Genomic DNA, 138,452 nt, shown 5'->3' with positions numbered 1-138,452 from the left:
AGACGCACCAGAGCTGGAGGCTCGTATCCCAAACCCTGCCCCACTTGCTGGGTTTGAGACCCTTTGCCCCACTCTTTCCCAAACCTCTCCACAGCTCCTGGGCTCCCCACCACCTGAACCCTGGGCTCAGAGACTCAACCCCGCAGTCTTGCCCTTGCGGCGTGGACACAGGCGAGGGATTCACCCAGGAGCTGGCGGTGGATTTGGAGCAGAGCAGGGAACTGCTCGCAGGCCCCTAATACCCTAACCTCTGCCTGCTCCTGGCATGCTCTCTATCAATCACCCAGCACGTATGCCCCAGCTCTGCCCGAGTGAGATCAGGGGCCAGGGGAGCAGAATTCACTTTCCATGCACTGCGGAGGAACGCCAGGGAGCAGAAAAATAATTTACAAGCTTATGCAAGATACCATGCCAAGGAAGGCAGGTGTGACTCCTTCCCTGACTAATAAGAGGAAGGGCTGGGGGGCTCCACCCCACACATCAGCCCCACACCAGGGCTCTGGATTATTAACATTATTTTCGTAAGTAATTACCAGGAAGCCTCTTTGCTCCTTTCCTGCCAGTGTGACCACTATTCTCTGGAAATTAACTGGGGGCCGGGAGCAGAGGAGCTCAGTGCTGCTGGCCCCGACTGTGGCGGAGGGCGGTTTGCAAAGAACTGCAAAGGGTTGGTTTCCTTGGCCTAGAGATTCAGTTGCATGGAGCAAGGGGGCCCACACATGAGCAATTCAAGGCCAGGCAGAAGGGAATGGGTTTATTAACATTTGCTTCCCTGGATTGTGCCGAGGGCTCTCAAAGGGCAATCCAGGTCGTTATGGCCCATGGGGACATTGAGGCACTGAAGGGCGGGTGACTTGCCAAAGGTCACCCACTGACTGAGCTGGGAAGAGGACCCAAGAGTCCTGACTTTTCTCTTCCCATCTCTAATCCCCAGACTGGGATTGGGTTAATCATGCTGCAGGAGGCTCTGGGCTGGCCTCTGAGTTGAGCTATAAATGGGCCTGGAAGGGCTGGGCTGCCCTGCACTCAGCCCTGCTCTGAGATGCATTAGCTGCACTGTGGCCACCTCCTGCGGCCTGTTTGTCAGCAGCTTTAGCCCAGTTACCTGCTGCCTTCCACTCCCTCACCCAGCAGTCAGGAGCCCCCAAGGGACCCATTGCCGAGCCCTTAGGGACCCACTCCCCCAGTGCCCCTCTCTGCCCTGCTTGTTGGCTTGGCAGGCGGATGACCGGACCCTCCCAACTGCTGCAGGCATTTGGACCCACAGGAACATTCCTGCCGGGGACCGAGTGGCCCGATTCTGTTATGCCCAGGCCCCTGCACCCCACCCTGGCTGCACTCCGCGACCTGCAGCTTCGTAGGCTGCTGGGCTGGTGCAACAGGGCTGAGCAGTAGGTGAGAAGCAGCCCCAGCTGCCCATCCCCCACAGTGTCTTGAGTTCTAGGGCAGTTCAGCAACTGATGAGAGGAGCTGCCCCCATCAGCTGCGAGGCAGGGCCAAGAACGCCAGCTAGTCCTGTCTGCTCGGGGTGGAGCAATTCATCACTTCCTGGTCAAAGAAGTGGAACTCGGCCTTGCAATTAGTCCGAAGGGGCTGGAAGGGGGCAGCGTTCTCTGTATGCTGACAGGCGGCCACCCAGGAGGAACTCAGGTGCTGCCCAGCTTGTTAGCAGAGCGCCCGCAGCCGGCAGCGTGTGTTACTATGGTTGGTGCACAGCCCCACATGCCTGGGTGCATGTAACATAATTTATTCTGTGCACAAAAGGAAAAAATTAGACAGAATCCTGCCACTGTGTCTTGGGCATGCGGCCAACCCCACGTTGTTTGTGCAACTGTCCCTTTAATGGGTCTTCGCCGGTCTCCTGCCTCCCTCAGTCTTCCCCCGCTCAGCGCCTGTCACCAGCCAATGGATCCCCTCCCCATGACAGGGATTATCCAAGTTGTCCCCACACAAAAGGGCTCATCGCGGAATTGTGCCGCCATGAAAGGAAAGGCCCCGGGCGCTCTGTGTTCCTGTCAAGGCGGCTGCCTCCCCTCCGACGCGCCAGCGCCTCGTTTGCATGGCAAAAAAGAAAATCAAATCCGATTCATTTCCATAACAACCCGCGCAGGGGACCCCTCCTCCTGCAGCAGGGCCAGGGCACCACGTGGGGGGACGGCAAGCGGCATCGAGGCAGTGTGGGGAGAGGGGGCTGGTAACAGGAGCTCCCCACCAGTGTGGAACTTGCCACCTTCCTCGCTACCTGGTTTTCTCCTAATGAGTGCCGGGGAAGGCTGGGGAGAATGCCAGCCCTGGGGGGGCCGCCAGCCTCCACGGAGCTCTGGCAGGTGGGAATGAGTGTCAGCTCCCCTCCCACAGGCCTGGGCTCAGTGGGTTGGGAGCCTCTTGGGTGAGGTTGCAGGGTGTGCCATGTTGGGCCAGGGGGCAGGTGACCCCCTGGATCAGGCACCAGCCTACAATCTGGGTGACCTGCTTCCACCTGCTGGGTTGACTGCAGATGCCCTGCCTGGCCCAGATCGTGCAAGGAGTTGCAACCTCTAACCCAGGGTCTCCAACTCACATCCCATCCCTGCCTGTGCAGTGCCACAATCTGGCCCATGCCTGGCGGCTGGCACGGGAGGCCCTGCGGCCTGGGGTTAAGCGTCTGTGCCCTTCCCCCAGCCAGCCCCTGCTTCATCTCCCCCACCGCCAACTACCCCTGCTCTGCCCTCTCCCCCACATCACGCCCCTTCCCTCAAGCCCCTGCCCTGAGGGACGTGGCCTTGGGCTTACCAGGGGCCTGGCCCAGGGTGTCAGGAGGACTTGGGCTCCATTTCACCAGGCTGGCCTGAGAGAAAAGCAAGCTGCTGCATCCATCCGCTTCCCCACAGCTCCCTGTGTTGTGCTGAGTGTTGGGGGCTACTCCTGCTGCCAGCCCCAGGCTGCCCATGGACTGGCAGAGTAGGAGGGCCTCCCCGGCCATGGGCCTGTTGGGACAGCCCCTGCAGGGACCCCAAAACGTGGGGCCCAGGGCGGTTGTCCCAAACCATCCTGTGGACGGGACAGCTCTGCGCACACCACCCAGGCCACAGCAGCATGGAGCTGGCAGCTGGATGCTGCTCCAGCCCTGCTGAGCTGCTGGTGGTGGTAGCGGAGGCTCCGGGGGGTAAATCACCTGGGGGCAGCAGGTGGAGCTGGGAGACACAGGTGGGGGGACACACAGTGATTCCCTGCCCCCCGAGCACTGCCAGAGAGGTGCCTGCTGGAGGGTTTGAGGCCTGATACTCACTGGAAGATAAACTGAGTTTGAGACCCCTGCCCTGACTCCCCTGGGTAGAGCCACCACATTTCCCTGTGCCCAGTTGGGGACACCTGGTAAAATTACTTGGCTACAAGCGAGCTCAGTGGCAATCCGTCAGACCTAGGCAGTGCAAAGGGCCCACTTCACATCAGGTTGATGGAGCCCCTCTGAAACAGAAATTCTGCACAGCCGGAGCCTTTATTTGCCTTCCTCGCTCTAAGGTCTGCACAGGGAGAGGTGACACATTCACTCCCATACACCCTGCTCATGTGGGATGTGGGTGAGTGACCAACCTGACCTAACCTCTCTGCTCAGTGCTCTCCACTCTCCATGCCTGGCTAGGCCACTGGGACAGAAGCACCTCTCCTGGTACCTGATCTTCTGAAGGCAGTATGGACTGGGGGTACACAGGGCCACAGCCCCTGTCTCCCCAGTTGCATCAGGGTTCACACGAGAAGGTGGAAAGCAGCAGCTGCAGGATGGATTCAGGGGGAGGAGAGCCACCTATGAAATTACAAGCACCATTGCCCTGTACTAGACCCTGAAAAGGTCTCCCGTCTAGAGTAGTTCCCAGGCTTAACCCTGCTTAGCTTGCAAAATCTGAGGTCTGCCTGGAGGAGGAAGAATGACATTTATAAAATAACCCTTCCCTTCCAGGAGGATTCGCACCAGCAATTTCAGCCCTAAAATACAGACTTGTGCTACTCCAGCTGAAGGAGGAGTTCTGCTGAGTGGCAGCAGTGGTAGGCTGTTATCCTTTGCATGGTGCAGACCGAGGGGCATTTAGGTGCTTCTCAGCTTTGCTGGTGGACTCTTATTCTATGACCAAAACATGTGCTGCCCCGTGGGCCAATGCTGCTTGCTCAGGCGCAAATCTCACGATTTGCCATTGGCTTTTACATGCAAGCTTCTGGAAAGCGCTTGCATCTTCTAACGCTGCTTTCCTTTGGCGTGAGTGTGTTTGTTTGTTTGCCCGGTGGGCCCAGCTCTTGGACAGAGGTGCTAATAAAGCAGACAGGCCGTCATGGGGGATTAGATCATGTTCATGTTAACATGCTGTTTTCTTTAAATAAATAATTGGCCCCAAACTTGCATTCAATTATTAAACAAAACAGTGGTCTAATCCCCTTCTTCCAGCGATGAAGCTGCAGGATGACTTCTTTTCTGGGTTTTTTTTTTCCCCCGGTGGCTACGCTTCTTGTTCTTAGCTTTTTGGACTCTGGGGGTCAAGGCCTTGGTTTCAAGCTTCATGTTCCCAACACCTCTTCAGCCGGGATCCCAGACCTGTAAGGCTCAGGCAAACAGGGCTTGCCTCTTTCTGGCAATTCTGCTTGGAATCAGAAAGTGCTGGTTTTGCCCGCCTCAAAGGATGTGATTGGCTGGGAACATCATTGGTATTGCTGTGTGGTACTGTGGCTATTTGGAACCTCTGGACAGTAGCAGGAGTGAAATCCAGAGCTCTGTCAGCACAGGGCCCAATCACCAGAGCTTAAAGAGAATCCCCGCTAGCTGTTGTCAGTATAGGGTCTAATTCCACCCTGCAAAGGGCAGCGGTGACTCACGCTCCCTAGCCACTTCACTGCACTGTTTACTTGCCACTCAGAGGTGGGACGCTTCAGCAAGGCAAGCGTCTGGACACACCGCCAAGCCACCATGGCGCTGCCTGGCCTGGGAGGGGTGCCAAACCTCAGTGAGTTCTGTTCCCGTAAGCCAGACGGTCTTTGGCCTCTCTCCTGAGGCAGCCAGCCAGGGGCTTTGGCTTTCCATGACCCGGGTTCTCTTCCAAGCCTGTTTATTTTGAACCCTTACTGTTCTGGAAGTTCTGGATATTGATGAATGCCTGTGAACTCCCCATCACCTGCTGTACCTCTCACTCCTGCTCTGCGTTGCCCTCGTGAGTTACTTGTGTTCGCCTTCTATGACTTCCAGTTGACGGGAGCTGGCCCTCATCTATTGCCCATCACCCTGTGAGGAGGGAAGGTTCCCAAGCCTCTTTACCTGGCAGCCTGCACTCAAGGCCACCTGCAGCTCTTCTAAACGAAGGAAGAGAGAGAGGGGAAAGTTCCCGGGCAGCAGGTCCCTCTATAAAATACATTTTCTTGGAAAACAGAAATAGGCTCGGGCCAAAGCTTCCTCTAACTTTTTCCATTCCTTTGCAGACTAAATTTTGTTGTGTGGTGCGGATGTGCACCGCCAATAGAAACATGTGCCTGCTGTGGGCGCTCTGCTAATCAGCTGGGCAGCTCCTGAATCTCTCCTGGGCAGCCACCCAAGCACTCAGCTTATGAGGAACGCCAGCAGTGGGTGAGAGGGAGATGATAAAAATAAGCTCTTTTCAGGAGTTTGTGTGGTTTAACGTCAGCAAAGCCTCCCTGATCTGCCCCGTTAAACCTGCAGCTGCCTCAGTTACATCTTTTCGCAGCCTCCCCTCCTTCAGGAGCGATTTAATTGCCTCCTTCGTGGGCCACGTCTCATTGCAGGGACTCTCTTTTCCAGCACGATATTGTTACACGTGGCTGAGGCCAGGTGCCTGTATTATTTTAATCAGCTCTGCTGTGGGAAGAGAGGGAAGGAGAGAGACAGAGATTCATTGCACAGGGGCTGGCAGCGTGCTGCTCTGCTTGGAGCAAGACTGATGGCACAAATTGGCACTTGTTGACTTTGAGTGCACAGAGCAGTGAGGGAGGAGGCATTAAGCCACTTTTGTACCCCATTAATTTTGGGCCTCATCTTGTCACTGAGCTAAATTAGAGCAGCGTGGGGGCTGCTCTAAGTGAGACTCCTGCTCCCTTGGGATGCAGAGAATGGCTGTTGCATTGTGCACATCAGCTAAACCCGCTATATTAGGGGCTGGGAGCAGAGCAGGAGACGTGGAGCCCTTCTACCCATGGGGGGGGCATCTGTGCGGAGGAGCAGTATTTCCACCACCCCATGCCTACTTGAAGGCCTCTCGGAGGTGCTAGCCTGGCTCTGGCTCTGCAGGGTGGGAGCTTTGTAAATGGGCTTCCAAGCCAGTGCACGACTGCAGGAAAACCACAGCTGCAGAGAGGAGCCAAGGGTTATAATGCAGCCTTCTTGCCAATGGGCTTGTGGGCACTAGCAAAGAGAGTGCACTTCCTCAGTTTCCCTTTCAAGCACTGCCTGGGAGCAGTAAAAGAACAGGGACAGCTGGGCTGGGCAATTCCCCAGTGAGAACTCTTGATGCCACTGAGTCATTACATTCTTGTATGTAATAGAATTGTTGCATGCAAATTTGCTGTGGGAGAACGACAGGGATTGGTCAATCTATCCCTCTTGATCTGAGCACGGCCACCAATCAGAGACAGCCCGTGAATTCGGAATGAGAGCATCCGCCTAGCAGTTACGCAATCTGCTCTCCATTTGCGGGCAGAGCTCCTGCTAGGCACGACCAAACTTGCGCAGGGCTCCAGTGGAGTGCCAGGTTACATCGTAAACAAGGGCGTGTGCTGGAGACTGTTTTCAGGCTGCGGGGGGATGAGGGGAACACCCTGATGGAGAAGCTGAGGACATAAGCAATTGGCCCTTCCACAGAGTGGTCCGCACGCACGCCGTACGATGCCCAAACCGATTGGAGTCCAGAAATATAGATGTTGGCAGCTATTAAAAATGTAGAGTAGTGTTACATGATATTTGTACCAAACTTCCTGCATCTGGGCCAACCACCATGGGCAGAGAGCAGCGTTTCTCCAACCCCGAGAGCTGGCTGAAACATTCTCTGGAGAAGGCGCCCTGGATACAAGAAAAGTGAAAAAAGTCTTGGAGGGAATCCCAGCAAAATGAAACACCATTTGTTAATTCAGATGAATTCAGATTCACTAATGAACCTCAGTGTCCCTGTGTAAACAAGCTCCGGGAGTAACCGGCACTTCACCTGACCTGTGTAGTCCCAAAGAGCCTGGGACAGAGAGACAGATCTTGCTTTCTGTGTAGCCCTCTCACAACGGCATCTTGCAGAGGCAGAAGACATTGAAGTGTGGAACATCCTGAAACCCAATGCATGCAAAGAGCCTGGATCAAAGCAGCCTCTCTACAAAAGAAAATGATCTATTGCCAATGCAAGGGAGAAATCTGATTATTACAAATGCAGTGGGAAGAACACAAATGTGCTGAGGTTGCATGTCTCTTCAAACGAGTCCATGACTAGATTATTTGGTATGAATATCTTTCTAAGCTACTAAACACAGTTAAAAGGTACGAAATAACACTGTGTAGAACTGAAGTACATTATATAAGCTATTAAAGGACATGAAACAAGCTTGCTTGCTTATAAACAATAAAATTAACAGAATTGCAACTCCCCAAAAAAACAAAAACGAAACAGAAAAAAACAAAATAAAACAGTACCTTGTGGACAAAGCGCGCCCGCTGCTAGAGAAGGGGAAAAGCTCCTCAGGACACAGCCCAGGCTAGGAGAAGAAAGGAAACAACTCTTTAAGCAGACAGGTGAAATTAACAGAGAAGGACCAATTAAGGAAAGAGAGCCAGCTGACCTCAGAGCCAGTGAGCGGGTGGGGGCTTTTAAAAGCCCTCCCACCCAGGGAAGCATGAGGGAGAGTGAGAGATGAAGTGGATAAGGTAGGGGGAATGAGGCACGAAGAGACAAGACAAGGAGAGGTGCCTGTGCTCGTGTTCTCTCCACATATGCAAGCAGCAGCAGCAGCAGCAGCAGCTGCTCAATGAGAGACTGAAAGCCCTGATCCTGGCTAGGGACTGACCAACTGGCTGGTTGCTTTGACTGTTGCTGCTCCTGGCACAGAAGTGGGCCAGATGCAGCCTTTGGGCCATATCTTGCCTGTCACTGTGCTAGCTGGTCCCATTGTAGCCTCGGAGGGGGTATGTGCTCCAACGCAGAGCAGAAAGCTGCCTCCTCCCAGTCCGGACGGCTCCCTGGATTCTGTTGCTGTGCTGGCTGCCTTTCTGGGTACAGATTTGCTGGTGAAATATGGGTGGATATAAAATCAAAAGTTTCCTGATGAATGTGCTAGGGGGGTTTACAAGTGCCTGTGGGACTGGAACCTCACTTGCCTTAGTATCCAGATTGCCCTTTACTATAGTGCCCCACTTGTCATGCTCATCCTGGGAAAATATATTTCTCTGCCCACAACGGACACACAGAATGCAAAAGGTGCTTGGCAGGGAAGATTCCGCTCCGGAGGGCAGGTGGAAATGCACCTTTGTAGCACAACTGTGAGCGAGCCAATAAAACCTGCAGCAAGCACGGTGCCTCATGTACGACAGTGTATAAAATATTGGAATGAGCTTGAGGCTGCCTAGGGCTTTGCAGCCATCAGTGTGCTTCATGTCACAGCTGCTGGGATGTCTCAGGTGCCAGGAGTGAAACAGGTCAGATTTCATTTCCAAAATGCAAGGAAATACTAGACAATCCCCATGAGGTGTAAATAGTATAGTGCTTCTGAGCCACAGAGGAGCCGTTTCGACTGCATCCAGCAGAGGGCGGTCATAGAGAGGCATAAGCTTGCATACACTAGCTTCTTTGTGGCAACGCTAGTTTTATGTCTACAAGCAATTGTAAATGGAACGGATGTACTGGGGAGTTGCAGGCCACCTGGGTGATCACCAGTACATGGTTGGACACTTCTGTATCTGCTTATCCAGTCCAGGGTAGCTAATTCAAACAACTGGGCTCTCTTCACCTTCCCGGGGGTCTGACACACCCCTAGGTCTGGTCAGAAAACAGGATTTCTTTGTGGAGTAGTTGAAAAAAGAAATAGGTCAACGAACCCAAACTCCAAATGGGAAATGGGTCTGTTCAGTTCACTGGCGTTTACCCTGGAAGGCACTCAAGGAGAAATAAGCCACAGGTGTTGCAGGCAGAGAAGGAGAAGAGATGGACAGGTTGAAAGCTGAACCTGGAGGGTAGGCAGCAAACTTACTGGGAAGAAGACGAATCCCTCGGAGAGGTGGATCCAGGCCTGGTTTGAGACTGCGGCAAAGACTTTTTATTGGGTTTGCTTTGGACTCTGGTTCCCCAGAAGAGGTGAGTGTTAACTAAATATTTAGTTAGTAGATGGGGTCATGCCACCACTGAAAGGCCATTGAGGCAGCATCACTCCAAGACTCTCCCAGGCCACAGGGGGAGGAGAGGGCTTTAGAGGCAGCCCCCCCGACTACAGGCATGAAGTTAGAAGTTTGATATTGACTGTGAAACAGGGAATCCCAGACTAGTTCATTTGGGAAGCACTAAAACCACCTCACTGAAAAGTTTTGTTTCAACAATGCCCTCTGGGAGCCTGTTTCCATCCCCTCTCAGATGGCCAGGCCAGTGTAAGAGAGCCTCTGCTTTAACAGACAGTCAGGCCAGGGGTCCTAAACTTGGCTTGAGTTTTAGATCTCAGTTTGAGATCTACTGCACAAGCCTAGTTTGAAGAATTTTTTTTCCAGTGCTCATTCAATATTCCATCATATAATCTTTATTATAGATCACATTTTTAATCCCCAGAACAACTTTACTATGCTTACCCTAGCCAGAATTGCAAGGACAGCATTAGTCAGTGGTTAGAGTACTGCCTTGGGACAGAGAATGTGGTTGTGTCCTGGCTCTGCCATTGACCTAACTGGGTAACCTTGGGCAAGTCACTGCCCCTCTCTGTGCCTCAGTTTCCTCTCACCTTTTGTTTCTTTAGACTGGATGTTTCCTTCGGCTCAGGGACTGTCTCTCGGTAAGTGTTTGGGCAGCACCCAGAACAATAGGACACTAATCTTGAGGCCTCTACATTGATCCAATAAACAGAGCTGGGCTGCATACAAGCCCCACCCTGTGTCCACGTATGGCCCAGTGCTAAATCTCTGCAACATGACCGCAACCCAAGGCAGCACATGCGGAGCGAGATGTCAAGAATAGGCAACTCTGCTGGCCTCCTAATGGACTGGAATTTGTAATCTGCCATATTTGCCCAGTCCTAATTCATAAATCAGCAGGCGTGAGTAATTTCCCCAGGAGAGCATTTAGACAGGAGATTGAATGAGTAATTTACTGGGAACATTAAGACAGCACCAAATTACTTATTTATGAGAACTTTTTGACAGATCGGCCATTCAATAATTTACATCGCGCTGCCTCTTGCCAGGGTCACCGGTAAATAATTCACTTATGATAAACTCTGGAAGGCTACATGACACAGCGAGTTATTCTCTCACTCCCGATTCGGGAAGGGGACGATGGACCCGCGGTGGTGCGGCCATTGCTTTCCGATCTCCAGAACGCCCCAGGCTGAACTTTAAACACTTGCTTAAGCCCCACTGGGCCTGATTCATGTCTGGCACGGTGCTGGTGTGAAGGGGCCTACAGGAGAGTGAGGATGAAATGGGGAAAGGTGGTTTAATGTGTATAAGAACCGAGGCCAATGACTTCAGCGGTGCTTTGACATGGGCCTAAATGTGATGCTCACTCCAGCCTGATGCAAAACCACTGATATCCCTATGGCTCCTGGAATCACACCTAGTAGCTGAAACTTGCAGATGCTCCTGCTAGTGCCCTGGGGCATTGATGGTGGTTCTGCACTTTTACTCCCAGATCTGGCTCCCCTGGGAGCCTCAGACAGGCTGATCCTCATGTCTGATCCCCACAGGGTTGCCACAGAATTTCAGCAATGCTCAGAGACCAGCAGCTCCCATCCAGGCCAGATTTCCCTGAAGCTCTCAGCTCCTCTGAGCAACTGGCCAGATCGGAGGGATGGAGGGAGCAAGACCTCCCATAAAACACTTCACTGTGTGACAATGTGCTCTCATGTTTATATGGCAATATAATTTTTGCATGTGAATATGCCTTGCTCAAATATGCTTGATGCAAAACAGGACAAGTTACCTATCACTCAAAAGCCCACGATCCCCTGGATGTGTATACTCTATTTGTGGGCATGGGTCATTACTGGATGTGAAGTTAGAAAAATTAAGTTGACACCTTTTTTATTAAGCTAGGTCTTCTAGTGAAAGCCATTAAGGTACTTAAGGAACCTAATGGCCCGGTGATCATGACAGCTACCTCTGAATGGTTTTGTCTTTCCTGTAAGCCCAAACTGTGGCTGGTCCTAAACAAGACAACAAGCACCTTAGAGACCAACAAATTTATTAGCTCATGAGCTTTTGAGGGCAAAACCAACTTTTGCCAATGGAAAAAGGGAGAGGGAAAAAAGACATGTGACCATGTCACCGGGTGGGGCTGGAGTGGGTACCTCTGACCTCCCTCAAGGTGCGGGGCTATGTCACTCCCTGTCGTGGTGGCAGGGCAGTTGGCACAGCCCCGGGACTCAGTGGCAGCTGTCGGTCAGAGCCTCCCTGAGGGCCTGTCTCCTCTCCAGGGCAAGGAGTCAGGTGGGGTCAGGTGGTGGCAGCAGAGGGACCTAAGGGGCATGGAGCCAGGATCTGGCCCTTCTGAGCTGTGGGACTTCTCAGCTGGGAGTCCAGGAAGCCCCAACCTGTGGTGGCTCTGCAGCTGCCCTGCCCTCCTCGCTCAGGCCTCAGTGGCCAGGGACCCCAGTTCTTCCTTCAGCCCCTCGTCTTCAGGTGGATGATGGCCACCGCGATGCAGAGGGGTCCATAGATGGCTGTGATGAGATAACCCTTCAGAGAGCAGTGGCACGAACACCAGCTCCTGCCACCTCCCCGATCTCCCGCATCACCTCCTGCTGGCGTTGCTCTCCCTCCCTTTCCTTCTGTGGTCACAGGCTCTCTGCCTGCTGTGGGGCTTGTAGTCATCCATTCTCCTGCTGGGGGGCCTGTGAATCCTTCGGTCCTGCCCCCTTCCTGCCGACGGCCTTTGCAGGGAATGAAATACAACAACTGCACGTTACTAGTTGCAGGGGTGGGGTGGGGTGGGGTGTCTGTCAGTGCTTGGCTGGGGGCTGGTTTTAGACAGGGGTAATGTGTACAGAGAGGTGCTGACAGCCATGAAACCAAATTAACCCTGCAGCAGATGGAAGCCCCGTCTCACCAGGGGCAGGGTTCCTGCCAATTGTTTCCATCCACATAAATTTTGTTCTGTGCACCAAGGAATTTGCAAATGTGCACCACCAATGGAAACACAGGCTGCCGGCTGTGGGTGCTCTGCTAATCAGCTGGGCAGCACCCAAATCTCTCCTGGGTGGCCACCCAAGCACTCAGCTCACAAGGAACACTGGCCTGGGGGTGCGGCAGTACCCTCCCCAGCCCTCCCTGAGTTCCAGCCCTTGTGCCTCTGGCCCCAGCTGGGCTGCCCACATTTTCAGGCCCCAGCAATATTCCACTGGCTCCACTGGAGCTGCACTGCCTGATGGCAGGCACAGCCCAGGGCTGGCGTGGGTGAGGCTGGCAACACCCCCCCGGAGTGCGGCGGGGGGATGGCAAGCGAGGTGAGAAGGAACAAGGAAGAGAAGAGGAGGAAGAGGAAGTGAGAAGGAACAAGGAAGAGAAGAGGAGGAAGAGGACGGGTTCCTGCCAGGGCCTCACTCTACATTGAGCAATATGTGGAAGTCACACAAACAGCAGCTGACTGAAGGAAGATGGTGCCTGAGCCCTGTGGCACATACAGGTCACCCCCCCTCGCCTGACATTCTCCCCCCTGCCTCGTGGGTGTTGCTGCTGAGACGTGACTTCCGCCTCCCAGCCTGGCAAGAGCCCACCACTGGCACTGGCCATCTTTAGCCATTGGCCCAAACTTCCCTTTCCCTGCTCCTGTCTCCTCCCAGGGCGACATCCCCCAACTGGGATGACAGCCCTGGCACGGTAAATGCCGCAGAGACCCCAAAGCCGGCAATCACCCAAGCACTTACAATTGAAACAGATGAATGGAGGGCTAGCTGGCTTCCTGCCTGCGACAGATAGGGAAACTGAGGCACAGAAGGATGCTGTGACTTGCCCAAGGCCACACAGTGCAGCGGTGGCAGTGCTATGAGTAGACATTTTCCTGAGTCCCAGCTCAGCACCAAAACCCCAGAGCTGCTTGGCACCCAGGGCCGAGCCCTAGGTGTGAGGCTGTGTCTGCACTCACTCTGCGCACGAGGAATTCAGGGCACACTCCCTGGACAGGAGGGGCTGTGGTAGGCCTATTTCCCTGTGAATTGTGGGTGGTCTTAGCTGTACTGAGCTCATGGGTGTGGGGACTGTGGGAAGTTACCTCGCACTGACAGCACATAGTTGAACGTCCTCGGGTTTGTAGGGTCGGAGGCGATATCCACCACAGCATGGTACGGCCCCTGGTCCTCCAGCCGCAGCTGTCGGAGCTCCAGGGAGAGGTTGCTGGCATGGATGGCCAGCCGGTTGCTGAAGTAGGGTACGTAGCTGCTGCTGAACACCTGGCCTTGGGGCTTGGCCTCTGCGATGTGAGTGCCCAACCGTCCCGAAAACCACAGGATGCGGACGATGTCTCTGGCCACGGGGCGCAGGGCAGGGAAATGCACGGACTCCCCCACAAAGCCCGTCAGCCGCACCTGGCCAGAGCAGAGCCGCAGACCTGCAGGAATAGGCCAGGCAGGAGGGGATGGAGTGAACTGAAGGGGGGCCGCTATAGAGAAAGGGGCCCTAAGACTGACAACTGGGCCCATCAGTCCATAGAAATCAGCACAGGAATCTTGAGTCCCAGTCTAGTGCTCTAGCCACCAGGCCACACTGCCTCTGCATGGGGCGACACACTGGTAAATGGTCAGGTGTGAAATTGAAGTGCTGCCGTGGTACCAGCACAGCACTCCCTCCGTGGTGCACCTCCCTGCAGGCCCCCAGAGCATTGGATGTGTCTCTGGAGTCAGGCTGCAGCGTGGGAAAATGCTCGAGATCAACTCGGCCTCAGCAAATCCTCCGAGAAAACGCACACGGAGCTCTTGACCAAGGTGTGGTCGCGCTTGGGGCTGTATGTGTCCAGCCCTCCTGCCAGCCCAGCTGGATTAAGTGGGACGAGAAGCTATGACTAGCCCAGGTTGTCTGGCTAGGGGAAGCTGAGTCACTCTCAGAGCCTGGCCCCCATGAAGACCTTTCATTTCCCAGTTCTGTGGAACTTGCCCTTTCATCTCCCTGGGGATGTCACACCCCCCGGGACTGGACAGTGAGGCCTTTTCCACCTGCCTCAGTGCCAGGAGGGGTTTGTTTCTGGCTGGCACAAATCTACCCAGGACTGCGCAAATGTGGGACTGGGTCTGCGGCTTGGGCCGTGTGCACATTGCCATAAGGCAGGGGCGTGGACCAGGAGAGATTCAAGTGCTGCCCAGCTGATTGGCACAGCACCCATAGCCAGCAGTGTGTGTTTCTATGGGTGGTGCACATCTGTGCATGCCTCAGTGCATAGAACAAACTTTATTCCGCCCATGGATGGGAAAAGAGGGAACACTGGCTTGGACCCCAGCCTCAGCAGGTCTCAGGCCCTCACCCATCCCTCCGAGCAGCGCCCAAGGGCCCAGCTTGCAGACCTGAGTCAGACTGGTTTGTATGTGGAGGTAAGAGGGGCTTGAGTCACAGCCCAGTCAGTGCCTGGGCTTAGTGCTTGGTGCAGATACACCACGAGCACTTGGGCAGGAGGCTGTGAAGCTCTCGCCTTGCCCAGCCCTGCAGGATCAGACTCCGGATAAGGCCAGCATCCTGCAAACACCACCTGCACTGAGTGGTCGCTGAGCACCACGACCTTTCAGCACAATCCCAAGTTACCTGCTCCATGCCCCATCGCTGCTGGGCCCCAGGGAGCAGCTGTTTTGGCTGCATGGTCAAGAGATGCGCACCACCCCATCCAAGGGGGCTCCAGCCCACCTGGGTAACAAGCAGCCCCGTTCCACTCACCTCCTGGAGCCAAGAGCAGGAGGCTGCAGAGCAGCAGTCCCTTGCCAGGCCCCATGTCCTGGACTTCTGCTTTCGGGTAACTGCTGCCGGGTGGGTGTGTGGGTGGTGTGTGAACGGTTTTATAAAGCTCCCTGTGCGGCTGCAGGAAGCTGGGCTTGGCCACAGTGTGCGCATGTGAGCCTTGTGGCATCCCTGCCTTTCCCCGCCAAGCTGGAGGTGTGTCTGTGTGGCGAGTGGCGGTGGAAGGCCAAGAGAGCTGTTCTCAGCAGAGTGAGCACACTGATCACTGTCACATGGTGCCAGCAAGCTGAAGGGGGCAGTGGTGTCTAGTGGCTAGAGCAGGGGCTGGTAAGCCAGAACTCCTGGGTTCTATTTCCAGCCCCGGAAGGGAAGGGTTGTTTCACTGGTTCAGGATGTGGTAGCAGGGGCCAGGACGCCTGGGTTCTATTCACAGCTCTGGAAAGCAGAGCTGCCCCGTGGAAAATGCTGAGGGACTCACTGTTGTTCCTTCCGGCATCTGTTCCCAGCCGGGGAAGGGAAGGTCTTCTTGTCGCGTCTCCTCAGTGCCACCTTGTGCCTCAGTTTCCCCCCTCAGCCAATAGGCGTGGCAGTCCTCTTGCGGGGCAGGTCCCACTGCTGCACAAAGCCTGCTTTCTCCTACACCTTGTAATGGAGCACTCAGACCTCGAGGGGCTACTTAGTGCAGCCCATGTCCTCGGCTACTGGGCGAACTCTGGGGCCACTCGCTGCCTAAGAAGTAATGGAGGAGATGCCAGGGTGTGATGGGGTTCAGGGGTCCCCAAGCACTGCACCCTGGCTGCAGGCAGGAGTGACTCTCACTCAGCAGGTGGAACAGGAAGTTTATTAGGCGACAGAGGCCCCGTTTCTCACAGAGGTGTCAGTACAGCTGGCAGAGCAGCCATTCCAACCCGTCCTGGGGAGAGGAGCCCGAGGGGTGCCCCTCTGGGGTGTAGCTTCCCCCTCGCCAGGCTGGCTGCCTTCCAGCTCCCTCTCCCCCCAGCTTCCAACTGCCGCCTCCAAATCGAACCCAGCTCGGCTCCTCCCTCCTCTTTGTTCAGGGCAGAGGTGTTACCTGCCAGCCGAGGTTATAGCCCCAGGGTCACCCTTAGCCGCTGGGAGCTGCTCTGCCTGTCTCACACATCCAGCCCGAGTCTCACACTTGCTCTCCCCCCACTCCATCACACAGGGCTCAACCAATTTTACTTTTGTAACTGATGCAGCAAGGCCAGAAGTGCTGGACTCTGACCTGCCAGGCCCGGAGGTGTCAGGACTCTGACCTGACACAAATGAAGCACTGGGACAAGTTCCCCACTCAGACCCAGGGCTGTGAGGTCACTGCTGCTCCCCTGGACGGCCAGTAGCCAGTCTTTCGAGGTCTCTCCTTTCTGGGGGCTGTGGCTTGCACTCGGTCTGCCTACGCCCCTTCGCGCCTGTCTGGGGCCTGACCCCACAGAGCCTGCGTGGGGCAGCAGGATGAGATTTTGGGAGGCCCCTGGGGGAGGGGAAGTGTCCTGTGTTGGTGTGAGGGGGCGGGACTCGCGCTGCACACAGCTTGTGAAATCAGGGGATTGCATCAGGCTGGGAGCAGGAACCCGGGGCTGATAGTTTCTGCTCTGGGGGCAGTGAACGAGGCCTGCGGCTGGACTCTGGCTGCCTCAGGCTGTGCTGGGTGGACTGAGGGGCTGGTGGTTTACTGGCTCCATCAGTGCAAATTTCCCCTACCTAGGAGGCAGAGGGAGGCACAGGCTGGCACGAGTGGGGAGGGGAGCGCCTCACTTGCTGGGATGTGGTCAAAGAGCCAGAGTCACATCAGCAGTTATCCTGTTACCCAACAGGCTGGGCTGGGTTTGGCCCCCCGTCTGCCTGGGGCCCCACCTGCTAAGCTGCATGCCAGGCACTTTCAAATCACACCCCGGGGTTCGGTGCTCGGGCCCAGGGCGGGCGCTTGCTGGAAGCCAGGTTAGCTCCAGGTTGGTGTCGGGAGGCCGCCCGCCTGCAGATGGGAACACACCAGGGAGCCGCATTCCGGAGAGAATTAACGACCCCTCCTGGGTTTCCTTCTCAGTCAGACCCACCATCCTGGGAGGAGCTGGGAAAGCACGACCTGGTGCCAGGCTGGCTACAGGGGGCAGGCGGAGGGGCAGGTCTGTCTTGCAGAGCCCAGCAGAGCTTGGGGAGAGAGAGCCTCATTAGGCAACCTCAAGAACAAATGACATCCTGGAGCAGGCCCGGCCCCCTAGAGCAGGCCCCAGCAATGCTACTCCTTAGAGCAAATCAGACCCCTCATCCATCTGTCTAACCCAGGACGCAGCCTCTTGCTCTATGCCACTGATCACTGAGGGTTGGAATCGGAACTGGTCAGGGTGTGTGTCATTGGCCCTATGCTGCTTATACGTAGGGGAGAGTCTCGGGTAGCTCAGGAAGCCAAGGCCTGTGGATTATTAGCAAAGCTCTTAGGGCCAGATCCACACAGATATTTAGGCTCCTGACTGCGGCTGGAATCCATAGCAATGCCGGCTTTTTGCGTAAAATGGAAATAGCGAGTAGCCCATGAGTGCAGGAAATGGGATTGGTCACAGCATGGTGAACGACTCACACACTCTTTCCTGGATAGCCCAATAGGCTCTCCCCTTCCCACTGAAGACAGAGGACTGGAGAGGCACAGAGCTGAATTTGTTGTGGTGGGGATGATGGGGGGGCCCTTTTCACACCTGATTCTGCCCCACGTTCATTCTGGTAACTGGCTTCCTTCCTTGGTGGAGGTTCCTGGCGACCTCTAGGCCAGTGAACCCTCCTGGGAGCGGATTCAAGCCCAGGGACATGAAATGGCTGGCCGACCAGCTCCTGGGGATGCTCCTTGCTCTCACCCAGCAAGGGACTATCCCGCGGGGACGGGTCGTTCTGTCCCGGGGTGCAGGACGCTGCATCTCTCCTGCAGCACCTGCCCACCCATCCCTCCAGAGCTGGTGTGCACTCAGCAGGGCTTCAGTGCTGCCTGCCAGCTGCTCCTTCTGTGCCAGGGCCGCACACCTCACCGCTGCCCTTTCTTATGGGACGGGCTCTTTGCAGCACACCAGGGGAGCTGCAACCTCCCTCCCCCCTGCAGCTCTGCTGAAGGGCCCACAGATCCTGATTCCCTCTTGCCTGGGTGGGAGCGATGCAGAACAGCCATGGGCCTGCTGGAGGCGGGGGCGGGGAGGCAAACGTGGATCTGGGGGAGTGGAGTTCCCACGCAGGTGTTAGGGGTGTAAGTGATGCCAGAGAACCCAGCCGGTCTAGGCAGGAAGGCGTCAGGGGGTCTGGTGGTGGCTAGTACATTTCAGTAGCTGCCAACGCCAAGCGTGGTCGAGTGCTGCCACCACCTGGCCTGTACAGGGTCCCGTCGCTGCTGGCAGAGGGGCGGGAGCCGCGTCTATGGCAGGGTCGCAAAGGGAGAAGCGGTGGGGAGGTAACTCCCCTCGGTGGCGGGAAGGACCGAGAGACCCAGAGCTCATACTCAGGGTACCTGATGTTGTCCCAGTTAAAAAACGTTACCTCCCTCCCCAAGAGATGGGGGCCCTGAGTGCAATGCTGTGGCTGGTAAGCACATGGTCCCCCCGGCAGGCACGTTGTCGGTTTATGCGACTGACCCCGTCAACACCTTCTCCCCCTGACGGCCCTTGGAGAGCAACATTTTGACTTTTAGTGCCCACGACTGGATGGAGTTTAAGCACAGCGAAAACGCAGAGCTGGTGCCCCGAACGGATGGGAAGGAGAAAGGGCACAGTGACCGGAGGGGAGGGGAGGCGTCCTGGACTCGGCAAGGGGAAAAGGAGGGGGTTAAGGTGTCTCTTGCAGGATGACTGTAAGGAACAGTGGGACAGAATCTCAGGCCTGTAGAGCTGCCAGGAAGCCACCAGTGACCTGTCGCCAAGTGGCTGCATAAGCACCCCCGGGCAGACTCAAAGCTGGGACCTTAGTACAGGAGTCTCGGCAGCTGGAGCTAAAGCCAGCTGGCTCCCAGCAAAGGCCGTGGAGGAGACTCCTTCTTCCTCTGTGTAAGTGGTCTGGGTGCCACTCCATGGGGCAGTGCCCCACACTCCTAGGTGCGTGGGTTACAGCTGAACCCTCTGGGGCTCCCTGCATCAACTGATGTTGCCCTCTGCAGCTGCAATCTATCATTGGGTCCTTGCCCTATAGAAGCCCAGGGTGCAGTGGGTGGTGTTCAAGGAGCTGTGTGGGTTCTGCTGAGGGGCACCCTAATGCTGAAGGCTTGGGGTGGACCTTGCCCCGACTTGGGGCTCCAGGGGTCAGTCAGAGTCCAACATGGAGTCTGACTCTGACCCTTGATTTGACTCTTCACCCTGATTGTGACTGACACCTGAATTCCAGTCCTAGCGCCCAAACTCCTACCACTAGGCCCACTTCCCTCTGCCCAGGGTCCTGATGCCCCAGCTTCCTTCATCTCTCCAGGGGCAGAAAATGAGAAAGCCCCTTCAGGTGCCAGTCCTGGGGCTAACCTGGACTTCCTGGGGGCTGAGGGGGAGACAAAAACCTGGGAGAAGCTGCCAGGAAAAGCCCTAGGGAGGAAACCCTGGTTACTGCTGCTCTATGGAGAGACTGAGTGCAGCCTGGGAAGGGACCCAGACACTCAGGCAGGCCCAGGTTGAGATGGGGCAGGTGACTCTTGTGTTTCTTTTGGACCTGGGTCCCCTGGGCTGAGTAGATGCCTCCTTCGAGGACTTGGCTGGAAATACCGTGGCAACCAAACCTGGCAGCATGGTGAGGAGGTGTGATCTGGGTGAGGAGAAACTGAGGCAGCAGCTGCTTATCTGAACCCGGGCTGGGTGAGAGGGGCTGCTGGGGCGCCTTCTGCGTGGTGAGGATGGGGTTAGCAAACCTGAGAAGCAACTTGATTCTGCCCTCCCTCACTCACATCGGTGCCTTCCTCCTGTGGGTGACTCAGTCGCTGGTTCTCCAGGGGAGAGCTGTCCTCATAGGCAGCCGGCTCACCATTGCTGCCAGGGAGACCATGATCTTCATGATGCTGGAAGACCAGGAGCCAGAGGCAGTGTTTCCTGAAAGACAGAAACAAGGGACTTGCTTAGATCAGGCTGGGGAGAGGTCACTGTGCTCAGCAGAGCTCCTTTCAAACAAAACCCCCGTTAGTGGCATGTGTCACCCTGTCTCCATAGTTCAGGTCTGTGATTTGCAGAATTCAGGGCCAGAAGGACCATTGCATTATGAGGCCTGACACAGGAGCCATGTGCCCTCGTAGCCAAGAAGGCTAATGGCATATTGGGGTGCATTAGGAGGAGCATTTCCAGCAGATCTGGAGAAGTTATTATTCCCCTCTATTTGACACTGGTGAAGCCACATCTGGAATATCGTGTCCAGTTCTGGACCCCCGAGTATGAAAAGGATGTGAATGCATTGGAGAGGGTCCAGTGGCAACCAAAATGATATCCAAAAGCAACAAGGGGTCCTGTGGCACCTTACAGACTAACAGAAATGTATGAGCATAAGATTTCGTGGGCAAAGACCCACTTTGTCACCTGCATCCGATGAAGTGGGTCTTTGCCCACGAAAGCTCGTGCTCATACATTTCTGTTAGTCTGAAAGGTGCCACAGGACCCCTTGTTGCTTTTGCAGATCCAGACTAACACGGCTCCCCCTCTGATACTCAAAATGATATGGAGGCTGGCACACATAGCCCATGAAAAGAGGCTGAGGTATTTGGGATTATTTAGTTTGCAAAAGAGAAGAGTGAGGGGCAATTTGATAGCAGCCTTCAGCTTCCTGAAGTGGGGGTGCTAAAGAGGATGGAGAAAGACTGTTCTCAGTGGTGATGGTTGGCAGAACAAGGAGCAATGGTCTGAAGCTACAGGGGGGAAGTGTAGGTTGTATATTAGAAAAAACTATTTCACAGGCGGGTGGTGAAGCACTGGAATGTGTTACCTAGAGAGGTGGTGGAATCTCCATCCCTAGAGGATTTTAAGTCCTGGCTTGACAAAGCCCTGGCCTGGATCATTTAATTGGGACTGGTCCTCCTTCGGGCAGGATGTTGGACTTTATGAGCTCCTGAGGTCTCTTCCAGCCCTAGGATTCTATATCTTTAATCTGGCCTTGATAATTTACAACCTGGGACCATCCTTTCCCTTTATTGGGGTTGTTGCTTCAGGGAGTCTGTCAGCTGAGGACAGGGAGTTACTGCTCCCCCCCGGGCGGTTTGCTGGGTGTGCCCTGGAAAGGAAGGGGGCTTGCCTTGCTGAGGAGCAGGCTGCAGGGAAGGAAGAGGGTCTGGAACTGCAGGAGACTGGAAGTGGGGCTAGAAGGCCCACAGGGCTGATTGAGTAGGTCAAAGGATGCAAGGTGAAGAGTGGTGCTGACAGCATTCAGCAAACACAGAATCATAGGTCTGGAAGGGACCTCAGGAGGTCATCTAGTCCAGCCCCTGCTTCAAGCAGGATCAACCACCACTAAGTCATCCCAGCCAGGACCTTGTCCAGCCGGGACTTAAAAACCTCAAGGGATGGAGAATCCACCACCTCTCTAGGCAACGCATTCCAGTGCTTCACCACCCACCTGGTGAAGTAGTTTTCCTAATATCTAACCTACACCTCTCCCTCTTCAACTTCCGACCAACACGGGCTATGAACCCTCACAATGCCCCAGCCCCTAGGTAGCCTCACCCCCAATTCCCAGATTGGGAAGTCAGAGCAGAGAGAGACTTGTCCAGGAGCACACACCCCACTAATGACAGTGGTGGGCCTGAAATGCATCTCTCCCAGGCCAGAGCTAGGCAGGGCTGGCGAGCTGGTCCGATGGGCCAGAGAGGGGGGTCTGAGGCTAGCCACTGCTCTAGTGGGGCCTAGCTGCAAGGGGCGGGCAGGAGAATATCCTCGGGGTGGGAAGAATGCCAGCATGATGGAGACAAAGCTCTGCATCTCTATGGCGGGGATCTCACACCATTGCACAGCACCAAGGAATCAAGCCCCAGGAACTGGTGTCAGGCCAGGATCCTGAGCCCCATTTCGCAGAAGGGGAAACTGAGGCATCGGGAAGAGGCAGGGAGATGTGTCCACAGCCACAGAGGGAACCAGAAAGGGACCCCAGAATTGGTGACCCACCCATCACCCCAGGACATAATTACTTGCAGCTCCTGCCCTCTCATGGCACCATTCGTAGGTGATGGTGGTAGCTGAGGTGGAGCTGCGGTTGCGGTAGGCCAGTGCGGTGCAGTTGTAGGACGGGGTGCATCTGCTGGCTCCACCAGGAGCTGGAGAACAGATCCCTGAACCCATGAGGTTCCTTCCTTCCCAACGTGAGTCCAGCTGTAGGCCACGTAGTCTGTCCTCCCAGCCCCCACTGTGCTGCAGTTGGAGGCTGCAGGTCCCGTTCGCCCGACGTTTTGCATTCAGCGTGATATCTGCAGGGAGAGCGCCAGAAGAGTTAGGGGAGACTGAGGGGTGCATTGAGGCTGATAGCTCCACAAAGAGCCCCTTGGTCCCTGTGGAACTGGAGGAGTCAATGTCGGGACTGGGGGTCTAAGCCCAGGGACAGAATGTGTATCAGCAGCTGCCTGAGCTCTCCCTGGTTTGGCCACTAAGACTAACCCCTTTGAGAGGGGATGCTCAAACCTTGGCCCCTCAATTTGGGCATGGGGGCAGGGGCTCTCCTGCTGCAGATCCTCCCCAGTAATCCTGCCTGGGAGTGGGGCCCGCCTGCAGCTGTCACCCCCTCCCAGAGCCAGTGGAAACTTTTTAGGACCCTTGTAAGGGAGGGCCCTGGTCATCCCTTCCCCCCACCCTGTGGGAACTCTGCAAACTCAAAGACAATGACTTTGCCTAGGGCTGCAATGTGCAGTGGGCAGAGCCAGCCCCAGGAGCAAATGAGCCAGGAGAATATGATGGCAGAGCAAGGGGCGGTTTCTGCATGAGGGCTGTGTTGGCCTGGATGGGTCTGGGATTCTCTGGATACCAGCGAGCATATTTTGGAGGCATCTGGCCCAGCCTCTATATTCAACAGGTGCCAGCCCTGGCCGCTTCAACGAAAGGTGCAAGAAACCGCCTGTGACAGGGAGTTTGCCCAGCACTGGCACGTTAGGCATTAAAACAGCTCTGGGAGAGGGCAGGGGCTGGGAACCAATCATAGACAGGCTTCAGACAGCCAGTCAGGACCCACTGGGGCCCTATAATAAGAGCTACTGAGGAGGAGGAACTTACTCTTGCTCTAGCGGGAGAGGCACGCAGTGGCCTGCGAAGGAACACATGGGGGACAGAGCAGTGCTGCAGGAAGGCGGCGTGAGCCAGGCTGAGGCCCAGCAACAGGGTGCCAGGGAGGTACTAGAGATGCACAGCAGCAGCCAGGGCAGGAAAAGGCAGCAGGTCCAAGCCCTGGCTGGCAAAGATGAAGTGGCCAGGTCAGACTGCAGCTTACCCCAAGGGAAGGGCTAGATGCCTAACAGCAGTGGGCCACTGAGACAAGAGGTGGCTTAGGGAAGGGCCCCGGAGTGCGGGCACTGCTATGGAGCTGGCACCATGAGGGAAGGGGTCCTGAGGAGCAGTGGTGAACGGACAGACAGACAGGTAACCGCAGGCGATACACCACCAGCAGGGGGCCTTCTGCTGTTGGACCGAGCTAATTCCCAAAGTGACCAGCAGGAGGCGCCAGGTTACACCTCCTCCTGCACCACTGTGGCACAACTTTCTCTTTGCGGGAAGTAGCTTTGTGCTGGGGAGCAGGGAAGGTTGTTTTGCTCATGTGTTTTTTTTTTCCCCTTTAAATCTTACCCCTAGATAGGGCGACCAGATCACCCTGTCCCACGGACCAGGAGGGGCGGCTCCTCCCGGCTCCACCAAGGCCTGGGGAGCGCCGGGGAAGCGGCAGGGATGCGGCAGCTGCTCCTGCTTCCCCGAGGCTCGGAGACGTGACTCCCCTCTGCGCAGCTGCTGGGGGAAAAGGTCAGCGGGGGAGGGCCCAAATAATTTGTCCCTTTAAAAAAAAAATATGCAGGGATGCCTTTTTGGCATCCCAAATATGGACCATCCCACCTAACAGAGGACAGATAGTCATCCTACTGCTAGACCTGTGTGGCCGTCCCCACGACTGAATAAACCTCTGCTCCTTTTTTGATTCCTTCTGCATGCCTGACTTCCACACAGAATGTACCTCCCTCATCCAGCACCCTTGGGACCTGAGTGGTGCTGAATGAAGGGATTTGCCTGACAAGGGGAAGTCAGACCACCAGGCAGCCTGGAGCAGGGGCCCATTCCTGCAGGGCTTCCCTGTGGGGCTGCTGGGCTCTCCCTGCCTGTCCAGTGTCCCTGTGGTGTGGGGCTGGTGGTGGGGCTCCCCACCTCGGTGCTGCCAGTCTCCCCCTGCCTGGCGGGGGTCTATGCAGCTGCTGGAGGGCCATGCTCCCCACAGTGGGGGTTCCCCAAACCTATCCAGGCTCCCTGCCCCATGGCTACCTCTGGGGCTCTGCAGAGCAGGCTGCCAGTGGGGATCCCTGACAACAGCAGGGCTTGGCTCTGCAACACACAGCTAAAGCTCTCTGGTTCAGCAACACCCATTGTCTTGCTGGATGAGGGATGTTGCTGGGCAAGACCATTGTGACTTGTACCATCCAGCAGCAGGAAGTTTCACATTCTCAAAATATGCAGCGTGTCCTTTTGGTTTTGTTCAGGTGCCCGACATGTCCACTGCTTGCTTCCCAAATACAAGGAGCCAGTATGACTTCGACTGGCTGGTCTCCTTCCCTCTCATCGCTTTTACTGTGTAGAGCCCCCCATCGCTCTTGGTCAGGTGGCTGATTTGCAAAAAGTTGTTACTCTCCGGGATGTTCAGTCTTCCTCTGAATTCAGGGGCAAGCACTTGGAGCAGGTGCTCTGGGGTTAAGAGGGCCGCAGCTTTCTGCCTGGCCTCCGAAATCCAGATGATATGATCATCACCGGATCATAGTTTTGGAAGCTCAAAGGGAAAATTGACCGACTCGCCCACAGACCGTACAAAATCGACAGCTGACGGTCCGTTGCTGCCCCTGGGGAAGAAACAAAAGGAAGGGGAGATTATTTTAGGAACCAGACTGAATTCACAATAACACCTGTGAGAAATCAAGAAGGAGGCCTTGTGCTACCTTCTGGCCCATCTGCAGGAACTTCTGTCGGGAGGGGGGACTTTATTTTGTAAATGTGGGCAACCTCCTCCCGTCACTCAGGCCAGGTCCCCCCCCAGCTGAAACAGAATTAAAGGCTTTAGAGAAATTACCTCCTGGAATCTTGCCATAATATCATAAGTGAAAACACCATATTCCAAAATCCTCCCGTTTTCACCTCCACACCCTCACCAAAGCCCTGCCCAGAGCCCCCCAGGCTCAGCAGCAGCAGAAGACGCCGAAGGTGCAGAATCAGAAGACCCACAATCAGCACTGGACGGGGCCAAATCGCAAGGTGCAAAAGCAGCCCTTAAACAGCAGCAGTGAGGAGACAGACGTTTAACTCATGGCTTGAAGCAGGTCTCTCACCTGGGCGCTGAGCTGCCCTGTGCCTGAACTCTTGTTTGGCAGCAGCCAGCTGTGCTGTGCGTCCTGAGGCTTCCTTGCGTCAGCCACACGCAGCATGGGGAGGCCTTTGGTCCAGCAGTGGCTACATCCTGCAGCAGCAGCATTGTGCAGAGCCTGCGTTCCACCCGCCCCAGTGGCTGGAGCAGAGGAGGGGCTGCTAATGCAGCCAGAGCCCTCCCCTCCAGGCCTCAGGCCCCACAGCTGCTGTCCCATGGATGGGAGGGGGTGGATTACTTGGGGCAGGGTGCGGGCTGGCAGCAGCGGGGGATTGGCTCATGGGGGCCTCCTCAGCACTCACCATGCGGCACCCCACAGTGCCCTCACAGGCTGTTGAGATCTGCTTCTCCATGGGCGATCCCCTGCAGCCCTGCCCCCAGTAATCTCCAGCTGTTCTGGGTGGGAGTGGAGTGGAGTGGGAAAGGGGCTGAGTGGCCCATTGGAGTGGGTAAGAGTGCACCCCTGGGGCGCACATCCCTGCATGCACACCTGAATTTGAAGTCTGACTGACTTCTTTGGACATACGCTTTCATTGGCAAAACCCCACCTTGTCAGAGACAGGGAGCGTAAATCAGAGACCGGCATAAATATAACTTATATCAGTAACTTCCACTCTGGGCAATCAACAAGGTGGGGTTTTCCTCACCACAAACTGATCCAGGCTTTACAGACTAACAGGGTGACAACCCCTCTGGTGGGAAGAGCTGCCCTGGAGAGTTGCCGCCTGGGGTGACGATCTGACCTGTAAAAGGGACAAACTGTCCCGGATGTGGAACCTCCCCCGTGGACCTTTCCCGGCAGGAGTCACATCCCTGAGCCTCGGGGAAGCAGGGGAGGGGCAGGGGGGAGAGTGTGGGCAGCTGCCAAGTCCCTGCCCTTTCCCTGGGGCTGCCAGCACAGGCCAGTGGCTGCCGCCTTCTTCCCAGCAGCCGGGGAGCTTGGTGGAGCCTCCCCCCATATCTCCTTGTCCTGTATTTGGGACTGGGAGATAGGGTCGCCCTACTTCACCTGTCCCACCGGCTCCTCCCATTGCCCCTCACCTGCCCCATCGTCCCCCATTGCCCCCCACCTACCCCACCACCTGCCCCATCGCCCCCTCCAGCCCCGCTCCTCACTGCGTGGGCAGCAGCCAACATCACAAGGAGGGGTGTGGGCGGTCACAGAGCTCGGATTGGACCGGAAGAATCACGTTCCCCACTCAAAGGCCAATGGGAGCGCAGCTCCGCCGCCCTTCACCCCGCCCCCGGCTTTTAAACCCGTCGGCCGCACGTGGTTCGCTGTGGTGGTGGGAGGGTCTGAAGCCGGGGTGGGTGTTGCGGTGCCGAGCCCGAGCCCGAGCCCGAGCCCGAGCCCCCCTGGGAGGGCTGATGGGGTGCGGGGACGGGTGTCGGGGGTGGCAATAGAGCTCCGGCTAGACAGCCCTGTTCCCACGCAGCTCTTGGGGGCGCGGGGGTGGCAGGTCTGGGAGCAGGAGGATAAAAATCCCAATTGTCCCAACATTGGCCCCAGCGGTGCACGTGCTAAAGGCTCTCAGGATGCAGCACGTGCGGAGGACACAAGCGAGCAACTGCTACGTGCCTGCCGCCGGCGTAGTGGGCTTTATGCGGCTCGCTTGTGTGCCGCTGGGGTCCCGGGGTCTATAGCCGCCGAGCGGAGCGGGGCAGGTAGCCTTCATGGAGCAAACCGCAAAGGAACCTGCTGTGGTGGCTTGGCTGGTGCTCCCGGAAAAGTCGCTCCTCTATCTGCAAGGCTGATTTCTCCCAAATCATGCGGTCCCTCCACTTCCTGTACAACCCTATTGCCCTGCTGTGTGCATCAGATCTTCCTGCGGGGTGGGGCGGGGAGAGGCTTCACCCATCCCAGGGACAGCTTAGGCACCTGAGAAACCTGTCTTGTTTTGGAGATGGGTTAGAAGTCAGCTTGAAGGGGCACTGTCCCCAATGCTCTTCCAAAAAAAAAAAATTAAGCCACTCAGCTCTAACACTGCTGTGCTCTCACATCTTGTATCAAGTCAATTAAGGGTTCCTGGTTAGGTTTAAAACGTGAATTACATATTTATGTTTAAGAGTTAGTAACAAAGTACCATAGAAAAATCTAGATGACTTTCTATCATTTTTTTCAAGTAGCAGAGGGGTAGCTGTGTGTCTGATGAAGTGAGTCTTTGCCTATGAAAGCTTATGCTCCACTAGGTTTGTTAGTCTAAAGGTGCCACAGGAGTTCTCATTACCACTTTTTTGCCATTTGCTAAGCTTAGACTAGATCATTTAACTTTAGACCCAGCCCACTAGGGCAAGGCCCTGTACATTTCTGTTAGCCTGCCTGGGGCTGTAGGAGTGGTCTCACTGCAATTAGCAGACTAGAAATGGACCTTCAACAGGGTGGGGAAGTGATGCTTTGGAGTCACTTCTGTGATTTTTGGAACTTTGGGATTGGCCATACTGTGTGAATCAGGCGCGGCAAAAATCATGACCTGAGTTTTTAACTGGAGAGATTATGTAAAAATAATGGGTGGGGTTTTTAATCACCTTCTGCTGTTTGAACCTGTGGGGTGCACTGCAGTGGCACTTGGGTGCTTTCCCTCAGCCACCAGGGCTAGAAACTACATTTTTCTTTAAGAAGGAAAGCAAAATTGTCTGTCCACTTGACTCCTTGAGTTTGGGTTTTACATTAGTGGGGAGTGGTGGGAGATGAGCCAGGCCAGAAATGGCACAAATTTTGTAAGTGGAGACAGGGCTGTATTGCCAAACCCACATCTCTTCACAACCTTTTGGCTTCCTCTTACTCCAAACCCACATCTCTCCTCACCCCTTGTGCTGTAGTGTGATGATGACTTTGGTCCGAGGCTCACACTTGTGGCTTTCTGCTTGCTGTGCCCGTGAACCCAAAGTCACCTAGGGACTGAACCTGAGTTCCAGCCCAGTGCCTTCCCTTCTGTCATCATCCGCTCCCAGTGATGTTCCCTCTAATTGTTACAATGCACATGTGGATTTTTTCCATCCATGTGTGGAATAAATTTTTACATGTGTGAACGTGCACCACCTATATAAACAGAAAACTTGGCTGTGGCCTGCTCTGCTAATCAGGGACTCTCTTCTGTGGGGGACAGAGGTGCCCATCTGTTGCTTTGACATTTCGTCTTGGGAGGTATGGTGCCTGCCGGGGGCCCATATCTCAGACATTACGGAGGCGTTGTCAAGGATTATCCAGCCCTGTGACTACTATCCCCTGCTTCTCAACCATGTGGGCACTAATGATACTGTGAGGTGTGACACTGAGCAGGTCAAGAGTGACTTCAGGGCTCTGAGGGCACAGATGAGGGAGTTTGGGGCGCAGGTGGTATTTTCCTCAGTCCTGCCTGCCAGTGGTAGGGGCCCAGGCAGAGACAGATGCATCCTGGAGGTGAATGCCTGGCTTCGAAGATGGTGTCACCAGGAAGGCTTTGGTTTCCTCGACCACGGGATGCTATTCCGGGAAGGACTGCTAGGCAGAGATGGCATTCACCTTTCAAGGAGGGGGAATACTGTATTTGGACACAGATGGATAACCAGTGAGGAGGGCTTTAAACTAGGTTTGACGGGGACAGGGAAGCAAAGCCCACAGATAAGTGGAGAACATGGAACCCTGGGAGTGGGTCAGAAATGGGAGGGAGCATGGGCAACAAAGTCAGAGTAAAAAGAGAGTCAGGGCAAAACAGGGAGGCAAGATCAATATCTTAGATGCCTGTGCACAAATGCAAGAAGTATGGGTAATAAGCAGGAAGAACTGGAAGTGCTAATAAATAAATACAACTATGACATTGTTGGCATCACAGAAACTTGGTGGGATAATACATGACTGGAATGTTGGTACTGAAGGGTACAGCCTGCTTAGGAAGGATAGACAGGGACGAAAGGGAGGAGGTGTTGCCTTATATATTAAAAGTGTACACACTTGGACTGAGGTGGAGATGGACATAGGAGATGGACGTGTTGAGAGTCTCTGGGTCAGACTGAGAGGGGTAAAAAACAAGGGTGATGTCCTGCTTGGGGTCTACTACAGGCCGCCTACTCAGGTGGAAAAGGTAGATGAGGGTTTTTTTTAAACAACTAACAAAGTCATGCAGGGCCCCGGGTTTGGTGGTGATCGGGGACTTCAACTATCCAAATATATGTTGGGAAACTAATACATCAGGGCACAGACTATACAATAAGTTCTTGGACCGCATTGGAAACAATTTTTTATTCCAAAAGGTTGAAAAAGCTACCGGGGGGAAGCTGTTCTAGATTTGATTTTAACAAATAGGGAGGAACTGATTGAGAATTTGAAAGTGGAAGGCAGCTTGGAAGAAAGTGATCATGAAATCATAAAGTTCACAATTCTAAGGAAGGGTAGAAGGGAAAAAAGCAAAATAGAAATAATGGATATCAGGAGGGCAGATTTTGGTAAACTCAGAGAGCTGGTAGGTAAGGTCCCATGGGAAGCAAAACTGAGGGGAAAAACAGCTGAGGAGAGTTGCCAGTTTTTCAAAGGGACATTATCAAGGGCTCAAAAGCAAGCTATCCTGCTGCATAGAAAAGATAGAAAGTATGGAAAAAGACTGCCTTGGTTTAACTAGGAGACCTGGCATGATCTCAAAATAAAAAAGGAATAATATAAAAAGTGGAAACAAGGACAAATTACAAAGGATGAATATAGACAAACAACACAAGAATGCAGGAGCAAGATTAGAAAGGCTAAGGCACAAAATGAGCTCAAACTAGCTAAAGACATAAAGGGAAACAAGAAGGCTTTTTACAAATACATTAGAAACAAGAAGAAAACCGGGGACAGGGTAGGGCCATTGATCAGTGAGGAGGGAGAAACAGTAACAGGGAACTGGGAAATGGCAGAGATGCTTAATGACTTCTTTGTTTCGGTCTTCACTGGGAAGTCTGATGAAGGAATGCCTAACATAGTGAATGCTAGTGGGAAAGGGGTGGGGTTAGAAGTTGAAATAAAAAAAGAGCAAGTTAAAAATCACTTAGAAAAATAAGATGTCTGCAAGTGACCAGGGCCTGATGAAATGCATCCTAGAATATTCAAGGAGCTGATAGAGGAGGTATCTGAGCATTTAGCTATTATTTTTGGAAAATCATGGGAGACAGGAGAAGTTCCAGATGACTGGAAAAGGGCAAATATAGTGCCCATCTATAAAAAGAGGAATAAGACTAACCCAGGAAACTACAGGCCAGTTAGCTTAATGTCTGTGCCAGGAAAGATAATGGCACAGGAAATTAAAGAAATCATCTGCAAACACTTGGAAGGTGTAAAGGTGATAGGGAACAGCCAGCATGGATTTGTAAAGGACAAATCATGTCAAACCAGTCTGATAGCTTTCTTTGATAGGATTACAAGCCTTGTGGATAGGGGAGAAGCGTAGATGTGGTATACCTAGACTTTAGTAAAGCATTTGATATTGTCTCACATGATATTCTTATCAATAAACGAGGCAAATACAACTTAGATGAGGCTGCAATAAGGTGGGTGCATAACTGGCTGGATAACCGTACTCAGAGTAGTTGTTAACTCAATCCTGCTAGAAAAATATAACAAGTGGGGTTCCATAGGGGTGTGTGTTAGGATTGGTTCTGTTCAATATCTTCATCTACAATTTAGATATTGGCATAGAAAGTACGCTTATTAAGTTTGCAGATGATACCAAGCTGGGAAGGGTTGCAACTGCTTTGGAGAATAGGATCAAAATTCAAAATGATCTGGATAAATTGGAGAAATGGTCCGAGATAAACAGGATGAAGTTTAGTAAGGACAAATGCAAAGTGCTCCACCTGGAAGGAACAATCAGTTTCACACATATGGAGTGGAAAGAGACTGTCTAGGAATGACTACAACAGAAAGGGATCTAGGGGTTATAGTGGACCACAAGCTAAATATGAGTCAACTGTTGGATGCTTTTGCAAAAAAAGCAAACCTCATTCTGGGATGCATTAACAGGTGAGTTGTGAACAAGACAGGAGAAGTCATTCTTCCGCTCTACTCTGCGCTGGTTAGGCCTCAGCTGGACTATTGTGTCCAGTTCTGGGCACCCCAGTTCAAGAAATATGTAGAGAAATTAGGACGGTCCAGAAAAGAGTGACAAGAATGATTGAAGGTCTAGAGAATGTGACCTAAGAAGAAAGGCTGAAAGAATTGGGCTTGTTTAGTTTGGAAAAGAGAAGATTGAGGGGGGATATCATAGCGGTTTTCAGGTATCTAAAAGGGTGTCATAAGGAGGAGGGAGAAAACTTGTTCTTCTTGGCCTCTGAGGATAGAATAAGAGGCAATGGGCTTAAACTGCAGCAAGGGAGGTTTAGGTTGGACTTTAGGAAAAAGTTCCTAACTGTCAGGGTGGTCAAACAGTGGAATAAATTGCCAAGGGAGATTGTGGAATCTCCATCGCTGGAGATATTTAAGAACAGGTTAGATAGATGTCTATAAGGAATGGTTTAGACGCTATTTGATCTTGCCATTGGGGCAGGGGGCTGGACTCGATGGCCTCTCGAGGTCCCTTCCAGTCCTAGTATTCTGGGATTCTATGACTCTCTCCTGAGTGGTCTGTCATACCACCTTACCAGCTACGCTGGCCCACACTTTGCATTTCACAAATCAGGCCAGATTACAGATGTTGCTGGATGAGAGCTCTGGATTAGAGAGGTTCAACCTGTAGTTGGTAAAGTTTGCCCATGAGTCTAGGACAGGGGTTCCAAACCTAAGGTTCAGAAGGGGTCGGGGGGGGAGGTCCGTGGAAAAGTCATGGAAAATAAGTTTTAAACTGCAAAGTTACAATCAATTATTTTTAAATAAAATATCTTCCAATAACGTTAGGAATTGCTGTCCAAAAATCTTTCTTTTCATATAATGAAGTGTAAATAGCAGCTAGAATTGGTGTCGATGGAGTTCTGGGAACGGGTTGAGGGGTGACTGGAGGTCTGCATTAATGAAGAGGTTGGGAACCACGGGGTCTAGGTCATCCCCCCACCAGATCAGAATGCTGCTTTAATCTGGGGCGAGTTCATTATCTGAATTTTGCACCCTGACCCCTTCCTTAGAACAAAACTCTGAGCACCACTTCCTTCTCCACGCATTTACAATTCCAATTCACAATTCTGCCCTTTTCCCTTGTGAATGAAAAGATGACCTCATAGTCTAGAAATGCTAAAATCACCAACAACTCATTTTATGATTAATCTGCCATGTATTTTTGAACATTTGTCTGATCAAGAACTCCTCCTGAACATGAAGTGTTAGGACCACCAAATTTGGTGTGCAGCATAGTCTTAACATAACTTAAAGCAAGATCAGGGCTTGGTTGTGTCAGAAAAGACAGGATATGCCTGGAATGGAATTGCATCTCATAAAACCATATGGAAAAGAGACAGAATCATCAAATCAAGTACGGGTCCCAAAACTGACATACTAACGCTGGACTAATAAACTTTATGGAAAGGAGATTCAAAGAGAGAAATTTGAAGTAGTGCTCTGGTTTGGCACAGCTAAATCAATGCTTGAAGTTTGAAACTAGAAGACAATGTTACTGGAAACCAAATTGACTGCAGCCTCCCCCCACCCCTTGTGTTATTAAAACATAGCAAATGGTAAGAGTTTATAAGGATGAAGAAAAATACACTTAAAATGTACTAAAATTAACTTCATAAAGATAACATTATTTTTGAAAAATACAAGGTTTTCAAATAAAGTATGTACCATTTCCTTTCTTTTTCAACACCCCACCTCAAAATTGGGTTAAGAACCTGAACAATGCCTGGTAAATCTGCTAGTAACTAATTACTTAATCATAATTAGAGCATCTAATCATCCTTCAAAGAATACTCTGAACAGATTAATCTTGCCACACTGATTCAAACCTGTGGCCCAGTGGAACGCCTCCATGCTCTGTGGGTACATGGACAATTTAATACGTTGCCACTAGCTGTTACTTGGATGTGCAGGTGGGGCTTAGCTATTTAGGTGTCTGAGAACCTAGGGTCATCCAGGAGTGAAATTTGGATGTCCTCTAAAGGCTGAGATGTTTGAAAGTTTGGCTCAGTTTGTACATACATATAAACTGCAGCAAGGGAGGTTTGATTCCTAACTGTCAGGGTGGTCAAATGCTGGGATAAATTGCCTGTGGAGGCTGTAGATTCTCCATCACTGGAGATATTTACAAACAGGTTTGACAAATATCTAACAGAGATGATCTAGATGGTGTTGGCTGGGTCCTGCCCTGAGGGCAGGGGACTGGACTTGATGACCTCTTGAGGTCTCTTCCTGTTCTAGGATTCTATGCTCCTATTCATCTTTCTCCTGGGTAACGTGCACTAAACCTGAGCTTTCAGATCCCACTAGCAACGGGCAGGCACCTACCCGCAGCTTGGAGAAGCAGGCCCAGCAAGAGGGAGCTGCAGTGCTGCATATCCATTCTGCACCAGCAGACAGATGAATGGGGGAGGACGGCTCGCTGATGGTCTGGATGCTGCCCTGGCTGAGAGGAAGACTGTGAGAAGTTTCGTCTCTCTGTGGCCTGCGCAGTTCTGCAAAAAGCAACACAGAAGGGAACTCTTTGACTTCCTTGTTCACAATTGTGGGCGGATGTGAGAGATGGCCAGGAGGCACACACATAGCTGTGAAAAGCTCTTCTGCACTATAATGGTCAAGGTCAGTCCTTCACTCTGTGGGGGCCCTTCCAGCCCCTGATGTTGGCTTGGGGCTGCATGTAGAAGACCAGTAGGAGGTGCATGGGGACCCTACCTGCATCCAGCAAATGACAGCGTCTTTCTCCTTCCCCCTGGCTGAGTCTTAAAAGTGGTGATAAATTTGACCATGCTATAAAATTAATCCAGTGCAATAATGATTCCAGAAGAATGAGCTTTCTTGGCTAAGACTTCATTAGATCCTGGTGAAATGGGTCTTCCCCACAAAAGCTCATTACCTAATAAATCTTTAGTCTTTAAGGTGCTACAGGACTGCTTGTTAGCTACAGATTAACATAGCTCCCCCCAAGGCTATTATTCCAGAACAATGAATCTGTGTAAATTGAGCAGCATGTTTAAAATATTCAGTATAAAGACTAGTGAACAAAAGAACATAGAATCACAGAATGCTAGGATTGAAGGGACCTTGAGAGGTCATTGAGTCCAGCCCCCTGCCCTCATGGCAGCACCAAGTACTGTCTAGACCATCCCCGATAGACATTTATCTAACCTGTTCTTACATATCTCCAGAGATGGGGATTCCACAACCTTCCTAGGCAATTTATTCCACTGTTTGACCACCCTGACAGTTAGGAGCTAATTCCTAATGTCCAACCTAAACCTCCCTTGCTGCAGTTTAAGCCCATTGCCTCTTGTTCTATCCTCAGAGGCCAAGAAGAACAAGTTTTCTCCCTCCACCCTTTTAGATACCTGAAAACTTCTATGTCCCCCCTCAATCTTCTCTTTTCCAAACTAAACAAGCCCATTTTTTTCAGCCTTTCTTCACAGGTCACGTTCTCCAGACCTTTGATCAGTTTTGTTGCTCTTTTTTGGACCCTTTTCCATTTCTCCACATGGAACGGTTATTTTGAGATGTTAAATAAAAGTGAAATATAAAGAGCACATGGCAGAAAAAAGGGAATTTTAATATATTGATCTCTTGTTTCCTCACACATCTCCCGACCTGCCCCCACCCTTCTAATTCTCACAAGGCTCTGGCAGTCCAGCCCCTTCTCAGCTCCTAAATGTGAGGAGGCTGTGGGCCTCTGCATCTGGCATCAGACCTGGTCTCAGCAGCTGCTTCCAGCTGTGGGACAGTGAGGGCTGTGTACAGGTGTCAGCTGGGGAGGGAAGCAACAGATGGCAGGTGGGGAGTTCCAGCACTACTGGAGGGAGATTTTAAAACACAACAATCTTGTGCTGTCAGCTTTGTTTTTTTTTTATCACAAGTTGGCATCTGGACTCCTGGGTCCTAATACAGCATCATTTCCTGCTTAAGTTTGCTTCTCCTCCCTGGGCCTCTGCTTCCCTGCCTGTTGTGGAGGGTCATGCCTGTTGGGAGTTCTGCTTCTCCCCTGTGTTTGTAGCCCACTCGCGTCCCATGTAGTGGCACCCAGACCACTCACACAAACAATGAGTCTCCTCTACAGCATTAGCTGAGAACCAGCTGGTGTTTAGCCCCAGCTGTGGAGGCTCCTGCACTGAGGTCCCAGGTTACACATTTCAGACAAACTTTAAGACTGTCCATGACAGCACTTTGCAACTGGTTTTTAAAGTGCCCCTCTTTCTAAATAAATAAATAAATAACCCCCAGTACTTAATTTTCAGACATACAATTTTTTTTCTACCACTGCAACACATTTGTTTGAACAACTTAATTGTAACTGGTTGTTGGGAAGAAACAGCCTACAAGCAATGAACTTGCCATCCTACTTATGACTGTGCAAAAAGGATAAATGAAAAATAGATGAACATCAAATAAGTCCAAATGTTTATTCATAAAACAGCTGAGGAACACTGCATTAATATACCTCTGGCAGAGCTCTGACCACCCCCCGCCAGGGGAACAGGTACCCCAGGCTGAGAAGGATTGGCCTATGAGAGAGAGGCTGTTGAAGGGTGCAGGGTTGTCTGTGCTGTATGAAACCATGCATCTAGTCTCCCTGGGGAAAGGAAGGGATTCTGTTGACTGTGGGAGATAGGGAAGCCATGTCTGCTGCTGGGGGCAGATGCACCATGCCAACGCAGCTACTGATCTGAAGAAGCTGTTGAAAGGCTGACCGGGAATAGGTTTAGCAGGCAGCGTGAGGAGGAACCATAAGGTGATTAGTGCAGGTCAGAGGGGATTGGAGGGGAAAACAGCCATGCGGCTGATCAGATTATGAGCTCAGAGTCTGAACACTTCTGTCCGGGTGGTAGCTTTGTTTCTCCTCTGACAGCCAAGGGAGTAGGTGGCACGTCCTGCTGTGGGAGGGCTGTGGCTGAATTTGCCAGGATGGTTATATTGGTCAGACGGGTTGTTATCTTGAGGCCAAGTTTTTCCAAGTCAGCTGGAGGGCAAGACCTTGTGGAATACGTGGAACAGGACAGGGGTCAGCAACCATAATAGAAAGAAGAGCCATTTCTTTTGTATCCTGTATTCAGATAAAAAGCTCAATAATTTAAGAGCCACCATGTGTGTGAATAGGAGATGATCCTTAATAAACAATGTCAAATTATATCTATCTATCTATCCCTCTTGCATTCTTATTTCTGCTCCAAATCTGAAATGAGTTTTCCCCGCAAAAGCTCATGACCTAACAAATAAAGCTGTTAGTCTTGAAAGTGCTATATGACAGCTTGGTGTTGGGAAGCTACAGACTAACACAGCTCCTCCTCTGAGACTAATGATCCTTAGTTCACTTTAATGACAAGCCTTTTGGTGTCTTGATCACCCTGTCTCTGTTTATAAACTAATGCCCTGCCCAGGAGGCCACACCGCTCCCAGCTTTTGAATTCAACGCCTATTGCAGAGAGGCTCTGTCCACACTGCAGGGTTTTTTCAATGTTACTTATTTCAACGTTCTCGTGTCTTAAAAAGTAAGGCTGGGAAATGGCGTTTGCACAGCCGCAGCCTGGCGAAAGTAGCGTTCTTGTGTACAGCCACAGCCTGGCAAAAGGAGCCTTCGCGTGAGCCGAGAGTAGCTTTGCTTTGTTCACACATGTTCCTGTTCCACCTTGAAGGTGGGGCCAGGGGTGTGACTGTGATGTAGGGGAGGGTAGGTGGGTCTGTGTGTGACTCACAGAGGATGTGGAGCTCCTGCTGAGGGTAACCTAGGTGACCAGGTGACACCTCTGGACTGCAGACAAAGGGGGAGGTAGACCCTGAGGGTTTTGAATTGGAACTGGGAGTTGGAAAGCAGTTAGTCAGGGAGAGAGAGAGAGAGAAAGGAGGGGGCAAGGCACCAGCTCAGGGGCCCCTCAGGGCCTCCTCTCCCCAACGCGGATTGGGCTGGCTGTCTCTGCCTGCTGTACTGACTCCTCTGTACCACACTGTATCCCTGTTGGCTAATAAACGTGCTGTCCTCCTGCTGAGTGAGAGTCACTCCTGCCTGTGGATGGGGTGCTGAGCTTGGGGACCCCTGAGCCCCATCACAGCGACAAAAGTTGTTTGCAGAGCTGGAGCCCCAGCCCTCTTATCTGGAATCACTCAGCTCGGTGGATAAATGCTCTGGGGGCTTTTTCGGAAAAAAGGATTTTTTTCCCAACCCCCTCGCCGCCAGCTCCGCCTGGGAGTATAGTGCGTAGACACTGGTACAAAACTGGGGGGGGGTACAGACTCCCCTAATCTCCTCTAATGGCTTCCCTGTGGCTGGCCATATCCCTGGAGGCTTCATCACATGCCCTGATCTTTAAGGATTTGTCTTTAATTCCTGGTGATTCCAGGGCGACACTGGAGGGGTTTTTGTGGAGCAGCAGCTTCCCGGGGCAGGGATCTGCGTCCTCAGATGCACGCGTCTTTGCCCAGGGAAGCCTATGCTGCAAAATCTCTGTTAGTCTATGAGGTGCCACAGGACTTCTTGTTGGTTTTGAAGATACTAGCTCGCTTCCCTCTCCGCTACTGGAGGCCTGGCAACCCCACCAGGGCAGGAGCGGCTTTTCGGGGGCCATCGGGAGGAACCGGCTGGTGGGGCAGACACCCCCCCCGGCAGTACCTGAGCGGGGGGCAGCGTTCCCATTCATCTTTCCCTTAGGTGGGCAGGGTAAATGGCAAGTGCACCGAGGCATGGGCGGATGTGCGCCGCCGGTAGACACGCGCTGCCCAGAGGGGCGCTCTGCTGACCAGCTGGGCGGCCCCTGACTCTGCCCGGCTCTGGGAGGGAGCCCACACCAGCTGCCGCGCGCATTCCCTGGGGCAGCCCTCGGCGCACGCGCTCTGGGGCGCGCGGGGCGGCACCGCCGGCCGGTACCGTACACCTACCCAGAGCGGCGCAGCCGCAGCAGCAGGGGCGGGACGCCCTGGCCGAGTTCTGCTGCCCCGGGCCAGGTGCTGCGCGCTCAGAGACCAGGACGCGGCTTCCCCTGGTGTCTGCCGGGCACAGCTGGGTGATTTAAAAGGGCTCGAGGGGCTTCTGCCTTGCGCACTCTCCTCTCGCGGCCGCGGGCCCATCCCGGCGGCCTCTGGGCTGTGGGTGTGTCTCCTCAGGCTGCCCCGCCCCCTAGCGCCCCTGTGACCAATAGGAGCTGCAGGGGCGGTACCTGTGGGCAGCAGCGCGTGGAGGCTCTTCACCCCCTCCACCCACCTGGGAGCTGCTGCCGGGGGGGGGGCGCCCCAGGAAGCCCCACACTCCCCCTCCTCCTTATGTGCGCCCGGGACCTCCACCGCGGGCGGGGGTGTATTTGCTCAGGCCCTGGGGCGCTGGAGGGGGTGTCCCGGGCCCCCACCCCAGGGGCGGCCCCGCATAGAGCCGGCTGTGAGAGCATGGCAAGTCCAATGGCTGGAACTGGCAGCATAAGCTGCGGACTCCGCAGCGCTCTGTCCATTAGGCCGCGCTGCCTTGTGAGTTGTGCTGGTCGCTGGCACCCAGCGGTCCCAGGCAGGGCCTGGTCCCCGCCCAGAAGAGCCTGCAGCGATCCGGACTAACAGGGCTACCACTCTGCTACTTGTCCCAGGCTGCGAGCGCCTCACGCTGAAGCAGTTCTGCGGGCTGCCCTGGTGGGCCCCTTGAGTTGGGGCAGGGCCCTTAGCCAAGGCAACGGGAACCACATGGTGGGCGAGCTGGGCCCTGGGCAGCTGGGGTTCAATGCCCAGCTGCTCCACAGGTGCCTCAAGCAAGTGACCCAGCCTGATCGTGCCTCAGTTTCCCACCTGTGGAACATTCTCTGCCTTTCCCTCTGCGTCTGCCTGGCCCAGATCCATTGCCCGCTCGTCCAGGGCTCTGCCCTGAGCCGGGGACCTTTCACAGTGGGCTCTGACGGAACTGCCTGGGCTCCCTCCAGGCCGCTGGGGCCCCCACGCTTCTGAGGTCTGGAACTCCAGGGGCAGGAGGTCTCCAAAAGCTGTTCCAGTCCAGGGCCCTCAGCCCCTCGCCCCTGCTGGCCTTGCTGGGCTCGGGCAGAGGTGTACCCAAGACGGGGGCTGGGCGGTGGGGAGTCCGTGCCAGGGCCGATTGTCCTTTCTGATCTCTACTCTACGTGGTGCTAAGACACTAAACAAGCAGCCAGGGCCTGTGCCGCCGCCTGGCAGCCGGAGGGGGATGGCGGCGCTGCTAAAGCCGAGGCACAGATTTCATTTCCTGGGGGGCGGGGGGTCCTCAGCGGCCAAACGCCCCGGCTTTCCCCAGGAACGAGCCTGCCCGTTGGATTTGCGCTCGCCTGGCTGCGGTGGGCGGGAGTCAGAGGCGCAGAGTAAAAGCCCTTTCAAACGCCTCCCCCTCGGCATTTTCAGCAGAGCGTCCAAGCTTCAGCCGGGCCCTTCCGCAACACCTGGGAAACAGCACCCGTCTAACCCCCCCCACGCTACACCGGCCCGTTGGAGCCAGCACCGCCCGGCCCGGCTCCCTCCGGCCGGGAATGGTGTCCAGCAGTGACTGGAGTCCCCAGGCCTGGCCGCGGGCGGGGGGGGGGGCTCCCCTCGGGCAGTGTAACCCAGCACAGACGCGTTCCACCCTGAGCCGGCTGCTCCTGCTCCGGGGCTGCGGGGTTTCACTCTGGGCAGGCGAGGGTTAATAGCCGGGGTCCAGTTTCCTCCAGCCCCAGCAGCTGTGGGGGAGAGGCCCCTGGTCCGTCCTGGCGCTGCGAGGAGCCGGGCGCTGGCTGTGCTGGGGGGGACAATATATGCTCTGCGCAGCCCAGCAGGCCTACCCGCCGGTCCCGTGCCAGCTCCCCACAGGCCCAGGCAGGAGGGCAAAGGACCCCACAGCAGGGAAGGAACTCCATAAACCAAGGCACGTTTGGGGGCTCACTCCGGCCACAGGGACCTTCCCCCACAGAGCCCGGAGGCGGCTGGGATGCAGTGCAGAGCCCAGGGCCCCCCCGCCCAGTGCCCCCTTCCTGCCTATGCCGGGGCCCAAGGAATGCTTAGGCCAGCGGGGGAGCAGTAAGTCGTTGCTGGGGTGTGGGCAGAGCCACCCCGTGCACAGGACGGTCCAGGCCCCACGATCTGGAGGGCTCCCCCTGGGCCCCCTCAACCATGCTGTGGATGGGGCCCAAGGGGGCTGGGCAGAGCTCCCGGCCTTAGCCCCAGGGCACGGCGCTGGGGGTGTGCTGGAGTGGGGCGGGCGGCCCGTGTAACCCACACACCCAGGGGTCCTGGTGCGCTGTCCCGTGGAGTGGCACCTAGGCCAGTGTTTCGCAGCCGGGGGTGCCCCGAGGGCCTCCAGGGGTATCTCAGCTCCTCTCCCTCTTTGCCTGGTTTCGCAGCAGGCTACATGAGGACCACTGGCGAAGTCGGTACAATGGAGATGTTCGTTCAGACCGGGACTTGTTCCCGCTGCTTCCGGTGCCCTAGGCTGAAATGTAAGTGTGATGGGGGGGGGGGTGCACGTGTGAGACAAGCAGAGCAGCTCCCAGCGGCTAGGGATCACCCGGGGGCTGGAACCAGGGCATGGGGACCCCGAACCCATCAGTAAGTACCCCATTGCCATTCCAAAAGACACCGGGAAGTCCCGTGGCACCTGATGGGCGGACGGAGGAGCGCTCGTGGGCAAAGAGCCGCTGCCCCAGACAAAAGCTTCTGCTCCAGAACAGCCCCCGGTCTATCAGGTGCCGCGGGACTTGCTGCTGTTCTCGCAGATACGGACTGACCTGACCCGGCTGCAGTTCGGTTATTCGAGCCTAAGGTGGTAGCAAATCGGCAGCTTTGCGGAGGGGTCTGCTGGGCCCCTTTCACCTGGTTCTGGAGCTCAGCCGGTTTGAAGCCAGGTGTCACTTGGTGATCTGCAGAGCAAATCTGGCTCCTGCCAAGGGCACGGGGTCCGGACAGGTTGAGTGGCGTCTGGCTCCAGACCGCTGGTTACCTTAGGGCCATGTTTCTTAGCCAGGGCACCGGTACCCTGAGAGCACGCGAGAGAAGTCCCCGGGTTCTCATCGTTTCTTAAAAAGGGGCATTTTATTTTAAAACAAGGGTTGAGAGACACCGACCCAGGGGAAGACCGAGTCTCTGCAGCTGTACCGGGGAGCCGGGTGGCCTTTAGCCCCAGAGATCCCAGGTTCGAGCCCGCCTGGGGGCAGTTACGCCAGGTGGGGGTTGACCCCTACTGCGGCTCCCTGCCGGGCCCCCTAGTAATCCCCTGGTTCGCACCGCTCGCGGGAGGGGGCCCCGGACAAGGGGAGAGATGGGGGAGCAGGCGGGGTGGAGGTTGCCCTGGGCCCAGGTGTACCTGGCCGGGAAGATGACAGCGAGTTCTTATCTTCCACTCTGTGCCGTCTTCCCCCAGCAACCCCGGGCCGAGCTGCGTCTGGCCCCCAGGCCTATGCCGGGTCCCTCCCCCCCGCCCCGGACCTGAGAGACAAGCGCACCAGTCCTGCCTGCGACGCCCGCCCCCTTCCCTTCCTGCCGCCCCTCCCCCGGGCCGCTGCTGGCCAGGCGCGGCGCAGAGACGCTTAGGCGGCAGAGCGGAGCGGGAGAGACTTTATTGCCGAGAGAAGAGTTCGCCCGCGGAATTCCCCGCTGGGCGCGATCACAACCCACCGCGCTCTGGCCTGACCCCGAGGTCCAGGGCTCCGCCGCCGGCTCAGAGCCAACAGCCCCATTGCCGGACCCCGGGGTTCTGCCTCCCTCCACGCAGCGACATTAACCCCTTGGAAGCCGCAGCCGCCCCCCGGTAGCATCCCTTGGCCCGGCGGGCTGGGAAACACCCCGTCTCTGCTCCCGGCCCCGTCTTGGCTCCCAGCCGGCAGGACGCGCTACGCCAGGACCGTGGCGCTCAGGGCTCCCAGCGCCAGCAGCAGGAGGACCAGGCGGTAGGACAGCGACGAGGCCAGGGATGGGTGAGGCGGGGAACCTGGACAAAGAAGCGCAGTGGGGTCAGTCCCGGCCAGAGCACGTCTGGGGCTGGGGGACTCGGGGCCATTCGCCTTGCTCCCCAGGGGGCAGGATTGTCAGACCAGGCTGGGCCTGGGCCGCCCTTGGCGCTGGTGTCTCCTCTGAGGAATCAGAGGCAGCACTGCCCAGGGCTCAGGTTGGGAGCAGGGTGAGGGAAGTGATGGGGCTCGAACCCAAGGGCCACCGCTCATTCACCATCCGGGAGCGGAATAAATTTTGTTGTGTGCAGCCAGGCTTGTGCACCACCCATGGAAACACGGGCTGCCGGCGGGGGGGGGGCGCTCTGCCCATCAGCTGGGCAGCACCTGGATCTCTCCTGGGCCGTCGCTCGGGTGCTCAGACCTTCCCCTGGGGCCCCGCAGTCTGAGCCGCTTGCTCTGTCGGCTCCTCCCAGGGAGCCGCTCACCCGGTGCTTGTCGTGGTAGGGGGGTGCCCCTCCTGCAGCTCTGCCACCCTGGTGTCCTACGCCCTTCCCCTGAGCCCTCCCCCGGGCAGGAACCTTGTCAGAGCAAAGGCCGCGGCGGAGGACCGGCTCTCCCCGGTCCATGCTGTGTGGGGCTTCCGTGCAAGGGCGTTACCTGGACACAGCTCCTGCGGTCTGACCGTCCTGGAGCTGTTGCCACCCGGGTGCTGGACGGTGCAGGTGATGGCCGGGAGAACCTCGAAAGAGCCGAGAGAGACGCGCAGTCTGGGGGAGGTGGATAGCACAGCGCCCCCCGCCTCCCGAGTCCAGCTGTAGGCCACGTTCCTCCCTCGCCCTTCGGCGACGCAGCGCAGGGTGTAGTTACAGGCTCCGCTGCCACAGCGCGCTGACTCGCAGAGGATCGTTGTCCCCGGCACTTGCTCTGCAACGGGAGGGTTGAAACAGGATAAAATCCCTGGTGCAGCTTCCTAGCAGCTGTCTGGGGCGGCTGGGGGAACCAGGCGCAGGGGGGTCTTCTGCACCGGAGCTGCATCTGCCCAGGTGTCAAGAATTAGATTAAGCCAAGTGTATAACCCCCCCCCGCCCCTCTGCTCTCTGATTTGCTCACCCTCGTCATTTTTTCCCTGATTTGTCAACCTTGATTACTGTGTTTGGTTCTCTGGGCCTTAGACATTGAGTCTGGTCTGGTCTGGCTCTGGGCTGAAGAAGTGGGTCTGTCCCAGGAAAGCTCATCGCTTAACACATTATTCTGTTAGTCTTCAAAGTGCTCCTGGACTGCTTTTTTGTTTTGATAGTGTACAGACTAGCAGGGCTCCCTCCCTGCCAAAATAATGTGACCCACTGATGTATTGGAGCAGTAACACCAGCCACAGCCCCGGGTGCAATGGCCTTCAGTGTGCTCGTCTCAGGAACCGCCGGTTCATCGCCGAAACCTGCTAGTTACTGGACTTCAGTGCCCCGGGACTTGCATTTTTCTGAATTAAGATGAAGGAAATTGGAAAAAAAAGGCAGGATTGATGGTGGCTGGTGCCATTGCTAGCAATGCTCAGTCACCACGGGCAAGTGAAAGGCGCTTCAGCCGGAACAAGTTACAAGAGCGAAGGCAAATGACATGAAACAGGAATAAATAAACGCCAAGAACCAAATGAATATAAATAAATAACACTGGTAGGGCCAACATTAGACAGGCAGGAAATGAGATGAACTTGGCTAGAGACATAATAAAGGGTAACAAGAAAACATTCTGCAGATCCACTGGAAGCGAGAGGCCGAGCAAGGACAGGGCAGGAAAGGGGGAAAGGCAAGAACAGAAAGTGAGGAAATGGCAGATGTTCCTTAAGGACTCCTCTGTTTCTGGTTTCCCCACGCAGGTGGGTGGTGGTTGACACGGTGAGTGCTGGTAGAAGTGAGGTGGGCTCCGAAGTTCAGATAGGAAAAGAACAAATCTGCTTCTTCAAAACTCTTTTGAGATGGCGGTTTTGCTGTGTAGAGGCTGGCAAATGTATTGCGGAAGAGCAGCTGGTCTTTCGAAATAACTTGGCTGCGTCGACACACCGTAGTGTGAAGGCCATTCCTGCTGCCCTACTTAGATTACAAGGCGGACGTGGCCCCTTCTCGCAGCTCCAGTGGTGGGACGGGGGAGCTGCTTTGCCTCAAGGCCTGGATCACCCCCCGCAGTTTTACCGCTGGCCCGGCTGCCTCTCGCCGCTGGCTCGCTCCAAACTGTGCATTCCCGGGAGGCGCCCGAGGGCTCAGGTAGACCCGGAGTCCCAGGAGGAGCCGTTCCGCGCCGGGGCTTGTGGCCCCTGGTGGTAGCCGGTCTGAGGCGCCTCCCTGGGGATCACCTGCGGGTGAGCTCCGCCCTGGTCTGGTGCAGCCGCCTGCGGTTTCCTGGCTCCCAGGGCCCCGCCGCGCACTTGCCGACCTCGCTTCTGTTTTCTGAGCTCCAGCACTTCCCCTCTGCGGCTCCATCCCGGGGCCCCGCCCGGCCACTGGCTCCCTTCCCGGAGGGCTGAACCGCCTCGGGATGTCTTCACACCCGCTGCCCGCTGGGGCCCCGAGGGGCCGGGGGAGGCCAGTCCCTCCCTCTCCGCGGGGCTCCAGGCCCCTGGAAAGGCGGCCTCACCCCGGGGCTGCTTCCTGCTCCCTCCCCTCACCCGGCCCAGCCTCTCTGCTCCACTCTCCCCGCTTTACTGCAGCCCCGGCGGCTCGGGCCTCACTCCGGCCCTTTGCCCGGCCCGCACCTTGCCCAGGTTCAGCCCCTTCTGCCGGGTTAGCTTCTCCCGAGGTCGGGGCAGCGGTGGGGGAACACCATGTCCTTGCGGGCGTGACCCCGGGCGGTCACCTTGGCATCCCCCCTTTCCTAGCCCCCTCCTGCTCCGGTCCCTGGGTCCGTGGTCGCCGGGACCCGTTCTGGGCACCGGAGGAGGCAGCGGCGCTCGCTGCCGGGTTCTGGAGGGACAGACGGCCTCAGCCGGGCAGCCACAGGCAGGCCGAGCCCTGCTGCCGAAGGCCCAGGGGAGGCCACTGCGGTTATCCCGGCGCTGTGCCGGCTGCCAGAACCCTGGGACGCGGGAGATCGTCCGTGGAACTGCCTCCAGAGGGGCGGCAGCAGATGCCCGCCCCGCCCGGCGAGACGCGTTGGGCCTGGCCACGCTCTCGCTGCTGACAGGGCGGCTGAGCCCAGCCTGGCTTTGAAAAGCAGGACAACAGCTGGCAGGTCTCCCACTTCCCCGGCGAGACACCGCCCGCCCCGGCAGCCTGGCCAGGCCCCGGTGTGATGGAGGGGGGGTGCGTGTGGGAGTCAGGCTGGACGGGCGTGTGACAGGCAGAGCAGCTCCCAGCGGCTGCGGGTGTCCCCTGGGGCTGTAACTAGGCTGGCAGGTAACACCTCTGCCCTGAGCACAGAGCAGGGAGCAGCCCAGGGGGGTTTGAATGGGAGGCGGCAGTCGGAAGCTGCGGGGGGGGGGAGCTGGGAGGAGCCAGCCTGGCTGGGGGGAAGCGACACCCCAGAGGGGCCCCCCTTGGGCTCCTCTCCCCAGGAGGGGTTGGAATGACTGTCTCTGCCAGCTGTACTGACCCCTCTGTAAGACGCTGTGTCCTGCCCACTAATAAAGGTCCTGCTGCACCCCAGTCACTCCTGCCGCGCTGGGGTGCAGGGCTTGGGGACCCCTGGACCGCATCACACCCAGCCTTGTGAATGCTCCTGGCGCCACAGGGCCCAGCAGCCCCCGGTGCGCGGTGCTGTCGGTCCCAGCCGAGCCCTTTCCCTGGACCCGGCTCCTGGATTGTGTCTTTCGAACCGGGCCCCGGGCTCCCGACCGGGTGAGCGACGCCCTAGGCCGCTCGGTACCCCCAGAACACCAGCACCGGCTGGGCCCTCCACAGGCCACGGGGTCGCGTCCCCCGCGCTCCTGGCAGGACCAGGCACCGTCTGGCCCAGCCCCAGCGCTCAGCAGCACGCCGGGCCGGGCGGAGTGACAGGCTGCCCGCGGTGACCTCATCACATCGATCACCCCGTCATGTGAATGTTGCGTCATCCGTCTGACGCCGAGGCACGAGGGGCTTGTGCAAGAGCCACCCTGGACGGGGGTCGCCGAGGAGCGCAGAAGCTGGGAACTGGTGTGAGATGGGGGTGGGGGGGGCAGGACACGGAAAGCTGCAGCCTCGGACCAGCTGTCCACTGCAGTGACTGGCGGGGCGGGGGGGCACCTAAGGAAGAGATTCCGGCTGGGAGGGGACCCCTCTGCTAGTCAATGGGAGGTGCCTGGGGGAAAGGGGAGACCTCCCCCGCTCAGGGCCCTCTCCTGGAGTTCTCTTGCTAGAAGCCAGGAGCGGGGTGCTGAGGCCTCCCTGGTACGGGGGAGCCCCAGGGCCAGGGTACTTGGCTGGGCAGGAGGAGGGATTTGGTGCTGCCATCTCGCCGGTGAGTGCTCTAACCGCTCGGCTCCACCACACGCCCCACCCTGCTCCCCTCAGTGTCCCCCGCTGGAGCCAGGCCGCCCTGGGCACTGGTGAATGAGCATCTGGGGCAGGGTATCAGGCCCTGGGGCTCCCTCCTCCGGGCGAGGGCTCTTACCGCCAGCTATGGGCCCGTTCTCTTTGCGGCCCAGTGGCTCTGCCCTGGCCCAGCTCCGGGGATGCTCCAGGCCTGGCCTGCGACAGCTCCCGGGGTGGCAGCTCTCTCACAGTGAGGCAGGAGATTGCCGGGCTGATGGGCAGGGCTCCAGCTAATTTTTTTTCCACCCGCGGGCAGAATAAATTTTGTTCAGCGCTGTGAGGCATGGGCCGGCGCGCACCACCCCTAGAAAGACCCGCCGCGGCTGTGGGCGCGCTGCTCAGCAGCCAGGCAGCACCTGGATCCCTGCGGGGCCCGCGGAAGTGAAAAGACGTTCCAGACCAGAACTGTTTCTTTGAAGTCGTGGTGGGGTCGGTGCCAAGGCAGGACCCCCGCCAGCTCTCTCCCGAGCGCCCGGCGGCCCTTTCCCAGCCAGGCCCTTACCTGCGCAGAACTCCTTCGGGAAGACCGTGCGGGAGCTCGTCCCGTTGCGGAGCTGTGCCGTGCAGGTGAGGTTCTCACCAGCCTCCTGGGGCCTCCGAGGGATGCGCAGGACCGAGTCCCTGGCCAGAACGCTGCCAGGCGCGTGGCTCCAGCTGTAGGTCACGTCCTCCGCCCCATCCCGCAGGGCGCAGCGCAGGGTGTAGGTACATTCCCTGGTCCCACAGGCCACCGCCTGGCAGGTGATGGTGGGCGGCAGCTGTCCCTCTGCGGGGGGGGGAGGGGGAGACACAGGGACAGGCTGGATCCGCTGGGGGAGGGGACCCCAGGGCACCTCCCCAAGGCGCTTGGCTCAGGGCGCAGCTGGGGGCGGGGGGCGCAGCTTGGAGGTCGGTCCGGGGTTGGAGCTGTTTGAAATTTCCCAATGAACCGTCCTCCCCATCGGGCATTTCAGGCAGTTTTCGTGGGGTGGCGGGGGAGGGATAACCCGGGAAATGTTCCGTTGCCAACGGTCTTTCCCCTCCGCCCTTTGGAGCCTCCCGGTCGGAGCCAGGGCTGTGTTGAAACCCCTCCGCATTTCAACAGCCGCCGCTCCAGCGGGACAGCCCGTGTCGAAATGTTGCATTTCCTGCCTGGGGCTTTTGCAACTTTCCCTGGCGCTCTGGGGGCGCAGCTGGCTGGTGCGTCCCCCCCGCCGGGGGCCAGAGCAGGTGGCCAAACGGCTCGTGCAACGGCTATTTGGTTCCTGGCTGGAGACCAGCTCGCGGGGGGAGATGGGCCCGGGGCGCGGGGGAAGCAGGAGGGGTGGCAGAAGGAGCCCGAGCCGGGATGAGGCGTTGGGTGTCTGATGGCGCAGGGCCAGGATGCAGAGAAGCGGCCGCTCCAGGGCTCCTGGCCCGGACGCTCCCCCAGCCCCGGCACTTACTGGTGAGGCGCAGCTTGAATTCCTGGTAGCCGAAGGCCTCCTGGTCCGTGTTGTACTCCACGCTGTAACGTCCCTCGTCCTCCGGCCTCAGGCCGCTGAGCTCCAGCGAGTAGCCCTGGCCCGGCAGCCGCAGGCGTCCCCCGTAGAAGGGGTTGAACACCTGGAGGCGGGGCGGTCTCCCGGCGGCGACGGTGGCCAGGCTCTGGGTTTCGTTCACCATCCAGGACGCGTGTTTAAACGTGTGCGTCGGCGGGATCCGCAGGGGGAAAGTGACCGATCCCCCCAGGACCCCCTCCAGGTCCCCCTCGTCCGCGGCGGCCCCGGGGTAGCCTGGCCGGAGGGAAGAGCTGTCAGGGGCCGGCCAGGCCCGTTCCCTTCCCCAGCCCGGCTGGGTTTGGCTGAGAGGCGCCGTTGGAAGCTGGGGAGTGGGAAGGCAGCCAGCCTGGCTAGGGGGAGGCTAGACCCCCGATGGGACCCCCCCAGGGTGGGTGGCACGGACTGTCCCCGCCGGCTGTCCCGACACCTACGCACTGCGCTGTGCCTCTGCCGGCTCAGAAACGCCCTGTTCTACCTGCCGGGCGAGAGTCACTCCTGGCTGCGGCTGGGGCGCAGAGCTCGCGGACCCCGAACCCCATTGCTAGGAGAATGCGGCCCTTGAAGGGGGCAGCCACGAAAGACCCTGGAACGGGACGCGGGCGCCCAGGGCGCAGGAGCGGGATGCAGCCGTTCCGGGCGTGTTAGCGGCCCAGCCGCGGGGGAAGGGACGGGCCCGTTACAGCCGGTGGGACAGCGGAACACGATTTGCCCCACACACATCTCCCTGTCCCTCCCCTGGTGCTGCTGCTCCGCCCCGGCCAGAGCAGAGGGGAAGCTGCTGCTGTAACCTGGACCCCTGGGTCGCTGCTCCGCCCAGAGGTCCCGGCTGGAGCCCGCCCGGGGGCGGTTACGCTGCCCCAGGAGTGTTCTTGCTCGCCCGCACCCCTAGCAAAGCGGGCGCGGAGCGGCCAGGAGAGCCTCAGAGGGCGGAGGCTGGTTCCCATCTTTCCTTGCCCCTCAGGGCAGTTCTCCTGGGAAAGCAAGTCCCAGCCTCGGCCGGGGCGGGGAGCTGCTTCTCACGCCAGCCATTGGCAGCGGTGTTTCCCCATCCCGCTGGCGGCGAAGGGCCTGGGGATGCGGGAAGCGGCTCAGATCATGGGCCCGACTCTCCCTGGCTCGGTTCCTTCCGCAACAGCTTCCCCCCGGGCAGAGCCCGCGTGAAACGCCACCGGCCTGATCCGGGAGCATGTTACAGGCAGGCAATGGAGGATCGGGCCCAGCCTGGGGCCTTGGAAAAATCTCCTTGGCTCGGATGCGCTGAGCGAACCGAAAGAGTCAGGTCGCGGCTTGCGGTGCGCCCGGCCGAGCTGGCAAGGCGGGTGCAGGGAGGGGCCGGTTCACCCCAGCCCTGGGGCTCTTCTGGGGAATCGCATCAGCCTGGGCAGGCAGCGGAGCTCAGAGCAACTCGGGGCGGGGCCGGCCCTGGCAGTGGCTGTACAGGGTGCGGGGGGGGACGGAGGGGACGGACAGGGGTGAGGGGCACTAGTCCGTGGGGCCCTCCCCGGAGCTCTCCAGTAACAGCCCTGACCCCCCCCCGCCATCCCGCGGCCCCACTCCGGGACATGGGCTCAGGGCTGCCCAACCCGGCCCCTACCTGGAGTCCCGCTCAGCCTCCTGCCGCCTCCTCCGGTCCGCCTCTCCCCCCGCTTTGCCCTGCCGTGGGGCAGAGCCTGCTTCCTAGCGTCGGCCCTCCGCCCCCTGCTGCAGGGGCACTGTGAGGCTGCCGTGGGGCTTTGCCAGCCCCACCCCGGGCTCTCCAGGGTCTGGGGAGCTTCCCCCGGCTCTTGCCCCCCAGACTGCTGGAGAGGGTGGGGCCCACGCAGGGTCGGGGGAACTGGGAGTGGGGCTATCGCCCCCCATTGCAGCCCTGGACCCCGTCCCCCTCCCAGCTCTGCTGATTCCCCCCATGCTGGGGCGCACCCCCATTCCAGCCCTGGCTCCCCCCTCCCAGCTCCGCCGAATGCCCCTGTTCCAGCTCCCCGCTACTCCAGCCTTGGCGGAGAGGCGCTTGGCAGGGCTGGATTCACCCTACGGATGGGCTGACTCCAGCCCTGGGCGCCCCAGTGCAGGTTTGCGGGTGACACGCGTCCCTGTGTCCCGCCCTCCGAGTCCGACTCACCGCCGGGCTGCAGGAGCAGAAGGAGCAGGAGAAAAGAAGGCGACCGAAGGGCCCCCTGCATCCTGGCAGCGTGGGGCGCTGGCACCGCAGGACAGCCCGACCCAACGGGAGCAGAGCCTGGAGCGCGTCGGACCGGGGCTGTGGCTGGCAGGACGAGCTTGGCTCCTCTCTGCGGCCGAGGACGGAGGGCGAAGCAATAAACCCCCCTGTGGCGCTGCAGTTCCCCACCGCCGGACGGGGTTTGGCAACACGACCCCGGGGCTGGGGTGTGACTCAACTCGTGGGGTGAGTCACCCAATGAGCACGAGGGAGGCGGGGGGCCCACACCCCACTGGGTGCGTCCCGGGGAGCGCAGAGCTCCCCCGGCCGGGCTCCGGGTCGCCTGCTGGGGCGCAGGGCTGGGGGAGCGTCTCACCTGAACCCTGCTGGGGGCTGAGCGGGGGCCGGGTGGGTGTGACAGGGGCCCGACTCCTGCAGCGCGTGGTGGCTCCGTCGTGTCACGCTGGGAGTTTCGGGTACCCCAGGACTGGCCCTGGCCAGCGGGGTTCCCCCTCATTGTTCTGTGCGGTGTGATGTGAACCGCCCGAGACACGCACTGCCGGCTGCGGGCGCTCTGCTTGCCGGCTGCGCGGCACCCGCATCTCTCCCGGGCGGCTCAGCTCGCAGGGAACACGGGGGGCCACGGAAAAGGCTGCTGGGGGCACCCAGGGCGCTGACCACCCACTGCCAGGGCGCTTTGCGCAGCGCGGGGTGAGACGGAGAACTGGCCTGGCTGAGGGTCTGGCCCTGGGCTCGCGGGTGCTGCGGTCCCCTGGGAGCGAGGGGATCTTTGGGTTCTCTGCTAGGCGGAGGGCCGCAGAGAGGAAGTGCAGGAACCTGCCTGAGGCCGGCAGCACAGGGCCAGAGACAGCTCAAGAGGCGCAGGGGCTGCAGCCGGAGCAGCCCCTTCCCACGGAGCCAAGGGGGCCGCTGCCCTTGCGCCAGTTGGAAATCAGCCCCACTGCCCCCTAGGGACACTGGTGCAGCTGCAGGGCCAGTCCTGAGCTCACCGGGCAGCTGAACTTCCCCCGGGCCATGCGCCCTGGGCCTGTGTTAGCCGCTGGTCGGGTGAGATGCCACTATGCCCTTGTATTAATATGAGATTTTAACTGCCAGTGCAGAGCCCCCCAGTGACCAGGCTAAGAGCTGCTGAAAAGCAGCTGGGTTCTTTGTTTTGTGTTCGGGCACAGTAACAGGAGGAGTCAGGTTACCCCTTAATCAATTACTTTGTTTATTTACCTAAGAAGTTAATCTCTTACTGTTACAATGTTGCTTTATTTGTTACCTAGCGAGTTAAGCTCTTGTGGTTACAATTGTTGCAAGGTTTATATTTTGATTACAATTAGCTAGCATGCGCTCTAGTTCACAGATCTATACTTGTTAAATGTGCGCAAAAGAAATAAAAAGTAAAATACCTAACAGGTCTTATCCTCACCCCTGCATTACAAACATGGCTTGGCCCCTTTCCTCTCGATCCCTTGGGAAGAAGTCCTTTGTCCTTTTTTTTCCAGGAGTCAAGCATCCTCGGGGACCTGGGGAGACCCCCACTCTCCTGTCCAGCAGGAAAGATGATTGGAGCTCAAATAGGGGGTCTGCCGGACCCCTCTTTCTACCCATTGGGTCACGTAGGCTTCTTCCTTGGTTTAAGTGAGTTAAACTGTCTGATACTGGTTCTCACAGGGACTTCAAGGGTGTAGTTCACACCTGTGAGGTAGAGACAATTACGGACTTAATGGGCTGGAGATTTTTCCTCCTTGTGTCCGGGACCGTGTGGGTGAATTAACTAACGGTAACTAGCTAAGGGCAGTCTGAGGCCCAGCTGTTAATTAGCCCATTGTTCTTTGCTCCGGAGCTTCAAAGGCTGTGGCTAAAATAAGCCCATCTGTGCTCTCTGGCATTCCAGGGCTGGGCTATTTGTTTTTAACCCTTTCGTGCTCTGAAGCACCTAGGGAAGGCAAAACAAAAAGCAGACAAGTAGCACTTTAAAGACTAGCAAAATGGTTTATTAGGTGAGCTTTCGTGGGACAGACCCACTTCTTCAGACCATAGCCAGGCCAGAACAGACTCAATATTTAAGACACAGAGAACCAAAACAGTAAGCAAGGAGGACAAATCAGAAAAAGATAATCAAGGTGAGCAAATCAGAGAGTGGAGGGGTGGGGGGGGGAAGGTCAAGAATTAGATTGAGCCAAGTATGCAGAGGAGCCCCTATAATGACTCAGAAAGTTCCCATCACGATTTAAACCATGTGTTAATGTGCCGAATTTGAATATAAAAGCCAGCTCAGATGTTTCTCTTTCCAAAACGGTGCGATAATTCCTTTTCTGTAACACACTTACCTTGAGGTCATTGCCAGAATGCCCCATTCCATTAAAATGTTGACTAACTGGTTTGTGGATCTGGCGTGTTTTGATGTCTGTTTTGTGCCCATTGACCCTTTGTCTAAGGCAGTTAGAAGAGAAGGCAAGAGGGAGTAGAGCAAAAAGGTGGGTTCTGTCTGGCTACAGCCTGGCTGCCCACAACGCTGCCGCGGGCGCAGTCATGGGCCCCGGAGCACCGTGGGAGGAACACTGGCCCGTTAACAGCCAAAGGCTGGGCCCGCCTGCTGGGGCTAGTAGCCAGGTGCAGCTGGAACTAAGGTTCCCCCCCCAGAGAGCCTGGTGCCCTGCAGGGCCGGGAGTCCCCGCGAGAGGCCTGGCAAGCCCAGAAGAGCCTGGGGAGAAGCGCCCCCGGGGCAGCTGAGGTGACCGAGCAGCGAGCTCTGGGCTGGGGGTCTGTGTGGCCGGAGCGCTGGGAGCGGGGGCTGCTTCCACCCCGGGCAGTACATCAGCCCTGGCGCGGCAGGTTTAGACACGAGGATTTTCCAAAAGCCTCAAGGAGGGAAACTGAGGCAGGCGGAACTGTTGTGCCGCCAGAGGGCACCACAGAGCAGGGGCCGTTCACCAGCCCCTTGCCTGCTCCATAGAGGGACCCAGCGCCGCCCACGCCCACTCAGTGTCGTTAACCCTTGGAGAGCTGCGAGCCAGCGCCCCCCGTAGCCTCCCTCGGCCTGGCGGGCTGGGCTGGCCGAGGTGGGGAAATCTCCTGCGCTCTCAGTCCGGTCTCCGCTCCCTGCCCGGCAAGACGTGAGCCGCGACGATCCCGGCGCTCAGCGCTCCCAGCACCAGCAGCAGGATGATCCCCTTGAGGCGGCAGTAGGAGAGCGGCGCGCCCTCGGCTGATGGAAGAGCTAAACACACACAGGGGATGGGGCCGGGTTGCTGGGGGGCAACAGAGGAGGCCCCCAGAGCAGAGCAGGGAGAGGGGTCCGGCGCCCATCCCCCGCTCCTGCCGGGGCAGGAGACCCCGTGCAAACGGCGAGGCTGGGCCGGGCCCCCCGGGGACTCAGTCAGAGGCAGCATCCCGCCCCCCGTGTGCAGAGCGGGGGCTGGGGGCTCCGGCACGGCTCAGACCCTGGGCCCAAACCAGCCCCTTGTGCCCCGCCGAGCCCCTCGTTCTGCCGGCCCCACCCGTGAGCAGCTCATACCGCCGGGGCTGGGATCCCTCCCCTGGACCGATGTTTCTTCCTTTCCCCCGCTGCCTCCCAGCTGGGCGCCTTGGCAGAGCCGGGCAGTGCTTGGTAACTGAACTTCCCCGGGTTCCCCTGCACACCCCCCCTCCCCCTAAGCCTCAGCTCCCCTTGGGCCCAGGCTGCCCTGGTGACGCAGGGAAATCCAGTGCCCTGCCCGGCAGGTCCACAGGTGAACACCTGCAGGGCGGTGACCTTGGGGGGGGGGCTGGTTGTGTTGGGGATCTAAAGCCTGGGGGCGATGGCGCCCCAGTGCCAGATCCATCCTCCCCCGGGCGAGCCCCGGGCAGTGCCGGCAGAGGGAGTCACAGCTCAGAAGCGGCCCCGGGTTAGTCTGTGTCTGTACCGGGCAGCGGAACGGAGGGATCTGGGCAGAAGCTGGTTTGGGTCTCCGGGCGCAGGCGGAGGGTTTTCACCCCCCCAGAGCTGATGCCCAATGACCCTGTTCCTGCCCAACGTGCCCCACGACTCCCCCGTTCTCCGCCAGCCGCTCTTGGCACCGGCTCGGCACCGGCCGGGCGAGCAACCTGCCCCCGCGACAGGCCTCACCCCACGCACGTGTCATGGCATCCCGGGGCTGGCAGGGACCTCAGGAGGTCATCGGGTGCAGCCCCCGCTTCGAGCGGCTGCTTTAGGCTCCCTGGACACTGGCGGCTTGTTTGGAAGCGGCGAGCTTCTGGCCGAGGAGTTACCTGCACACAGGAGCTCTGCAGAGGCCGTGGCGGAGCTGCTACTGACGGGGTTCTGGGCTGTGCAGGTGACATTCAGGTGAGCAGCGCTGGGCCTGGGGGAGATGCGCAGAATGGGGCCAGTCGACTCCACAGCGCCCCCTGCTGGGTGAGTCCAGCTGTAGGTCACATTCTCCCCTCCACCCTGTGCCGTGCAGGTCAGGTTGTAGCTGCAGGTTCCGTTCACACAGGTCACCAAGTCACAGGCGATGGTCGGCTTCGGCACTCGCTCTGCAGCGCGGGGAGAGGGGAGAGGAGCTGAAATTCCCGCAGCCCCTTGCTAGGCGCGGCCTGGCTCTGCTGGGGAAGCTGGGGGCGCGGAGCGGTCCGCCTCTCTGCGGCGCAGTCGGGGGCCGCAGGAGACCAGGGTGACCTGCCCCAGCCGGAGGTGCGGGGGAGAGGGGCGGGATGGTCTGGGGGCGTTGGAGGCCCAGCCGGGAGGCGGGGGGTGGGGTGAGCGGCTGGAAAGTTCTCAAAGCAACGCGCGTGTGTGCGCAAAGGGAGTTCGGGTGAAGTAGGGGGAGGGAGCGGCAGAGCCGGCCGGGCAGGTGAGCCCCGGGCCGGGGAGGGAACCCCGCCCGCTGCCCAGCGGCTTGGGGCGTCTGACTGGCCGCCCGTAGAGGGGCAGCGGCGGGGGGCGGGGGAAGCTGCAGGCGGCTGGGAAGCCGGGTCGGCGCAGCAGCCGCAGTCAGGGGCCTGCCAAGGCGCCGGGTCCCTGCAGCCCTCGGGCTCCCTCAGGAGCTTCCCAGCAGGCGGGTCCCTGCGCCCCCGGGTCCCGCCCCGCACTCACTGTACACGCGCAGCGAGAAGCGTTTGTGGATGGTGGCGTCGGTAGTTGTGATGATTTTCGCAGTGTAGGTGCCCGAGTCCTGCAGCCTCAGGCCGGTGAGCTGGAGGGAGCTCTGGGCAGTGACGCTCAGGCGTCCCTCGTAGGATACGTCCATCACCCAGACAGCGGGGGGGTTTCCTGCTGCTACAGTCGCTATACTGTTGCTTGTGTTTACTGTCCAGGCAGCAGTTCCGAATTGCTCCGCTGGGATCCCCACAGGGAACGTGACCGACTCCCCCAGGACCCCGCTCAGCTCCACGGGGGCTGCCGCTGCTCTGCCCTGCCCTGCCGCGTGCGAGAGAACAACGCGTTGGGACCGGATCGACCCCAGACCCCGTCACCGACACCCTGGGCCAGTCCCCCTCCCAGCCCCCGCGACTCCTCTGCCCTGAGAACCGGGGGCAGCTGCGGTTCCCGGCCGCACGGCCGCCGGGGAGGGGGCAGAGCCGTTTCCTCGGGCGCTGGGTCAAACCCTCACGGAGTCCAGCTGCCGGTGTCCAGCGCCCCACGGCCGAGCCCGCAGCCCTGCGCTGCACCTGGGCCTGTTACAGAGCCAGGGGCCTGCGGCGAGATGTGCTCCGGGTCTGGCTTCTGCCCTATGTGAGCGCCGGCAGCAGTAGGAGACTTTTATCCCCTGATCCGAGCCAGCCACTGGAGGGAACCAAAGAGCCGCGCCGCGCCGGAATCGGTTTGGCCTCTTGCAGCCCATTCCTGGCAGGGTCCGGCCAGTCCCTGACCCACTCGTGTGTGTCTGGGGGGTCTGACACTGGGGACAGCCACCCCAGTGGGCTCTCAGAGGTGGGCAGTAGGGCATCCAGTGAGCCTGGGGGAAACATTTGGCTGAGGCGGGAGCCTGAGTCTGGCAGCCCCATGGCAGGGACGGTTGGAGCCCCCCGCCCCCCCCCGCCTCCTTTTCCTCCTGTCTTTGCAGAGGATTTGCTCTGGTTCCACAGAGCCCCAGACACTTCCTCCCCCTAGCGCCTCCCACCTCCGGGCATCCCAGGGCCAGCAGGAGCTGAGGTCACCCCCAGCTTATCTTGGGGGGCATCAGCGCCCCCCCGGTGGGACACGTGGCTGTCAGTGGGGGGGGGGCATCGTCCCCTCTCCCTGGCTCCGCCCCCTGCCAGTCCCCTGTGGGGCGTTTCTCAGCATTTTCCATTAACCCCTTCACTCCTGAGAGCAATGGGAGCTGCTGGGGGTCCTGTGGGTGGCTGCAAATGAAACCAGTGGGGAGGGGAGCCCAGGGGAAGGTGGAAGTATGTGTGGGGGGGGTGTCGTCACCCAGATTTCTGACCCCTGCTGGAGCTCCCAGTCACCAGGCTCGCAGAGCACGTCGGTGCGGCACTGGCCCTCTAATTTTTTCCATCCACGGGTGGAATAAATTTTGTTCCGTGCACCGATACATGTGCAGACGTGCACCACCCGTGGAAACGCACTGCCGGCTGTCGGCGCTCTGCCAATCGGCTGGGCAGCCCCTGAATCCCTCCTGGGCCGCCGTCCACGGGCTCAGCTCCCAGGGAACCCTGGCGGGCGGGTAGCTCCGGCCACGCTGGTGCCAGACCAACATTGCCGCTGGTTTCTGGGAAGCGCTGTGGCAGCCGGGCCGGGCCGGTGTCTGGACAGTCCCAAAGGGAGCTCGGTGCTGTTGGGACATCCCCCCCAACGCTGCCGGGGCTCCCCAAAGCCTGAGGCCTCCCTAGAGCTGCAGCTGTTCCGCGCTCCCCGGGGCTGGGGCTTGAGCTCAGCCGGTCGCAGCCGGCGCAGCTTATCTGGGGCGCTCCATCCCCCGGAGCTGCGGCCGCGCCTGGGCCTGGCAGAGCGGAACCAGAAATGAAAACGAGGAGGGGCTGAGATCCGGGGCCCGATTCTCCCCCGCGCTGCGCCTGGCGGGGCCGCCCCCAGGCAGCTCGGGGGAAACGGGCCCCTTGGGACCCGGAGCCCTTCGCACGCCGGGCCGTGGGGAACCGGCTCCTTCTGGTCACTTGCACTGACCGGAGTCCGGCCTGTCCCAGCCACCCCGGGGCTCGCACTGGGCAGGGCCCAGGTGTCCTGCCGGCGCCGGGAGGGGCTGTGCCGTGCCAGCTTCAGGCCTCCTGTCAGAGAAACGCCGCAGCCCCCAGCCCTGGCAGGGAACATGGACCGGGAAGGGCTGTTCCGGGCAGCCCCTCCGGAGCAGCTGCCCGGGAACCAGTAACCCCCCTGCTCCTCCTCTCCCTGGGCCTGGGGGACGGGGTTCAGGGCATCTCCCGCTGCCCCACGGCCGCCTCACCAGCGTCCCCACCCCGGTCCTACCGCACCCCTGAGCTGCGGGCTGCGGGCCCTCCAGTGGGTCTCCTCTTATTCCTGCTCCTCCTGCCTCTGCCCCGACCCCCAACCGCTCCGCGCTTCTCCCTCTGCGGCCCGGCTCCCCTGCCCGCTCCCTGTCTGCGCCCTGCTGCAGGGCTCGGGCCCCCCGAGCAAAGCGCGGGCTCCCGACCTCGACCACCGCGGGCTCTGCAGGTCCGGGCAGCTTCCCGGGGCTGCAGGAGCGGAGGGCCCCCCCCCGGGGAACGGGGGCTATTCCAGCCCTGGGCTCAGCCCCGCAGCCCCTGCGCCGGCCCTGCTCTCCCGCAGTGTGCAGCGCTGGGGCGCGGCGGCGGCCGGGGACTGGGGCAGAGGCAGCGCCGGGCGCGCAGCGGACGCTGCCGGCTCCATTTCCGGCCCTGGAGCTCAGCCGAGCACTCACCGGCGGGCCGGAGAAGCAGCAGCAGGAGGCAGAGCAGGGCCTGCCGCGGAGCCCCGTCCATGCCGCAGCCCGGCGCAGCGGAGCGGGCGCGTCAGGCCGTCAGGGGCCCAGCAGAGGGTCGGCCGCAGGCTCCAGCCGATCAGCTCTTCCCCGGGCCCCGAGGAGTGACCCGCCCACAGCTCTGCAGCCTCCCCCCGCCTCGCACTTCCCCTTTCTGCTCCGGGCAGCGCGTTCCCCGCAGGGCGCAGCACCGCGGGCGCCGGGGCTGAGAGAGACGAGGGGCCTGAGGGGAAAATCCCGCGTCGGGCCCCGGCTGCTGCTGGGGGGAGAGCCCAGGCTCAGGGCGGGGGGGCGGGGGTATTGCACAGCCTCCCTCCCCCCACGAGAAGTTCCCTTTGCCAGGCGGGCGCGTGTAGCCGGCGGGTTACGCGGAGGGGTTGGGGCGGACACCGGCCTGGCTCGGGCGGCCGGGGCAGGTCCAGGATATTCCGCCGCTCCCAGGAGCCAGCTGCCCCCTCCCCCGCCAGTCCGTGGTCCGGAATTACCCTCGGGCTCCCCCCGGGTCCTGCGGAGCGGGGTTCGGTAAGAGCGGACCCCGGGGGTCTCTCTGGGACCTGGAGGCACCTCGTGGTCCCGCTAGCGGCGGGGCGAGGGGCATTAACTCCCTTTGCACGTGCCAGTGACCCCAGCAGGCCAGAGCACATTGCTGTGTTGGGGGGTCCGCGGGGGTCCAAAGTCCACAGGGCCCTGAGGCCCGACTCCCTGCCCCCCACCCCCAGAGATGGAGCGCCCCGACAGGGGAGCGGCTGGAAGTCCCTGGGATGATCCCAAAGCTGGTGGGTAACTGCGAGCTGAGTCCGGGGGATGGACCCACAGGCACCGGGAAAGAGACAGAGAACTAAGCTGAGCGGGGACACAGGCTCCGGTATCTTGTGTCTGGCTGGACTGTGACACTCTGGAGGGGGCTGAGTTTCGACCAGAGCCAGCAGAGCGGGGAGCCGGGCGAGCAGGCGCTGCGGGTGGTGAAAATTGGAATGGGGAAACTGAGGCAGGGCACCTGCAGCGCCGGGCGCAGCCAGGAGGAGGCAGCAGCTCGCGGACAGTCAGGTTGGGGGAGGGGCAGTTTTAGGGCTAGCTCCGGAGATTGAGTTTCGCCAGTGCTGACCCCAACCTGAGCCCCAGCAGGGCCGGGCACAGGAAAAGGAAGTGGCTCAAACCCGGGTCCATCGGCGGGCGGGCGGCTGCGGCTACAGTTCGGCAGCGGGAGAAATTCCCCTTTGCAAGCTGCCCACGTTGCCCTGAGCAGCGACGGAAGCGCCTTGCGCGGGTCTTTGGGCCCCTCAATCCAGCCTGTCCTTGTCCCGGGTGAGGAGGTGCACCGTGACCATGGCTGTGACCAGAGCTCCCAGCCCCACCAGCAGCACAATCCCCTTCGGGCAACAGTAAGTCACTGTCCTGCTTGTCCGCCCGGGACGTCTGTGCTGTCCGAACTTGACAGAGGAGAGGGGACGGGGTTAGATCCTAGCGGCAGCGGGCTCCACCCGTAGATCCTGCAGGGAAAGGGACCATGGCACGTGGGAACCCCAGCCCCATCCTGCAGAGGAAGGCTAAACCCCGCTGGGTCTCTGCCAATGGGATCCGGCTGGGGGTGGGGGAGGGAAATTCTTTCCCAGTCCCGGCTTCCAGCCTCCTCTGTACATCTACACTAGCCAAAAACCTCGAAATGTCCACGCAAAAGGCCATTTCGAAGTTTACTAATGAAGCGCTGAAATGCATATTCAGCGCTTCATTAGCATGCGGGCGGCCGCGCCGCTTCGAAATTGACGCGCCTCGCCGCCGCGCGGCTCCTCCCGACGGGGCTCCTTTTCGAAAGGACCCCGCCTACTTCGAAGTCCCCTTATTCCCATGAGCAGATGGGAATAAGGGGACTTCGAAGTAGGCGCGGTCCTTTCGAAAAGGAGCCCCGTCGGGAGGAGCCGCGCGGCGGCGAGGCGCGTCAATTTCGAAGCGGCGCGGCCGCCCGCATGCTAATGAAGCGCTGAATATGCATTTCAGCGCTTCATTAGTAAACTTCGAAATGGCCATTTGCGTGGCCATTTCGAAGTTTGGGGCTAGTGTAGACACGGCCTAGAGCGGAAACGGAGGCACGGGACGGCTAAGTGACTTGCCCAGGGTCACACAAGAAGCAGGTGGCGGAGCAGAGAATTGGTCCCAGCTGCTTACAGCCCCAGGCAGAATCCAAACCTCCAAGCGTCCCTCCCCCGCCGCCGGTTTTCATAACAGAAAATACAGAGGCTGCTACACCACCGTAGAGTTAGGAGAGGGCTAGAGAGGAAGTGAGACCAGCGCAGGGTTACCCAACCTCGCCGTGTTGCCAGGCTCCCACCACTCCGGCCAGGAGCACAAGTAACATTCTGCTGCAGCGTTTTCCGGTAGGGTGATCACAACAAAATGGCTATTTATTGCAAAACTTGGACTCATTTTCCCAACCGCTGGCGGCACACCTGCGAGTTGTCCACAGCACACCCGTGTTCCGCGGAACATAGCTTGAGACACACTGCTCTAACCTGGGCCAGCCTGGCCCCCTGTTCGTGGATAATAATCACGCCACGACCCAGGCTGCCGGAGCTTCCCTGAGGTTGTTAGCAGGGAGTTTCCTGCTGGGGTCGGCCTCCAGCCCTGCAGTCACCCCTCCTGGCCCTCGGGGAGTCAAAGAAAACTCTGCTGCCCATCCCAGCGGCACCACAGCCAGCAGCTGAGAGCTCAGAGATATCCCGTTACCAGCCTATGGCCTCTTCCCCACCTTCAAGCGTTGCTTACTGCCAGTCCGCAGAGCCCGCAGGAGCAGGAGAAGGGAAGGCTGGGGAGGTCCGAGCATGGCGAGCGGCTGAGCCGGGAGTAATCAGTCTGTAAGGCGGGTTCCCAGCCCGAGGCGGCAGAGCTGGGCGAGGTTTGGGCCCAAGGTCAGGCGGAAGCAGTAACTTCCCCGCTGAAAGGCCTGCGAAGAAACACAGCTCACGGGGCCTGGCAAACTCCCTCGTGCTTTTCTGCACGGCTGCAGCCCTGAGGTGGTGCCGCCCGGCTCTCCGCAGCCCTGCAGAGCGCGGCCAGGTGCGAGTGGCGAGGCTGGCCCGGCTCGCGGCGGGGGCAGGTTTCCGTGCTCAGCACGGGAAGCGGGGTAGCAGCAAGAGGCTGGCTGCGGATTTGGAGGCGTCGCTTCCCCGGCTTTCAGCAGCAGCAGCCATCTGAAAACCCGGACTGAAATGGGAACGACGCTCCAGGAGCCTTAGCCTGGGTGTGCTGCAGCGCAGCAAGAGGTAACGCATCTCGCAGCGGGCTGCGTGGGCGTAATTCTGGCTCTCGCTGGGTGCAGGACGTGGCGATAGGGCTGAGTGGACAATAATGGGCGCCGCGGGCTGGCGGGGCAAATTGAAGCGGGCTAGGACACAACCGCGGGGGGTGTGATGGGGTTCAGGGGTGCCCCTGCACTGCACCCCGTCCGCAGGCAGGAGTGACTCTCACTCAGCAGGTAGAACAGGAAGTTTATTAGGCGACAAAGGCCCCGTTTCTCACAGAAGAGTGTGATGGGGTTCTGGGGTCCCCCAAGCTCTGCACCCTGTCCGCAGGCAGGAGAGTCTCTCACTCAGCAGGAAAACAGCAGGTTTATTAGCCAACAGGACACAGCATTATACAAAGGAGTCAGTACAGCAGGCAGAGACAGCCAGTTCAATCCATGTTGGGGAGAGGAGGCCCCGAGGGGCCCCCAGAACTGGGGCCTTGCCCCCTCCTTTGTCTCTCTCTCTCTCCCAGCCCCGACTAACTGCTTCCAACTCCCAGTTCCAATTCAAACCCCTCAGGCTCCACCTCCTCCTTTGTCTGCAGTACAAAGGTGTTACCTGGTCATTAAGGTTACCCTCAGCAGGAGCCCCACACCCTCTGTGAGCCACTCACACACACACAGGTATCCCCCACTCCATCACATCTCTCCCCCCTTTCAGACCGAACTGAGCAGGGTCACTCAACTGGTGACCTGGGGAAGTTCGGGGCTCTCCCCTCGTGACAGGGCATCGGCTGTACCCTCAGTGCTCCCCTTGATGTGCACCACCTCCACATTATAGTCCTGCTGGGGGAGGCTCCAACTCAGGAGCTTGGTATTGGCCCTTTTCATGTGATGCAGCCGGGCAAGTCCCTTTAGTTCCCTTGGGTTGGTTGGTCTCGCTGCTTCGGTCCCGGTCCGTCAGCCACGTTCTCAAGTCGGGCAGGCAGAGCCCATACAGATGCTGCAGCACCAACAGATCAAACAGGTCTTTTGTGGTCTGGGTCCTGCCCCATCTGACCACCAGTCCATACAGCTGCTCCAGCCAATGTCTGGAATTCAGTTACAGTCCAGTAACGGAAGGTACAAATGCTTCCATCCTTGGCATTTAGCCAGACCACCACAATGGCTGTGTGCCTCAGTTTCCCCTTCCATGCCACACAATAGGTTTGGAATGTTCCTCCTTATGTGAGAGGTTGCAAGACTAGTTACAGGGAACAATGATGACATTTCAGAGTTACAGACTCCTTTAGCATACAATTTATGCTTCTACATCAATGTCATCATGTCACATGGCTCTTTTTAAACATTCAGTGCATGGTACAATTCTACAGCTTTTGGTAGCAGCACCCCTTGGTTACAGCAGTCAGCGTGAGTAACAGAACAAACCCATTGCAACTGTACATTTACGTTGCTCTTTGGTAGACCACAACTTTTGTGTAACCTCCTTGAGAATCTGGTATTTTGGGGATAAATGGCTGAGGCCTTTTTTAGCACCATCAAGTTTTAATCTTCTCTCTTGCCCCCTGGGGTGGAAATTTGATCTCTTTGGCTGTGCCCTCTCTTCTAACAAGAGCTGGACCATTGATGATCTCAGGGAGATGGCCCCCCCCACCAGTCTGGAAATTTGCAAACCAAACTGCTTTCTGAGAGTTGTTTTGTGAGTCCCAAATGCAGAATCCACATGAAGGAATTCCTGTTTATCCCTTACTGGCCCACCAGGCCCAAAGCTCCTTCATCCTTCCACCTCCAACTACTGCCTCCCCATGGAATCAGAAGTCGAATCCAGTATGAGAATATAAGTGTTTCCACCATCTGGAGATGGGGAATTGCTGGCGCTCTCCTGCATCCTACAGAGATTGGCTGTGCAGCTGTTTTACTTGGTTCTCACAGGGCTGCTCACGTTCCCTGATAGTTTTTACTTTACTTGCACCAGCTTCCAATTCCTGAGAAACTTTTACACTGCCTGCTTTGGACCCTTCCAGAGCACAGCCAGTGGTTTCACACTCAGGCAGGTCCTGGCCATCAGGAGCTGAAACAAACTTCTCCCCAGGCAAAGGGTTGCTCTGGTGCTTACAGACAAGCACCTTTCCTGTTCATTCTCCTCCACCTCACTCCCATTTTCTGCAGTCCTCACAGACGGGTCAGGAAAAGTTTCAGGGAAATTCTCTTCCTTAAGAGCTTCCCCAAACAATAACTCACCCCTGTCTGGCTCCACAGGGGCACTGCTCCCTTGAGCCACAACCAGCTCCTGGGTTTCACCTACACCCAGGATCACTTCTGGCCCATTAGGCAGATTCCCACGTAATCCCCCTCCAGGCAGACAGCCAGTACCACCGGACAGAAGGTTAGGATCCCTTTCCTCCCTTCTGCTACCAGCTCCTTTATCTTCATCAGTCAGCGTAACTCCATTGCCCGTCTGTTCTTGTGTCCTGGCGAGAGGATGACTCTGGTAGGACAGAGTCCTCTCACCCCCTCCCAGTAACACCTCAGCATCAGGCAAAGAACAAGTACCAGAATCGTCTGGTCTCTGGGATTCCCTGATGATACTAACTGGATTAGACCAAGTTAAAGCATCATCCCCCCTGAGAGACACAGAGGCAGGCCCACTTCCCATCTGGGCTTCAGCTGCCCTCAGATCCAGCTCTGGGATCTTGGCTCCATCTCGAGCCCCCACAGGCTCAGGCAAAGGATTCACTTCCCCAGAAGCAGAAGCACTTTTCTTGCACCAAGGACCAGTGTCCTTATTAGGGACACCACTGCCCATCCCAGAGCCATTCCCTCTGCTCCAGCCCCCATGGCTGGATTCAGAGACACACCTGGAATGCTCTTTTCTGGTGGATCCTTCTCCAGCCACCCCAGGCTGGGGAATCTTCCTCAGACAATGGGCTAGTTTCCTCATTGGCATCTTTTCCAAACGCAGGCTCTGCTCTCTCCCCAGGCTGCTGCTGCTGTTCAACACAGACAGACAATGGGAGACACTCTCTCCTTTGTCCCAGCCCCCCGGCTGGTCTCCACACACACACAGAAGGTGAAGCAGCTTCTCTCACAGACAACTTGCCATTCCCAGTGGATCAGCTGCTTTCCTGCACAGACACACAGGCACCTTCCTCGGCCCAGGCCTGGAAAACTCTTCGCAGGTCTGTCTTGGCCACTAGTAGATGATGGGTTGGAATCGCTCCTTCCCTCCTTGAGCTGCGGCAGGCCACTCGGTTCAGAGCTCCAGGCAGTCCAGGGTTCCCTGCCCCAATCCGGGCTCACCTCTGCAGGATTCTCCCCAGCCCTCAGCTCCGCCACTGCACATCCACGCTGCCTTGTCCAGCTTCTTTAATCTCGATTCGGTTTCCAGGTGCTGCCACTTCACAGCGGAGTTGCTGAGCATGGTTGCAGGCTCTCAGGCTGATGCCCTCTGCACCCCACGATTCCTGGAAGAATCCCTTTAGTGTGCCAGACTCCTTGCGGGTCACAAGCTGCCCAGGGTTAGGCCGTAGGCCCCTCCGCCCTCTGGGACCGACTCCAACAGACTCCCAGCGGAACCCCTTCTTCAGTGTGACACCCGCTCTCAGGGACCATGAGCACCCTGTCTTGGGAAGGACTCATTTAGCGTCAGCCTTCTCAGGGGTCACTTGTTCCTGGGGGTTGGGCTCTCGGCCCCTCCACCCTCTGGGACCGACTCCAACAGATTCCCAGGAGTAACCCCTCCTCGGGTGTGACACCCCCTCTCGAGGACCACAACCGCAGTTGCTTGGGTTCGGCCGCAGGCCCCTCCGCCTTGGGGACTGCACCTCACTGCCCTTCAGCACACCTGGGTCTCGCAGGCCCCACTTCTTCCGGGGCCCCAGTCACTTACTGCTGGATGCTCCATCCTCGGGGTGCAGAACATCCCACTTCTGACACCAGTGTGATGGGGTTCTGGGGTCCCCCAAGCTCTGCACCCTGTCCGCAGGCAGGAGAGTCTCTCACTCAGCAGGAAAACAGCAGGTTTATTAGCCAACAGGACACAGCATTATACAGAGGAGTCAGTACAGCAGGCAGAGACAGCCAGTTCAATCCATGTTGGGGAGAGGAGGCCCCGAGGGGCCCCCAGAACTGGGGCCTTGCCCCCTCCTTTGTCTCTCTCTCTCTCCCAGCCCCGACTAACTGCTTCCAACTCCCAGTTCCAATTCAAACCCCTCAGGCTCCACCTCCTCCTTTGTCTGCAGTACAAAGGTGTTACCTGGTCATTAAGGTTACCCTCAGCAGGAGCCCCACACCCTCTGTGAGCCACTCACACACACACAGGTATCCCCCACTCCATCACAAAGAGTCAGTGCAGCCATCGGAGACAGTCATTCCAACATATCCTGGGGAGAGGAGCCCGAGGGGTGCCCCTCTGGGGTGTAGCATCCCCCTTCGCCGGGCTGGCTGGCTGCCTTCCAGCTCTCTCTTTCCCCCGCTTCCAACTGCCGCCTGCCATTCAAAAAAACCCCTTTGGCTCCTCTCTCCTCTTTGTTCAGGGCAGAGGTGTTACCTGCCAGCCTAGGTTATAGCCCCAGGGTCATCCTTAGCCTCTGGGAGCTGCTCTGCTTGTCTCACACACACCCAGCCTGAGTCTCACACATGCACTCCCCCGCCTCCATCACAGTGGGGTCAGCGGGACGCTTCAAAGTTGGGTCTGAGACTTTGCCGCAGCTGACAAGGGGAAGTTGTTTTTGTTTATTTGTCTTCAGCAGCCAAAATGATGTCTGCGGCGCAGCCTTGTTTGGGGGCTTCCGGTTTCTGATGGAGAAATGCCAATATTAGCCGGATGGGGTCAGACCAAAGGTCCATCTCACCTGTTGGCTGACAGCGGCCAAGGCCGGGCGCCCCGGAGGAACGAACAGAACAGGGAATCGTCACGTGATCCGTTCCTTGTCGCCCATTCTCAGGTTCTGGCAAACGGAGGCCAGGGACGCCGACCCCGCCCGTCGCGGCTCGAACATGGAACAATCCCTTCCTGTGCGCCTGTCAACCCGCCCGTTGTCCGCAGGAAAGGGACCGGCTCCAGGACCGGCGCTGATGGGGGTAAGTTGTGGAGCTGCACAGGCCCAGGGTGCAGCGGGCGCTTTGCAGAAAGGGGGCCCAGTGGGGCACAGACGTGTCATGAATTGTATGGGGAAAATTGTGGCCGAGCGAAGATGGAGCCTTAGACATTTAAGGGCGGGGCCTCGCCTCACCCCAGCATGAGTCCCCCTGACGCCTTTACCTCCCCTGCCCAGTAAGTGTCCCCCGCCCCGGAAATCTAGAACAAAGCGAGTTCCCTGCTCCCCGCTCCTTCGAAGGGCAATAGCCCAACCCAGCCTCTGCCTCCCAGGGGGCCCCCCAGCAGCTCAGACAAACCCCTGCTTTAGACCCAACACCCGAGCCCGTGTATGACCGAGAGACGGAGTTAATGTGACCACACGTGGTAGCCGCCAGGTCAGAGCCGGTTCCACACGAAATACAAAGTAAACAGAACTTGGGCCGCCGCAGGAGACCGGCGGCAAATGCCCGTTCTCACCCTGCGGGCGCGGCGAGCACTTCACAGGGGGAGCTCACACTGACTCCTGGCTCGGCCTCTCCCTTCTCCCAGTGCCAGGAGACATTTCCCAGCGCCGAGCTGGGGGTACGTGGGAGGCCCCGGGGTCATGGCTCTGTCCCTCAGTTTTACTCTTTTCCGGGGGCTGGAGAAATGCCGGCTGTGCCCAGAGCTCAGGTCTCCCCTTTGCCGGTGGCTGATGTCACCCCCAAAAGCTCCTGGGGCTGGTCTTTCGGCTCCCCGAAGTCACCCTTTTTTATCCTGGGTGAGGACGTGCACGGTGACGATGGCTGTGACCAGGGCTCCCAGCACCACCAGCAGGAGAATCCCCTTCACGGAGCAGTAATTCATGGAGGCCCTGAAAGCTGAGCGAAGAGGCGAGGGGCTTAGATCACCGGGGGGTGATCGGAGGGGGGCCCGAAGTTGCTGCACCCGCCAGGTGAGCAGAGACCAGGGCTGGGGAGCTGCAAACCCTGCCCCGCGCTGCAGAGGAAGAGGGAAAGCTCCCAGAATCTCTCAGCGTGTGACCCAGAGGAAAATCCCTTCCCAGGCCCAGCTGCCAGCCCTTGGATCTCAGTGCTCTGCTTCTGCCAGATTAAGGCGCCCTCTGCTCTCAGAGCTCACAGACCCCTGTCACCTGCCACCTCCCCTGACACTCGCCCGTGGAGTTTTGAAAGTGTCTGGGCACAAATTTCTACCTGAATGCACAGCAACTGGCACCAGACCTGGCTCCCGCTGCGGGGCCCCCAGCCCTTACTAGCAGAGAGCAAAGCGGCCTCTATGCTGGTGACAGTCAGGCTCCCAAGCTGCTCAAAAAGAGGAATATTTACCCGGTGCTGGGAAGTCGCAGAAGGATTTCACCTCTACCGTGTCCGCCTCCCAGCTGGCTCGGTTGCTGGCATTGCATCGGTAGAAGGTGTCCCCGCTGTCTGCATTAACCCCCACGTGCAGCACAGACTGGTGCCAGTGGAGCGGATGGTCCCTGTCAGACGCGGTGCGGGAGGTGCCGCGGAACCAGCTGTAGGTGAGGCCGGCAGCGCCGGGCACCGAGCAGGACAGGGTCAGGTTGCACTGGCCGAGCTCCGCGTGGGCCGCGAGCACCGTGAGGCTGGGCTGCCGGACTCGCTCTGCAGGGAGAGCCCCAGGTGAGACACTGAGGAGGGAGGCTGGCGCCGGTCACACGCGCTGGGGCAACGGGGTCCCTGATACTCACCGAGCACCGAGACACGGAACGTGCTGCTGTCGACACGACCTGTCCCGAGCTGTGTTTGCAGGGTATAGAGGCCGCTGTCGGACACTTTAACGGGATCGATCTGCAGCGAGAGGTTCTCGGGGTGGAAGGTGACTCTGTTGGTAAAATGGGGGGTTGGGCCAAGGTCAGGGGGTCTCCCTCTCTGAACGGTTAGAATCCGATAGGTCGCTAATGACTCTAGTCTGACCCGCCAGGTGATTTCTGCCCAGGACTCCGGCAGTCTCAGGGGCCGTAACTGGAGCGATTCCCCCGCAACCGCGGTGATGTCCATGTCTTCGCAGCCTGGGGACCAACAGCGCAACAGCAGGGGGTAAGGGAAGGGTTAATTGGGCCCCAGCTTGTCTGGGACACCGGGATCGTTCCCTGGCCCGGCTGTGGGGCGGTGGGATTTAGTGCTGGACGGATCAGCCTGGAGCCCCCTGGGAAACCGCAGAGCGGCTGCAGCCCGGGCCCCACCTACCCCCCGAGCATCAATCCCGACCTGCACCCGGGGGTGGGGATGCCCGTTTGATCCCGGCTCCCCCGACTGCTCCCTGAGCCCGGCGTCCTCCCCCACCCCGGGAAGCTGCTCCTCGACCCCGGCCATTCCGCTGAGTCCCGCTGCTTGGAGGCTCAGGGCTTCCCCGCTGCAGTCCGGCCGCCCCACCGGAGCCCCTCTCCTCTCCCCCAGTCTCCCTGCCCCGGCGCCCCCAGTCCTCGGAGCTTCTCCCGGCGATATCCCCACCCCCACTGCTTCTCTTCCCCTCCGCGCTGCCTCCCTGTGGGGCTGTGCGCCCCAAAGCCCGGGCTCCCTTCGGGGCGGGCTGCCCAGCATCAGGTCAGCGTCCCCTGGGTCTGTCCTCCCGGCGAGGGAGGGATGCGGGGAGCCCAGCTCGGGGCGTGCGGCGGACACTGCTCGGCCCCGGAGCTCAGCCGAGCACTCACCGGCGGGCCGGAGAAGCGGCAGCAGCAGGAGGCAGAGCAGGGCCGGCCGCCGAGCCCCGTCCATGCCGCAGCCCAGGGCAGGCGCGTCAGTCCGTCTGCCGGTGAGTGCGGAACCGAGCGGGAGCCGCAGGGTCCAGCTGAGCAGCCGCTCCCCGATGGCGCAAGAAAAGACCCGCCCCGCAGCTTCCCAAGGGGAAGCTCCTCCCTTTGTGGTCAGTTGCGCAGGGAGGTCAAGGCAGCCGAGTTCCCCACGCTCTGCAGGGTGCGTCCTGCGAGCGCAGCCCTCCGGCCCTGGGAACTCCCGTCACGGGCCTCACGCAGGGCTGGAAGGGACCTGAAACAGGCCCCGCTCCTCCAGTATGGGCCTGTGTATGTGGGGGAGACCCTGTCATGCTGGGAGCCGGAGTCTCAGTTACACCAGGGCCCCAGTACCCCCAGCGGGGCAGGACTGGGGCTCCTCCATGTGTAACCATCCACAGCCACACTGGAACCTGTGGCCTCTGGAACTCACTGTAGTAACCGCTACAGTTGGTGCTAAACACCCCCCTGGCCCCTAGCTGGGGGGGGGCTGTAGGGGAGACTCCTTTTTTCTAGGTGTCAGTCCACGGGACAGTGACCCACTCCCAGCAGGTGAGTGCGTTACACATGCTCACAGCGGGGGTTGGGGCTCTTTGGTGTCCTGAGTCCCGGGCAGCCCGGCGCTTGGCTACTGTGGGGACACAGGGACCCAATGGCTCTCTGCAGGGCTGCAGCTCCCGGCTGCGTGCCAGAGCAGCTGCCCAGGCTGGGGGAGACCTTGGGAGGGACCCCACCCTCTCTGGCTCCACGCCTGGCCCTGGCGCTCCCCATCTCCCCCTTTTCCCATTCCAGTGTTCCCAAGTCCTGGTCTGTTCATAGAATCGTAGAACCCAAGGGCTGGGACGGACCTAAGGGAGTCACCCAGTCCATCCCCGTGCCTAAAGCAGGATCAACCCCAACTAAGTCATCCCAGCCAGCGCTTTGTCAAACCAGGAGGTACAAAACCTCTAGGGATGGAGATTCCACCGCCTCCCTAGGCGACGCTTTCCACTGCTCCACCACCCGCCTGGGGAAACAGTTCTTCTAGATATCCAGCCTACACCTCCCCCTCGGTAGCTCCAGACCGCCGCTCCTTGTTCTGCCATCCCTCACCACCGACGAGAGTGACAGAGAGAGCCGCGCTGGGCTGGATTCTATCAACACGAAAAAGCGGTCGTGTAGCACTTTGAAGGCTAACGAAATAATTTATTAGGTGATGAGCTTTGCTGGGACAGACCCACGTCTTTGATCACAGCCCCACCGGAACAGACTCTCTCTCCATTCTGTTTAGAGCCCCTCTCCAGGAAGTAGGAGGCTGCTATTAAATGGCCCCTCAGTCTTCTCTCCTGAGAACCAAATAACCCCAAACGCCCCAGCCTCTCCTGGCAGGTCATGTGCTCCAGCCCCCCGGTCATTTCACTGCCCTCGGCTGCACCGGCTCTCATGCGGCCACATCCTGTCCGTGCGGGGGCCCAGAACTGGGGTGAGAAGGTGTCTCCCCAGCCCCCTGGACCGGCCCGTGCGGCGATCTGAGCTCGGCTCCGCAGCGCACTGAAACTGAGGCAGGGCACCTGCAGCACCGGGCGCAGCCAGGAGGGGGCAGCAGCTCAGGGACAGTCAGGTTGGGGGAGGGGCAGTTTTAGGGCTAGCTCCGGAGATTGAGTTTCTCCAGTGCTGACCCCCACCTGAGCCCCAGCAGGGCCGGGCACAGGAGGAGGAAGTGGCTCAGACCCGGGTCCATCGGCGGGCGGGCGGCTGCGGCTCCCGTTCGCAGCAGGGGGAGAAATTCCCCTTTGCAAGCTGCCCACGTTGCCCTGAGCAGCGACGGAAGCGCCTTGCGCGGGTCTTTGGGCCCCTCAATCCAGCCTGTCCTTGTCCCGGGTGAGGAGGTGCACCGTGACCATGGCTGTGACCAGGGCTCCCAGCACCACCAGCAGCACAATCCCCTTCGGGCGACAGTAAGTCACAGTCCTGCTTGTCCCCCTTGGGACGTCTGTGCTGGCCGAACCTGACAGAGGAGAGGGGACGGGGTTAGATCCTAGCGGCAGCGGGCTCCACCCGTAGATCCTGCAGGGAAAGGGACCATGGCACGTGGGAACCCCAGCCCCATCCTGCAGAGGAAGGCTAAACCCCGCTGGGTCTCTGCTAATGGGATCCGGCTGGGGGTGGGGGAGGGAAATTCCTTCCTAGTCCCGGCTTCCATCTTCTGTATGTCTTCTGCTAGAGTAAAACGCGCCCTCCGAAATCACCGACACTTGAGCCCTGTCCACACTTGCCCAAAATGTGGAAAGGGCCAAGCTAATGGCCAAATCAGAGGATGTTAATCGCCCTTTATACACATGCCACTCTTTCCGAAAGTGTAGTTAGGGAAGTTAGGAAAGCGTGTCTACACGTGCATTCCTTTTTTGAAAGAAGTATGCAAATAAGGAAATCGAAAATGCAAACGAAGTATAAATTTGCATGTTTGATACCTCATTTGCATATCATAATTTCGAAAGAGCTGCTTTCAAAAGAAGAAAGCCAGTGTAGATGCTGCTATTTCGAAGATGGGTTTACCTGGTGCTGGGAAGTCGCAGAAGGATTTCACCTGTACCGTGTCCGCCTCCCAGCTGGCTCGGTTGCTGGCGTTGCAGCGGTAGAAGGTGTCCCCGCTGTCTGCATTAACCCCCACGTGCAGCACAGACTGGTGCCAGTGGAGCGGATGGTCCCTGTCAGACGCGGTGTGGTTGGTGCCGCGGGACCAGCTGTAGGTGAGGCCGGCAGCGCCGGGCACCGAGCAGGACAGGGTCAGGTTGCACTGGCCGAGCTCCGCGTGGGCCGCGAGCACCGTGAGGCTGGGCTGCCGGACTCGCTCTGGAGGGAGAGCTCCAGGTGAGACTCTGAGGAAGGCGGCTGGCGCCGGTCACACGCGCTGAGGCAACGGAGTCCCTGATACTCACCGAGCACCGAGACACGGAACGTGCTGCTGTCGACACGACCTTCCCTGAGCTGTGTTTGCAGGGTATAGAGGCCGCTGTCGGACACCTTAAGGGGATCGATCTGCAGCGAGAAGTTCTCGGGGTGGAAGGTGACTCTGTTGGTAAAATGGGGGGTTGAGCCAAGGCGATGCGGTTCCCCTTTACTAAGTGTTATAATCCCATAGGTCTCCTCTGAGTCTAGTGTAACCTCCCAGTTGATTTCTGCCCAGGACTCCGGCACTTCCACTGGCTGTAACTGGAGAGATTCTCCCGCGACCGCTGCCACGTCTATTTCTTTGCAACCTGTCGGTACAAGAGCAGGGGGTAAGCGAAGCGTTAACTCGGCCGCAGCTTGTCTGGGAGACCGGGATGGTTCCCTGGCCCGGCTGTGGGGCGGTGGGATTTGGTGCTGGAGGGATCAGCCTGGAGCCCCCTGGGAAACCGCAGAGCGGCTGCAGCCCGGGCCCCGCCAACCCCCCCTGAGCATCAACCCCGACCTGCACCCGAGGGTGCAGCGGGAGCTGGGGCGGGAACCGCCAATGCCCGTTTGATTCCGGCTCCCCACCCCCCCCGCTCCCTGAGCCCGGCCTCTTCCCCTACCCGGCGTCCCCAGGAACCTGCTCCTCGGCCCCGGCCATTCCGCTGTGCCCAGCTGCCTGGAGGGCGCCTGACCGGGACCCCTCTCCTGCTCCCCCAGCGCTGTGCCCCGACCCCTCCTCCCCCCGCTCCGTCTCCCTGCCCCGGAGCCCCCGTCCTCGGAGCTTCTCCCGGCGATATCCCCACCCCCACTGCTTCTCTTCCCCTCCGCGCTGCCTCCCTGCGGGGCTGTGCGCCCCAAAGCCCGGGCTCCCTTCGGGGAGGGCTCCCCAGCATCAGGTCAGCGTCCCCTGGGTCTGTCCTCCCGGCGCGGGAGGGATGGGGGGAGCTCAGCTTGGGGCGTGCGGCGGACACTGCTCGACCCCGGAGCTCAGCCGAGCACTCACCGGCGGGCCGGAGAAGCGGCAGCAGCAGGAGGCAGAGCAGGGCCGGCCGCCGAGCCCCGTCCATGCCGCAGCCCGGGGCAGGCGGAGCCGGCGCCTCAGTCCCTCCGCTGGCGAGTGACCGAGGCGAGCGGGAGCCGCCGGGTCCCAGCAGAGCGGCCCCGCCCTGCGGGTGCAGCCTGGAAGCTACAGGGGACGAGCCGCCCCGCAGCTCTGACCCTTCCCCCGCCCCCCCCGACGCTCCTTCCACTCCGGTAACTCGCCAGGGCGCGCCCGGCTGTCCAGACGCTCTGCCGGGAAGCGCCTCGGTCACTGCTCCTGCCGCCCTTGGCGGCGGAGAGCCCGTCGGGCCGGGGGCCGGGGGCCGGCGTCTCGGCTCCGCCAGCGCCGTCCCCCCGGTGTGCCAGGACCAGGGATCGGGCCCCCTTGGCACCGCGCTCACTGCGGGGCCCTCCACGCTCACAGCGCGGGTCGGGGGCTCATTGCCCGCCAGGCGCCGCCCCGAGGCCCTGCGACCAGCGCCGGCTGCTCCCGCGGCAGAGCCTGGACACAGGGACCCCGAGGCGGGCGGGGAGGTCCTGGCGGGGCCGCTCTGTGGTTAAGGAGCCCCACGATCCAGCCGGCCCGACCCCTCCCGGCCTGTAGGAAACTGGCTGCCGGCGGTGACCGGGCAGCGCTCACCTGTGCTTCGAATACGACCCTTCCTGTGCCCCCTCTTAGAGCCCCAGCTCGGGCAGGCGAAGGCCGCTAGCAAGTCCCCCCGCAGCCTTCGGGTCTGCGATCCAAATAACCCCCAACCCCCCAGCCGCTCTTGGCAGGTCACCTGCTCCAGCCCCCCGGTCCTTTCACTGCCCTCGGCTGCACCGGCTCTAATGCGGCCGCATCCTCCCCGTGCGGGGTCCCAGGACCGGGGTGAGAAGGTGTCTCCCCAGCCCCCCTGGACCGGCCCGCGCCGCGATCTGAGCTCGGCTCTGCAGCGCCCTCTGCTGCTCAGCTCCGCTCCGAGCCGGCGGGGATCGGCCGCCGCTGCGCGTGCGCACAGCCGCCGGGCAGCGCAGGACCACGCGCGGAGAGGCCTGCGTGGGTGTGGGGGAGGGGGGAGTGGGCTGGCTGGGAGCGAGGGAGCATCCTGCCCCCTCCCGGCCTTTTGAGAACGGGCCGGTGACTAGGACGGGGCACCACTCGCATGTGCTTTGAACCCCGCAGCTCGCGGGCCCCCTCCGCGGGTGGGAGACACTCGCGGGAGCCGCGGAGGCAGGCGCCTGGATGCGCAGCCTGAGGGCCTGATCGCAGGCGCGCGGCAGTGGCTGGGCGGGGGCGTCTGAGCTCTGGGCCGGGCCTTCCCGGGGTGCGGAGGTGGAAGGACCGGCCCGCGGGCGTTACACGGCTGAGCAGAGTTGGGAGGTGTATGGGCCTGTGGAAACGGCAGGACAAAGTCTCCTGCAGCGAGACTGCCCCTTTAGGGGCCGAGCCCAGCCCCGAGCACAGAGAGCGCTGGAGACAAGCCGGGAGCCCGGAGAGACCCCGGCTGGGATCTGGGGCTTCCGGCGAGATGTGTGAGCATCCGCGGGCCCCAGACGGGCAGGGGAGGAGGCAGACGCCCGAGCCCCGCTTGAGATGGGGGCAGAAGGTTCGGGTGTGTCTGGGACGCGGGTGCCCCGGGCCGGACGGAGTTTTCCTTTCACGGCGCTGCCGCGAGACGGGCCAGACCCGTGCTGGAGCGCGGAGGGGCTGGCAGAGAGGAAACCCAGGCAGCGGCTATCCCGGAGCCCGAGCAGGTGGGCGGCGTCGCTGGGGGCGGGATCCGGCCCATAGGCCTGGGTTCCCCTCAGTTCTTCCTTCCCATTTGCCGTCCCGTGAAAGCAGCGGCCTTTACTTCGTGCCTGGCGCCGTCTGCTCACCCGGAGCTCTGGGGCTGGCCCAGGGCAGCGGCGGGCGCTGCGCTGCGCAGGCACAAGGACCGGGCTTTTGTTTGGCAGTGTTCATTATGTCCCAAACACACAAAGAGATGAAGCCCCCGCCCCGTGCACATGCACAGCCCCGGCCGCGGCCCAAAACGCTGCCTCAGGCCCGAGACAACCTGATGGAAGGACATTGATTGTGTTAGAACAAATGAGTTATTGGGCCCTGAGTGCTGGTGCCCAGGGACCGGCTTGGGGCTTGCCACGGCTGGGCTCTCTCCCCCCTGTAACCCGCATGGCACCTGCCTGCTCCTCTGCAATGATGGAGCGCTTGTGTTTTTCATGCCAAGTCGTGTGCAGAAGTAATTACTCCCTGACCCCCCCCAGTGTCCCGCCAGTGGGAACAATGTGACTGGGAAAACAGTGAAACCTGCTTACAACCCATAACAGTGAGCACCTGTGAAAATGTGAGCAATGAGCAATGCGGAGGGCGAGGAGCCATGGATATCAGTGTCACAAGGTAACGCAGTGCGGTCTCTTACCTGCCTGAGCTTGGCTGGGTGGCAATGGCAGATACAATGGGCATTGTTAGCCCCTGCTAGGGTATGGACTGGCCCCCATAAGTCGTTTTGGGTGTTCCTGAGAATCACTGAACTCATGGGTGTGTGGGACTCGTCATACGCTAGTGCTTGGTAGTGAGTTCATATGTGCAGACTGCTTGTGCCCCTTGCAGCAATGTGCTGGCCAATCAGCTCCCTCAGTCCAGTCTCCCTTTGTCCCGGGTGAGGACGTGCACCGTGATAATAGCTGTGACCAGGGCTCCTAGCACCAGCAGCAGGAGAATCCCCTTCAGACAGCAATAGCTTGTGGTGCTTGCAAAACCTGAGCAAAGATACAGGCTGGTGGTTGATAAGCCAGAGGCAGTTCCCCAGATCAGGCCCCTGGCAAGCTGGTGCTGCTCTATTTACCAGCGCCTCCCCAGGCAGATACATTCATGGAGGTTAGGTCCATACAAGGCTGTTAGGCTGGGGTAGGAGTGATGTCCCTGGCCTCTGTTTGTCAGAGGCTGGAGATGGATGGCAGGAGACAAGTAGCTTGATCATTGTCTTGGGTCCATCTTGCATCTGATGAAGCAGGTCTTTGCCCATGAAAGCTTATGCTCCAAATTGTGTTAGTCTCTAAGTTGCCACAGGACTTCTTGTTGTTCTCGAAGATACAGACTAACACAGCTCCTCTCTGATACTTTCGGTTTTGTGTGGAGCCACCACTAGAAGGGGATGAAGCCCCACAGGGTGTTAGAGCAGGTTCCAATGTTTAAAGGTGTTTTTCTGCACAGACTCGAGGGCAGCCAATGATTCTGTTGCAGAGAGCTGCTGCCAGGAGCTGGAACCACAGTTCTGTGGTTTTCAACATTCCTGCTGGGGATCTTGTCTGTGGATGAGGAGGGTACAGAGAGAGCCGAGATCCAGGGTTTGGTTCTCTGGCTTTGCTTCTGGTAGAGCTCTTTCCCTCTGTGCAAACTGACTGTGAAGTGCTGCTGCTGTGATTGGGAAATATTTCATGGGCAGGCAATGGAGGGTCAGCCTTTTACGGGACTCCATATTCCACGGGGGGCTTGGATAATCAGCCATCACTTGTATCACTCAGACCATCAGACAGAGGGGTCTAGAGCCACCCAGGGAGCAGTAGTCACTCTGCCTCTCACACCACTCCATTGCCCCTGGAAACTGGGCCGTGCTGCACTCCTGCGGCAAGTCCTCTCTGTCACCCCTTGTTTTCTGCCCTAGAATACAGACTGATCACTCACTAGTGGGCTGCAGAACCAGCAGCAGCAAGAGCAGGGCAGGCTGGGGAGCTGTGACCATCCTGGCAGTGAGGGGCAGGCAGAGCGGACTGCTGTCAGTCCATGTAACTGGTATCCTGACTAGAGTGAAAGCACCTTACAATTCCTTACAGCTCGTGTCCTATTGCAACCTGGGCAGTGCCGGCTCTTTGAACTGCTCCCTGCCGGCTCTTGCTGCAGCTCAGCCAGGTCTGACCGGACGGAGCTGGAGCCACAGCGGGTTGGCTGCAGGGTCTGTCTGAGTGGCCCTGCCCCGGAGTGCAGACTGAGGGCTGCAGGGAAATGACCTGCCCCACAGCTCTGCAACTTTTCTCATGCACTACTCTTTCCTGTGGTCACTGGTGTGATGAGCTCCCAGTCACCCAGGGTGCTGGGCTTGAAATGGTCATGGCTTTTTCTGCCGTTGTTGGGTCTGTGTGTCAGCAGAAAGCCTGTCATGCTGGGAGCTGGGGGCCAGGGTCTCAGTTACACCAGGGCCCCCATTATCCCCAGTGTGCCAGGAATGGGAACCAGCCCCGCCCCCTGCTGGACTGCACTCACTGTGGTGCCCCTCCATGCACACAGCACATGGTCAGGGACTCAGTGCCATCCAGACACTGGCCTGAGTCCCTGGGAGCTGAGCGCTTGGCTGTTCCCGAGGCAGAGGCTGGACACAGGGACTGAATGACTCTCTGCAGGGCTTCAGCTTGGAGCTGGGTGTGAGGGCAGCTGCTCTGGCTGGGAGGGACACCTAGGGTGGGTTCAGCAGGAGGTGCTGAGCCTTGCAGGAGACGGAGTTGACTGTGTCTGGGCGGCCCCTGGCACAGGGCTAACAACTCGACTGTAGCAAAGTGCCCTGGGATCCTTAGAGAGGACAGAGAACAGAACCTCTCCCTCTCCCCAGGAAAGAGAAGTCCTTGGGGAGAACACGATGAAGTTAGTGATTGCTAAAAAGTGCGGTAGTGAAACCCATGAAGCCGGGCCTGCTTTCTCAGCAGGTGGCACCACGCCTGGTGACAGCTGCTGCCTGAGGCCTTTCTTCACTCGCAGTGAAAGCAGGGCTAGGAGTGGCATTCACTTCCTCCCTGAGCTGTTCCCAGCAGGAGGTGCTCAGCTGTGTCTCCTCCCATCCCACGAACACCATGGGGGCCCCACAGGCAGTTTCTTGAGATCCAGCGTAGGCTGGTGCCCAGGTCGCTCTAGCATTGTCTCTCCAAAGGGTAATGCAGCCAGTACCTTGAGAAGCTTGTCTACATGGTAAGTTTTTCCAGAATAGCTGTTCCGGATTAACTCCATTCATGGGTGCTCTTATGCCAGGATAAGAATGTCTTACTCTGGATTAATCTAATCCATTTTGGAAGAGCATTCAACTACTCTGCTTTAAATTCTCATCCTCCCTGAATCCAGGTGAACATTCTTGTGTAGACAGTCCTAAAGAAGCCCATGCCCCTTGCTTGTAGATACCCCTGGGAAGGGGGCAGAATGGAGTGGTGGACACTGAAGTCCAGGGCACGATGTGGGTCCACAGAGAGCTGGTGGAGACAGCAAAGCAGCGTGATGAAGGGCAAGACAGCGGCTAGAAGTCGACATGCTCTGACAGAGTTAGTTCCCAGTGTGCCCAGTAGGAGGCAACGTGACCGTGAGTCAGTGCTGTTGTGTGAGATGTTGGAGGTGGTATTGGATGAGCTCTAAATGGGGCTATGAATGTCCACTGCGGGACAGGTCTCTTTAGAGCTCTCCGGCCTGTGTGCTTTGGCCTGTGGGATTCAGTGAGATGCTGACCAGCAGGCAGAGGTTGTGGCAAGCGATGTCCTTCCTGCTCTTCATCGCTGCTTGATAGCTTCCTTCCTCCTTTGCTTTCCTGTGTGGTCCAGCACAGAGGGCCGAGCAGGTGTGAAGCTGCATGGTGCGGGGGAGGGGACTCTCTCTTTTTTTTAAATGTGAATATTCATTGTGTAAAATGCAGGGGGGGGTTGAAGGCCCTTGTACAGTCTGCCGGGCAATGGGGTGGATTGTGCACTGATAACTGGTTAAAGGCCTGCGCCTGTCCCAGTGAAGTGAGTGGGAACTTGGTCCTGGAGCACTGCTATCCAGGGCTCAGTACTGCAAAGGCTGCTGCATGGGCTTCATGCATGCACTGGGAGCACTCTCACCGCAGTGCGCTGTGCTACAGACAGAGGCTGCAATCAGCGGTGCTAGGGTGCCCTGCACCAGCTGACAGGGAGGAAGTGCATAAGCGTTTGCAGGATCAGTGCTCCTGGGGTGCCTGAAATGATGTTGCTGCTGGAGGTGAGCGTTTCTGACCCACCCTCCACCCCTGTGGCTGCAAAGCTATGGAATGAATTGTAGCCTGGTAGGTGGCAGCATGGGCCAGCAGAACAGGACTTAGGACTCAGGTCTGCTCCCAGTTCTGCCGTGGACCTGCGGCATGAGTTTGAAGTCGCTGCTGCTGCTCTGTGCCTCAGTTTCCACATCTGTAAAGTGGGATTGTGCTTCTTTGGACATTGTCTAGAATAGCTGGAATTTGTCAGCCTTCAAACCCCACTGGGGACCCTCCTCGTCCCTGAGGGGTTAAGTGATCGCTTGTAGCATGGGAGGTTGGTTGCAAGTAAACTTAATTTTGGTTATTCTGATACTGTCACTAGGTTATTTCACTTGATGTGGAGACTGCTTATGTAAAACAACGGGGGATGGCTTTAGGATCTAAGGGTCCTCAGTGGAATTTTTAAATTGGTGTCTCTGTGTCCAATGGCCTCCTGTCTGTGTGCTGGTCGAGGAGAGGGGTAAGGTTTGATTTTTATAATCTTCAGCAACATGCTAATGAAATATTTTTCAAGCAAAGTTTGAACTAAGGTCTCGTCAACTATTGTGTTCTGTGTAAACATGACAGTAATGCACAGCTGGTTTTGTCAGGAAATTCAGTCTCTAGCTGGGGACGGGCAAATGCCTGTTAAATAGCAGTATTACTACAGCTTGAACCTCTCTGACCCGGAACGCTTTCATCCATCATCTGCCATGATTTATCATGAGTGTGGCCAAGTTTTCCGTGGTTCCATTAAGTTTATTTCCAGCCATCCGGCCTGGCTCTCAGCGTTCTGTGCTGTTGTTTAGCAGTAATTTACCCCAAAATGTCTTCTAAGAGCCCAGGAAGCTGTGCAAGTGGTGGTAAAGTGCTATACGAATACTGACCTCCTGTTATCTGGAAACTTCTCTCATCCAGCACCAGTCAGGTCCCGAAGGTGCTGGAGGGGAGAGGTTCAGTCTGTACTTTTGTGACTCTTTTGGTGTTGTGCCGGTATATCTGGAAACTTTTTTGCTTTCACTGAATTGCTGGGAGAGACCCATCAGGCTGCAGCAACCACAGCAATAGGGAAGTGGTGTTGGTGGACATTTTTGGGTGCCTTACCCAGCAGCTGCCTAGGCTGTGTATGCCAGAGGAGCATCCATGTGTGTTTTCAGATCCCCAGGGGAGTCGAAGTACCACACTCTCTCTTGGTGCTGAGTGTCCTAGCACCACTGATTTCAGTATATGAATACTTAACCAGAGCTTTCCTGTGAAGTATTTTGGGGTTGGACAACAGGGAAGCTGTGTTTGTTCGAGAAGTGCTTTACTTCTCCAGCTCTTCGCAAGTCACAGCTCCCTGGAGCTCATCCTTCCTCTTTGCTGCTGCTGGAGCCTATTTTGGTTACTTCCTGGCTTGGAAGCCAGGAAGCAATTGCACATACCTGAGGCTCAGTTTGGTTGCTAGCCTGTGTGATGGGGGTTTTAAAGGAAGCCGGGAGGGTATGGTTTGTGAGTTTGTGTGAGCAGAGCGGACTGTCTCCTATCATGCATTGACAGGACTCACTGCAGAGAAACCACACGAAGCAGAGGAAGTCGTTGACCGACGGTCTTGTAGGAGGTCTGCTCATCACTCAGTGTCAAAAATTCTTCTCCTCTCGTCTTGGTGTCAAGAGCCAGGAGGGAAACATGAAATACCCCAGTTACTAACAGCGACTGGTGCAGCTGCTTCTCTGGAGCCAGACCATGAGGATTTCCATGTGCCTGCTGCTCTTCTCTCTGGTCTGGGGTGGAGGTATGTGGGGTTCATTGTTACAACAGGGTCAGGGGAGACTCCGGCAACCTTCTGGGTAATGTCACTGAGTCTGTGCAATAGGCGGGAAGGGGCTAGCTGGCTCAACAGGTCCGTTATAGGCTGCACAATGCTTCACCCGATTGCCTGCTGAAATTCGCCCCAGCTTGGTGGCCGCGCAGTTAGCTTGGAGGGGAGGGGGTGGTTCTCAGTACCAAACAGACAAGCCACTGTGGGAGAAAAGCACCACTGACTCTGGGTCTGATGGGAGCCTCAGCAGAAGGGTCAAGGGTCAAAGGCATGGAGCAGGGGAGGGGGAGACAGACTAGCAGGGAGCAGAGGGACTCCTCTTTTTAGCTCGATGGGTGGAGCAGAAGAACAGGGACAGGAGTGCAGGTGAAAGTCTGGCCTGCTGCAGTGAGCCAGTGGGACAATTACAGAGCAGCACCGGGTAAAAGTGCAGGAGTCGACTCTAGCTCCATGCTAGGGAGTCACAGACATAATTCCTGGAGCCTAGCCTCAGGTGGGGTGCAGCTGAGCTGTATTTATTTCAGTGCAGTGGAGAATCTGGCCTCTTGGTTACCAAAGCTCCACCAAGGACTTGAAACTCCCCATTTGCAAACACGTAGCGGGAGAAAGCTTTGCAAAAAGCAAGCAAGCAGAATCTGTATCGAGGCAGTTTCAGAAGCATGAGCTGAGTTAGCTCCAGGGTTTCCAAACCATTGAAACCAAGGCTTTCTTTTTTTTTCCCCTAGAAAAGAGGGTGATGGAACTTGTCTGATTCCTCACAGGGGTTAGAGTGTTCAATTTTTAATGCTGTGGTCCCTGTGCTGCTGTGGGACTGGTGGTGAAAATTTTTCTGGTGTACTAATGCAAAAATATGCCAGAACTCCATTCCAGTGCATTCCACCAGGAAAAAAGCCCTGGTTGAAATAGCTCTGCAGTGGCAAACAGGCCTGAGCTGCACAGACACACAGAGCTTTGGTAAACTCCAGAGGCAGCGCAGCTGCTGAAATGGCTTCAACCTTCCCAAGTGCTGTGTGTTGGGGATGTTTCCATTTAGAGAAGCCTTCAAAGGATGTGCCTGGAGCCTGCACCCCCTGACACCCAGCTGCCTTTAAGGGGTCTGGAGCTGGGTACCCACTACCAGACTCCAGAAATAGCTGCTCACTCTTACAATTCCAGCTGGTGCATGTAGTGCTGTAAACTCCCTTGGGGCTCTGCACACTGTGCCATACGCACTGAAGGGAGTGGTCTCAAAAGTGCCTAAATCCCACTGGCTTGCAGTGTGACCTGAGCTGCTAAGGGCCGGGCTTCCAAAGATGCTTTGGTGTCTAAGGATGCAGACGGGCCTAGAAGGATTTTCAAAATCACCCTGGCACCTAACTCACATAGGCTCTCAGGGGCTTTTGAAAATCCTACTAGGTCACCTTCACCCCATGGGCATTAGAAGCCTAGAGGGGTTTTCAAAGTCGCTAGTACCCAGCTGTATCTTTAGGTGCCTAAACTCCTTTGGAGAATTGACCCTAAGTGCCTAAGTCACTTTTGAGACTGGGATCTAGGCTCATAATTCACTTGAGTGCATTGGAAAATGTTACCCTGAGTCTACTTGTGTTGCAGCCTTTTGGAAAACGCTGCCTTGTGGTCTAGATCCCCCTGGAAACGAGGCTGCCTGTAGGCTCCTAGGGGGCTGTTTACTTCAGTAGCAAGTGCAGCTGGCAAGTTAGACTCTGGGGTGATCTGAGTGGCTGGGCTGGCAAAAGACAGGCTGCGTGTGCAAAATGTTCTGTGCACCAAGACATGGGATGTGCACTGCCAGTAGACACACACGCTGCTGGAGAAGGGGCTGGTGTGGGCGCTGTGCTGATCAGTTGGGTGGCATTTGAATCTCTCCTGAATGGCTGCCCAAGCACTCAGCTTCCCGGGAGCACAGGCTGCTGGTGTGCTGCCTGCGTGGACTGCTCTCTGAAGACTGGGGGTGCAATGGGCTGGAAAGGGAGTGCAGAGCCTTTCTGGGGTGCAGACCCAGTGGCAATGGTCAGCTGGAAGCTGGTGGTCTGCATACTGCATCGCTATTCTCTGCCTCATCAGCGAGACCGAAGAGACCCTGAAAACTTGACCCTTCCTCTCACTCCTTCAGGCTGATCCCTTGCCCGTAGGTTTGTGGGGGCCTGGCAGGGTTGCATAGGGCGAGCTTACACTGCCTCTGGGAGCCTCTTTGATAGTCCTTCTGCTGGATCAGGGCCTGGGTTAACAGGGGGTTTGGCAAATGCATCGAGTGAACAGATGACATTTAGACAAATGCCTGTTGGCCAGTTCCTGGGCCCAGGGTCACAGGTTTGATTACAGGAGTGACTCTGTGCAGGGGTTGTGTTGGTGTGAATAGGAGCAGAATGCAACCCAGTGTTTCTGCAAAGTGTGTAAATTACTGTGACTTGTTGAGCACGGGGGAGGGTGCTTGGGGCTGTGCAGACAAACTTAAACGCCTTACGTCCTCTGAGCCAAAGGGTGGGTGACCAGTGGCCATGACAGGGCCACCCCCTGGCAGGCTGCCAGGCAGGCTGTTCACCTTGTGTCTCCAGGTATGGCTGCCCACAGCTCCCACTGGCAGTGTGAGTTGCTTACCTTGATGACTCGCGTGCAGTCTGCTGGCCACTGGTTGCCTGCCACTGGCATAAGATACTAAAGAGGGAGCCTCTCTGCTGTGGCCAGTTGAGATTTCCATGTGCAGTAAAAGCTGAGTTATCCAGCACCCAGATAACTCTACCTTCATGAACCAGCATCTGCTGGGGCCAGCGGAGCAGGGCTGGCTGCTGGCTTCCTGGCCGGGGCTGGTGGCAATGGGGCTGGCGGACCCACTTTTGATTATCCAGAAACTCTCCTTCCTGGTGCTGGATGACAGAGCTACAGTATCAGCTTTATTTCCCTACACTCATGGAGGGTCTGGCCCTTAAAATATTAGCCATGGCAGAAGGGAGAACAATGGAATCGCAGAGACAGGGCAGCTACATTGCAGCATGGAACTGGCAGTCGCAATGGTTAGGTGGGTGCATTATATGTGGCACTGGCTGTACTGTACACACTATATCCATATAGCACAGGGAATCTGATTCGCCTTTCACTCACACTGGGGTTATGCTGAATAGTAACAGAGAGGAAGCCGTGCTAGTCTATACACTATCAAAACAAAAAGCAGTCAAGTAGCACTTTAAAGACTAGCAAAATGGTCCCACGAAAGCTCACCTAATAAACCATTTTACTAGTCTTTAAAGTGCTACTTGGCTGCTTTTTGTTTTGATGGGGTTATGCTGTCTGACTTCATGGGGGTCTCTTCTGATTCACAGCAGTGTCAGTGAGAGGAGAATCAGGCTGGGTGTGACCCGGATGTTGCAGCAGTAAATCCATTGAAGCCCACATTGCTACTCCGAGCGCACCAGCTGAGGTTCTGGCCTGTTGTCTCGAACTTGATGGGGGAGCTGGGGGAAGGGTAACAAGCCTTAAAGAGAACTGTTCAGCCCCCTCAAACAGAACCTTATGCAAAGCATGATAGGAGAGGGTTAGTTGTGATGGATGGAGTCTGGATCTGGCAGAAGGTTAGAACAGAACCCTACTTGCAGGCTGGCTTCCCATTGGCCTGGCTGTTCACACAGTCTTTCAAATTGCAGTGAACAGCAATGGGTTGGTCAGGGTGGCCCCATGGGTGCTGCAGCTGGGGGAACTAGCACGTAACTCCCTAAGAACAGAACGGATTTTACAAAGTCCCATTTTTTAAAGAAGTCTTGTCATAAAATTCCCAACCTCCTCTGCTAGAAGCTGCTTTTTTTGCAAACTGAAAGGGAGAAATTCTCACTTAATCATAGGGTTCCAGGGGCTGGGAATTGCAGGAAAGAGCATATTTGCCGAAGTATTCTAGTCCAATTTTAGGCAGTGAGCTATTTAGTCCCTCTGAAACCTCCAGGACTGGGCCTCCATTGTGCAATATGAAAAGATTTAAAAGAAGACTGTCCCTGCCCTGAAACTGCCCAGTCTTGTCTATCCCGTCTCCAGTGTGTATTTGTGGGGTTTTATTTTGACAACTTTCACACCAATCCTCCACTGAGCTCTATTAGTGTTGACTTGTGCACCCCTGCAGAAGCACAGGGTGGTCAGGAAAATGCCAGCTGAGTACCGGGTTGGAGCAGAACCTGATGTGGGATAGGAACCATAGAACTGAAATCCCTCTCTCCGCGACAGCTGTTCTAGCTGAACGATGTGCCTCCTCCCAGCCCAGATGCTGGTTGTCACATTATCTGGAGCAGCTCACAACCATGGGTGCCAGCAACTGGGCATACTGTTACGTAACTGGGGCTGAACCCCAAACCTGTTGTGGGTTCTAGAATATTGCAAGCATCACCACACCGTTCAGGTTACTCCCAGCCCTAAAGGACCACTTTCCCAAGGACAGCCGTACAGGACTCTCAAAGCAAAGTCAACCCTTGTAGCTAACCCCCTAATGACCTAACTAAAGGCTCACTCACTAACTGGGTCTTAACTAGGATCTCAATTATCGTATGCTTTACAATGGCAATTTTCCCACCTTTTCATAATTGCAGGAATGGGGGACATGCCAGTTAACTTAATTTGCTTCTTCTACTGGTCCTATTAGTGACAGGTAATCCCCTTCCCCCACCCATATAAACCTTGGATTTTAACTGTTTACTTCAAAACCTGAGGATGTGCGTCTTACCCAAAAGGCTCATTAACAAATGTATTTATTAGGTGGTCTTTAAGGTGCTACAGGACTGCTTGTTAGGAAAAAGGAAAGAGGGCTATTGACAAGGCTGAAGCAGGTGTGTGATCCCACACACCCACCCACCCACCCACACACATGAGGTGGAATCTTACATTCCAAAGGTAACAGAAGCTTCTGTTGTAAACAAGCTCGTACATCTTTCAGGGCTAAGCCAAGCAGCCCGGTGCTCTCTGGCTTATGTTTAGGAATTTGTGGCCCTTAAGAGCCCAGATGTCATAAAGGAACCAATTTCTCCTAAACAAGCATTTTTTCCTTCCCCCAGCACTCAGACTGGCAGGATGTGAGCTTCTGCATGTCCCCTTTCAGCGGGGTGAGGGGAACAGTCAACGGAGGCTTTTATCTACAGTGACTTGTCTGGCCTCTGCAGCCTTGTGGTTGTGGGGAGGAGAGAATATTGTTAGTGGTGAAGTTGCATTTCACACTTGCTAATGCATCCCCCTGGCTGGGGGAGGCGGTGGGATCTACAGCCTTAGCAAATGTTTCTAGAGTTACAGAGCAGACATTGGACCATCACCATAGGGCAGGAGAGACAGATCCTAGAGTAGGATTAAAGGGTGCAGCATCCAACAAGTGTTCCTTAAACTTTGAACATGGTTGTGTGACTGTGCTGATGGTAATATCACTAACACATGGGTGAGGCAGATGATGTTATAGCTGGGCATCTATCAGCATTCAGTGCAGTGGTGTAGCCAGGGTGGGACAAGTGAGAGGACCCTGACTTCAGGTGGCCAGGCAATGAGGGGGCCACCTCTCCCCGCAGTTGACTCTGGGCAGGAGTCTGCAACCTGCAGCTCTGGAGCTACATGTGGCTGTTTAAGGACTTCTTTGTGGCTCCCAACACTATAATTGCAAAGTGTAAAACCCTTATGATTATTTTTTGATAAACAGTGAACGTGTAAAAACCCAACAAAGAACAACTCATATCTAAACAGCAAATGACATGTGATTGCAAAACATTGGCTGACTCCCCCCTTAATATGTGCAGTGCGTTGTGAGATATGATACTCTGTCTGCGTTTTGGTCACGTTGCTGATAAAGTCTTGATTTTTGGAAAAGTGAAGAAAGCTGGCGGCACTGCCTTTCACAGCAGCAACGTGCATTTTAAGAAAGATAATGGAAATTAAACATGAAGTCAAATTAGCGTAACTCAAGTGGGTTTGGGGAGTGAAGGTCGGGAAGATAATGTACGAACATGCATGTAAAGTGTGAGGAAAGAGAATGTGTAAAACATTTGTGAACGTTCTCCAATAAACATCAAGAAGTCCTGTGGCACTGTATAGACTAACAGATAGTTTGGAGCATAAGTTTTCGGGGGCAAAGACCTGCTTCATCAGGTGCGTGAGATGCACGCTTCATCAGACGAAGCGGGTCTTTGCCCACGAAAGCTTATGCTCCAAAATATCTGTTAGTCTACAAGGAGCCACAGAACTTCTTGATGTTCTTGAAGATACAGGCTAACACAGCTACCTCTCTGATACTCCAATAAACGTGTTGCATTACAAATCCCTGTGTGCGCTGTTCTTAAAACAGGAGTTACGAAAAGTACAGTTTGATGTTATTTATTAAGGTTCCTCTTGTATTCACATGCATTGGGGCTCTTGAATTACTGAGTTTTTACTGAATTAAAAAAAAAGGCTCTTCTTATTTTGGTTGCTGACCCCTGGCCATGGCGAAGGGAGGGAGAGAGACACCAGTTAGGAGCTCCATAAGTGTATGTGCCTTGCACTCCCCACCTGGCACTCAGGGCTTGTCCTGCTCTGCTCCCCACCTGGAGCTCTGAGCTGGGTCAGGATGTGGGGGCTGCTCCTGTTCTGGCTAGTGATCCCAGTGGGGAGCAGGGTCAGGGCTGGCCCTGCTGTGCCCACACAGCTTGCTGCTCCCCGTGGGGGACAGACTCTGGGACCAGAGGCCAGACCTACTCCCACCATCCGATACTGCCAGTGTGGAGAGGGCTGAGGTCACAGGGCCTTACAAGCCCCACCTCTGCTCCATGCAGGAACGCCGGGCAAGCAGAGCAGGGCTAGTCCCTCACTCCATTCTCCGGGCCTGACTGGAGCACTGGGCAGAGGGGAAAGCCCCCTTGTTTGGCAGGAGCAGAGCTACCGCCTGGGGGTCGGTGGCCCTGAATCCTAAGGGGATGTGCCATGGCCTAACTCAGCCCACCCATGGCTCCTCCCTGGTTCAGTGAGGCCTGGGGGCCTTCGCATGAGCTGGCACCTGGTCGGCCAGCATCACAGGACTCCTCCGTGAATGAGACAGGCAGTGAGGGCCATGCTGATATACTGTGAGATCCTGATGCAGAGGTGTCCTGTCCTGGAGCACCGGAGAGGTGATTGTGCATTTCTCCGGTGCTGGAATAGGCAGTTCAGCATTGGATAATTCATTATGAGAGAGTTTACACCCAGAAGGCAATTCACAGGCGCACAGTGCAACTTGTCCCTGCGCCAGAAAAACTGAGTGTGAGGAGAAGTTAAAATTGCTAAAGGAAGGTCCCTTTGTATCATGCCAGCAGTTTCAATGGGGCTACAAGCAGATGTCAATTATGGATGGGGTCCTATCAAACTCCTGGTCCAGCTTGATCAATTTCACTGTTGTAGGATTTTTAAAAAATGCAGATTTCAGGATTTCTGCAATCTAAAGCTGAAATTCCACAGTGTTGGGCTTGTCGGGGTCCTGACCCAAAAAAAAATTGTGAGGGGAGTGTCACAAGATTGTTGCAGGGAGATTTGCAGTATTTCTGCTCTTCTGCTGGCCACAGCATTGCCTGGAGAGAGGTGGCTGCTGGCCAGGAGTCCGGAGCAGAAGGTAGAGCTACAGCCAGTAGCAGCACAGAAGGAAGGATGGTATCGTATGGTATTGTCACCCTTAGAGTCTTGCTCCCCACTGCTGCTTATAGTGGGGAGCAGAATGGGCTTGGGGGCTAGCCATGCTGTGGCTGCCTGCAGAGAGGGGCCTGCAGTCAGCAGCTGTCGCTTCCTACCCACCCAGTTCTGAAGTAAGTGTTGCAGCTTAGTGACACTGCTTGAGATGACCTCCCCATACCCTGCAATTTGCTTTTGGGTCAGAATGCACAATTGGAGAAACACCCGTCTCCCCTGCGGAATCGGTACAGTCAAGGGTAAAAGCGCACACAAGGCCAGATTTCATGGGAGAATAGCACATTTCATGGTACATGTTGTTTTGCTTGGCTGTGAATTTGGTAGGGCCTTAATTAGGGTTGCTCCCATGTTACAGCTACTTTAGACTGGCAGAGGAATGTAAAAGGGGCCTTAGAGTAAAAGACAATCAGTTTCCTATCTGTGTGCAATCCATGTGCAGGGCTCTGTAGTGGGGGAGAGAGAGAGAGAGCGAGCAGATCTTCATCTGGTGTAAACTGACATAGCTCCATGGTCTGCAGTGGAGGTGTTTGCTGATTGACACCACCTGAGGATCTGCTCCCTATTTCAGGTTTCATTCCCAGCTCCACGACAACACATAGTCAGTCTCTTCCCTGCTCCATGCCTCAGATTCTCCACCTGTAAAATGAAGATAACGTGCTGAGGCACTTTGAGATCAATGGATGAAAAGCCCTATATGAAAAGCAGGTGGTTATTTATTGCAGTGTTTCTCAAGCAGAAGTACAGGTACCCTGAGGTCTTCCAGTAGGTACATCAACGCATCTAGATATTGGCCTAGTTTTACAACAGGCTACATAAAAACACTAGTAAAGTCAGTACAATCTAAAAGGTCATTCAGGTAATGACTTGTTTCTACTGCCTCATATGCCTTACCCTGCCATGTAAGTACAATAGTTCTATTCCCATTCATTTATTGGGTAATCAGATGGTAGAAAGTCAGCAAATTTTCAGTAGTCATCATCTGTGATATTTTTGCTTGTTTTTCTAAGTAAGTAGTTTTTAACTGAGGGGTAATTTGGTATGCAAAATAAATCTGACTCTCACAAAGGGTACGATAACAACAAGAAGTCTTGTGGCATCTTATAGACTAACAGATATTTTGGAGCATAAGCTTTCATGGGCAAAGACCCACTTCATCAGATGCATCTAACGAAGTGGGTCTTTGCCCACGAAAGCTTATGCTCCAAAATATCTGTTAGTCTATAAGGTGCCACAAGACTTCTTGTTAGTCTGTAGCTTCAAGAACAACACGGTTCCTCTCTGATACTTGTCACAAAGGGTCTGGTAATCTGGGACTTTTCATTTTAGAAAAGAGGAGATTAAGGGGGGATATGATATGATGTGGAAAGAGTGAATAAGGAAAAGTTCTTTATTTCTTCCCAAAACACAAGACCTTGGGGTCACTAAATGAAATTAATGGGTAGCAGGTTTAAAGCTAACAAAGGGAAGTTTTTCTGCGCACAGTGCATGGCCGGCCTGTGGAACTCCCTGCCAGAGGCTGTTGTGAGGACCAGGACTTTAACACGGTTCAAAGACGAGCTAGAAAAATTCATGGAGGTTGGGTCTGTCAATGGCTGTTAGCCAGGCTGTGCAGGGATGGTGTCCCTGGACTCTGTTTGTCAGAGGCTGGGAATGGGTGACCGGTGATGGGTCACTTGATGATTCCCTTCTCTGTTCGCTCCCTCTGGGGCATCTGGCATTGACCACTGTTGGAAGACAGGACACTGGGCCAGATGGGTAATTAAAGATCATGTCAGATGATGAAACCTCCAGAAAAACATCCAGCCTCAGCGATATGTGCAGCCCCAGCTGGCAACCTTGGTGTTAAAGCTGACACTGACTTTGCTGTTTTGCACAGAGCTGTCAAAGGGAGAAGCCAAAGCTGGGAGTTTAGTGCAGCTGAGCGGAAGACAGAAGGTGTTAGAACAGCTCTGTGGTTTGTGCTAGGTGCTGCCTGCAGTCGGCTGTGCCTAAGTGTGATTCACTGCACAGGGGCCAGTGCGAGTGTGAAGTGAGAACTCACCTCTGCTTAGTGTCAGTGCTAAGAACCCCTGTTCTGGGCCCCAGCCCCTGTACGTGACTGAGAGCATGAGGCTGCTGGAAACTGGCACCTGAGGGCTCTCCCTGTTTCAGGGTAAGTGTTGGGTGGGTAAAGCTGTGTAGGGAGTGCGTCAGGGAGGGCGCATGCCAGGTGCAGCGGGAGGAGGGGCTGGAGCCCACAGAGCTCCAACAGATGCTTGGTTGCCCAGGGCAGGTTAGAGTAGCCCTGAAGCTGATCTAAGTTACACCTTGGGACCATTCCAGTCTCTGCCTTGCCCAGGATAAGGAGGATTGAAAGGTCCCCTGTACCCACCCACTCTGCAGCTCAGCCCAACCAAAACTGAGCACAACTGAGGACGGAGTTGGGCAGACCAGAGCTTCCAAATGCAGTCCCAGCAACATACTCACCCCAGTGGCTTCCTCTACAGCCCTACCCACAGCAGCCGTGGTGGGGAGGGGGCAGCTGTTTAGCAGCCCAGTTTGCACAGGCCTGTCTCTCTTTTGAGTATCCCTCGTGTAGCAAATGTACACTGCTACCTCCGCCCCAGCGGCACCTCCTTAACCTCACACAGAACATGCTCATGCTCTAGGAGGCTATTTTTCAAGACCTTTTTACTCTTTGTGGGAGCTGCTGGCGCATGGGGTGGTGTAGCTAGGACAGGAAAAGTGGGTGGCCCCCAGCTTTCAGGTGGGTGGAGGAAGGGATGGAGGGCCTTGGGCAGGGGGCAGGAATGACTGAAGGCAGGAAGGTTCAGGTGTGCAGGAGGGATCTGTGGCCTGTGGTTGTGGAAAGGAGGCAGGAGGGATCCAGTGCTTGGGGGGAGAAAGTAGAAAGGAGAAGGTTATGGGAAGGCTCTGGTGCCTTGGCAAGAGAGGGTAGGCAGGATGGGGGACCTGCCTGTCCCCACTCCCCTTACTATTCAACAGGCGCCTGGGGCAAACAGGTTGCACCCTTGGGGCACAGGGGAGGGGGGCCACTGGGGCTTGAGCTCTGCCCACTCCTCCTAACCCCAGCTCAGTCTGCTTGCCTGGCCACATCCCCCTCTTGCTGGCACCATGTGCTGCTACCCCCGTTTCCATCCCCAGCACTAGCCCTGCCCAGACCTTCCCCATGCGGCACACCTCCCATGCGGCTGGTCCTGGGCCAGAGACGAGGGGAGCCACGTGCAGCATTGGCAGAAGAGTGATGTGGCCGGGCTGCTGGACACCCTGCTGGAGTCAGGAGTCCCAGCCTGTGAGTTCAGGGGCTCTGGCCTTGAGTTGGGTGGGTGGATGCTAAGTCGGTGGGTCATTACTTGCATCTCCATGCAGCGTGGAGATGGGGCTGAGGATCAGCTTTCTCAGGGACACAGTGGAAACCCCTTGGTGTGGAAGAGTGAAAAGTCGGCTGAAGCTGGGATCAAACTGGCCTTGGGGGCTGCCCTTACCCTGGTGCAGGTCAGTGCTGATGCAGAGTCAGGGGGCAGGTGGAGATGGGGTGCAGCCGCTCTGTGGTTTCATAGGGGGCTTCAGGCTGATCCATCCAGCACCTTTCACCAGCACAGAATTCCATCCACCCCTCAGATGGGCCAGGAAAGGGTCCCAGTCTATTCCAGGTGACCCTGACAAGCTGGGAGACCGGTTAACTCTTCACTCACCTCCTGCTTCTTGTGTTGTTGAACCCCCAGGCTGCAAAGAAATAGACGTGGCAGCGGTCGCAGGAGAATCTCTCCGGTTACAGCCAGTGGAAGTGCCGAAGTCCTGGGCAGAAATCAACTGGGAGGTTACACTAGACTCAGAGGAGACCTATGGGATTGTAACACTTAGTAAAGGGGAACCGCATCGCCTTGGCTCATCCCCCCATTTTACCAACAGAGTCACCTTCCACCCCGAGAACCTCTCGCTGCAGATCGATCCCGTTAAGGTGTCCGACAGCGGCCTCTATACCCTGCAAACACAGCTTGGGGGAGGTCGTGTCGACAGCAGCACGTTCCGTGTCTCGGTGCTCGGTGAGTATCAGGGACCCTGTTGCCCCAGCGCGTGTGACCGGCGCCAGCCGCCTTCCTCAGCGTCTCACCTGGGGCTGTCCCTGCAGAGCGAGTCTGGCAGCCCAGCCTCACGGTGCTTGCGGCCCACGCGGAGCTCGGCCAGTGCAACCTGACCCTGTCCTGCTCGGTGCCCGGCGCTGCCGGCCTCACCTACAGCTGGTCCCATGGCACCAACCACACCACGTCTGACAGGGACCATCCGCTCCACGGGAACCAGTCTGTGCTGCATGTGGGGGTTAATGCAGACAGCGGGGACACCTTCTACCGATGCAATGCCAGCAACCGAGCCAGCTGGGAGGTGGACACGGTAGAGGTGAAATCCTTCTGCGACTTCTCAGCACCAGGTAAATATTCCTCAGCAGAATAAATGTGTGGATTTATTGTCTTCTGCAACTTCACGTATATGAGATGGTGGGTCTAGAAGCAGACAGAGCTCTGGGGGCTATTAATCAGGCCCAGGAAAGGGGGAAGGAGTAGGGTAAAGGGGGCAATTGCCCGAGAGGCTGGACAATTTAAAGGGGCCTGGGAACCCCTAGCTGCCACCTCTGCTGCAGTAGCGACAGCAGTGTCCAGGAGCTCTGGGCCTTTTTAAATTGCTCACGGGGCTACAGGCATTGACGTGCTGTGCTGCATATGTTGCACCTCATTAGCATAGTAACAAAGAGCTAGCCGTGCTAGTCTATATACTATCAAAACAAAAAAGCAGTCCAGCAGCACTTTAAAAACTAACAGAATAATGTATTAGGTGATGAACTTTCGTGGGACAGACCCAGTTCTTCAGACCATAGTCATACCAGAACAGACTCAATGTTTAAGGCACAGAGAACCAAACAAAGTAATCAAGGTTGACAAATCAGAAAAAAAATGATCAAAGTGAGCAAATCAGAGAGTAGTATTTTATATTCAAATTGGACACATTACAAGTGGTTTGAACCAGGAGGCGATTTTTCTGGGTCATTATAAGGGCTGTTTTGCATACTTGGCTTAATCTAATTCTTGACTACCCATCACCCCCACCTCTCTACTCTCTGATTTGCTCACCTTGATAATTTTTTTTTTCTGATTTGTCAACCTTAGTTACTGTTTTTGGTTCTCTGTGCCTTAACCATTGAGTCTGTTCTGGTATGGCTATGGTCTCATTAGCATGACTCCTGCCGTGCGAACTTTGAAGTTGATAACTTCAGAGTGGCGGCAAGCAGCAGGGAGTAAGGGAACTTCGAATTAGAGCAGGTATTTCACGTGCCCGTGGCTAGACTGCTTGCTGCCGCTTCCAAGTTAGCATCTTTGAAGCTGGCACGGCAGGAATTATGCAGCACAGCACCTCATTGCTATTCACTGATCTGGCTCATTTATGTGCCGCCTTCAAAGGAGGGGGCTACTGTAGACAATCTCTAAGAGTTCTTCATGCTGCCCTGCCAGCTCCTGGTACATTGCCACCAGAATTCTACCCCAGTTTGCACTGTCCCATGTCATTGATGGTGCATCTCGCAGTCAATCTGGCCTGTCATTCCCATGATATGCACCACTATGCTTCCTTTGGCTTAGTCCGGACTGGCTGAAGATGATGTCCCAGAATGATTTCATTGGACAAGGAGGAAAGGGTGATAAACACAAAGTCTTTTCTACATAAGAAATTATTTTGTTAGTCTTTAAAGTGCTACTTTACTGCTTTTTTTTTTTTGAAAGTCTTTGCAGTTTGTCTTGATGAAGAAAACTCTGAATGTTATGGAAAAAGCAGCAGAAATGTAGCATTTTAAAGATGAACAAAATGATTTATTTGGTAATGAACTTTTGGGGTGCAGACCCACTTCTTCAGATCAATTTCATTTCCAATACAGACTGATGTTTATAAATACAGAGAAACAAAAGAAAATTGCAATAAAAACTGAGAAATCAAATCAAAACAAAGAGCAGTCAAGTAGCACTTTAAAGACTAGCAAAATAATTTATTAGGTGATGAGCTTTCGTGGGACAGACCCACTTCTTCAGACCGTAGCCAGACCAGAACAGACTCAATATTTAAGGCACAGAGAACCAAAAACAGTAAGCAAGGAGGACAAATCAGAAAAAGATAATCAAGGTGAGCAAATCAGAGAGTGGAGGGGTTGGGGGGGGGAGGTCAAGAATTAGATTAAGCCAAGTATGCAGACGAGCCCCTATAGTGACTCAGAAAGTTCCCGTCCCGGTTTAAACCATGTGTTAATGTGCCGAATTTGAATATAAAAGCCAGTTTGGCTGCTTCCCTTTGAAGAACGGTGTGAAAGTTCTTTTTCAGTGACACACATACCTTTAGGTCATTCACAGAATGCCCCATTCCATTAAAATGTTGCCTAACTGGTTTGTGGATCTGGAGTGTTTTGATGTCTGTTTTGTGCCCATTAACCCTTTGTCTAAGGGAGTTAGAAGTCTGTCCAATGTACAAAGCATCTGGGCATTGTTGGGAAATCAAATAGTATTGAAGGAAGGGGGTGAGAGGTGGAGGATGTTAATTGTCCTGTCTGAGATCATTACGAGCATCAAAGGAAAGGAAGCAGCCCTTGTATTGTGTGATGTAGGTGATGTCTTTGGTTATACCAGGTGTTAATGTGTCAAATTTTAATACAAACTCTAACTCACAAATCTCTCCCTGGAACCTGTTGTTAAATTCTTTGTGTTCCAGGACACAAAGAATTTAACAACAGGTTAGAGGGAGAGATTTGTGAGTTAGAGTTCGTATTCAAATTCGACACATTAACACGTGGTATGAACAGAGATGTCAGTTACCTCATGCATTACAAGGGCTGCTTCCCTTCCTTTACTGGAGACCAAATTCACTCACACGCCAGCTGAGCCCTGACCTGGATTATTCTACTTACTGCCTAAAATCCACAAACCTGGAACCCCAGGACGCCCTATCGTTTCAGGTATTGGCACCCTTACTACCATACTGTCTAGCTATGTAGACTCCCTTCAAAAACCCTACACCACCAGCACTTGTAGCTATCTCCGAGACACCACTGACTTCCTGAGGAAATTACAAAACATTAGAAACCTTCCTGACAATTCCATCCTTGCCACCATGAATGCAGAGCCTCTCTACACCAATATTCCACATGAAGATGGACTACAAGCTATCAGGAATACCATCCCTGATGTTACCACAGCAAATCTGGTGGCTGACCTACGTAACTTTGTTCTCACCCACAATTATTTCCAATGTGGGGACAACTTATACCTCCAGATTAGCGGCACTGCTATGGGCACCCGCATGGCCCCACAGTATGCTAACATTTTTATGGCCGATTTTAGAATGATTCCTTAGCTATCGTTTTAGCTATTTTAGAACGATTCCTTAGCTTGCGACCAGGGCTCTTGCAAACAGGTGGGAGTTTTGAGAGGGGATCTCCTGGTGAAGGAGGGGGCAAACTACAGCACCTTTAGGTAAGTGGCTGTCTAGAGTGTGTGGGTGTTTGTGTTTGGGGGTTCTGGGCTTATGTTTGTCTGTTTGTTTGGAGTTTGGAGGGCTGAGCTGTCTGTTTGAAAGGCCGTGTGCTCAGGCTGGCAGTTGGAAGCTGTGAGCCTTGATTAGGTTTGAAATCTAAAACCTCTGCGCTGATTGGCTGAGCTGTGGCCAGAGGGAGCGGCTATCAGGATGGCCAGAGCCTTTTAAACCCTGCTGGCAAGTGACCAGGGGGCTTGTAACCGGGCCCTTGTAAACAGGGCGACTGCTAACAGGCGGGAGTTTTAAGAGGGGAGTTTTGAGGGGGAGCTTAGAGGGAGCTAGTTACTTCTAATGTCCTTAAATCTTTTATAACATCCCCATCTGAAACTTTTACTTAAAAACCCCATATAGAATTAAATTAAGTCAGAGGAGGAAATGGAGGCAGAAGACCAGCAGCAGAGTGGGGGCTATCCTGTTTATTGCACCGAGTGTAATATGTATGTTTACCTACCCTGTGGGTGGGTGGCATATGTGTACGCTCGATGCAAGGAGCTTCTGGCTCTCAGAGACCGAGTGCGGGCTTTGGGGACCAGGGTGGCTGACCTGGAGGAGCTAAGGGAGGCAGAGAGCTATGCTGATGAGGCTTTCTGGGGCATAGTAGGGCTGTCCCACCTCCAATCTGACAGCCCCAATGCTGTTAAGGAGGATGAAAGGCTCAGGGAAGGAGAGCAGTCAATGGGGGCAGAGGGAAACCATCCCATAGTTGGGACCCTCCTTCCAGAGGGTGCTATGGTATCCTCTTGCGCCAAGGATACCTCTCCGGGGGAGGAAACGCCAGTTGTTAGGAAGAGGCAGATGTTAGTAGTGGGTGATTCGATCATTAGAAATATAGATAGTTGGGTTTGTGATGACCGGGAGAACTGTATGGTGACTTGCCTGCCTGGTGCAAAGGTTGTGGATCTTCTGAGGCATCTAGACAGACTTATATGCAGTAGTGGAGAGGAGCCCGTGGTCGTGGTACATGTAGGTACCAGTGACATAGGGAAGGGCAGGAGAGATGTCCTGGAGGCCAAATTTAGGTTGCTAGGAAGGAGACTGAAATCTAGGACCTCTATGGTGGCATTCTCAGAAATGCTTCCAGTTCTACGTGCAGGGCCAGGTATGCAGGCAGAACTTCAGAGTCTCAATGCGTGGATGAGACGATGGTGTAGGGAATAAGGGTTTAGATTTATTAGGAACTGGGGACACTTTTGGGGTAGGGGGAGCCTATACAAGAAGGATGGGCTCCACCTAAACCAAAGTGGATCCAGGTTGCTGCCATTAAACATTAAAAAGGTCATAGAGCAGTGTTTAAACTAAGAGATGTGGGAAAGCCAATTGGTGCAGAGAAGCACGTGGATCGGACGGAGACTTCTCTTAGGCGAGACTCCATGGATAGAGATTCTCTAGAATTCAGTCAGAAAGAGAAGAAGGGAGATGATAGAGTATGGGCCAGATCAGATGAGAAAAAGTCACATATAAAAGAATCCAATACGTCAGGGAAGGGCAGGCATATGAATAGTGGTAGTTTTTTAAAGTGCTTTTACACAAATGCTAGAAGTCTGTCTAATAAGATGGGTGAATTAGAGTACCTATATCAAAGGAGGAGATTGACATAATAGGCGTCATGGAAACCTGGTGGAATAAGGACAATCAGTGGGATGCTATCATACCGGGATATAAAATATATTGGAAGGACAGAATGGGTCGAGCGGGTGGCGGAGTGGTACTGTATGTGAAAGGTAATATAGAATCAAATGAAATACAAATCCTAAATGAATCAAAGTGTTCCATAGAATCACTATGGATAGCAATTCCTTCCTCTGATGGGAATATAGCACTAGGGATATATTATCAACCACCTGACCAGGACAGGGATAGTGATGCTGAAATGCTAAGGGAGATTAGAGAGACTGTCAAAATAAAAAACTCACTAATAATGGGGGATTTCAATTATCCCCATATTGACTGGGTACATGTCACCTCAGGAAGGGATTCAGAGAGAAAATTTCTTGATGCCTTAAATGACTGCTTCTTGGAGCAGCTGGTACAGGAACCCACAAGGGGAGAGGCAATTCTTGGTTTAGTACTGCGTGGAACATAGGATCTGGTCCAAGAGGTAACTATTACAGGGACTGCTTGGAAATAGTGACCATAACATAATAACATTTAATATTCCTGTGTTGGGAAGAACACCGCAACAGTCCAAAACTCTGGTATTTAATTTCAAAAAGGGGAATTACACAAAAATGAGGAGGGTAGTTAAGCAGAAATTAAAAGGCAGAGTAACTAGAGTAAAATCCTTTCAAGCTGCATGAAAACTTTTCAAAGATACCATGTTAGAGGCCCAACTTCAATGTATACCCCAAATTAAAAAACACAGTAAGAGACCTAAAAAAGAGCCACCATGGCTTAACAACCATGTAAAAGAGGCAGTGAGAGATAAAAAGGCATCTTTTAAAAAGTGGAAGTGAAATCCTAGTGATGAAAATAGAAAGGAACATAAACACTGCCAAATTAAATGTAAAAATGTAATAAGAAAAACCAAAAAAGATTTTGAGGAACAGTTAGCCATAAATTCAAAAAATAATAGTAAAATGTTTTTTTGAGTACATTAGAAGCAGGAAGCTTCCTAAAAAAGCAGTGGGGCCCCTGGACGATGGAGACATAAAAGGAGAAATCGAGGAAGATAATGCCATTGCAGAAAAACTAAATGATTTCTTTGCTTCCGTCTTCATGGCTGAGGATGTTAGAGAGATTCCCAAATCTGAGCCATCCTTTATAGGTGACAAATCTGAGGAACTGTCCCAGATTGAAGTGTCATTAGAGGAGGTTTTGGAACTAATCGATAAGCTAAACAGTCAGAAGTCTCCGGGACCAGATGGTATTCACCCAAGGGTTCTGAAAGAACTCAAATGTGAAATTGCGGGACTATTAACAGTGGTTTGTAACCTATCCTTTAAATCAGCTTCAGTACCCAGTGATTGGAAGACAGCTAATAGAACACCAATATTTAAAAAAGGGTTCTAAAGGGGACCCTGGCAATTATAGACAGGCAAGTCTAACATCAATACCGGGCAAATTAGTAGAAACAATAGTAAAGAATAGAATTGTCAGACACATAGAAGAACATGATTTGTTGAGCAAAAGTCAACATGGTTTCTGTAAAGGGAAGTCGTGTCTTACTAATCTATTAGAGTTCTTTGAAGGGGTTAACAAGCTTGCGGACAAGGGGGATCCAGTAGACGTAGTATACTTAGATTTCCAGAAAGCCTTTGACACGGTCCCTCACCAAAGGCTCTTATGTAAATTAGGTGGTCATGGGATAGGAGGAAAGATCCTTTCATGGATTGGGAACTGGTTAAAAGACAGGAAACAAAGGGTGGGAACAGATCATGGGTGTCCAACCTTTTGGCTTGCCTGGGCCGCATTGAGTGAAGAGGAATTGTCTTGGGCTGCATATAAAATATATAATATAGTTAATGTATATAAATCACACAATAATGTTAAAAGTTTACAATCTTGTGGGGCTGCATTACTAGCTGTCCAGGGCCGTGGGTTGGACACGCCTGGAATAGATGGTAAATTTTCATAGTGGAAGGGGGGTAACTAGTGGCGTTTCCCAAGGGTCAATCCTGGGACCAATCTTGTTCAACTTATTTGTCAATGATCTAGAGAAAGGGGTAAGCAGTGAGGTGGCAAAGTTTGCAGATGACACCAAACTGTTCAGGATAGTCAAAACCAAAGCAGACTGTGAAGAACTTGAAAAAGATCTCAGCAAACAGTGATTGGGGAGCAAAATGGCAAATGAAATTTAATGTGGGTAAGTGTAAGGTAATGCACACTGGGAAAAATAACCCCAATTATACATACAATATGGTGGGGGAAATTTAGCTACAACAGATCAGGAAAGGGATCTTGGACTTATAGTGGATAGTTCTCTGAAAACATCCACCCACTGTGCAGTGGCAGTCAGTAAAGCAAATAGGATGTTAGGAATAATTAAAAAAGGGATAGAAAATAAGACAAAGAATATCTTACTTCCCCTATATAAAACTATGGTACGCCCACATCTTGAGTATTGCGTGCAGATGTGGTCTCCTCACCTGAAAAAAGATATATTGGCATTAGAAAAGGTTCAGAAAAGGGAAACTAAAATGATTAAGGGTTTGGAACGAGTCCCATATGAGGAGAGGCTAGAGAGACTGGGACTTTTCAGTCTAGAAAAGAGGATACTGAGGGGCGATATGATAGAGGTATACAAAATCATGAATGGTGTGGAGGAAGTGAATACAGAAAAGTTATTTACTTGTTCCCATAATATAAGAACTAGAGGACACCAAATGAAATTAATGGGTAGCAGGTTCAAAACTAATAAAAGAAGACTTTTCTTCACACAGCACACAGTCAACCCGTGGAATTCCTTATCAGAGGATGCTGTGAAGGCCAGGACTCTAACAGAGTTTAAAAAAGAGCTTGATAAATATTTGGAGGTTAGGTCCATAGATGGCTATAGTAAGGGGTAAGGTATGGTGCCCAGCCTTTTGTCGAAGGTGGGAGATGGATGGCAGGAGACAAACTGCTTGATCATTGTCTTCGGTTCACCTCCTCTGGGGCACCTGGCATTGGCTACTGTCGGCAGACAGGATACAGGGCTAGATGGACCTTTGGTCTGACCCAGTATGGCCGTTCTTATGTTCTTATCATCCCCTGTTACCGCTCCTCTACTTACACTACATCAATTACATCTTTATCATTTGGACCCAGGGTAAAGAGACTCTGGAAGAATTCCACAGAGATTTTAACAACCTGCACCGTATGTGATGGAGTGGGGGATACCTGTGTGTGTGTGTGTGGCTCACAGAGGGTGTGGGGCTCCTGCTGAGGGTAACCCTGACAACCAGGTAACACCTTTGTACTGCAGACAAAGGAGGAGGTGGAGCCTGAGGGGTTTGAATTGGAACTGGGAGTTGGAAGCAGTTAGTCTGGGCTGAGGGAGAGAGAGACAAAGGAGGGGGCAAGGCCCCGGCTCTGGGGGCCCCTCGGGGCCTCCTCTCCCCAACATGGATTGGACTGGCTGTCTCGGCCTGCTGCACTGACTCCTCTGTACGATGCTGTGTCCTGTCAGCTAATAAACCTGCTGTTTTCCTGCTGAGTGAGAGACTCTCCTGCCTGCGGACAGGGTGCAGAGCTTGGGGGACCCCAGAACCCCATCACACCGTACCATCAATCTCAGCCTGGACTATTCCACATGAGAAATACATTTCCTGGCTCCCACAGTACAAATCACTGATGGCCACATCGACACCACCTTCTACTGGAAGCCCACTGACTGCTACACTTACCTACAGGCCTCCAGCTTCCACCCAGCTCAGACCACACGATCCATCGTTTACAGTCCAGTCCTTAGATACAGTCACATCTGCTCTGATTCTCCTGACAGAGACAGAAAACTACAAGACCTCTACCAAGCATTTATAAAACTGGATTACCCACCAGGAGAAGTGGGGAAAAAAACCACAAATTGACAGGGCCAGATGAGTACAGTACTCGGAAACCAGCTACTTCAAGATAGACCCAAGAAGATCAACAACAGAACACCACTTGTCATCACCTAGAGCCCCCGACTCAAACCCCTGCAACGCATCATTAAAAACCTACAACCTATTCTGGATCAGGATGCTACACTCCAGAAGGCCCTAGGTGACAGGCCTGTCCTTTCCTATAGACAACCTCCTAACCTGGGAGAGATTCTCATGAGCAATCACAGGCTATACCACAGTAATATGAATCCTGAAACTCTTCCTTGCAACAAAGCCCACTGCCAGCTTTGCCCACATATTTATTCTGGGGATACCATCACTGGACCTAACCATATTAGTTACAACATTATATATGTTATTTTGTGCCAACAATGCCCTGACACTATGTACATTGGACAGACTGGGCAAAACCTTTGTCAAAGAATAAGTGGATACAGAGCAAACCTCAAGAAACTCAATACACATAAGCCAGTTAGTGAACACTTCAATGGAGTGGGCCATTTGGTTTAAAACTTGGGAATTTGTGTCCTGAAACACAGAGAATTTAACAACAGATTAGAGGGAGAGATTTGTGAGTTAGAGTACATATGCAAATTGGACACATTAACATGTGGTATGAACAGAGACATCAACTACCTTATGCATTACAAGGAAGCTCTGATGCTTGTAATGATCTCAGTCTGTACTGGAAATGAAATTGATCTAATGAAGTGGGTCTCTCCCATGAAAGCTCATCACCAAATAAATAATTCTGTTAGTCTTTAAAGTGCTACATTTCTGCTGCTTTTTTTGTTGGAGTACAGACTAACATGGCTACTTCTGTTACTATTCAACATTGTGGATATTGTGTTAGCAAAGCCTCACCTAAACTCAGCCTTTTTCCAAGCCTTTGAAGTTTGAGCCAAGTTTCCTCTAGACCTGACTGTAGTGGAAATCATGGCCATCCATTCTAGAGGGCCCATTGGCTGTTCTGCCCTGGTGTCCAGAATTGCGGTTGGCAGGCCTGATAGTAGCATAGGGTTAAGCGATACAAGTATGTTTCCACTAATGAGGATCTTGCTTTTGTTGACTAATAACTCTTATATAGTGCATTTCAGTTGGAAATCTCCAAGCACTCTACAAAAGAGGACAATATCACCACCCTTGTCTTACAAATGGGGATACCAAACCCAGGAGCGGTGATGTGACCTGCCCAATGAAACCAAGGCCAGAGGCAGAAATAGAGTGTGGCACTGTTTCTGTGAAGTCAAATAGGAATTGTGGGCTAGGTAAAGTAAAACTCTCTGGGAAACATTTCTCTTTTCTTCCCTGAAGATGGAGAATGTTTAGACCAAATAACAAACTTGTTTTAATCTAAAATTTTCCATCCAACATTTAGACCAGGGGTCAGCAACCCCCAGCACAGGTGCCAAGAGGGGCATGTGAGATGATTTTCATCAGCACATGAGGCGGGAGCTCAGCCCCACCCCTCCACCCCCATGCATCCTGGAGCTTGCTGAAAGCCAGGCTGCTTGTGGGCTAACAAAAAGCCAGCTAATGCTCCCAACCACCACCTACATGGTAAAGCTCTGAGTCTTAATTTATTAATGAAGCTGTTGTAAGTATCTCCCGCTTGGACTGTACCTAGAGATCAAATGCTCAGATTTTGGCACTCTGCCTTGGAAAGGTTGCTGACTTCTGGTTTAGACTTTTCATTGATAAACAAACCAAACTATTTTGGCCCAAGACTGCTTTTTCTTATTTTGGGGATTTTTTCCCCACTTCTATATATCAAAAATTTGCATCGAAAGCAGACACTCTTCAAGAAAATATTTTTTTATTTCTTCCGAACGGGTGCCAGCCCCTGAGCTGGGATTAGGAATTGCAAAGGGCCCGTGTAAAGACAGGTAACAGAGAGGTAGCCGTATTTGTCTGCATCCTAACAAGACTAAAAAGCAGTCATGTAGCACTTTAAAGACCAACAAAATAATGTATTAGGTGATGAGCTTTTGTGGGGCAGATCCACGGATCTGAAGATCTAAATTATGTTGTTAGTTTTTAAAGTGCTACATGACTGCTTTTTTCGTTTTGCTGTGTAAAGACAGTTCTCAAACCTCAGCACAGAGGGCCTTGCAAGCAAAACAGTTTAGAACAGGGTAAACCTCATCTGTGAAGGTTTTGGGGACTGGTCTGAAACCATGGAAGTTCCTCATCTGAGATCTAAGAACCACCACAACCCTCATGCTACACTCTGCCCTGAGTTTAGGGGATACACGGTACATATACTTGCAAGTAAAGCCACTGGCTATGGAGTAGCATCACTAGAAAGGATCTGGGGGTTACAGTGGGTCACAATTTGGATGAGTCAGCAATTAGGGTTGTAATCCAGTAATCAGTAATCCAATTACCAGAAAGGCTAATATAATGTAATTCTGGGGTGTATTAAACAAGGGTGTCACATAAGATGAGAGGTCATTTTCCCACTCTTCCGAGCACTCGTGAGGCCTCAGCTAGTCCCGTGTCCAGTTCTAGACATCCCATGCCTTAGAAGAGGTGAGGACAAAGGGCAGGTAGTCCAAAGGTGAAGAATAAAAATGACAAAAGATTTAGAAAATCTGATCTGTGAGGAAAGGTTAAAAAACACTGGGTGTGTTGAGCCTTGAGAAAAGATGGAAAGAGAAGGCTGGCAGCAGTCTTTAAATATGTGAAGGGCTGTTATAAAAAGGACAGTGATCAACTGTTCTCTGGGTTCACGAGAGGTAGGAAAAGAAGTACTAGGTTTAATCTGCAGTATGGTGATTTAGATTAGATGTTAGGGGAAGTTTCTAGCTGTAAGGGTCATTAAGCTCTGGATCTGGCTTCCAAGGGAGGTTGTGGAATCCTCTTCACTGCAGGCTTTTCAGAACATGTTAGATAAACCCCTGCAGTTTTTTTTGTTAAGTCCTCTGAATTGGCTCCTAATGATTAGCTTGGACAGCCTTGCTGCTCTACTTGTCCAGTAGCATGCAAAGGACACGCATTGTATGTGTTATGAGCTCATCTGTAGACAGTATTATAGATGGTTATATGTTATAGCTTAGTGTTGCAAATCTGTGGTTTTTGTTGCAAGTCTTACTACCTTACATGTTTTCATTCAGTCCCTAACTCCTGGAGTCAGGTGATTGAGTAAGACACCCCCTGCTTTCATAATATCAAAAAGTTTCTAGCCATTAGTGGATTTTGGAGATGGGAATTAAAAAAAAAAACAAAAAACACAACAACCCAGGTGAATGCTAAAGGATTGGAAAGCAGAGGGCAAATAAAAGGAAGAAAAATAGCAGGTATTTTGTAACCCAAGTGTAAACCGCACACCTATTTGGTGTGGTTCATTGTTCCATGTAGTGGCACTTAGCCCACTTAAGATATGTCTACACTATGGAGTTATTACAAAATAGTTTATTCTGGAGTTGTTATTCCAAAATAAAATATTCTGGAATAACACATCCACACTACAGGGAAGCCCTGGAAAAAAGCAAAGCTTATGTCGAAATAGTGTGTTCACACACAATAGTGCTAATTTCAGATTTAGAGCCCCAGGAAGCAGTGCTCCCTGGGGCTCCAATCCAAAACCACTATGTCTACACAGCAGCTTAATTTCAGAATAAAATATTCTGGAATAACCCATAGAGGGTGGTGGTGGTTACACAAGCTCACATCTGATCTAATACAAGGAGTTGGCAATATTTCTCAGCAGTTTGTTAGTCAATTGATTTCTTCATCATCATCAACAACCATGGGCTTTGCATTCACTGCCGTCTGATGCCTCCCTCACTATTTCCTTCCATCTTTCCCTGTCCAGTGCAGAGTGGCTGTAGACTAGCTCCGCACCAATCTCTCATATCATCTTCCCATTCTCTGTGGGGTCTGCCTCTCCTGTTCCAACTGTCCATTATGCCATACACCAGGCTCTTGATTTTTTCATTTGTTGTTCATTCTGCAGATATGCCCGAATAGCTGTAACTTGCACTGTATAACCAGGTTCTCTTTTGGGTGCATCTTCCTATAGAATTCCTCATTGGTGACCTTCTGCATCCATCCTATTCTCAGGATCTTTCTATAACAACTCCTCTCAAATGCCAATATCCTTTTCTTCGACTCTTTCGTTATCACCCATGTCTCACAGCCGTACACCATGCTGCTGAATACCCCTGTTTTCAAGATGCCCAGCTTCATTCCTAAGCTAATTGCTTTGCTTTTCCAGATCTTATCCATTGCCTTCAGACTTGCCCTTGCTTTCACTAATCTAGTCTCTATTTCCATCTTACAGTCTAGATCATATGTTTTGTTGCTCCCCGGATACATGAACTTCTCTATGTTCTGTAGTTCGACCCCATCTACACTGATCTTCCTTCCTATTTCTTTATCTCCAGATACCATTATTTTTGTTTTATTGATGTTTATAATCAGTCTGTACCGCTTCTTTTCCTCATTTAGTACCTGCACTGTTTTCACTAGCTTCTTGTAATCTTCCTCTGGGATACCTGTATCATCCACAAATCTCAAGTTGTTAATTTTCATCCCGTGCACGGATATTTCTTCTACTTCTTCCTTGATCTTGTTCATTGCTGTCTAGGTGCCTGATGAAGGTACTCAGCGATACTGGATCTCCTTGTCTTGTAACTCTACTCATTCTAAACCAGCTTCCCAACTCTCCGTAGGGTCTCACCCCTGCCTCCGCATTTTTGTTGATATCCTTCAACAGCCTCATCAGTCTGCTATCCGCTCTGTACAACTCCAGCACCGCCCAAGTCACTTTCTGATCTATACTGTCAAATGTCTTCTGAAAGTCAATGAAGCACATGTAGATGTTCTTGTTCTTTCATTGAGCTTTCTCTGCTACCAGTCTTAGTGCCAATATCTGCTGTATGGTAGTGCCATCTTTCCCGAACCCCATTTGCTCATCCATGAGATGTTCTTCTATCTGCAATCCCAGTATCTCCATCAGTGTGGGTTTGGTCCTGCCTAGGGCAGGGGGCTGGACTTGGTGGCTTTTTTGGGTCTCTTCCAGCTCTATTGTTCTATGATTCTATGACTATCATCATCAGCACCTTGCCTAGATGATTCATTAGGGCAATCGTTCTGGAGTTCTTGCACTCCCAATGCACTTCCTTTCTTGTGTATTGTCACTAGCACGGATCTTGTCCATTCCTTAGGTGCCTTCCCTTCTTTCCAACTGATTTACTGTTCATCAAAGCATATGCTCGGGGCCATCCTCAGGCAGGGTCGGGGTGTGGGGCAACCCCCCAGCACATTACAGGCCCTGTCCTTCCCCGCTCCTGACTCCTGTCCCCTTTCGCAACCAGCCTGGCTGGGGATTATCTGGGCAGGGCACAGGCAGCAGCAGCAGCAGCAGCTACAGGGGGTTGCCTCCCCCTCAGCCTCTCTTCTTCCCCAGCCCCCAAACTCACCATATGGATTTCTGCCATGCCCTCCCAGCCTGGTAAGCCCACTTCGCTGGGAGAGGAGGCCTCCCACAGAGAAGCAGGGCTCAGTGGGCTGTGAAGGTGTGGCACAATGGCACAGAGCAGGCTGCTGCTCGTGCTGCATGGTGAGTGCCGGGTGAGGGGCTGGAGGGAGGTGACTCCCCTGCAGCTGCTGCCTGCCTCCACCACCAGTGCCCTGTCCCAGGTAATCCTCCCACCTTCCAGTCACAGGACTGCTGGGACTGGCCACCATGCAGCCCCCAAAAGCTTGGGACCTGGAGTGGCTTCCCCACTTCATCCTATGGACAGGACAGCTTTGCATCTGCGCCCTGTTAAATAACCTGTCCTAAGAATGCTGTGCTGGTAGGCTGAGAACAAAAGTCCGGAAAGACTCTGGCCTTCTGTGGTGTAACAAGACCTCAGATTTTCAGCTTTCTCTCTTGCAGATCTTTTACAGATAGTCCCATGGGGCACTGGAGGGCTGGTGTTACTTCTGCTCATAGTGGTCGTCCTCATCTTTGTCTGCAAGCACCGGAAGAAGCGACGTAAGTGGCTAAAAAGGAAGCTCATCCCATAGATCAGGGCAGGGAACCTTTTCTGGGTTGAGGGTTACTCACCAACTCAGTTGGGGGCCACATAGAAGTCAGATGCAATCTCCCGTTACTGATATGGCCCCTGGTTGAGACACCCCCTCTCCTCATGCTCCAGCAGCACAGGCAAAGGGGTGGAGAAGGGAGAACTGAAGTTTAGGGCTTCCCCCAGGCCAGAATAACTCCTCTGGGGGTCCAAGGTGGGACCAGAAATGGGGGTTCCAGGAATGAGTGTGTGGGGGAGGGGGCTGGTGGGGCACCGGTATGGGGTCTGTATGGGAGGGTGCAAGAGTGGGCTGCGGATGTGGTCTATTCAAGCCAATCAGAGCAGTGGGGGAAGTGTCAGCTGGGGGCGGTGGAGGAGGGCAGCAGTGGTGCTGGCAGCAGAATAGAATAGAATATTCCGTGGATAGAATTCTGTTCCTGCCCCGGCCAGGCAGAGCCCATGGGCTGGATCTGGTCCTAGCTTGCCTGACTCTAGCCCGTGAGGCTTGGGCTCCACACTCCCCACCCACGCTGAGCTGGATGCTAGTAAGGGGAGCTCCAGTCCTGGGGGGCTGGATCAAGGCAAGTCATGGTCTGTATTCCGACTGCAGGCTGGGAGTCCCCCCCTCACCCGAGAGATTGTTAACTTGGTCATGAACGCAGGTTAGCATGAGGCCCACATATAGATGGCAGAGAGCTGTCCTTGCACCCCCACTCTTCCCTGTTGACGTGGGTGTTATACTGGAGGTCAGGCTGATTGCACTGGTCCTTTCGCTCTCTTTTGGACTGAAAATTTCTGAATCAGACCTGAGAAATCAGCCCTGTAAACCCATAGTAACACCCAAAACTGCCTCTTGTCCGTGGATTGGTAAATGCTCCTCCTGACTTGTGGTACTGGAGCCTGGGAACCACACCCAGGGCAGGAGGCCAGAAGTGGTAGAGGAGATGCTAAGATCACAGGGAGCAAGATGGGAAGTGTCAGGGCTGAGGGTGATACATACCCCAGCAGCAGAAGGCGGGTGACTAGCTGCCCAAATCTCTGAAACCCTGAGCAAAGGGCTCTGCGTGGGGTCACTGTCACCCCGTGAGAATGGGATGAGTTGAAGTTTCTTGCACAAATCAGTTGTTCCATCTCTTGAAAGGCTCCACCAAAGGCTGTGATGTGCCCCTTACTGTGTACCAGGAAGTGGAGGACTCCTGTGCCAGAAGAAACACTGTGAGTCCTGAAAGAATCCCTTTGTTTTGCCCTTTTTAGGCAAGGCCAGAGCAGTGTTGATACTGCTCGCCTGGCTGAGGACAGAAAAGGCTGAAACCTACAGCTGAGAGTGTCTCATGTAGCACTGACCTGCTTTTCCGGAGAGACCAGACAACACTGACAACATTCCTACCCAGATTGGTAGAAGCCATCCCTAGGAACATGGAAATTTGCCAGATTTATGGTGATCATATCTCCCTGCCCCAAATATGGGCCAGGGAGATATGGCGGGAGGGGGGAAGCTCCTCCTGGTTCCTCCATGGTCCAGGGAGCTGGGAAGGAGGTGACAGCCACTGGCGCTCCCCAGGAGCCCAGGAAAGCAACAGCTGCTGGCCCCCCACCAGAAGCACCGGGGAAGTGGCAGGGATGAGGCAGCTGTCCAGGCTCTCCCTAGCTTCCCTGAGGCTCAGGAAAGTGACTACCATCTGCGCAGCTGCTGGCAGAAAAGGTTAGCAGGGGAGGGCCCAAATACGGGACAATTCGTCCCTTTTAAAAAATAAGTAGGGATGCCTTTTTGGTGTCCCAAATACAGGACTGTCCCGCCTAATACAGGAGAGATGATCACTTTAGCCAGACTGGATCAGACCAAGACCTCTCTGGTTCAGTATTACGTCTGTGACGGTAGGCTAGCAGTAGGTGCCTTTGGAAGGAGAGGAACCCTTTTCTAGCTGTGGGATACACTGCTCTCAAAGAGGCTGCTTTCCACCACTAATAGCAAGGACTGGTTAAGCTCTGAAACTTCGCATTCAAAATTGTTATACCTGTGAATATCCTTGCTCTCCATATAAGCATCTCCCATCCTTTTCTGACTCTTAACAGTTTCTGGGCCTCACTGACGTCCTGTGGATGTGAGTTCCACAGTCTAATTATGCATTCATTGGAAAAAAAGTAGTTCCTTTTATTCACTCAGAATTTGTCACCTTTCACGGAACCTTCCTGCCTGTACACAAGCACAAATGGGAGAAGAGATACTTCTGAGCTAATGTCCTAGAAAGCCCCATGTAATAATATGTAAATTAGCACTTAGGTTGCTGCTTTTTGAGGTTCACAACATACCTCATGAAGTCAGGGCAACGTCATTACCTCCATTTTCTGGATGGTTGAAACAGGGCCAAGCTGAAAGTGAAACCTAGGCCTCCTGATTCCCACTCCAGTATCATTTCCACTGGGCTGTTTCTCCAGTTAGTCTGACTACAGTTTAGCTGCATAAATCGCCCTTGAAGTTTTGAATGCTACGGGGTTTGTTTAATTCCCATCAAAATATTTGCCCTGTTTCTGCATGGCTGTTAAGCAGCTGCCGTGCTCCACCCCACAGGAAGACTGTTTTGCAGAAGTGGGAGATGTAAACTCTGTGTATAGCATATATATTGCTGTGCAGTTCTTCAGGATAGACATCCTGGAGAAACATGAGCTTGTTAAGGTATTAAATAAATATTTTTCAAACCTAACTAGAAGAGTCAGAGCGAGAGAGAGAGCGAGAGCTGTGTTAGCCTGTATCTTCACAAAACAAAAGCACCATCCTGCAGCACTTTAAAGACTAATAAAATGATTTATTAGGGGATGAGCTTTTGTGGGACAGACCCACTTCTTCAGATTTGGAAAATTCTGAACATGACTGGAACAGCTGTCAACAAATGGGATTTATTCATAACTCCATGCTGCCACCTTTTGGCCAGTTTAGAGCATAACAGCTCCCTCCCCTGATTACTGATCCTCTCCTGGCAGCTGGGTCTCATTTTGTTTCAGTTACAGTCACACCCCGAGATACGCCCATTCGGGTTACGAGAATTCGACTTTACAAGGAGTGTCATGTAATGCCTCTGCTTCGGCCGATGAGGCATTTCTTCACATTTACGAGGAGTGATTTGGATTTCGCGCGCCTCAGTGGGACACGGCTGCCCTGCAGCGGGAGCAAGGCCGTGGCTCCAGGCAACGGCTGCCCGCCTGGCGCATCTCTCCACAGCACCTGGCGGCGGTTTCCTGGAGCCCCCGGCCAGCCACAGCGGGCACCCACCTCCGGAGCTTGGCCCGCCCCCTTTACCTTAACACTGCTGTAGCTGGTCTGGGTCTCTGCCTCGGCGCTGCAGCAGCGGCGTGCCCCGGCCCAGCTGGCGGCACGGGCCAGGGCCGGGCGAAGGCTGGTGTTCTGGTAGGCGAGCACCGAGGGGATGGAGTCGGCCGCGTCGGTGTTGACGAAGAGGCCGTGCAGGGGGGCAGCGGCGCGGTGCGGGGAGGTAGACTCGTCCAAGTCCCGGCAGTAGATCACGTCAGTCTGCGAGATGTGGATGCTGGGTGCGCAGCCCATCCTGGCCCTGCCGCTGCCGCTTGCCCCCCTAGGTGGCTAGGGGGCCGCCACCACCCTGCGCAGCTGTGCCTCGGGCGCCATTCGCCGCCTGCAGCGTTCCGTCCCATTTAGCGCCTGGCTCGCCTGCCACTGCCGCCTTGGCCGCCGCTGGTGGGGCTTCTCCATCGTGGAGCCCCATACAGGCGAGGCATCGCCCCTTGCCAGCCAGGGGCCCTCTGTGCCTGCCTAGCTCCCCGCGCGGCCAGCCCCTGGCACTGCCCCCTCCCTGCTTAACCTAAGCTGCACTCAGGCTGGGCTGCCTCCCCGTTCCCTGCTCTGCCCTGCCTGCCCCCTTGCACCGGCCCATTTCTGCAGCCGTGGGCAGCCACCCAGCTTTGTGCCCCCCTCCCAGGCAATCTTTGATTTCCATCCCCCTCGCAGCCCTGTCTCTGCACCTGGGAGAGCCCCCCGAAAGCAGGTAAACAGCCATATTATAGAGTAATTAATGAAGGGAAAATGCCTTGTTAGGGTGTGTTATGAAAACTAATGTTAACTATTGAAGTAATTGTGTTCATTTTAATGGGATTTTGTGTCGTTTTAGCACAAATGGGTGTAAATTTTTGGGCTCAGGAATGCATAAAATTTTTTCACATTGAAATTTAATGGTAATTACGTTTTTGACTTCCAAGAATTCACCCTAAGAGGGGTTTTTCAGGAACAAATTACCCTCATAAGGTGGGGGAAGACTGTATTTTAAACTGTTGAAGCTCCAACCAAATACCTTTCTCTGAAGTTTTCACCTCTTCTTTCTTGTTTTACATTGTATGTCTTCTCTGCAAGTATTTCTTGGATGATTAGCCCTAAGGTCAGATGAACAGGTTTTTTTCATAATAAAAGCAGATATTTAATGTGTAAGAGCAGCACAAAAATAAGAGAGGTAGCCTTGTGGGTTAATGTACGAACGCACCACTGTCCTCTACTGGCTGGAAATTTTACTGCTACTAGATAATGGGGATTTTCCTTTAGCTCAGGTTGCAGGGACAGGGACTTGGATAGCAGGAGGAATGCAAACTCTGTCCATGCCGTTACTGGGACATTCTGGCTCACCACTGAATTGTTATAGTGATGACATAATGCCTTACCAAACAAGCAGTAAGTGATGGAGCTACCCCACCCCAGAGAGAATGGCCAGACTGTACCACATGATCTGGTAGGAGGGGAGAGGGCTATCTGCCTGTGGAAGGGTGGTCATGACTTGAAAGACCTCCCTCAGTCAGTTTTCAGTCTGCAGCACTGTGGCCTATCCCCACTCTCTTAGCTGTGTGAGTTTAGCCTTATGGAGAGATTGTGTCTGGTGCTTGTGAAACCCCAAAGTGATCAATTCTCCTTCATTCTTGCCATCCACTTCCCTGACATCTATTTAAAAAGCTGATAAGGTTTTTTTGGCTTGAGTTCTTTGCAGTTCATGGGTCCGTCATCCTTTAGTAACCTGAGGCAGAGCTGGTTGAAGTCAGTGGAAGGTTCTTGTTGATTTTATACTACTTTGGATATCTGGCCCTACAAGATAGAGAATAAAATTCAACTCAGCAGTTTAGCCAATGTTTCTGATCAAAGAGACGGGAAGGAAATTCAATCCCTTATTTTTTTCCCCATGACTAAGCTTTTTAAACCCACTTAGTTTTTGTTTTTCCCCTGTACAGAATGGATATGCCCAGAACAGAATTGTGGGAAATACCATTTATGCTGAGGTCGGCTCCACTCCACAAGTAAGTGCCCAGTGGTTCTTCCAACCCAGGTTCACTCTGCTGCTTTCAAACCGTAGGTTTTGTTTTACATTCCATGTGGAGGTGCATTGGTGAAAGGAGTCACTTCTCAGGCCTGGGGAACCAGATCCTCTGTTGGTGTGAACTGCCTTTGTGTTTTTGGTGGAGCAATGACAATTTATGCCAGTTCAAGATGTGGCCAGTGGATCTTGAATAATCACAGAAACATCAGGCTGGAAGGGCCCTTGAGAGGTCAGTGTCAGTCCTCTGCATAGAGGCAGAACCAAGAAAACCCAGACCATCCCTTGCCCGACCTCCTTCCAGTGATGAGTATTCCAGAACCTTCCTTGGAAGCCAATTCCAGATCTTCATCACCCTTAGAAAGATCTTCCTAGTAGCGAGCATGTTTCCTGATTTGTTGAGAGGCTATTGATTATGTTGATTTAAGAATTTCCAGTTGGCAACTGATTAGATTTGAAGTTTGAAATGTTCTAGCCCTGGTATCAGCACAACAGAATGAAGTTCAGTGTCTGGCTGGGAGACACGCTGAATGTTCTTACTGTAACGTATTCCCAGCTTGCATCTGTTCCTAGGGTTCCCTGATCTCATTTTACACCCTTAGTTCCCCAATAACTCAGGGTTACTGTTGGTAACTCACTTCTGCTCAGGCTCATAGCCCTCAAATCCTTATGCCAACTACTAAAGTGAAATATCTCACAGGGTGTAGACTTACAGGTTTCTCCCATCACTGCTCCATAAAGTGCCTTCAGGATAGTTCTGTGAACTACAGACTCTAATCTCTCTGGCAGCAAATTAAATCAGTTACTACTCAGCCTACCTTTGGTGCACATGGAGAACAATTGATCCTGGTCCTCTGTATAACAGCTATTAATGGATTTGAAGAATGTATCATGTCCCCCCCAGCTGTATTTTAAACTAGACTAAACATGCCTAGTTTCTTTAACCTTTCATAGATGAAGTTTTCTATACATTTCCATAATTTTTGCTGTTCTCCTCTAACCGAAATACTTTGCACTTGGAGTTAAGGAATTTCACCTTGTTGGATTCAGACCAAGTCTCCAATTTGTCAAGGTCATTTGAATTTTAATTCTCTCATCTGCAGTGCTTGCAACTCCTCCCTGCTTTGTTTTATTATCAGTTTTTCAAGTCTACTGTGCACTCTATTATAAAAGTAATTAAGGAAGATATTGAATAGTCTTCTCTTGGCGGTCACTACCTGGCCCAAGACTAACCCCGGTAGACTCCCCAAGCTATGTTCCCATCTGACAGTGAACCACTGATTATCTTCAATCCATAATGCTTCTTCTCTGTCCAAGTATATTCTAATTTAACCTAACTCCTTCCTTGAATAGCCTCTGATAAAGGGCAGTAATCCAGTGGTTTTGTTAATCGTTGGGATACCTAATCTTGAATCTCAGCTCTCCAGCCAACTCACCATGGGAGTAAAACTTTTCGAGATCCAACAATCAGTATTACATTATCATCAGTACAAGAATCCTTGGGTCAGGTGACAGTCTCAGTAGGTGTAAATTTGCAAAGACCCACTGAAGTCAATGGAACTGTGTCAGCTGGGACCTTTGTTCACTGTTTACTCTTCACTGATGGTTTTGTTTTTTTTTTTGGGCTTTTCCCAGGCACCAGACTTGACGGTTTATGCTGCTGTCCAGAGGGTGAGTTTGTCTTAACGTGGTTGTAGCAGAATCTGGGTGAACAACATCAAATGGCCTTGTTTGAGCTCTGCAAGCATTTTCCTCCCACATAGCTGGACCTACTAGTGTGGGAAGGGTAAACTTTCCAGGAGCCTGGCAGGATTTCCCATCTGGTTTAATGGGAGTTTGTAATTTTGTGTGATTACAGTACTGGGTTTGTTTACTTTGGAAGAGACAAGACTGAGGGGGGACAAAACAGATTTCAAGTACCTTTAGAGGATGTTACAAGGGAGAGGGAGAAAAATCATTCTTCTTAACCTCCGATGATAGGACAAGAAGGAATGGGCTTAAATTGCAGCAACGGAGGTTTAGGTTGGACATTATAGCTGCGTCTACACGTGCACGCTACTTCGAAGTAGCGGCACCAACTTCGAAATAGCGCCCGTCACGTCTACACGCGTCAGGCGCTATTTCGAAGTTAACTTCGACGTTAGGTGGCGAGACATCGAAGTCGCTAACCTCATGAGGAGATAGGAATAGGGCCCTACTTCGACGTTCGATGTCGAAGTAGGGACCATGTAGACGATCCGCGTCCCGCAACGTCGAAATTGCTGGGTCCTCCATGGCGGCCATCAGCTGGGGGGTTGAGAGATGCTCTCTCTCCAGCCCCTGCGGGGCTCTATGGTCACTGTGGGCAGCAGCCATTAGCCCAGGGCTTCTGGCTGCTTCTGCGGCAGCTGGGGATCTATGCTGCAGGCACAGGGTCTGCAACCAGTTGTCAGCTCTGTGTATCTTGTGTTGTTTAGTGCAACTGTGTCTGGGAGGGGCCCTTTAAGGGAGCGGCTTGCTGTTGAGTCCGCCCTGTGACCCTGTCTGCAGCTGTGCCTGGCATCCCTATTTCGATGTGTGCTACTTTGACGTGTAGACGTTCCCTCGCTGCGCCTATTTCGATGTTGGGCTGAGCAACGTTGAAGTTGAACATCGACGTTGCTGGCCCTGGAGGACGTGTAGACGTTATTCATCGAAATAGACTATTTCGATGTCGAAACATCGAAATAAGCTATTTCGATGTTGGCTGCACGTGTAGACGTAGCCTATGAAAGAATTCCTACTTGTCCAGGGTGCCTAAGCACTAAAATAAATTGCCAAAGGAGGTTGTGGCATCTCCATCACTGGAGATTAAGAGCAGGTTAGAGAAATACCTGTCAGCAATGACCTAGATAGTGCTTGGTCTTGCCATGGGTGCAGGTGACTGAACATGATGACCTGACCTCCCAAGATTCCTTCCAGTTCTAGGAGTCACCCATGTCCTTGCTAGAACATGGCAGGGATACTGGCGTTTACGGTCCTTTTAATGGATGCTTTAACCTGCTGTCTTGTTCTGCTTCACAGCCCCTTTCTGTCAAAAGGCAGAAAATCAGCCCATCCTTCATCTCAACCATCTACACAGAGGTAATGGGTGTGCTGCTCTGGTTCTGTCTTGTGGAGCCCTTGCCCTACAGGCAGCTGAGTCTCCCCTCCACCATGCCTCACCACAGCTAAAAATGGGCACACACCAAAATGCTGGACTTGTCCCTGTGACCACAGTCCTCAACAGTGGGGAAATGGAGGGAGAATTTATTGTCCCCTCCAGCTCCTCAGAGGGAAGATTCCACATAGGTGTAGACCAATTTCCATGCTGGTGTAAACCAGATGTAATTCCATGACAGCAGCTGTCACTCAGATTTCAATAGGCACAGATCCCAAGATGAGGTAAAAGGAGCCAGCCCACCACGGGAGTCTGGGAAGAGTAGATTCTCACCTAGTGTAAAACAATGCAGTCCATCCTTTATTGATTTTATGTCAGCCTGGAAATCCGGCCTCGTGTGTATTTCTCCTGCCTGGAGACTGATTCTTCCACTGCTGGTGATTCCTCTTCAGTTGCATATCCTTTTCAAAGACCACCGGGAACAGCCATAGTTGGAGCAGTCTGACTCTATTCCATCCAGGAAACCTCAGTTGTTGCGGTTATTTGCAGCCTGTTCTTCAGGGCTCTGTGCCTTCTGCCAAGCAAGCCACCTGCTGTGAGTTAATGCTCACAGCAAGCACGCTTGCTTTGGCTTCAAAAGTCTTGCTGCGTAGCCCATTAGTTATAAAGTGAATGATACAAAATCAGAATCATCTGTCTTATGTCACCCGCTTGCTGCTAGTTACCCATTAATATCTATTTGTTAAAATTCAGGGCCAGGGTCCTGATCTGCTGTAAATCAGCTTCAATTTCCTTGTCATGAACCTGGTGGCTTCGTCTCCTACCCAAAGGCTGTCCTGGTCACTGCTTGTCAGGGATTGATTTTTGATGGGGCTAATTTCCTTAAGAAAGTTCTTATTAAGCCTCATGGGCTTGTCTCCTCCCCCATCTCAGGCCCAAGGATTGCAAATATCTGTATACATGGTGTAGGGTGAGCACATTGCCCTATGGCAAATACAGGACACTGGCCTCCGGGGATGGTGGTGGAGCTGCTGTCCCACATCAGGGCTCCTTGGAAATGGGGCTGTAGCTCCATGGTGAGGCACCAGAGATGAAGGAGTGGAGGATGGGGGCTCCAGAAATCCCTGGGGTGTGTGTGCTGAGAATAAGGGTTCCAAAGCCACCTGGCAGGAGAGGCCAGGGAATGAAGCAGGAGCTGCCTCCCTGAGGCATGGGAGGCTGGGGAACAAGGCAGCTGACCTGTGGAGAGGCTTCCTGAAAGCAGGAGCTGCCTCCCTTAAGCACAGGGCACCAGGGAATGAAGGAGCTGCCCTGTTGTGGAGTTCACTGGCAGCGGAAACTGCCACCATGGGGTTCCGTGAAATGGGGCAGCTTTCCCATAGAGAAGCTCTGCTGCAGCAGGAGCTGCTGCCACAAGGTGCAGAACCCTGGGGAACAGGACAGCCATCCAGTGGAGGAGCTCTCTAGCAGGAGAGGGGCTGCCACAGATGGCAGGGAACAGGAGCCCCACAAAATACTGGACAATTTGACCATTTTCATAAAGTCTTGTTAAAGCCTGTGAAACAGCTGAAGTAGGGGACTGTCTCAGTAAAAATGGGATGGGTGGTCACCCTAACATGGTGCCTTTGGGATTGGTGTGTTCAATGGTATTTCCTGTTACTGAAGTACGTTCAAGATGGTTGGTTTTCTTGTAGGTCAAAGAAGTTCCTGCCCGACCCAGGCGCCCTCAGATGCCACACTCCTCTTCACCTAGTCCTGGACACACACATTCCTAGCTTGAGCCACACCTCACTGCATGATGCTGCCTTTCTCTAAAGGCCTTTTTCCCCACAGAGTAAGCTCCTTGTTGAGGGACAGACCTCACCTTTGATCAGAGCTTGTTGGATGCACAAGACTTGGGGTTTTATCTTCTGGAGATCAGACTGGAAATATCTTGGTCTTTAAAGTGCTACATGACTGCTGGTTTGTTTTGTCACATTAAGAATGTCCTCTGTCGTCTCTTGCAATCCCAGACTAAACCTTGATGGCTCATTTGAAAATAAGACACAGAAGGTGTGCAAACCAGATAATTGAACTTTGTTTTCCCTGGAAGAAGTTCAATTTGAGATAAGGTTTGATGTGGAAAGACAATTAGCTTGTTGAAATTATCAAGCGCTCCTTTGCAGTTTGTAGGCAAGAATATTTATAGATTTAACAGCACAAGGAAAGGATGTTGTGGGTTAACTAGTTTAATAGCTTATTTATAACTATAAAATAGCTAAGTAGGACAGATGTAAGGCGTAACTCTGTTGAAGTCAGATAGACCAGATACTCTGTGTAAAAGCACTGAGCTCCAAGTCACAGTTGTGTGAAACCAGGGTAACTGAGACAGGACTCAGTCTCTCCTATTCAGGGAGGTGTCTAAGGGGAAAGGAATGGGAGTGGAAACTGAGCTGAAGCATTTTGGTGACTGAGTTGCATAAGAGTCCAGACCAAGGAAATACGTCCCCCTGAGGGAGAGAGTGATTATTTCCAATTATTTTATTTTACAGGAGACTAATAAAAGGGGATATGTTCAGTTCCAATTTAGGCACTACCAATGCTTTGTTTTTTAAAAGAACCCCCCCCCCTTTTTTTTTAAACAAAACCAACGATCAATAGAAAAGTATTGAATTTTTTTTGTGGGGGGAGAAACCCTATTTGAAATGTATGGTAAATGTAAGCAGAATCCACAGTAATGCATCCCTTCCAGCTGGCGGGAAGTGAGGAGAGACCATGGGTGTGTCTATGTAAATTTAGTTTACTCCTGCTTTGCTTAGATTTGTTAGATACTAAGCCTTGCAGTTTAGCTCTGTTGGGTGGACTGTCAGTGTGACCCCTCTGTATATATACAAGCAATCATCTTCCCCTTTGCTCCCCTAAAGTTAACAGGAGCTTTCTCATTGATTCCCATGGGTGTAAGATCAAGATACTCTGTGCAGAATTTCTGGTGCTGTCATGACAGATGGGCCTAGAGATTGAAGTTCACCCAAGATGATATCTTGTATCTGACTTAAACCTGATGAACCATTTGCAATCGGTGGAGGGGCGGGGAGAGAAAAAGGGTACATTTGTCAATTTTTTTGAGAGTTGATGAAAAATGTTGTGTAAAAGCTAAGCATTCTTAGAATACATATTAAAGAGGAAAAATGAGCTTAACTACTGGTCAAAGTAGTACATGTTTACTTTTCCTGGCATTTCACTTAATCTACAATATACTACAAGAGACATTCCTCCCACAGCTACATCTCTTTGAACATGTTATACCAGCTAAAAGTCTGTGCTAAGTCAGCATAGTTCTAGTACCTTCAACAGAGCTGTGCCAGGTTACTGCAAGTGAGAATCTAGGCTGGAAATCACTCTCTTTCTCTCTGGAGAGCACCAGACATTGCAATTCCCCACTCTGTGGAACCTTCTTCGTGTTGCAGACATGGAAAGCCTTTGCTCCTGGCTCTCAATACAGTTTCCTGTTAGTGGTCCTAATTCATGCTTCACAGGGTGCAACTGGATTGGAATGTTCTGACCAGGGTTCAAATAATTAAAAGCAGCAGCCCACCAAAGCCACTAATGTTCTTCAGGAATGAGAAGGGCTATCCATCTTCACACTTCAGAGCAAGAAGCACTCACCTGCTGAAGTCCAGAAGGACGACTTGTTTTAGGGTATTTACTGTAACACACAAATCCTGTGACAGTTCCAGCTTTGGTAAATGGTTGTGTGGGTGGAGGTTTGCAAAGTGAGCCTCAGCTCCCTTTTCTGCCCCTGCCTACACCCCTAAGAATAGAACCTATAACTCTGACAATAAGCAACCCTACCCTGTGCGAAAATTGCAGCCTTCAAAGATGTGCATAAATAAACCATCCCCGTGGAAACTCTGAGCCCATCACACCTAAGTCATCCCAGTTCTCCTGCTCAAGGATGCTGGAAAGTCCATGTATTCTGGAGATCAGCTGCTGCTGACAGACCAGGTGGGGCAGCCAGATTCTAAACACCCAAGGACCCCTCTTGGACGTGCAATTCCATTAGCATCTCTGGCTCCAACAAATGTGATTCAGTCATTAGTGTCAGACCCTCCCCATGGGATGCCCCAATCACCATCTGAGCTTAGCTTTCATTTTAGGTGCATATATGATCTCCCATCCCCAAAGTATCTGGGTACCTCCCAATACAGCTGTGCTTACCCCCACTGTACGTGTGAGAAAGGGGAACACAAAGACTAAATGGCTTGCACAGATTCCCACTGGAATCCTGTGGGAGTGCCCTACCCTCCTCTTGCTCTATTTTCAAAAACAAGTTTTCTTGTCCTTCCCAGATGGTTATTGCGAGTCAGTGGAAGGGTCAGAACTTCTTGCTGCTTTTGATTCTGCCATTTTGCACTTCTCTTAGCCAAGTGGGGACAAACCTGGCTGGTCAGTTTCATCTTTGTTTCTGGTCAGTTTGGCTATGTCTGTGCTAGAAGCATTGATTGGCAGACATTACTGTCAATAGACAAATCTTGACTGAACCTGTGGACGGATTGCATCTGTATGGCTGGGTCTATGCTAGAGAGTTTTGTCGACAGAAGGGTCCTTCTGTAAACATAACTCAGGGAGTGTCTACACACTTAAAGCATTCTCTTGAGAAAGTCTCTACAGAACTCTGCATTTTCCTCGAGAACAAGAAGTCCTGTGGCACCTTATAGACTAACAGATATTTTGGAGCATAAGCTTTGGTGGGCAAAGACCTGCTTTGTCAGATGCATGAGTTGGGGGGAGGGGGTTTCCAGAGGGGTATTTAAAGAGTGGGGTCCCAGGAAAATGGAGGGCCAGAGCTGACAAGTCAGTCAGGGCTGACAGTCAGGATGGAAATGGCCCATTATCAGTAGTATAGATCTTTTGTTAGTCTTTAAAGTGCTACTGGACTGCTTTTTTGTTTTGATAGATCAAGAGAGGAAGTTCACACCTCCCCATTAGAATCTGACAATGGGCTACATCCCCCTGAGTGATCTGACTTGCTTTCTCTCCAATCTTGATCTATCTACTGATAGGCTACGTCTATACTAGAACACTACGTCGAAGTAGTGTATTTCGAAGTAGTGACATCGAAATATGCTACTTTGATGCGTAACATCTACACATCCTCCAGGCCCAGCACCATCGACGTTGAACGTCGAAGTAGCGCAGTGTTACATTGAAAGGGGCCGCCCTGGATGCGGAAAGGGAGCATCCACGCATGTAAGCGTCCCCCTTCGAAATAAGGGACTAGGAAAGCCCATGGACGGAGTCACAGGGAGGATTAGCTCTTCCGGGACAACAGCATGCTGCTCCCTTAGAGGGCCCCTCCCAGACACACTCGGCCTGCACAGCACGGGCCCTGCAGACCCTGAGCCCACAAATATGGATGTCCAGCAGCAGCTGGAAGCCCCTCAAGCTGCCTCCTGTGGGACAGGTGCCCTGCTAGACGCTGCACAGGCAGCCGCCCGGCAGGTCCTGGCAGAGGAGCTATCCCTGGGGGCACTAGGGGATGGTCTGGACTATCAGGTCCTCCTGCTCCCCCTCACCACTGGTGCCTCGTCGGCTTTGGAGCTACCGCATCAGCACCGACTGGTGGGAGCACCTGGTCATGGGGGAATAGGATGAGGACCATTGGCTGCAGAACTTCCGCATGAGCTGGCAGACCTTCATGGAGCTCTGCCAGTGACTCACCCCTGCCCTGAGGCACCAGGACACATGGATGCGGCGCACCTTCACCGTTGAGAAGAGGGTCACAATAGTTGTGTGGAAGCTGGCCACTCCAGACAGGTACCGTTTCATGGGCCAACAGTTTGGCGTATGCAAGGCCACAGTCGGGGCCGTCATGATGGAGGTAAGGAGGCCTGGGCGTGCACCTATTGGGGTGGGGAGGGGCTGGGGCGGGACAGGAGGGGGCCTGGGTAAGGCAGGCAGGGTGCACTCTGCACACCCTCACAGCTGCCCATGTCCCCTCCCTGCAGGTGGTGTATGTGCTCAATGCCCTGCTGCTGCAGAGGGTCATCCAAGTCAGGGATGAGATTATGGCAGACTACGTAACCCTCGGGAGAAAGATCAACGAATATGGAGCACAGGTGGTCTTCTTGTCTGTCCTCCCTGTGGAAGGAAGGGGTCCGCGGAGGGATCGTTGAATCACAGAGGTAAATGCCTGGTTGCGTAGGTGGTGTAGCAGGGAAGGATTTCGTTTCTTTGACCACGGGATTCTGTTTCGTGAACAGGGATTGCTGAGAAGAGACGGGATCCACCTCACTAAAAGAGGAAAGAGCATCTTTGTGGGCAGGCTTGCAAACCTAGTGAGGAGGCTTTAAACGAGGTTTGTCGGGGGAAGGTGACACAAGCCCTGAGGTAAGTGGGGAAGGAGGAGGGAACAATCAAGTGGGTTTCCTGGGAGAAGAGGAGAAAGTGGGGCAATCGGCCCCTTCTCTAAGATGCTTGTACACTAATGCCAGAAGCCTGGGGAACAAACAGGAAGAATCAGAGGCCCTGGCACAGTCACACAAGTCTGAGGTGGTTGGAATAACGGAGACTTGGTGGGACAATTCGCATAACTGGAGCACGGTCATGGAAGGTTATAAATTGTTTAGGGAGGACAGACGGGAGAGAAGGAGGAGGAGTTGCGCTCTGTGTGAGGGAGCAGTGTGATTGCTCAGAGCTCCAGTATGAGGAAGGAGAAAATCCAGTTGAGTGTCTTTGGGTTAAGCTTAGAGGTGGAAGTAACAGAGGTAATGTTGTAGTTGGTGTCTATTATAGGCCGCCAGATCAGGGAGAGGAGGTAGATGAGGATTTCTTCAGGCAGCTTAGTGAAGCTTCCAAATCACAGGCCCTGGTTCTCATGGGAGACTTTAGTCATCCGGACATTTGTTGGGAGACCAATACAGCAGCACACAGACAATCCAGGAAGTTTTTGGAGAATGTTGGGGATAACTTCTTGGTACATGTGCTGAAGGAACTTACCAGGGGCCATGCACAACTTGACCTGCTGCTCACAAACAGGGAAGAACTAGTAGAAGAAATAGAAGCAGGAGGGAACCTGGGCTGCAGCGACCATGAGATCGTAGATTTCAGGATCCAGACGAAAGGAAGAAGGGTGAGCAGTAACATACAGACCCTTGATTTAAGAAGAGCAGACTTTGACTCCCTCAGAGACCGGATGAGCAGGATCCCTGGGGAAATGAAGATGAAGGGGAAAAGAGTTGAAGAGAACTGGAAGTATTTTAAAGAAGTCTTACTGAAGGCACAGGAACAAACCATCCCTCTGCGTAGTAAGAAATGCAAACATGGTAGGCAACCAGCTTGGCTTAACAGGGAAATCATTAGTCAGCTTAAATTTAAAAAGGATGCATACAAGAAATGGAAACATGGACAGTTGACTAAGGAGGAGTATAAACATACGGCTGGAGAATGCCGGGCAGTAATCAGTAAAGCGAAAGCACAATTGGAACTGCAGCTGGCAAGGGATGTGAAGAGTAACAAGAAGGGTTTCTACAGACATGTGAACAATAAACAGGTTATCAGCGGAGGTGTGGGGCCATTACTGGATGAGGGAGGTAACCTAGTGACAGATGATGCAGGAAAAGCTGAAGTACTCAATGCTTTTTTTGCCTCAGTCTTCATGGACAAAGTCAACTTCCCAGTGATGGTCCTAGATGATGCAGTATGGGAAGGTGGAGGGCAACCGTCTGTGAGGAAGGAACAAGTTCTGAGCTATCTAGAAAAACTAGATGTGCACAAGTCCATGGGTTTGGATTTAATGCACCCCAGGGTACTGAGGGAATTGGCAGAGGTCATTGCTGAACCTTTGGCCATTATCCTTGAAGACTCTTGGAGATCGGGGGAGATATCGGATGACTGGAAGAAGGCAAACGTAGTGCCCATCTTTAAAAAAGGAAAGAAGGACAATCCAGGGAACTATAGACCCATCAGCCTTACCTCAATCCCTGGGAAAATAATGGAGGTAATCCTCAAGGAATCCATTCTGAAACACTTGGAAGAGGGGAAAGTGATCAAAAGTAGCCAACATGGATTCACCAGGGGCAAGTCCTGCCTCACCAATCTGATCAGCTTCTATGACAAGGTAACAAGCTCTGTGGACATGGGGAAGTCAGTGGATGTGATATACCTTGACTTCAGCAAGGCTTTTGATACGGTCTCCCACAACATCCTTGTCCATAAGTTAAGGAAATATGGGTGGGATCCTTGGACTATAAGATGGATGGAAAGCTGGCTTGATGGTCGGGCCCAACAGGTAGTGGTCAATAGCTCAATATCTGGATGGCGGTCTGTTCCAAGCGGAGTGCCACAAGGCTCGGTTCTGGGGCTGGTGTTATTCAACATCTTTATTAATGACCTGGATGAGGGACTGGGTTGCACCCTCAGCAAGTTTGCGGATGACACAAAACTAGGGGGAGAAGTAGATACATTGGAGGGTAGAGAGAGAATCCAGAGGGCCAAAAGAAATCTGATGCGGTTCAATAAGGAAAAGTGTAGAGTCCTGCACCTGGGGCGAATCCCAAATATTGTTACAGGCTGGGGACCGACTGGCTCAGCAGCAGTACGATGGAAAGGGACCTAGGGGTTATGGTGGACGAAAGGCTGTATATGAGTAAACAGTGTGCCCTTGTAGCCAAGAAAGTTAGCGGCATACTGGGGTGCATTAGGAGGAGCATTTTGAGCAGATCTAGAGAAGTAGTTATTCCTCTTTATTCGGCACTGGTGAGGCCACATCTGGAATATTGTGTCCAGTTTTGGGCCCCCCAGTATAAAAAGGATGTGGATTTGCTAGAGCAGGTTCAGTGAAGGGCAACAAAAATGATTAAGGGTCTGGAGCACAAGACCTATGAGGATAGGCTGAGGGATTTGGGCTTGTTTAGTTTACAGAAGAGAAGACTTAGGGGTGATTTAATAGCAGCCTTCAACTTCCTGAAGGGGAGCTCTAAAAAGGAGGGTGAGAAACCATTCTCAGTGGTGTCAGATGGCAGAACAAGGAGTAACGGTCAGAAGTTGAAGAGGGAAAAGTGTAGGTTAGATATTAGGAAAAACTTCTTCACCAGGCGGGTGGTGAAGCATTAGAATGCGTTGCCTAGCGAGGCGGTGGATTCTCCATCCCTTGAGGTTTTTAAGTCCTGGCTGGGATGACTTAGTAGGGGTTGATCCTGCTTGAAGCAGGGGGCTGGACAAGATGACCTCCTGAGGTCCCTTCCAGCCCTATGATTCTGTGATTCTGTGACATGGATGCGGCCGTTGTGGGATTCACCACCATGGGGTTCCTGAACTGCTTCGGGGCCCTTGATGGGACCCACGTCCATGCCCTGGACCACAGTGGCAGGTGCTATATCAACAGGAAGGGCTACCACTCCGTGGTTCCTGCAGGCTATGGTGGACAGCTGCAGCCGCTTCCAGGATGCATATGTGGGTTGTCCCAGCTGCACCCATGACGCTCGTGTGTTCCGCAATTCAGGACTATGCCTCTGGCTGTAGGTGGGGACCTACATCCCTCAGAGGGAGATCCCACTGGGGGACACCACCGTACCCCTCTGCCTCATAGCATATGCGGCCTACCGCCTCCAGCCCTGGCTTATGTGGCCGTACATGGGCCACCTTAACACCAGCCAGGATTGCTATGACGCTTGATTGAATGCCCAGCAGGTGGTCGAGAGGGCCTTTGAGCGCCTGAAGGGCTGGTGGTGGTGCCTCCTGGCCTGCCTGGATGTGGGCCTCCCAAACATCCCCCCAGTTGTGGGTGCCTGCTGCACGCTCCACAACCTGGTGTAAAGCAAGGGGGAGACCTTTGTGCAGGCCTGGTTGCTTGAGGCTGGAATGGGCTACCCCCAGCCAGCTGCCACCCCTAGCCGCCAGGCCCACTGGGAGGGGGTCTGGGTATGGGAGGCCCTGTGGGAGTAATTTGATCAGGGGGCCCAGTGAGTACCACCCAGGCCATCCCTGGTGGATCCCCTACACACCGCCCCCACCATTCGCTCACAACTCCCACCAAAAGCACACGTAGCATGGGGGGTTGTGAAAAATAAAACTGATTACTTGTTAAACAACCAAAAAGCTCACCACTGAGTATGGAACATAACAAACACCATCATAACTTAACTATGTGCATGCGGGGGGATAACTATATACATGGGGGGATGTGGACGGGCCAGCCATCGGCCCATCACTCCACCATGGGGGTTGACAGGTGCGACCCACCACCATGTTCGGGTCGCTGGTCCCCCCCTCAGCCAGGGTCCCCAGCGAGGCCAGCTGGGGGCCAGGAGGAGGGCGAGATACGGCCAGTGTGGGTCCTCGGTCTGGTCGTCGGCCCCAGCAGACTCCTGCCCTGCAGGGTTGGCAGGTGGGGCAGCCAGCGGGATGTTGGGTGGGGCAGCAGGTGGGGTGGCAGGGAGGGCAGCACGGAGGGCAATGCTGGGGGCAGCTGGGCCATGAGCTCCTCAAAGGTGATGGCCACCCAGTTGAAGGTGGCCATGAAATCCCACCAGGCCTCCTGGTGCCAGGCAGCCTCCCGCTCATTGAAGTGGAGCCTCTGCTCCATGATGTCCACCTGGTGCCAGAGGGCAGCAGCCACCTCGGGGTGCAGGGTGCTATGCCTCTGGCCCCAGCGAGGGTGGGCCCAACCTGGTGCTGGTGGTGCTACTGGGGGATCAAGGTACAGGGATCTGGGGGCGCTGTCTGGGGCCATGGAGGGTGCCATGCCGTCCTGGCCATCGGATGGGGTGGCTCAGAAACGGGGGTGGGAGGAAAGAGGGAGGCCATGAGTACACAGCCCTGCCCCATGGCCCATGCCCCTCATCCCCTGGTGGGCATCTGGTCCCTGTCCCCTGTCTGCCATTGGTGCATGTGGTGGCCCTGTGGGTGGCCCCTTCCTGTGGTCCTCCCTCTTCCCCCAGGGGCAGGGTGCGGTGCTGTCTGCAGGTGAGGGTGCTGATGGGCGCCGGTGGCTGTGGCACCACCCCTGGGCCATGCTCTGCCCAGGCCCTGGTGGGCCAGGGTCTGCTGGGGGCGTGGGGGGCCCCCAGTCATGTATGGTGCCCCTGCCCCATGCCTTTGGGGGGGGGTGCCCTGTGGGGTACGTACCTGACCATGGCAGGCCCGTTGGGTGGATGCCCAGCTAGAGCTGAGGGAGGGGATGTCCAGCACCAGCTCCCTCTCCTCACAGGACCACTCAGATGATGGGGCGGATGGTCCTGGCTCTGGCCCTGGAGGTGCAGGGCTGGGCTCTGGTCCCTGCTCTGGCTCCACGTCCTGCTGGGGCTCCTTGGCTGCAGTGTCGAGGACAGCCGGGGGAGGGTTGCTTGGCAGCCCTCTTTGCAGAGCTGTCATTCTGCCTTCTGGCACCAGAGGGCAGTGCAGTCTGGCAGTTCTTTGTCGACTGAGCAAGTTGTGTGTAGATGCAATCTGTTGACAGAGGTTCTGTCGAGATCACTCTGTCAACAGTACCTTCTGTGGACAGATGCTTGTAGTGTAGACATAGCCTATGCAACTTGCTCTGTTGAAAGAGAACAGCCAGATTGCACTGCCCTCTAGTGCCTGAAACCAGAAGTCCTCTCTGTCGACAGTACTCTATCGATCGATGCAAATGCAGAGATTTGTCGACAGATCTGTCTGATCTATCGACAGAATGCATTAAGTTTATAGACACTCCGGCTGTGTCTACACTTATCGACAACTTCAAAATGGCCATGCTAATGGCCAGATTGAACAATGCTAATCAGGCACTGAAATGCATATTCAGCACCTCATTAGCAAGCCACTGGCCGCGGCACTTCGAAATTGCCATATTTTGTGGCTCGTCTACATGGGGGGGGGGGATCCTTTTCGAAATGACTCCACCAACATTGAAATCGCCTTATTCCTATGAGTTCTGTTGATAGAATAAGGGGATTTCAAAGTTGGCAGGGTCCTTTCGAAAAGGACCCCTGTGTAGGTGAGGTGCGGGCAAGCGAACTGTGGCACTTTTGAAGTGCCGCGGCCAGCGGCATGCTAATGAGGTGCTGAATATTCATTTCAGGGCCTCATTATATTCTTCGATTTGGTCATTAGCATGGCCATCTCGAAGTTTTCTGTAAGTGTAGACACAGCCACTCTAATGGACAATGGATTCAAACTATTGCAGAGTAAGACCATGGAGCATTCTTTTTAATGTAACCTTTCCGCCAGGTGGAGCCTGCAGCAGCTAAGGCTGGGCTCCATATCTAGGGGCTCTTCTTTCTCCATTTAGCACAGAACTGGCTCAAGCCCACCACTCAGTAACCTGGGAATTTCATGCACCACTCCTGGGCTTAAAAGAGGCTAAAATGCTTCCCCAGTCACAGAGTTTAGAAGAGAGACTTTTGATAAAAAGGAAGAAAGTAAGTTGGTGTTAATTTGGGAAAACACCACAGAGTTCCTAAGCAGAAATATGAGCAACAGTCACACTCCAAGTAGGCTGGGCAATGTGCTCTTCCTCTCATGTTTTAAGTCCAGCAACCCAAATGTCCCCTTAACATGCACAACTTTTTTCTGCATCTTATTCACAGTTGCTTCCCTTGGTCACATGTGCATCCACAGAGTTCACCTCCCATCCTAAGTGTTGGGGAGGTAAAGAGGCATCTTACTCACTCCCTGAGACACTTGCTATGTGCCTGCTCACTGCCACCTCCACGACTGTCCCCTTAGGTGTGACTTCTGCCTATCCGTCTCAAATGATTTCAGCTCTCAGTGATTTCAGCTCTCAGGTTAGAAGAAACACAACTCAGACGAAATTAACATACCAAACAGGTCACGAATAAGGTCTACTAGGACCACCAAATTCAGTATACCGCTTCCTCTTATCATGTCTTACAGCTGTGTCAGGACAATGGGAAGTTCCTGGAATGGGATTGCTTTTCAAAACCACACAGAAAAGACATACAATCAGCAGGCAGGTGAAAGGGTGTGCTGCCCACTCCCAGGCCTGTCCAAGGCTTGAGCCTCCCAATCCCAGGCATCCTTTAAGGCGGGCAGAGGGTACTGATTTGTACAAGAACTTTGCTGGCTGTTTTCCTCTGCCAGGGAGCCAGGGGAGACTGCATGGTTTGCTGCATTCCTCACGCTGGCTGGGGAGTGCAGGGGGCAGACGGACCTGGACCTGGACCTGCCCCAGCTGGGGCACATGTATCCCGCCCCTGGCTGTGACCGCTGGAGCTGCAGTGACCATGGAGAGGCACGTCTTGCCTGGCCCCAAGCTGCTGTGGTGAGAGAGGGCTGGGGTCCTCCTCTCCCCAGGGCAGTCTGCACACTGCACCCCTCATCCCCAGCCCCACCCCAGAGCCACGAGTTACACAAAGCATGTAGATACGTTGTGTGGATGTGGCCCAAATAGGCTGAGAACCCCTCCACTAAAGCAGTCCCAATGGGTTTTCCTTTTGTTGCAGATAAATAGAAGCAGACAATGTGTAGCCTGATCTAAAAATTGTATATCGATAACTAGGAATTCCAAATAATTACTCTGAGGGTTGACAGGTTCTTGTCCCAAGATCAGACGCCGTTTTACTACAGTTACTGGGAACCCTGCTGTGCATACATTCGACACTCACACTTAGGAGCTCTTTGGTGTTTGTGGTAATTCATTCATACATTTAGCAAAGTTGCAAACACTCACACCCTGCAGGGTAGATGGACACAATGGAGAATGCCCTATTGGAACAGCCATATACTCACCCCAGCTTTTGCAGCCTAACTTGATATATTAGCTATTATCTTCCTCTTCATCACCGGTGTCCTTCATCTGGGCACCTGCCCATGACTGCATCTCTCTCTGCCTGCCCACTAGCTGGGATACAACTTTCATAATACGTTACACTGACAGAACTATGTCTAATGTCTTTTCAGAAGTGGCTTCTTCCTAGTTTGTATTTTCTCAGCCTACGAATGTTGGGGTGTCCTTCTCCTATAGGTCAGGATATTGATAATCTTGCTTTGTACGTCAATTGGTTGCCACGATACACTTGCGCTCAGACATCTGCAAGTGGTTTCTCCAAAAGTCGTCGTCAGCTCTTACATCTAGCTCATGAGGTACATGTCACAGATTCAATCATGCCTGCCAACACCTAGGCTCTGTTAGTGTTACCCCTTGGGTCGTTTATCATTGCCAATGTTCATAGGCCACAAGCCTATGACGGCTGAAGCCAGCGCCTTAGAGGCCTGTAGGTTCCTTGCATTACTGCTGCATAAAATAAGTGCTAAAGCAAGCTCTACAGGCTACAGACAGAAATTAAAGGCCCATTACAACCCAGCACTGAGGCTGATTCTTATCTTTCCATGGGTATTTCAGCTTCAAATCCCAGTCTTCATGTTTCTAACAGGCTGAAATAATCTAAGAAAGACAAACTACTCAACCGCCACAGACTCAGGTGGGCATTCACACTTGTGCCTCCAGCCAAGGTGACTGTATTATCAGGAGTGACTGGTAAGGAGAGACAGAAGCGGATACTGGCCATGTGACCCCTCATCCTCCCTGTATGAGTCCTTCCTGGAGGAAGTGGTTCCTATTCTTGTATGCCCTGAGCCAGGGAACTTGGATGTTTCCTGTGAGCAGAGCTGCAAAGGAAAGTACCTGTAACTTTCCTTGTACCAAAGTGGAAAGCTGCAAAGGGAAGAAGAGCGCCTCTAGCTTTGTGTCTAGTGAACCTAATGGCTTGCCTGAAAGGGATTGTGCAGAACGGTGTTTCCCAAAGTCTGGTGTGTGTACCACTGGGGTGTGTACCACTGGTGGTACGCAAAAGGATTTCAAAGGTATGTGGCAGAAAATAAATTACTAAAAAGAGCTAAGCACTGGGCCAACACTGGGAGAAGGGGTATGCCGATAAGGCCGAAATCCCAAAAGGGGTATGCAAATGTTTTAAGTTTGGGAAAAACTGGTGGGGTGCGTCTACACTTGCATTCCTCTTTCGAAAGAGGCATGCAAATGAGGCATATTGAAATTGCAAATAAGGTATAAATGTGCATATTCGATAACTCATTTGCATATTCTAAGTCTGAAAGAGCTTCTTTCGAAAGAAGAAAGCCAGTGTAGATGCTGCTCTTTGGAAAGTGAACCCCATCTTCGAAAGAATCCTTCTTCCCCTTAAATAAATAAATAAATAAATAAATGACATGAAATTAACTAAATAAAGGGAAGAAGGATTCTTCTTCCCATTAAATAAATTAAAAAGAAGCCTTCTTCCCATTAAATAAAATATAAATAAATAAATAAAGGGAAGAAGGATTCTTTTGAAGATGGGTTTACTTTCCAAAGAGCAGCAGCTACACTGGCTTTCTTCTTTCGAAAGAAGCTCTTTTGAAATTAGAATATGCAAATGAGGAGTCACATATGCACATTTATTCCTCATTTGTATTTTCAATTTGCCTCATTTGCACACCTCTTTCGAAAGAGGAATGCAAGTGTAAACGCACCTGTGTAGAAATCTGCCTGATTGGCCAGAAATGATTCTGGGTGTAAGTGAAACTCAGAAGGAGTTGAATATGTCTCAACACAATCCACAACTGTTCTAACCAAGTATTGCTTTGAATTTGTAAAATGATACACTGATATTGTTAGTGATGTGATGAAGCCTCTTTTAGACAAGCATGGTTTTCATAAGCCATTCCAGTTAAACACTGATAGTTCTAATATTGGATTAGAATCTCAAGTAACGTAGGCCCTGCGATGCACTCAGTGATGTTACTGTCATCCTTTCCTGCATCAATTTGCACTGTGTGTGTGATATTATTGGATTTTAAAATGAACATGAGAACCATTATTGTAACCACTGTCCTAAGTTTGCACCAACTTTTGTGCCAAGTGGGCCAAGTGAAGTGTCTAATGAAAGCTGGTGAATCATTGAATCTGCTTTTGCTGCTTATGGCCGTGTCTACACTAGCCAAAAACTTCGAAATGGCCATGCAAATGGCCACTCTGAAGTTTACTAATGAAGCGCTGAAATGCATATTCAGCGCCTCATTAGCATGTGGGTGGCCGCAGCACTTCGAAATTGATGCGGCTCACCTCCGCGCGGCTCGTCCAGACGGGGCTCCTTTTTGAAAGGACCCCGGCTACTTTGAAGTCCCCTTACTCCCATCTGTTCATAGGAATAAGGGGACTTCGAAGTAGGCGGGGTCCTTTCGAAAAGGAGCCCCGTCTGGACGAGCCGCGCGGAGGTGAGCCGCGTCAATTTCAAAGTGTCTTGGCCGCCCGCATGCTAATGAGGCTCTGAATATGTATTTCAGCACTTCATTAGTAAACTTCAAAGTGGCCATTTGCATGGCCATTTCGAAGTTTTTGGCTAGTGTAGATGTAGCCATATATGTCTATGTCATTTTTGTATGTGAAGTTATAAGGGTGGCTCTGTACTTGTATTAGAAATGTTAAGTTCTGGAAGATCAAAATGGGTGTGTGGGTGACAACCTACTGGGAAAGGATCCCTAGCTAGGAAACACATTGCTTCAATCCACCTCTCAGGAATTTAGCTAAGGATGCATTGTCTGAAAGTCTGCCAATGGCAGAAAAGGACAAGAAAGGACATTGCCAGGTGACCTGATTAAGTGGTTCTCCACTGAGAACGTGATCCCATGAAGGGATTTCCTTCCACATGGGCATGGCTATGTAAGAGAACCACCATCTTGTCTGTAGTTTTCAGGGTCATTTCTGCTATGAACTGAGCCTGAATGAATTGCTGACCCAGTCTAACAAAGGGTGTATTCCAGAGACTTTTAAGATAGTAGCCTATTCCATCTGCTTCATGCCTGCATCAAGAGATTTATGATGAATATATGTAATTTGACCACTTTAATTACTCTCATCCTATTTTTTCTTTCTTTCGTTTTATTAATAAACCTTTAGATTTTAGATTCTAAAGGATTGGCACTGTGTGCTGTTTTGGATAAGATCTGAGCTATATTGACTTGGGGACTGGAAATACCTGTGTGATTTTGGTGAGAATGGTTTTCATAACTTCTCATCTGTGTAAGTGGGGGATATTGATTTGGGCACAAAGAATGCTGGGGATCCTGAGGGATCTGCCAGGAAGGCAGTAGAGATGCTGTTTGTGAATGGTTTGGTTTGCCTTATAGTGGAGGAAACCCTAGTCTGGGGCTGTAAGTAGCCTGGTTTTAAGTAATTTTCCCAGGTTTGGTTGTCTCAGCTGTGCCCAGAAAACCTCTATATATTACAGGTCTTGAGTGTGGGCTTCTATTAACAATCCCGCAGGACTTTTGTTTAGCATGGGGTTATTCAGCCAGAGGTCTGAGCATTATGTGGTATGTAGAATAGAACAACAGCCATGGTTGAGATTAAGGTCCTATTGTGCTATATTCTGTGCAGTAGCCTGTGCCTAAAATGCTGCATTTATACACTTCAACTGGGAAAAGGAAGTGGGTTTTTTACAAAGCTTGTTTGCAGCATTTGATCTTTTAAGGAAGTTCCAACTTACACTCGTTGAAGAGACGACAGACCTGTCTCACTAAATTTTCTTGTTAAAATGATACACCCACCCTTTTTTATCCCTGTGGAAAGGGGCCTTAATACAGTTACACCTATAATTTGGTCCCATATTAAGACCTTTCACTTTGCTGGTATAAGTGAGTATTGGGGTCCTTTGACGACATCCGGAACTTAGAGGATGCCTGGTTTTGATACTTCCGCAATGCTAGAGAAGATGGCGGCCGCTGTTGTGACCTTTGCCTGTCTGTTGGTGCTCAGCAGCTTACCAGGTAAGGCAAACATTTTGTGACTTCTCTTGAAAAAGGCTTGTGCTTTACATTCTTCTTCCTACTGTCCTGGCATTTCTCTCGACTTTAAGGCTGGATGAATCCTTAAGCCTATTACTCTAGAACCAACTAAGACGGTGACAATCAGAGGGAAGAGGAAATGTCTTGTGAGTTTTCAAAAACTTCCCATCAAAGTTTTTTTTAATCAAAATTTGAAATTCTGATCAAGTGCTTTGCCCCCACTTCTTTACCAAGTGGAGCTTGATTGCTTTGTTCAATTCAAATGAGAGTTTTCAGACTCATCACAAAAACAGGCTTAGGAATTTATTTTCTGTTTTTTTAAATGGAAACCCACTTTCTCCATTCCAGAAACCAGAGTTGAGGTACTCACGTGAGTCTTTGCATCAGTACCCGAGAGATTATTAGAGATTATAAACTGAATTTTGCTGCAGTGCGGGTACCTCAGACATTTCTTTACCCTGCCTAGTCTTTATTCAGTTAGAACCATGCCCAGGCATCAGTGGGCAGAAACCAAACCCAGTTCCGAGTGTGCAAAACTCCAGAGAGAGATTCTAGAGCAATGTTTCTTAAACTGTGTTCGATAGAACACCAGTGTTCTATGGACAACTTACAGGTGTGCCTTGAAGGGTTGAAAAAATAATTCAAAGTATATATATTTTTGTTGTTAAAACCATGTACAATGTTACTACTTCATTGCTACGATGCCTGATTAAATGACTTCATTTTGTTTTTGCTTAGTAACAAAGAGGAAGCCGTGCTAATCTATACACTATCAAAACAAAAAGCAGTCAAGTAGCACTTTAAAGACTAGCAAAATGGTTTATTAGGTGAGCTTTCGTGGGACAGACCCACTTCTTCAGACCATAGCCAGACCAGAGCAGCAGTGTTCTGGTCTGGTCTGATTATGGTCTGAAGAAGTGGGTCTGTCCCACGAAAGCTCACCTAATAAACCATTTTGCTAGTCTTTAAAGTGCTACTTGACTGCTTTTTGTTTTGTTTTTGCTGTATATGTTGTTTGTTTATTTTGGTTGTGGTCTGACAACTATGTTTTAAGAAAATTTTCAGAGGTGTTCTGCATAAAAATATTATTGTTTGGTGTTCTGTGGTTTCACAAAGTTTAAGAAACACTGTTTTAGGCTATTTGAGTCTCCAGGGATGTAGAAGGGCTGATCATTTTTGATCATTGACAATGTTTGTTCCTGCATGCACTGAAATTAGGGCCATGAAAACCTACACTCCTGGTCAGAAAGGGTTGCCCCATCCTCAAATATTACAGAAGCAAGCAGAGAAATCAGATAGGAATTTTGCTCTAATTACTCTGAAGTAGGGATTTCTTTGTTGTCAGCTCTTGTGAGTTTGTTGTGATTCTTGATATTTTTTCTAAATATCTCCCTGTGATTATGTGAGAATATTTTTTTAAATGAAAAAAGAAAATTTCAGGCCTGGTGGTTGTGGAGAAAATCTTGAAAACATGATCCAGCAATGTTCAAACACTAGCAAGCTCATAAAAAGAACCTCCAAATTAATATTTTAAAAAAGACTATCTCACACGAGTGACTTCAATTGTGGCATAGGGCTTGCGATGTGGTGGGTGTGATGGATATAAGTTCAATGTGATTAATTTGAAAGTTCCAACTTTTTATAGGCTTTTTAGTGCTTTCAATGCTGGTGTAAAGGGTGGTCTTTTTGTTAGTTCATAATGAATGAGCTAAGGATCTATGGCACTCACACAATGTTTGTGGTGTCCTACTCCTCGTAATGGGCATAAAAATGAGACTAAAACCAGCCTTTTCCTGTATACATAAGATGATGACACAGCTTGGCAGGCTGGGAGAAACAGGGCAAACAACAGTCTGACTCATAGCAGCAACAGTGAAGCAAATACAGCGAATCACGAAACAATAAAGTATAAAAGGAGCTGTACTTTTCCCAAAGTCAGCGCGGCTGCCACATCTAGGGCTTTTTGCTTGATCCATGCAAGAAGCAAAACTAAAAACAATCACCCCTAGCTCTTCTCACCCCTGGATCTCAGAGAGTTTTATAAAGGTAATTGGGACCATTTTCCCCATTTCACAGCGGGAAAAACGGAAGCAGACAGCAGGGTAGTGACTTTACCTAACAAAACAGCCAGAAATACTAGCCAGGTGTTCTGAATCCCAGTCCAATGCACTAGCCACTAGGCGTATTTCCTCCAGTGAAAAGAACCCACTGATTCCTAGATTATCATTCAAAAGGTCCAACATATAAATACGAATCCATTTAACACACTTGATGCGAGCGTGTATCTCCATTCCCTCCCACTCTGGCGCTGGTGGGGCAGCAATCTATACTGCTAACTGCCTTACTAAGTTTCTTACTCCTTTAGCTCACCTGTGAGACTTTGGTTCTGACTGCTGATAATCTCTGACCCTGAAATTGATCCTTGCTGGATTCACCACTTGTGTCACTTGTGACAATGCTCTTGCCATGATTAAAAAGAACCCAACTCCCTCAAAAAACAAAGTGGCCTCTGAAAAGAGGAAAGGGACAGGAAGTAGCTCAGGGTAAAGCAGCCTCTCCTGCTAATTCAGATAATTTATAGAGGGGGAGGGTGGACTAAGAAATGTAAAAAATGAGACTAGCCAATGTTGGTTGTTTATTATGACCCCAGAGAACAAATGGGGGGGGGAGTAAAAATGAGTCCAATCTAAGCCCAAACTGGAAATAAAAAATATATTTTGCATTTCAGAAAAAACTGTACTTACTCTGGAACAAAGGACACAAACCTTAACTGAACCTTACCCATAACTCTTTCTAGGAACTAGCTGGGAATCATTATTTAGAGGGGAGAATTGAGGAAAGGAGCAAGGAAGTGGTGAGACCAACATCAGTGAGTACATGATAGTGCTGTCAAGATGTAGCTGAACATGGTAAAATCCACCTGCTAGAGCAAGCTAGGAGAATGTTGTTGCATCAGTTAAGTCTCCCCTGGCCAGAAGAATATTTTGTCCTATCCTTGCTACTCCATTGAAGCAGCAGTGTTTTTATGTGGTCCAGAGGCCTCGCCTCTGAATGAATGTCTGCTGTGCATCATTAAATATGGAATTCAGCTGGGGACCCCCGATGAGGGAGGAGACCAGGAAAGTCTGACACTGTGCTAGCTCAGGTGCATCCAGATAAAGATTGCAGAAATTGTCATTTTTTGCAGAAGCCACATTTGCTCCTTCCCTCTGCAAACTGTTCAAGTAATCTCAATGATTTCAGCAGAAGAAAGCAGCATGGCAGAATCCATCCCTGGAGACGCACAAATGGGCACCCCCCTCTTTCCAGTCTCCCTGATTTCTTTGCTTTGAGGAATAGGCCTGCCATGTTCTTTTGTCTAGCTGGGCAGAACTCATTTGACCTGTGTCTCCCCAGCAACTTCTGCCAAAAGAGCTTAGTTTCTTAGAGGTATAGTCTATGTAAATGGTATTTTGCACATTTTCATTGCTGTTTCTTTTTCTTCCTTTTACACTGTCCTTTGTGGTTTGCTTGTATTTGTGCCAGCTCACAGCTCTGTGCAGGGCATGCCCCCAGGCCCACAGTTAACTTGGACATTAACTCTAGAATTTCCCCCAGCATACTAGAAAATCTGTGTGACGTTCATCCTCACTGTTATCACATGGTCACTGCCTTGCTTGCTCCATGCCCCCTTTGACACCAGGAGGCCTCTGTGCATATTACATTGTTGTTGGGAAATAAATGACCAACAAGCTTTTTAAGTTCAATATCATAACAGTTCAAGACCTGTGGTCCCCAATCCAGGCTCTGATTTGTTAAGCACTCACAAAATAACAATGCCTACACCTAAGGCTTTTTGTGACAGAAGGGTTAGTTCCCAAAAAGTAGCCACTAACTGACTGCACAGTGTATTCTTGTGCTATGAGAGTGCATTGGGTAAGGGTTCTTATGAAAGCTTGTAGAAGTCTGAACTTGATGGTCACTCACAGTGCAGTGTGTATACAGCCTGTGCTTAACCTACACTTAAGTAATGCTCCATTGTAGATCAACATAGCATGCAACCAGTTAGTTCCATTGCTCAGCGTGGGGAGCTAAAGTTTCCG

General features: G+C 53.9%; 7 protein-coding genes across 7 annotated transcripts in view; 2 read left to right on the top strand and 5 right to left on the bottom strand.

The window, feature by feature from the left end:
- Window positions 1-11,377: 11,377 nt before the first annotated feature.
- Window positions 11,378-15,248, bottom strand: LOC142004004 (uncharacterized). The gene is made up of 3 exons (XM_074981422.1): window positions 15,059-15,248; window positions 13,413-13,748; window positions 11,378-12,075 (listed from the first exon to the last, which is right to left on the bottom strand). The coding sequence occupies exons 1-3, from the start codon at window positions 15,246-15,248 to the stop codon at window positions 11,807-11,809; spliced, it is 795 nt and encodes a 264-aa protein (XP_074837523.1). The 3' UTR covers window positions 11,378-11,806.
- A 26,954-nt stretch (window positions 15,249-42,202) lies between these two features.
- LOC142003849 (SLAM family member 9-like) lies at window positions 42,203-50,834 on the bottom strand. Its single transcript, XM_074981173.1, has 5 exons — window positions 50,692-50,834; window positions 48,477-48,806; window positions 47,555-47,818; window positions 43,208-43,474; window positions 42,203-42,588 (listed from the first exon to the last, which is right to left on the bottom strand). The coding sequence occupies exons 1-5, from the start codon at window positions 50,750-50,752 to the stop codon at window positions 42,491-42,493; spliced, it is 1,020 nt and encodes a 339-aa protein (XP_074837274.1). The 5' UTR covers window positions 50,753-50,834; the 3' UTR covers window positions 42,203-42,490.
- Window positions 50,835-52,246: 1,412 nt separating this feature from the next.
- Window positions 52,247-58,708, bottom strand: LOC142003787 (SLAM family member 5-like). The gene is made up of 4 exons (XM_074981061.1): window positions 58,581-58,708; window positions 55,817-56,140; window positions 54,991-55,257; window positions 52,247-53,959 (listed from the first exon to the last, which is right to left on the bottom strand). Exons 1-4 carry the CDS (start codon window positions 58,639-58,641, stop codon window positions 53,823-53,825), a joined length of 789 nt encoding a protein of 262 aa, XP_074837162.1. The 5' UTR covers window positions 58,642-58,708; the 3' UTR covers window positions 52,247-53,822.
- A 1,212-nt stretch (window positions 58,709-59,920) lies between these two features.
- On the bottom strand, window positions 59,921-69,672 carry LOC142004003 (natural killer cell receptor 2B4-like). Its single transcript, XM_074981421.1, has 6 exons — window positions 69,609-69,672; window positions 68,646-68,966; window positions 68,263-68,559; window positions 67,683-67,797; window positions 61,600-61,825; window positions 59,921-60,070 (listed from the first exon to the last, which is right to left on the bottom strand). Exons 1-6 carry the CDS (start codon window positions 69,670-69,672, stop codon window positions 59,921-59,923), a joined length of 1,173 nt encoding a protein of 390 aa, XP_074837522.1.
- A 1,284-nt stretch (window positions 69,673-70,956) lies between these two features.
- On the bottom strand, window positions 70,957-73,694 carry LOC142003918 (natural killer cell receptor 2B4-like). The gene is made up of 4 exons (XM_074981293.1): window positions 73,606-73,694; window positions 72,605-72,925; window positions 72,222-72,518; window positions 70,957-71,673 (listed from the first exon to the last, which is right to left on the bottom strand). Exons 1-4 carry the CDS (start codon window positions 73,667-73,669, stop codon window positions 71,522-71,524), a joined length of 834 nt encoding a protein of 277 aa, XP_074837394.1. The 5' UTR covers window positions 73,670-73,694; the 3' UTR covers window positions 70,957-71,521.
- Window positions 73,695-81,344: 7,650 nt separating this feature from the next.
- Window positions 81,345-119,686, top strand: LOC142003860 (natural killer cell receptor 2B4-like). The gene is made up of 9 exons (XM_074981192.1): window positions 81,345-81,401; window positions 92,795-93,115; window positions 93,202-93,498; window positions 108,045-108,143; window positions 109,316-109,389; window positions 113,413-113,478; window positions 115,131-115,166; window positions 116,538-116,597; window positions 118,308-119,686. The coding sequence occupies exons 1-9, from the start codon at window positions 81,353-81,355 to the stop codon at window positions 118,386-118,388; spliced, it is 1,083 nt and encodes a 360-aa protein (XP_074837293.1). The 5' UTR covers window positions 81,345-81,352; the 3' UTR covers window positions 118,389-119,686.
- A 14,599-nt stretch (window positions 119,687-134,285) lies between these two features.
- CD48 (CD48 molecule) overlaps window positions 134,286-138,452 on the top strand; it is an 8,564-nt gene continuing 4,397 nt past the window's right edge. The window contains exon 1 of the mRNA XM_074981420.1: window positions 134,286-134,352. Within this exon, the coding sequence (XP_074837521.1) occupies window positions 134,286-134,352 (67 nt within the window). The remainder of the gene's footprint in view (window positions 134,353-138,452) is intronic.

Source organism: Carettochelys insculpta, chromosome 30, assembly GCF_033958435.1.
Source record: "Carettochelys insculpta isolate YL-2023 chromosome 30, ASM3395843v1, whole genome shotgun sequence".
Classification (NCBI taxonomy): Eukaryota; Metazoa; Chordata; order Testudines; family Carettochelyidae; genus Carettochelys; species Carettochelys insculpta.
The sequence above is the reverse complement of the archived record's forward strand: the minus strand, read 5'-3'. Positions and strand labels throughout refer to the sequence as shown.

Coding starts and splice junctions, on each gene's coding strand:
- LOC142003860 (XM_074981192.1), top strand. CDS start 81,353: ATGAGGATTTCCATGTGCCTGCTGCTCTTCTCTCTGGTCTGGGGTGGA. Junction 81,402..92,794: donor CTCTCTGGTCTGGGGTGGAG/GTATGTGGGGTT, acceptor TTGAACCCCCAG/GCTGCAAAGAAATAGACGTG. Junction 93,116..93,201: donor GTTCCGTGTCTCGGTGCTCG/GTGAGTATCAGG, acceptor CTGTCCCTGCAG/AGCGAGTCTGGCAGCCCAGC.
- LOC142003849 (XM_074981173.1), bottom strand. CDS start 50,752: ATGCAGGGGGCCCTTCGGTCGCCTTCTTTTCTCCTGCTCCTTCTGCTC. Junction 48,807..50,691: donor TCTGCTCCTGCAGCCCGGCG/GTGAGTCGGACT, acceptor CCCTCCGGCCAG/GCTACCCCGGGGCCGCCGCG. Junction 43,475..47,554: donor CCCGAAGGAGTTCTGCGCAG/GTAAGGGCCTGG, acceptor CTCCCGTTGCAG/AGCAAGTGCCGGGGACAACG.
- LOC142003918 (XM_074981293.1), bottom strand. CDS start 73,669: ATGGACGGGGCTCGGCGGCCGGCCCTGCTCTGCCTCCTGCTGCTGCCG. Junction 72,926..73,605: donor GCCGCTTCTCCGGCCCGCCG/GTGAGTGCTCGG, acceptor TTGTACCGACAG/GTTGCAAAGAAATAGACGTG. Junction 72,519..72,604: donor GTTCCGTGTCTCGGTGCTCG/GTGAGTATCAGG, acceptor CTCTCCCTCCAG/AGCGAGTCCGGCAGCCCAGC.
- LOC142004003 (XM_074981421.1), bottom strand. CDS start 69,672: ATGGACGGGGCTCGGCGGCCGGCCCTGCTCTGCCTCCTGCTGCTGCCG. Junction 67,798..68,262: donor CTGCGACTTCCCAGCACCGG/GTAAATATTCCT, acceptor CTCTTCGCTCAG/CTTTCAGGGCCTCCATGAAT. Junction 60,071..61,599: donor GAGGGAGTTTGCCAGGCCCC/GTGAGCTGTGTT, acceptor TCCTCTGTCAAG/TTCGGACAGCACAGACGTCC.
- LOC142003787 (XM_074981061.1), bottom strand. CDS start 58,641: ATGGACGGGGCTCCGCGGCAGGCCCTGCTCTGCCTCCTGCTGCTGCTT. Junction 55,258..55,816: donor CTTCTCGCTGCGCGTGTACA/GTGAGTGCGGGG, acceptor CCCGCGCTGCAG/AGCGAGTGCCGAAGCCGACC. Junction 53,960..54,990: donor TGCAGAGCTCCTGTGTGCAG/GTAACTCCTCGG, acceptor GTGTGTGTTTAG/CTCTTCCATCAGCCGAGGGC.
- LOC142004004 (XM_074981422.1), bottom strand. CDS start 15,248: ATGCCACAAGGCTCACATGCGCACACTGTGGCCAAGCCCAGCTTCCTG. Junction 13,749..15,058: donor CCTGCTCTTGGCTCCAGGAG/GTGAGTGGAACG, acceptor CTATTCCTGCAG/GTCTGCGGCTCTGCTCTGGC. Junction 12,076..13,412: donor CTATGTGCTGTCAGTGCGAG/GTAACTTCCCAC, acceptor TTCCCTGCAAAG/GCCGTCGGCAGGAAGGGGGC.